Consider the following 108,966-nt stretch of genomic DNA (forward strand, 5'->3'; position numbering starts at 1 on the left):
AGTTGAGAGAATTGATGGGCCAACCCATCAATCTTAGCAGTAAGTGCATTCAACACATCCATTTCAAGAACTCCAGCTTTCTTTTCTCGTTTAATATCTGTCCAACCCGCACTATTTTCAGCCATATTTGAAATTATTTCAAGTGCAACTCGTGGAGTCTTCCTGTATAAGCTACCATTGGCTGCTGCATCTAGCATGGAACGCACAGAAGGATCAACTCCGTTATAGAAAATTTGAACTTGTTCAGATGAAGAGAAACCATGTTGAGGACACCTCCTCAACATTTTTCTAAATCTTCCCCAAGCTGTATGTAGTGTCTCCCCATCCTTCTGGCGAAAAGATGAAATATCCATACGCAGTTGTGCTAGCTTGGCGGGTGGAAAATATTGACTCATGAATAATTCCACTAACCCATTCCATGTAGTAATAGAGCCAGCTGGTAAATCTCTAAGCCATTCTGCTGCTTCACCATGCAAAGAGAAAGGGAATAGTCTCAATCTTATGGCATCCGTGCTCACTCCATTGAATTTGATTGTATCACAGATAGATAGAAATCCCTCCAGATGTGCATTAGGATCCTCGGTCTGCGATCCTCCGAATCTCACTTGATATTGTATCATTTGAATGATAGATGGCTTCAACTCAAAATTATTTGCTTCAACGGTAGGACGAGTAATGCTTGAACCATACCCTCCAGTAGTTTGTCTAGTAAGATCATAGACAGTGCGCTCATCCTCCTCGTTGGCCATTGCTTCAATCCCTGCTATTTCAACTTTCTCCTCTTGTTTTAATTGTTCTTCCACGTCAAAGTCTGAGGATTTTTCCCTTTGTTCTCTACGTCTCCGTCGAAAAGTATTCTCAATCTCTGGGTCAAACGGCTCTAATTCTGTCTCTCCTCTAACACGGCTCATGCACAGTAAGATAATCCCTGAAAATAAATAAACAAACTTTAAGTGTACGAATATGCGTAAAATCAACAAAATTAAATAAAAACCTAATCTCAAGAAAATAATAAATCCTAATATTAAACAATTCAATCCCCGGCAACGGCGCCAAAAACTTGACCGACGATTTCGGTTGAGAATAAATCTAGCAAGCGGACTAGGTCAAGTAATAGTATTTGGAGATGAGTCCAGGTATCGTACCCACAGAGATCGATGTTTAATTACTAGAATATGAATTATTTTTCCTAATTTAGGCTAATAAAGTCAATTGAGGGGAGATAAATTAATTAAAACTAAATAACACGATTTAAATAAATTAACTAAAGCAAAACTAATCCAAAATATTAATTTAGACGAAAATTCAAATTATTTAAAAACGACTAAGGCGCACAACGGTACCGAGACAAGCTTTTAATCTACGTGTCAAATTTAAATTCAATAAATTAATTATTTAATTCACGACGGAATTCCCAAAATTATTCATTAAACGATTCCTCGAATTAATAAACCTAATTCAATCTAACAGTCCAATTATTTCTAACTGAATTTAATTAGATTCAACCGCATTAGATTGCTGTGAAATTCCAGTTTTCCAACCTAAAGTCGCACACTGAAATCGAATACTATTTCTAGTCAATTTAACCATGTGTTGATTGATGTGTGAAGCAAATATTAATCTATCACCTTCCGGTTTTAGATTAACCAACAGATATTCTATTTAATTGGCCAGATTAAAAGAACACGTGATAAACGACACCAATCAATGAATAAAATAAATAATCAACTTGAATCAAACTCAAAACTTCAAAAATAATCTGTCTCGGCCCTCTATCGTGGCCTTAGTCTATAAAAATCTACTCCATAAACTTAAAACAAAAGCCAAAATCAGTGTTTAAATTAATTGCAGAAAACATGTTTAAGAAGGAATGAAAGAAATCTCAGTGATTTGTAGCGTGTGTGAGGAATTCCTCGCTGGTTTTGCCTTCCTTCTTCCTCCCTTCTTTTCCTTCTTCTGCGCTGTTATGCTATTCCGTCTCCTTCTGTCTCCTTTTTTTTTCTCTCCGTTACGGCTGCCTTCTTTTGTACGCTTCTCCTTCACTCTTAATGGGCCTCTCCTTGTATTCTTTTTTTAAGCTCATCTTCACTTAACCCTTGTAGATTATTAGATTGTAGATTTGATTTTCAAATATTAGACTCCATCTTTATTAAGAATTTCAATAATATCAAGATAATAAAATAAAAAATATTTTATTTCCTTTGAAGTCTTGTAAATTTATTTCATTTCCAAATTTAATCATTTTTCATCTTTTATTTAAATCTACAATAATTAATTCAATTAAGCACAAAATTAGGGATAAAAAGCCTAGATAAGCACAAATAAAATACCTAAAAATCTCTATAAGATTTGGGCTTATCAGCCATCAAATTAGAATACATGCAAATGACAAGTTCAGGTAAAACCCAAACTTGTGTAGGGCACAATTAACATCCAGCTCCATAATCCAACTTATACTCAAAACAATGCGCAATGCATTAATAAATCGACTGAAATGCTAAAACTTTCAGGCCAGACAATTTGAAAAGAGTGAGTTTCATGTGAGACCGTCTCACGGATCATAATCTGTGAGACGGGTCAACCCTGCCCATATTCACAATAAAAAGTAATACTCTTAGCATGAAATATAATACCTTTTCATGGGTGACCCAAATAAGAGATCCGTCTCACAACTACGACCCATGAGACCATCTCACACAAGTTTTTGCCATTTGAAAAATAGCTCTCCTACGCTCATTTCTTAGATTTTCGACATTCTGTCTTTTTTATTTTGTGAACTAACCTTGATCTAAAGTATCAATGTAATTTATGGCAAATCGTCTTGACTACTCAATCCCAATTAAATTGATTACCCAAAATCCTAATTTTCGCTCTCCTTTTTTTTTGGCGCTTTTCCCTGTTGTTCATTCTCCACTTCTGTCAATTAATTCTTTCATATTTTTCATTATATTATACTTTTTATTATAAAAATTCTTTCATTTTTCGATGAGATTTCCATCGCAAGGAAAAAAAAAACCCCACACTTATTACTATTCACTCATCGATACAGCCATCATACTTACAGTTTCTGCTATTCTTGTTCTTGTTTAGGTATCTTTAATTTATTAATTGTGTGAGGAACTTGTATCAATAATAACTTATTAATAATACAAAAAAAAAAAAATTATTGTGGAAGAAAGGGAAATATTATTACATGTCTCTCTTATTCCACCATCAATTTTATTTATTTATTAAACTTGAATAAAACAACGTCAATTAAGTGGGATCAACTTCTACTAATATTAATTTGTGTAAAATTAATGCATTTTTACTAAGTATATTATTAATAAATTATAATAATCGAGTTTCAAATCATTTGAATGAATACCTTGTAACTAAATAGATGTCAATTATGTATCTGAGAATTTCGATAAAATAGAAGAATAAATAGTTTTAAATAAAATAATGTTATTTTTTCATTTAATAATTTGAGGTGGGCTGTGTGTCATTAACAAAAACTGTGGGGAATTTTTTTATTTTTGAATGAGAAATAATGTGGTGCAAGAAATTCGAACGAAGAGTAGTCGCCAAAGAAATATTGTTGGACGTGATTTGATCTTTACGAAGAGCCAAAATAATGAAAGTAAAAACTTGTGTGAAACGGTTTCACGGATCGTAGATCGTCTCATAAGAGACCTACTCAATAATGAAATATCATTCAAATATGGTCAACCAACCGCCGACTAATGGAGCCGATTTTTTTTTTTATCATGTGGGTCGAATTGTGAGGTTCATTGTAAAATAGCATTAATATCAATACTAATGATCCTCTGTTCATAGAAAGTACATCTCGAGAAAAAAAATACCAAGTTGCATAAAATATAATTGAAAACTAGTCAAAGGCAACATATCATTTCTCTCTGAGTTTTTTGCCTATGGCAAACACAACACCAGCCACAACCACAACGATGGCCGAAACAATTATCGCGGTTTTAAAACTTTGCATTGCATCCTTATTTTCTAGCTCTCTCGCCTTTTTCATCGCTTCGATTTGTTCCTACATACAATACAAATACGGTACCATCATCATGTGCAAGTTCAAGAAAAAGAACATGTCATGAAGGGGATTGATGATAACAAGGGCAATTGTCCCTCTCAAATAAACAGAACTAAACATCTTTCCGGTTTAATAAATTGAATTGCTCCCTTATATTTCAAAGGAATATAACATAAAAATTTTGATTTTTTTATTTTCTATGTTAATCCTCGTGAGGGTAACAAATCAATGCTCTCAGGGTATGCTGAGTAATGCGGATTTCGTAGGAAAAGAATTTATGATTTTTATGTTTTGTTTTCTCATCCAACCTTAGACAAATAAAATATTTATGATTGATTCTTTTATATATATATATATATATATATATATATATATATATATACACACACACACACCACACACCACCTGGATTTCTTTAGTGGCAGCGACGTCGGATGAAATGGGATCAACCTGGAAATCCTTATCCAAGCCTGGATTCAACTCTTTCTGTAAATCAGCAGCTGGAAATCCCTCCGAGCTTGCCATGATTTGTTGATAGTTAATAGACAAAGTTTGTTTTGATTCTTAAAAAAATTATCCTTTTGTTTTTGTTAATGTAATTTTGTAAGAGAGGACAACAAATAATGTTTGGATTGGATGTTAAAAAGTTACACATGTCAATATATCCAAGAAAGGCTTTCCTTCAAGGAGGATCTTAACCACTTTCTAGCTCTTTGGTTTTCAAGTTTCAACTGCCCGAGAAAATTGTTGGCCTAACAAACCAATCCTACAATGTGTAGCAGCACTGCATATAATTAATGCCAACACAAATGTATCTCATAAATATTTCACGCGAAGCTCAAGCACTATGCTATTATTAAGATACTGAAGAATCGTACAAGAAAGAATTTGCTTTCAGTGGTAGATATATGCCTTTCCTTCTTGTCTTTTTTATTAATCTTAAATAAAAAAAATATTAATTGGCTGCATTTTATTTTCAATTATAGTACCAAGCACTTGAATTGTCTCAAATATAGAAAACTATGGATTGTTTCATTTTTTTGTGAGCTCGAATTTGTTTGGACAAAATATTTCAATATATAGCAGAGATGGAGAGCTCATCCTCGTATATTTCAATAACTTGGTGACACTGAAAACTCGAAATGATCATCAAAACTATATCAAATCTCGAGTGTATCCAATCTTAGCTTGAATCTTCGACCTAAGACAAAAATCCCTTTTAAAGCTCTATCGGAAGGTTGTAAATACCCAATTTCGTAAGCAAAAAATTACATTATCGAGAGCTCTAACCATGCTTCAATGTGACCATATGCAAATCAGGTAACTACATCGGCCACCTATTCCAAGCCATGCACGGATGGTTTTAATGTTGTCTGTTCCAGAAACCTGTTCATCTTCTAAAAATGGAATTGTCCACCACACAGTCAACTTTACAGGAGTGTTTCTTTTTCCTACAAGAAATTACTTTCATCAATTATCTACCTTAAATTTTTTATAGTCTCTCACATTTGAGCCGTACCTTCAGTCGCACGATGCTTCTCAGTGCAGACCGCCGCATAATGAGAACCCGTCGACTCCAAGAGCAGAAATTGCCAATGACTTGTAAGGTTGGAGGGGTCATCAAAGGAGTCCACAGCTATTTCAGAAGCCTGAGAGGGATTGTGAGATGTTGTAAACAAATTAATGAATGGTAAATAAATAGATAAAAGCACCAAGTATGATATATTGATGAAGTATCTCACTAGAAGAATCAACATTATAAAGACTCAGAGCCAAGCAATCAATTGCATTAAGGCAGTACATCCCAAATAGTCTGCAAACGGAAGATTTTCTTTTCGTCCCTTAGGGTCGGATTTATACTACCCTGATTTCCGAAATTTATTGCTTAAAAACATAGTGGACCTCCCTCCATTCAGAGCCAAGAAATCAATTGCATAAAAATAGTTCTACCACATAAAAAGCATAACAACGAGAGAGAAATAGCAAGTGCCGAGCCGAGAAAGAACGAGAGCGAGAGCCAATACTCCACTACAACACACAGAAATTGGAACCTGGCAAGAAAGGGAAAGAGTGAACAAAAGTTTGATACCAGAAATGGACCCAGTGATTTCGGGTAAACCGGATCGTATCAGTTTATACCCGAACCCCAAATTTTTTTAAGCCCATTTTTCCGTGGGACAGCGGCCCATTAAATTTGGGCTACCAGATTTTTCACGTGATATTCAGTTCAAATATAATAAATTACTGAGATATAAATCTCTGATAAATAAATGACATGAGTAGTCTTATTTCTCTCTTATATTTTATATGTTTACACGTAAAAATTATATTATTTAGTAACATATATATTATCTATTTAGATCCATATTGTTATTAATAATTAATGAAAACATAGAAACGGACAAATAATTGATTGGCCATAGATTATTATTATTATTATTTTAAAAAAGGAGCATTAGAATTGTTAAGGAAGTCAACCATACTATCCATATTCAATGGTCAAGAAGTTGATATCTTGAAAATTAAATAATGGCCTTTTACTAAACAAAATCCAGTTTAAAATATACCACTGATTGGTTTGGAATAATATAGAAAATTATTTAATGGCTGAGATGAGGTTCGTCTAGTGGATACATACATAATGTCATCTAGGGACGGATCCAGGAATAAGAGTTGGGGTGGGCTTGAACTCAATATGATAAATTATATATTATTAAAAAAAGTACATTATATCGTTCAACGAAGTTAGCCTTCGGGATTTAAAACATAAAATTCATCAATAATAGAATTTACATCAATATGTTTAGCTAAATCTCGTTCAATATAGAGTGTCAAACAATCGGCAAGAAAGTCATCCTCCATTTTATTGTGAAGTGCCGTCTTCACATGCTTCATTGCTGAAAAAGCCCGTTCAATAGTGGCAGTAGACACAGATAATGTCAAAACAAGATGAATCAATCTAGTCAACATAACATAAACACTTGACCGTCCACTCTCGGTCAATTGCTGACACAACTCAACAAGTGTAGAAACCTTTAAATTCTGCATCACATCGAGTATATAAATGTATCAATGCATACTTCAAAACAACAATTTCTTGATCTGTGAAATCTCCAGAATAAAATTTTTTCGCAAGCTTGCAAATATCATCACTGTTAAATGAGTCAAATGAATTTTTAGGATCTAAAGCTATACTAAAAGAAAGAAGTTTCACCGATTACTCATTGAACAGAGTATTTAACTACATCAAAATGAAATCTATTGCTGCATTAAAAACATCAAAGTGGTAATGATGTTCTATTGAATAAACCGTCGCTAATTAAAACCGCCGATCCACCTTTTTTTATTTTTTAATAATATAGCGACGGTTTTAAAAATAACCGTCGCTAATATTTGCGACGGTCTTTGATAAAACTGTCGACGATCCCCATCGGCGACGGGTTTACTAAACCCGTCGCAAATGTAGCGACGGTTATAAAAAACCGTCGCTAAAACCGTCGCTAAATAATATGCTTATATAGATATTATAATATGTTATCTAGTCAATTCTCACTTAGGTGTCCACTGTACGTGATCATCATATAAAAATTTCGAAAAATATAATTTTAATTATAAGTTTTTTGTGAGACAATTTTGTGGATTTTTATTATTGAGATAGGTCAATTATGTCGATATTTACAATAAAAAATAATATTTTTTAAAAATTGATTACGAATACGATATCACAAAAGTTATATATATATATATATTATTCTAATCAAGTTTGCTTGTTATTATGTGAAGTCTTCCACGTACGGTGTCTAGTTGATTCTTTTGTGCACGACTTTCAACCATGTACAAAAAGTACAACCAAGTGCATGGTTGTACTCTGGACAAAGAATCTAACAAAAGATTTTTCAACAAAACTAGATCTGAGGGGAAAAAATAATTATAAGATTTATACTTTTTTTTATTCAAAGAAAACAATTTCAAGTCCTAAAAGGTCATTTTCATTATGGTTTCCTATTCTTCTTTGGACCAGCAAGGTCAGCTTTTGCCGTCTTCGTTTACTTTTATTCAATTAATTCCCACCATTTATGCAAAGAATATCCAACCCTTTAGCTATACGAATTAAGGAACGTACATTTTAAACAACCAATTATTTTATATATATTATTTAAAACATTTGAAATTTATATATAATAATATATCGACGTGTGCTCATACATTCATTTTTTCATGATTAATTGTAAAAATAATTAATAAAATTTCTATTCAAATAAAGATAATATCATAATTGTAGAAACTAATGAACGTCTAGCTGTAACTTAAAATTATCACACGTTACAATTTGAATTAATTATATTTAAATAAGATAATATCATAATTATGAAAACTAGCGATAGACTAAACTACAATTTCGATACAATGAATAAAGAAAACACAAACAAAATAGACCATGACATGAAGCTTTTATATGAAATTTATATATATAATACATCGATTTACTCACGTGTTGCATACTGGTTCAATATTTTTTTATAATTAACTAGAAAAATACTTAATTGAATGTTATTCAAATACAATTAATAGCATAATTGTAAAAATTAATATGAAGAAAGTAGAGATTCTATAATATAGCATCCTCATTGTAAATAGTTCTTTATTTAAGCAGGAAAAAGTCGTCCAATCAATCTCGTTGGAATTGCCTCCGCTAATTGAGCCGACTACACACCAAATATTAAAACAAACAGGTAGTATTTGGATCGAAGAACTTAAATTTGAGCGAAAGATTTTAAGTAATCAGATTTTGTAGTAATTAGAAATCCATTATCTTCATATAAAATGGGATGAATTTAAATTTCGAATTTGAAATCCGGTCCTTTACTTTTTTCTGCTCAAATAGAAAAATTATATATAATTTTGGAAATGGTTTCACGGGTACATGTTTTAAATCAGACTTTAAATTAGGAACAAATTAAATACAAGAGTGAGTCTCATGTGAGACTGTCTCACGGATCTTAATTTGTGAGACGGGTCAACCCTACTCATATTCACAATAAAAAGTAATACTCTTAGCATTAAAAGTAATATTTTTTCATGGATAACCCAAATAAGAGATCTGTCTCATAAATACGACCCGTGAGACCGTCTCACACAAGTTTTTGTCTAAATTTACAAATATTAAGACAGTCATCATTATTAAGGTAATTTTTTATGCAGTGAAACAAAAAATGTTTAACATTAAACTCATACAACTATTTATTTAAATTCGGAGACACTATTTTCAAACAGAGAAAATATATATAAAGACAATGCTTTTAACAATATAATATTTGGTTTCAACTTTCACGTCAATATATGAAAATACCTTCCTTTTTTCTTTTAATTTTTTTACATGAATTCGATTTAAGGGTACAAGTACAACAGGCACAGCTAGTTAGTTGCTCCTAAGTTTTGAATTGCAGAAAATTCCGATATAGACTATCGAAATCATTAGCTCCCACAAGCTATGTTAGAAGTCAGAAGCTGTCCCTCTTGCTGCCTCACTATAAAACTACCTCTAACCACACTTTCCCCCAATGCAACAGTCAAGAAACCATTTTCCCTCTTTCTTCCAACCATTCGGATCTTTATATCACAAAATGTTGGGCAAGAAACTTGGTTCCATGAAGAAACTAGCCAAGAAAGTTAGATCCTTCCGCAATGGTGAACCCGTCGAAACATCACATTCCGTGTGTCTTCTAAGGTACACTGATGGAGGATCATCCCCTACGGCCGCTGCCACGAGACCCACTACCGGAACTTTTGCCGCGTACGTAGGGGAAGACAGACAAAGATTCATGGTGCCAACGAGCTATCTCAAACACCCTCTGTTCAAAATGATGTTAGAGAAGGCCTACAACGAGTTCGGGTTCGACCAGAGAAACGGCCTAGTGGTACCATGTAGTGTTGCTGCATTCCAAGAAGTGATGAGTGTCGTGCGATGCTGCAACGGGAGGTTCGATTTCGGAGAATTGGTGGAGGAGTTCGTCTAGGAAGGCAAATCATATTTGAAACTGGGAATTTTTGGAAAAATTACACTCGAGAATTAGTTTCTAAACAAATTTTGGAAGCGTCACCAAGTCGGGTCTGCCTAATTTGGTAGCTGTACGGTTGAATAGGATTTACGTGATCGATGATCCATATTAACTTTCTTTTAGAGACTGCAAATACTACTTTAACTGAGACGGGAAGAAATCTAGATTTAGGAGGCAGCACCTGTGGAAGATCATAATTCATAATTATGCGGTCAGTTGATCAAAGACAAAACAGATGAAGTAAATTGAAGATTGGTACAATCTTATATTTGTAATGATTGTGGGTTGTTTAGACCGAAATCAATTTTATTTACGTAACTATTTCTCTGTAAATAGTCATTAAGAAGCGCCTAATTTAGAGTTTGTATATATATACCCCAATCTTTTGCCAATAGTTGTTCATTTAAGAGGACCCCGAACCAACGGGCTTAAAAGGGATGAGGAAAAATATATACTTTTTGATATTAAGTCCTGCCAACTATTGTCCAATTTTACTTATTTTTTTTTGTTCCAATCTAAAATGGCAAATTTAGATATCTGTCGTGGAGACTCTAGTTGCCAAAAACGTCTAAGACTGAACTGGATGTTCATGTATAAACAACAAAATATGGGACTAAAAAGAGAGGCCCAACCATTATATTAAGTAAAAATAATAGCTGATATATTTTCCAAAAAGGTGCAACCCCTAAGTAATGCATAAATGGGCAAAGGGAACACCTCAATAATACTATGTTTTATACATGGGAGGAAGTTCAACAAGGCCCTAGCCTCCAAATCCATCCTCCAAAATAATCCGTTTCATTTCATCTACAAATTCCCGCATTTGCTCCCTCGAGTGCAGGGGGGAAGGATATACGAAAGAACAATCCAATTTCCCATCTCTAATTGTATCAAAAATCGCTATAGATGGGCCGACACCGTGAATTGAGCCACATCCAATGGAGTCTTTTAATCCAATGGCCTCGTCCAGTTTGCTGGAATCATCGATAATGGGATCCTCGAAGATGGATAAAACTGCAGTTCGGAGGGATCCTGATGCTGTCAGACCAGGATTCTCTATTGCCTTGCACATCAAAAAGTTGAGGTCAGTCATGTCCGTAAAATGCTTCTTGTTGTTCTTGGCACTCATAAAGGACATATATATTTGTTTCGCCAGCTCCCACAAGTCTTCACCTCCATTAACATCATGGGAGTTCAGAATGGCCGAGTGATAAAAGCCTGCAACGTTGTAAAATTTATGGCAAAAACATGTTTCAATGATGCCTTCATAAGAACCGAACATATACTGTTTTACTAGAAGTTGTAGTTAATAACAACTGGACAACAGACCGTTGTAGTTGTCTACTTTGACAACCGAAGCATACAGTTTTTATGAGGCAGTTTTCTTGATCTCATAAGATAAATCACTTAATTCTACTGAAAGGGGTGGGGGCTTGGGGTAGCCAAAAAGCCTGAACTGCCCTTTTTCCCTGAATTTCAACTTAATTTTAGACATTGAAATGATAGCGAAAATCATTAAAGCCCTTGGCTATTCCAATGTCATCATGGACCACAAACTTTCAGCGTCATCAACCAGGATTGACAGTTATACGTGCTAAAATGTGGACTATTTGTGATAACACAATCCAACAAAAAAGATATTTGACATCCAATGTGAATCAACCCCATCTAGCAATAGATATTGCTTATCAGTAATCAAGATGTTAAATAAATTGTAACAAAGAGCTTCAGGAGTAAATAGATAAATCGCACTTTGTTCCCTAAAATCTTGTTTTCCTCCATCTTGGCGGCTTTCTCAAGCAAATATTCTTAATGATACCTAAATTCCAACTGCCACTGTAATTCGAAACAGAAGTTTAACAGACGCATTTCCTTCTTTAAGTCCTTTAAATGAAAAGGCCAACCAAACGATGCTTTTGTAACAAAATGAGCGTTTTGAAAAGTTGACTTCTCCATCCAAAATTTTGTTTGGAAGTTATCTTCAAAAAAGCATTTAAAAGCACTGATTAATGAAACACTTTCTTAAAACGAACGTTTCTTACATTCAAACTCGTCCAAAGCAATCTTACATTTGAGTACTTTATTTAACTAGTGAGAATCTTAATTAGAAGAATTGTAAGCCACACTACTTGATTTTGTCTTTTTAAGCAATTTATGATTAAAAAAACACCAAAACAAAAATCCATCAGCAGTTTGTCCTTGTCACATCACAAAAATGAAATGGTTGATTCTCATATCATATTTCGAAGACCTCACTAATCAGTACAGTTTTAATGTGGTTGTTTAAGACATAAAGCACTGCATGTTTGTGTTTGATAGTCACCGTGTCATTCAGTTTCTAATAGGTTTCTAATTCAAACCAGATATCATGGATAGTTGACCACCACTAATCCCATTATCACTTACCAATATGATTGCCACTAAGCACTGGATCAAGAATCGAGCGGCAGTCAATGAGTGTCGTAACTGCATACTTTTCCCATTGATTAACAGGAATCTCTTTTAAGGAATGGCAAGCACTTAATCCAGCCGCTGCTAAGAGCCCACATAATTTGATTTCTCTATCCTCACATTTCTGCAAAAAATTGCCAATACTTTTTTAAATAATGCCAGAAACTGGAAGGAAACGTCCCACTTAATTTTTGTTAACAATATTCATTTGAAAAATGCATGAGCTAGCCATATATGAGTAGATTAACAAAAAAATGAGAAGATAACATTCTGGCAAAAAATCTGTACTCGTAATCATTTCTACTACGAGTATAAACCATAGTTGTCAAAGGCGAGCGCCTCTCGCCTCAAGGCGAGAGGCGCCACCAGGCGCGGGTGTTGCGCCTGGGGCAATCCCAGGCTCAACAATTTACAAAGGCGAGCCCAGGCGCGCGCCTGGGCTCGCCTTGGAAAGGCTCTCAGGCGCACCTTAGGCACGCCTTTGTAATATTAACTTAAAATGTAACTTCTCTGTTTTTTTTTTTAGTATTAACTTAAAATGTAAAAGGCCGACCCCAACACCAAACCCTAGCAGCCCAGTTAACAAATTAAATAAGCGACAAGAGCTTTGCAAACTGCAACAGAATTACATCCAACAACGCGACGACAGTTGGATGAAGGAAGAATTTTAATCAAGTTACTTATTATTATGAACTTATTAATTATTTGTTGCTTTGTGTGACATTGTAACTTAATTATTTCATATTTTAATATATATTAATCTAAGATAAATATTTTTTTTTTAAAATTTAAAAACGTGCGCCTTGCTTCGGTAAGGCGCACGCCTCGCCTTGCGCCTTGCGCCTCAGGCTCCAGAGCCCTTGTGCGCCTCGGCGCGCCTTGCGCCCTTGACAACTATGGTATAAACTTTGGGAAGCTTATTGAATTCATGAAATAAAACTAAAATAAAATATCCTCATCTTCTCCTCGATCAAAGTCTTTTGTTTATGTCTCCACCTAACACTACCAAGAAAAAAATTGATCTTGTAAAAAGAATTCATTTAAACATGCGAACAAAGCGACAAACACTACAACCTCTTGCTTCCAATCTTGACTTAATCACATACCTATGTTCCTGTGTTGGAACGATCGATATTTACAGCAAACCAAGTAACAACTACAGTTGTCAACTTAAACAGCAGTGATGAATAATTCACAAGGAATTGTATACATAAGCACAAAACAAAAATGGATTCCGAAACATAAAGAACCAATACTGAAAGTAAAGATCAAAACTTTCATAAAACCATAACTTAAAATGAAATAATAAATACTTACCGACGTGATCCGCATAGTTTCTTCTCCATTGAATTGCAACCTAATAACACGTGATCCTCTAGGTGACACGATATCCTTAAAATTCAAGTTAGAAAATCTAAAAGAATTCAAAGAGTATCCCAACATATCAAACCCACGAGCCCAAAATGGTTTATTCCCCTGCCCACTAGGAATGTATTCCTCAATACCCAAGCTAACCTCGCCATTACCAGTAAATTCACTTTCTACCCCCTCCATCAACCTCAACAACTCGCTACGCAACGCCGCAATCGATGTCCTGTCACAAGCTGACGTATGCAGCCTGAGAGCCAAGACCCACGTCTCATCCTGCAAAGTATACACGCTTGCAAAGAAAAGATCGGTATCGGATGAAGGGTCTGGATTCTCCCACGAGTTTTTGTTCAACTCATGCTCAAGAATCGAGTGGAAGGGTGAAACGGAGGTACCCGAGTCTAGCGTCTGGAGAATCTTGGACGTTGATTCGAGATCAAACGGCTGGATTTGGATCTGAGGGGTAGCGGGAGTGATGTAGGAAAAAGATTCAGGAGCGGGATTGAAGTGGAGTTTGGAGTTGAGGATGGGGTGGGAACTTTGGAGTTTGTGGAGAGCATTTTGGAGATGCTGGAGATCTGGGGGTTTGAATAGGAGGATGGCAAGAACAGTTATGCCGGTTCCTCCAGGCACGGCCTTGCACCAGCTGTGCTCGGTGGCACCGACCGTTCGGCTCTTGGGATCCGCCGTGGTGGCTGGCCGTGAAGAATTCATGTTGTGTTTCAAATGGTTCCTCCGCAGGTTGTACGTACGCCATTTGTCTATCTCAATCATGAAAGCAAAAATTCATGTGAGACGATTGTATCTTTTATTTGGATCATTCATAAAAAAAATATTATTTTTTGCGCTAAGAGTATTAAATTTTATCGTAAAATATCGATAAGGTTGATCTATTTTCTAGATAAAAATTCGTGATACTGTCTCAGAAAAAATCTACCCTTTGTTAATTTGAGCACAGGGCTAGCATTAAAAAATTGTTAATTGAGCTACGATGTTTTGATAAAGTCACTATTGACAAAGGTGGAGCATGTTATCCATATATCTAAATCACTTAAACGAGTGCTTTATCTAAACCACTGCTTAAAAAAGCATCATATATTATTATTAAAATGCTGATTTTTTTAAAAAAATACGTCAAACGTTTTCGGATGTATCGGTACCAAAAACACGTTTCTGGTACCGACCACGCTAATGGGCTTCTGGAAGGCATGTTTAAAGCCCGACCCAAATTGTTCAATAGCGGTAGATTTAAAAAAGTTAATAAAAACTTTATCAAAACACAATGGTAATTAAAACAAGAGTGAGTCTCATGTGAGATCGTCTCACGGATCATAATTCGTGAGACGGGTCAACCCTATCTATATTCACCATAAAAAGTAATACTCTTAGCATAAAAAATAATACTTTTGTATGGGTGACCCAAATAAGAGATCCGTCTCACGAATATGACCCGTGAGACCGTCTCACACAAGTTTTTGCCTTAAAACAAAAATATCGGTACTACATATTCTAATGGTATTCTTTTGTTATTCACAAAAACTAATGTAAGACCGTCTCGTTATTCAATTTTGTTAGATATATCTACTTTTAAATTAATCCACAAAAAAATATTGATTTTTACGTCAGAAGTATTATTTTTCTATCTAAATATAAATCGAAATCGATCGGCCTCAAAAAAATAAATCTACTAAACTGTCTCACATAAATATATTCTCTTTTGGAGAATTCATAAGATTCCTATGGCTTCTTAAATGCGAGGCTTGAATAAGGTTATATCTATGTGTAATATTCACATATTTTAAATGGAGCTTGAATTTAAAAATGGAAAAAAGTTAAGTAATGATCAATTAAGTGAAAATTTAATTTAATTTGGCATTGACTTTTTTTAACCAAACGAAATTAAAAAAAAAATTAATAATAATAATAATAATTGAGCTCGCCAAAGGGTCCCCATTAATTAGGCCAATCGAGACGGGTTATATGTCATACTCAAATGAATAAATGCAGCAAATGGATTAGTAGTTATTCTAAATAGTTTACGTGCTTCGTTTTTCCTTCCCACTTTCCCTTTTTTTTCTTCCCACTTTCTCCACCACAGCAGTCACTATTAGGTCAGATCGAAACAAGTTTTCACACCATTAATAATGTTTTAGTATGTTGGTGTTGCAAATCTTTGAAGTGTTTTCTGGTTCCTATTCACCATTACCACTGCATGATTTTATATTTTGTTATAACTATCCATATTTTATATAATATTCGAATTCCGAATATCTGTTAATTCAAGCTAGAGTTCAAAGAGAGCGATAATATGGATCGAATGAAAAATTGTGTTTGCCAATCATGAACACATTCACAATCAGTATCGGATTAGGAAAATCTAACTCCAAGTATAGTTGTGTCATAAAAGTCAATACCCTTTCTCGTCGATATGAGCCTAACGTTGAAAATTAACAAGATTGATGTTATTTCGATACGAGCTTAACATTAAACCGTCTTACAAGAGACCTACTCAAATTTCAATTTCAAAATAAAGACCATCTCATTTGTAATTGCTTGTCCTGCGTACTGTTAGAACTACTAATTTATATGTTATTATACGCTTACAAGTATGTGTTGGTATGACCTTTTTCTTAAATATTTCACGGTCACACTTATTTGTTTTGATATTTATCATTTGACCCTACCAACTTTAATTGCAATATGACTTTTAATTATTTTTTATAAATATGAAATTATCTTTATTTTAATATAAATCAAATTAATTAATTAAAAAAATTTGTATAAATGCACACTGCGTATGTCAGCATGTATCATATAAACCAAGTGTCAATTATTGCTGATTTAGACCCAAGAAAGTCAGATACGTTTTGACCGCCACGTGAGTTATTGTGACGGCTGACAAATTAATTAACACTAAAAATAATCATATTTAATAAAAAAAAATTACATATATTATTATTATTATTATTTTTAATTTGATCAAATAATATTAAATAATTAATACGAAATTATTTTCAATTTAGAAGAGTTGTTCGATTTAAAAGAGAAGTTGTGTTAAAAATTTAAATTATAAACTTTCGAGAATCATGAATTAAAAGTAAAGAAAAAGGAAAAAAAAGGCTATCTACTTGCCAAAACAAGTTGAGTGGAAGATGATTTGAATATTGAAAATATATTATTTTATAGCATTTAATACACAGTCAATCAAGAAAAGTCCGAGCAATTGAAGAACTAATCCCACAAAAATTCAAACAAGAACGACTGCCCCTTAATACATACAGTACAATTAGCCAAACTTGAACGAGTAGTCTCTATAAATAGCTATCCACATATGACCAATTCTTCAATTCCAATCAAAGCCCTCATCCCCGCATATTCATTCTATCCCACTTACCATTCTAGCAGCAAGAATATAAAATAGAAGTCCCCATACATATTTTCTTGATCCAATACTATACAGTTTCTTGGTCAGACTCTTTGATCATCCTTTTAACATCTTGTTCCAATAGTCTATTTTGATCAATCCGATGGTATGAATCTTAATTTCATTTGATCATCACAACCCTTCTTTCCTTTGTTTTGAACTTAACCATTTATATATGTCGAAAACGTCTCGTTTTGATTAAGATTGTTGATTCTTGCAGGAGAATCAAATGGGCAGTTTCAAATATGAAGAGGTCAACACTGTTATTCATGTCTTTTTTTTTTTCCTTCAAGTTTTCTTATGCACACAGTGGGTGTGTCTGTGTGTGAATATGCATAGCCTGACTCGAAATTTTGTTCATATTCGACAGGAATTCATTGTGAATTCGCGAGGAATGAAGCTCTTCACGTGCAGATGGTTACCTGCAAACGAAGAACCAAAAGCTTTGATTTTCTTGTGCCATGGATATGCCATGGAGTGCAGCATCTCAATGAAAGGTCAAATATTATCTCAAAACTATATATATACGAATTAGTTAATTCGAAACGAAATTTAATACGCTTCAACCTGAAAATCTGATCCATGGATTTTGAATAATTCGAAACAGGTTGTGCTATTCGACTAGTGAAAGCTGGATACGAAGTTCATGGTATCGATTGCGAAGGCCATGGAAAGTCATCTGGTTTACTGGGATTAATCTCCAATTTCGATGATCTTGTCGATGATCTCTCCGAGCACTTCACAAATGTCTCTGGTAAATACAACAATCTTTATTTATTTTCTCAATGTTCTTTCGTGAACATATAAAAACTAAGGCTAATCCCTACACAACGACTTTTGGAACGAGCATAAAAATAATTATCTTAAAGCTGTCATAAATTTTGATTGAAAATAAACTTTTTTCTAGTGTTATTATTGGATTCATATTTAAGTTTATTTTTCAAGGCGAGCTAGCATGGTCGGACACGAGGGAAGAAATATATATGATGGGAAACTATCAAGTTCTAGTTGAGCTGTCAATTGAGTTCATTAGGACTTTGCTAGTATATAATTAACTTAATTGTCATTATCGGTGTCCCGAATAAAATTACATTATTGTGAGAAGCGAGAAAATATTAAAAATATTAAAAATATTAGACGAATCCCTCGATGAGTGGGGGCCGAGCATATGCTTATTTGACTAATCGTACTTAATTGTTTAATTAATTTTTTGATTAAATTATGAATTGCAGAAAGGAAAGAGAACAGGAAAAAGATGAGAATATTAATGGGAGAATCTATGGGAGGGGCCATGGTTCTACGTTTACACAGGAAAAAGCCTGATTTTTGGGATGGTGGCATCCTCATTGCACCAATGTGTAAGGTTTGTGTCACCGTTTTATCACACACATTACAAAATATCTACTACAAAAAAAATTGTAACAAAGTTCTAGAAAAAAAAAAGGATTTAGATCATCTGCTGTGGTTGAAAACATATCACCAACTTTCGTCTGATGATTTTTCAAATTTATTTGATACTGTGTGAGGATCATCTGATCATCTCGTGTAAAATTCAATAAAGGGTACAACATGATTATTTCATTACGCAATTATTGGAGTTTAGTCATATTAATCGGGTTCATAATTGGTGTTGCGTTATGTTTAAGCAAAAAAGCAAATCATGATGATTAAAGTTCGATGATTTGCGCAGATTGCGGATGAAATGAGGCCAAGCCCATTGGTTATCAAAGTATTGTCTTCGTTGGCCAGAATAATCCCCACTTGGAAAATCACCCCAACTCCAGACATTGTCGATGCTGCCTTTAGGGACCCCCAAGTCGTAAAAGAGGTCAAATTCCACTTCCCAATTAATTTGTTATGGAATTTAAAAATACGTATAAATTTATAAATAAATAAATTTGGTAACAGGTTAGGTCCAACCCATACACGTACAAAGGCCGACCACGTTTACAAACTAGCTACCAACTATTTACAGTCAGTACGGATTTGGAGAGTAGACTCGATGAGGTTGGTTCCTTTGTTCTTTGATATTGCTTATATATTTATATTACCATCTATTTCTTCTTTTTTTTGGTGAGTAATGAGTAGTATTTTACCATTTTTTATTTAATTTCATGACCCAAAAAAAAGAATTAGAAGAAGCTGTATTTAGATGTTGAAAATGAATACATTTTTCTTGATTGAAACAGGTTTCTTTGTCATTCCTTGTTCTACATGGAGAAGAGGATAAAGTGACGGATCCATCTGTGAGCAAACTCTTGTACGAGTCGGCTCGATCTTCGGACAAGACATTCAAGTTGTATCCGGGCATGTGGCATTCTTTGTCCTACGGCGAATTGCCGGAGAATCTTGATATTGTCTTCTCCGACATTATCAACTGGTTGGACGACAAATTCTTCGCCAAGTTTGAGGAGCAACAGAAGTTTGCTAATGATCGTAACACACTCGAGCTCAAACACGATTGAATATTTGAAGAGTCTCATATAAATCGTTACGCGTACAATGATATTAGAGAGAGTCATTTAGATCATTACAATGATAAAAAGTTTGCTTGATTTTTATATTTAATGTTTGCACGAGGTGTGTGTATACTACTGTTCATATTGTAATGCAAGTGTTTTTGTTTTTTGTTCAGTTTTGTAATTATACAGAATTTTTTTAAAAAAATTTGGATTGGTTGGCCAGTGGACCACCCACATAACCCGCAACAGTCATTGGATTGGGTTGGGCTTGGTTCAAGAATTCTCAACGGCCGGCTGCCAGATGGCGGGATTTGAAAAAAAAAAAAAAACCATTTAAACAACACACAATTGATGTCCATGAATCATAAAGTAATAAAACTAGAAAATTACCATCGATTGCTAAAAAAGACTTCGAAGAGTAAAAAACATAAAAAAAAGGGGACGAGAAAACTCGTGCAAGTTTAAAACCGGAACCAATCCGACTTTGCTTTCGTTCCAGACTTATTCATTATTCTGTACAAGAGGTCCGAAATTTAAAAGAAAGTTAGAGAGAAGCTACAATAGAACTAGTCTTGCTCTATTCAAATAATTAGTTCATCTCTCAGTGATTCATATGGAGAGGCTTGCTCATGCTCCAGGCATTCAGACTGTCGATTTTGACGGGTTCGGTGCCATTGTTGAACACAAACAAATGTGCATTGCTGTATATTGCTAGAGTTGGATAAACCCTTGACGTAATGCAAGTCTTCCCTCCAGCCCCGAAGCTCTCCACCACAGAATTATCAATCTAAAAGAAATAACAAAGATCAGTACATTGATGAAAATTGAAAAGAAATGGTTAAATTCACCAACCAATGTATATCTATATATATTCATACCAAACTCCTGAGGGAAATCTTCTTTTCTGTCAGGTCCACGTCTACAAATCCTGCAAATGAAGGTCGGTATGCATTGACCCCGGTTTTCGACGTACCGTTCTGTAAGGTAGACCTATGCAACAAGATAATGGAGGAAAAAATTGGTGAGAAGGTAGCTAAAAACTTGGTGGATCCACACAGAAATCTAAGCATGAGAATGTAACCTTGATGCATCAGAGCATAAAAGAACTAGTTGCTTGTCTTGAGCCTTGAAAACTCGGAAGAAGACGGGTGTGTACTCTTCTAAGTTTTCAGAAGCCAAGGTGACGAGACCAAATGGTCCTAATCCACCTTCAACTGTGGAATCCTTTTGACTACAAAGTTTTTGTGCATCATATCTATCCCAGCTTGGATCGAATGGCTCCGCCTTCTCCAGGCTATCGAATGAAAAGCTCACTTCAACATCAGCCTGCCATTTTCATTCGAACGATGCAAAATTAGTCTAGATTGTCATTGAATGAAAAACGTTTTTCTTTTATCCTATAATTACAGTAAGTTGGACTATTGTTGGATATAAATGTGGTAAGAACATGATTTTTGCTTCTTTTTTTGGCCATCTATGGGAAAAAGGGCACCTGCTCGGCTGTAATTCCTTTTATTTCGACCATCTGCCCTTTCACGAGTTCCTTGTCGCTCAATTTCACCTGATCTCTTCTCAGAGTCTCAAGTTCTTCAACAGGCCATTGAAGCAATTGCTTCCCATTGGGATCCATCACTATTGTACGAGGGATAAGCTAAAACCATAGCAGAAAAGAATGAGGTTCATTTAACTATTTAAGAAAAGCAAGAAAGACAAAGTATTAATGCTTTAGATAGAGGTATAATAATACCTGGATTCCTGCCCAACCCTTCTTCACATCGTTTTCAGTAGTATCGGACTCGTTAGCCCAACCCCACAAGATTCGTCTGTTCTTGCTTGGGTCAAAGAACGATTTCGAGGCGTAAAAGTTGCCATAATCATACCTTAATCCGTTCCATCCATCGATCATATTCTCATGCGGAATATACCTATCCCTCTTAGTGTCATACGTACCAAGGGTATAATACTCGTATCTAGTAACATCAAGGCTGACCTTCATGACATGCTTAACATCAGACCCCAGAGAAGAAGTGTCCAATCCGTTTTTGCCTGAAACCGAAACCGGATAAAAATCTGGGCATTCCCAGTTCCCAGTTCCGGCGGAGGTATGCAATGCATGCTTTGCCTTAACCCAATGCACAAAGTCCCTACTCCTATACAAAAACGCAATCCCTCTCCGCTTCCTCCTGCCGCCTAAAGATATCCTCCAATGCCCGTCTTGGCCCAACCAAGCCGTCGTCGGGTCACGGAATGCTGTCTTGTTAACAGACTCATCTGCCACCACCAAAGGATTGTTGTCAGGTTTGATCCATTCACGTAGATACGGGTCGGATAAATTGGCAGGGACTGCATAGTTTTGAACTTGTGTGTTGTTCTTGTCAATGATTCCGGTGTATAGAATAACGGGTTTGTTTCCGGGTAGGATGGTGGCAGATCCGGACCAACAACCATATTGGTCGAACGGCTTTGATGGGTAGATTGCATGCTCTACTTTCTTCCAGTTGATCAAGTCCTCTGAGACCGAATGAGCCCAGACAATATTGCCCCAGACAGCACCCTTGGGGTTGTACTGATAAAAGAGGTGATATATCCCATTATAATACATTGGTCCTACAGTTACCATATCACAACAAATAATATCAAGTGTTGGAATAAAAAAAGTTACAAGTTGGAAAAGATTTAAGGTACAAGGGTCAATATTGTAGGAAAAACAGAGAGTACTCACCATTTGGATCTTAGCGTTGATTCATTGTGTCATCCACAAAAGCACACGGACAAATAAACATATGAATTCATTAGTCAAAAAGAACCAAGAAACATCAGAATCTTACATAATATTTGATGCATATATAAACATAAACGTTATATAAAAGTGACAAAAAAAACTAATTATTACAAACACAAAAACAGAATGCACTCCGCTAACTTCCTTATGATTCAAAAAAGCATTTTCATAACATAATGATTATTATTCAAAGAATCAAAACTCATTTAAATCTCACTTCATTATCATCTAAGGTTTTATTTAAATTTCACATAATTATTTATCTAAATTAAACTTTTTTATAAAAAAAATTATTTATACTAATTACTCTGCACACACGATACGTGTGTGTATAAGTATAATATTTTTTATCATTATCGATGATTTTAAAGTGAAATTTGACAAATTATGAAGGAACTAAATTGATATTTGAATTGTTGAAATAAAAAAAATAAAAATAAAAATATGTGTTGATATTTTAAAAAAAATCAAAAAAATAAAAGTGAAATATTAGTTATATAAAAATAAAATGGAAAGAAAAAAGTTGATATCATTCTTAAATGATTACTGCAATGTAATCAACTTCCTACCATAATTTATTAATAAAGGAAAAAGTCCGATAGAAATTGTTTTTAGTGTATCAATTGACACCAAAAGACTTTCCAATTTTACCCCTCCACTCACGTACCAAACAGAAATCCATCACCTCAATTAGTAAATGCACATGTAGCAATATTAATGATAAAAGATTCATAATCTTATATTAAGATTATGTATAACAAATAAGGCATAAAAATAAATATATTAAATCTGTAACATAAAAATACAAAATCTCATATATTATATATCACACGATGCGTGTGTAAAGAAAATTAATATAATATACAACTTAATTAAAAGATTGAATCGAGAGGCCAACGACGAAATCTACAGTTGACTTTGACTAACAAGATGTCGATATTACAGCTTTAAATTCTTGTACGTTATTGCAATGTAAAAGTATTAATTAAATCTAAAAAAAGTATAATAAATATCAACAAAAAATTCATCAATCTTTCTTTTCAAAGTCATCTAACCAAAGGAACCATGACACCGACGGGGTCCAAAGTAGACAAGGAGAAAAAGAAAAAAAAAGCATATTACTTTTTTCGACTAAATTATATTTATCTGAAATCTAGAATTTATAAAATATATTAATTAAACTCTTTAATTGTTTTATAGAGATGTTTTCTTTAAACAAGGATGAATTTGTTACAATCCCTCACTCATTAATAATTTTAAAAATCAGATTTCTTTATTTAATAGACATTTTATACATGTAACGTGTGCAGAAAACAATGGCAGAATCTCGTCAATGGTCACTCACCCGGGTTTTATCACGGGGTGGCCTAATTTTTTTTTTTTTAAAAAAAAACATACATTAGATTCAGAAGATTTTGGATTTGATATTAATTCGATAACTTAATTTAAAATATTAAAATATTTCAAAACATGTTCTAAGTATTAACAAATTGCATATGATATTTAAGAATTAATCTCTCTGTGCGAAACAAACATCTTATAATTGATCAATCATTACATTAACAACATTTCCAAACAGCACATAATGTCTCATCCAACCGGGAAACAAAAGAAATTGACTAACTTGGCCTCCGAGTGGCCAATCCCGGAAACAAACAAATTATTAAATTAAAAATCTTAAATATCACAACCATATGATATGTACATAAAAATACATAAAACAGCAAGTTTTTCTTTCTTTTTGAAAAAATATATCAAAAGTAAACCAATTTTCCCGTAAAGAAATATGTTTTTAAATTTATCGTTTTCACTATTACTGCACTGCCACAGATTATCCTTTTTTTTCCGTTCATCCTGGTGATACAACAGATCATGAAAATAAACATACAGATTTATAAAATATAAAAAATTCCATGAAATTTACCGTTGATCCAATGCTTCTTGGGCTGGAAATGGTATCCGGTTCTGTGAACTTTCCTCACATTAATAGCAGGAAGGGACTGTAAATGACTGTAAACTTTATGCGAGGCTTCGACGACGCCATTGTTGTTGAATAATGTTAAAGAACAAAGTAAAAAAATCGGCAGAGCCCACAAAATTTTACTGCCCGAGGAATCCATTGGATTGGGCAGAAACAGAAGAAGAGATAATTGTTTTTAATCTGTTGTTGTTGGGAGAACAAATTTATAGGGGAGATGGAAGGAGGAAGGGTGCCGTATTTATAGGGAAGAAAATCAGATGAGATTGGTTAAATTCTGTGAATAGAAAAGTCAAAAGTGTGTGAATTATATTTACTTGGATAATTTGGATTAACCGTCAGGTTTGATTATTTTATTTATTATTCACAAAAAATATTTTCTATTCTTTCGTCGTTTGGATTGTTTTTCTACTTTCTAGGATGAATAAATAAATAAATAAATAAATAAATAAATAAATATATATATATATATATATATATATGTGTGTGTGTGTTTAAACGTAAAAATAGTGATAATAATATAAAAATCAGGAGGAATTTTCTAAGGAATAAATTTGAACTACTAAAGTATAAATATAGGAAATAATTTGGAAGAGCATCGTTGATTGAGTGAGACGAGTCAACCCTACCGATATTCACAATAAAAAGTAATATCCTTAGCATAAAAAGTAATACTTTTTCATATGGATGACCCAAATAAGAGATCTGTCTCACAAATACGACCCGTGAGACCGTCTCACACAAGTTTTTGTCGAGTTGATTTGGGTTTATTTTTTAGTCGATCATTTGAATTGATTTTAAAATTAATCAAATCGAAGAATTAGTCTGCAGATTCAAAGTTTTGATTAAGATCCAACCAATTTGATAAATATATAAAGTTTTAATTATATATTATTTGATTTTAGTTTATATCATATCTTTAGCTAGTTTAATACTTGTGTACATTATATTGATTTCCTAACAATCAAATTTTTTTAAATTTGTAAAGAGTTATAATTTAAACTTATTCTTCTAAACCAAACTAAATTGAAACCCAGGTCATGTTTTTAATTATTAACGCTTTGATTTGGGTTGAAACTTCGCAAAACGGATATGTTTGTTCACGCAAATTTAACAATTTGAAAATAGTAATACAAAGCCATGACGGATATAAGAGTACGCTTATAACATGTTTGATGTAGCTAAAATTAATTATTTGCATAGACGGTGGATGCGAGATCCGATTGGTTAGTAAACTGGTCTCTTTGGCCGGTAAATGAGCTTATATGGCCGATAAACGGATCCACGTAGGCAATATACAATTGATTGGTGGAGTGTCACATGCATCACGAACACTCGTTAAGTGGGCGTCGGGAGGGTTCTTGACATAGACAATCCGACGCTCAAGTCAGTAAGCAGTTCAAAGAAAACTCGGAGAACTTTTATAAAAATGAGAGCATACCTTGAATTGTTCGGAAACTCCTCTATTTATAGATTTTAAGAGTGTCTAATGAGCGTGAGCTTCTACAAGCATACTCAATCTTTTGGACCTCAATAGTGATATACCGAATAAATTTTATCAACCCAAAAAATAATTGGTCTTATACCAATCAATGTTCATCCGTGGTTTTTTTCGACGTGGTGTTGATGGCAAAAACTTGTGTGAGACGGTCTCACGGGTCGTATTTTGTGAGACGGATTGTTATTTGGGTAATCCATTAAAAATTATTACTTTTTATGCCAAGAGTATTACTTTTTATTGTGAATATGGGTAGAGTTGACCCGTCTCATAGATTGGGATCCGTGAGACGGTCTCATTGATTAGCGATCAAATTTTATTTTAATATTTGTTTCAACAAACAAAAAATCTGTTTTGTAATTTTTAGTCTTATCTTATTATTATTTTAGAATCGTGAAGAATTTAAGTTGGAAAAAAGTAATTTTGTTCAATCTTTTGTATATAAATATGGGGAAAAATTTATTTGGTTCAATCTTCAAATCCAAATTTGCCACAAGTTGAAATCAGTAAAATCACCTTAATTCTGATTTAAATTTTATAACTTCATCTACTCTCACATCAACCAAATTAAATTCAGACTAGCCACGTACGAAACACTGAATTAATTGTTATTGAAAATTCAATATATGAAAATAGTTAATTAATATCTGGAAAGATATTTCTAATTATTAAATTAAACAAGTCATGAAAGAATGAAAAAAACAAATAAAATAGGAAAATTCGTATGACTGACTTTAGGGGTGGGACCATTACAACTATTTACAGAAAAGCTGCATTTTTTACATTTTTTTAAATGTTTTTTTTGGAAAATGATAAAATAAATTATATTTTATTAAAGTTGAGAAAATGATAATAACCATTTAAAAAAGATACCGACTTTTTTTTTCCAACTTTATCATTATATGATACTAATATTACACTTTTGTTTTTTTTTAAATTTCAACACACACTTTTATTTTTATTTTTTTATTTCAACAATTCAAATATAAATTTAGTCCCTCCATAATTTGTCAAATTTCACTTAAGTTCATCGATAATGATTAAAAAAAAGACTGTACACATACGCATTGCATGTGCAGAATAATTAATATAGATAAAGGAAGAAAGGAAGGGTCATCCCACAAACATTAATTATTATCTAAATAAACATAAAATTAACTTCTTCTAATGTAATTTCTCTCGCTCACGGAACTTGAAAATGTATGAAAATAGTCAAATACAACTAAAAAAATATAATTTAAACCAAAATAAAGGTTTTATCTTTTTTAAAAAAAGTAGATCAATTATTAAAATATATTTAATGCTATGAAGCTAGAAAAATTAAAGTTATATAAATTATTTTTAAATATGTATGGTTGTTTCTGAGAAATAATTACATTTATGAATTATACAACTGGCATGAAAATAAAATTTTGGTGTAACAATCATTACCTTTAAATAGTATAAGAACAAAATTTATTCAAAATAATTAAATCAAGTGAACTGTTAATTATTATACTTTGCAAATTAATTAGTCAAAGTTAAGTCGTCAAACGTACGAATGTAGAATATTCAATTTTTTCTGGACGGTTTTTTTTTTGGGTCAGAAAAAAGGTAAGAAAATTCTTTAAAAGTTATACGGAATTTGAGAAAATAGAATTTGATGCTAAAAAAAAGTGATGATTAATTAATTAATTTAATATTTAGCAAACAAATCAAATTTCGCTTTCAAGTAGTCATATTATATAGAAGACGATCAGATGAAATCTGAATTTTTGAATATTGTATTGTGATTGGGTTAGACTCTTCAAATTAATCATCACTTGTACGTAAATTCTACAAATTATATACATTTTAATTTCAAATTTATATTGTTGTAGTTAAATGTTGTGGGCAATAATTGTCCTTATTGGATAGAGCGATCGAACCGTAGTGCTTGAGCTGGTGTGCGGTTTAAAAGATTTGAATTGTACCATTACCACTAGCTATAACTTTTGGTAAAGCGGAAAGCGTCCGGTCCTATAATTGATATCAGAGCCAAGGTCACGAGTTCGATTATCATTGATTGCGAGAAGTGCAATTATTGGGAGTGAGATTGTTGGGTGCAATAATTGTCCTTACTTGGTAGAGCGATCGAACCGTGGTGCTTGAGCTGGTGTACTGTTTAAAAGATTTGACTTGCACCATTACTACTAGCTATAGCTTTTGGTAAAGCGACAAGTGCTCGGTCCTACATTAAATATGTGAATCTATCGACTTTATATTTGGAGAAAATTAAAATCTCAAGACAGTTTCTACTATCGATATTGATTAGGTTAGATAAACATCCACTCTTTTAATTATGCTAGAAGCTTTCTCGGACGAATCTCTCACATAGTTTATTCAGTGTTGTTTATCTCAATAGCGTGATTTGCAGACTATTGCGTTAGACCACAAGTTTTACCCGAGCACCAAATAATAAAAACTAGGGGTTCAATCTTGATTTTTTTTTTAAAAAATACTAGAATCTAAAACTTATAACATTTGAGCATCAAATTATTTTATCATCAAATCAAACGTTCCGATTTTCAACATGCATTGCGAGAATAATTTTGGGACAATATCTTTATGTCGAAATAATTTATTATCATTTCACATGACATCCATGCCGAATTATTATTTTTACCTAATGTATGTTAGTGGATTTACACACATCGAATAACTTTAGTACATTATAAGCGTGACACGCCCAAAAATATGCAAGTGCCCACCTTAGGATATTCCCTATCAAACTTTAATGTTCCATTATATATATTATTTCTATTTAGGGTGATCCCACTACAAGAATTATATTACTATGGGAAAGTACGAACAACCACCTCCATTGTCACAAAACCAACATTCTAAATGTATTTTTTTATTGGTTTCCCTTCTAGGAAATGCTGAAAATTGACAAATATTAAAACTTTAAAGTTTGGCATTTGTATTTATTGCAAATTTGTTGGATTCACTCTTTTCTATGCACTCCACCTTTCTTGTGCTAATTCATGAATTTGTGCGTGTCATCCTTGTGCCAGGGCATATATATATATATATATATATATATATGGCAAAAATTTGTGTGAAACGGTCTCACGGATCATATTTGTGAGACGGATATCTTATTTGGGTTATCCATGAAAAAATATAATTTTTTGTGCTAAAAGTACTACTTTTTATTGTAAATATGGGTATGGTTGACCCGTCTCACAGATTAAATCCGTGAGACGGTCTCACATGAGACTCACTATATATATATATGTATATATATATATATATATATATATATATATATATATATATATATGGTTGTGTTTGGATTGTGGAAGATCAAACGCTTTTTGTTTTATCAAAAGTTATAGTTAGTGGTAATGATAAAACTCAAATCATTTGAACTGTACAACAACTCAAACACTACATTCAGATTGCTCTAATCAATATAGATAATTATTGCACACAATAAATTTGAAGATTTGGATTTGAGAGAGTATTTGATGACATAATTTGAAATGAGTTAATGTTGGGATAAATTTGAAATTCACCCGAATGACTCAAAAAATAAACATTTGATATTTGAAATCTATTGTCGAGTGAATATACCTAAACAATATCAAAAATTTATTATTATGAATGATTTGAAATCCATAAATCTAAATAAAATGTCAAAGTATTTAAAGGTTTAAAATATTAAATTACGCCTCATCATGTGTATCCCAATTGTGTGATGATCGTGGGCACTATACCTAGTACCAAATTAAGTACAATTCCATCTCATAAGAAGTTTGAAAATGTTTACGACCATTAAATTTTTCCTTTTTTTGGAAGAAAAAAATCTTCTTTTGATATTTTATTATCTTTTGAACATACACATATATAATAACGTCTCCAATTTGTGAGTAGAATAATATATCGAGGTACAAAAATAATTTTAAATTATAAACTAAATTTAACGACCGATATTACTAACTTTGGTCTCAAATTTCAGACCGAAATTATGGTCGATCTCACGGTTACAAATCTCCCTTTCATTTGATAGTTAACTATTATCTTCAAGAAATTATGCACACCGTCAAACAAAATAAAATTTATAGTATCAATGGTCAATCAACTTAATCAAATAGGAAGATGTAAATTAAATCTAAATCCAGAAAAAACCACGAAAAAGGTTTCTTTTGCTATATTCAGAACGTATATATGGTACAATAATTTTTCTTGCATAGAATAAATAGATATTTTGGAAAAATATTTAAAAAAGACCTTTTTTCGAATTATTCGAAATAAATAAGATCAAATAGTGAAAAATGGTTCAATAAAATCTGGATTACTAATTTGAAAGAAAATATGAAAGATCCAATAGAAGCTAGTGAAAGTGTACTATGTTTATCTGCAAAGTGCCCTCTTTTTGTCCAAATTATGCGCTGCTTTTTATATGCTTTTTGGCAGCTCACGTGTTATATATATATATATATATATATATATATATATATATATATATATATATATATATTATCAAAGCAACGAGTCATTAGTTACAGCTCACGTTTTTGCTTTGGTTGCTTTAAGTTGGAAGAAAGTGTATTTACTGTTTTTTTTCCCTTAAAAAAATAATATTAAGTTCGGTTTCGTACAGTTGACGATTAGCCCAATTATTATGAAAATATATGCGCAGGGAGTGGTCATTGGTGGCCACCGCCCCGTTCAAATATTTTAAAGGGTTTCCGAGGGGTAGGTGGCATTTATATATATATATATATATATATATATATAATGAAATCAAAAAAATTATTTTTAACTTTCGTTTTGATTTTTTTTTAAATATCAAATCCCTAATGATAACTTGTTAGAATAAAAAAAAAAAAACTCAAATCTCGATTCCTAAATCATTTTTCTTTGCTTGCCTTTCTATTATCTAACTTAATATTATTTTGAATTTTGGCTCACCGATATTCTAGACTGTCATCATTATTATATATACTACTAGTAATTTAATAAGATTCTTATATGACGATCTCACATATTTTTTTCATGAGATATGTCAACAATGTTCATATTTACAATAATGAGTAATATTTTTCGCATAAAAATAATACATTTTTATGAGAGACTCAAATATGAGATCTGTTTTATAAATCGACTCGTGAGAGCATCTCACAACTTTTTTTATGCTAGTAATTATCTTATCCAAGAAAATTCTATATTACTATTGTGTTGCAATTACACTCAATTAGTTTGTAAATGTTTCACTGTTATCTACCTACAATTTTATTTTTTTGTATGCAATTTTATATATATCACATACAACTATGTTTCGATAATCGTTTCACTGTTTGTCTGTTTTCATCATAATTTGAGGAATTTTTTCTCCGATATGTAAGTGATTTTGCATTTTTTATTTCAACAATCATGTCCTTTGGTTGTGTTCTAGAGACGTTGCCATATAAATTATTGATAATATGTTACAGATTCAAAATGATCAAATCTGATTTCAATGTCAATATCTTCCATCGTTTCAGTTTGTGTGGTTTTCGAAGAATTGGAAGTATTTGCGACACACCGCAACCACATATTTGAAAAAGCTTAATTATGGAACCTGGCCTTTGGAGCATGGATGCGATGTCTCGAATTTTATCACTCTGACCATCTATCTACCTATCATTCTTGAACTGAGAAAAGAAAATGGGAAACCTCCCGGACATTTTCACCGTATTTCTAAGATGTTTAGATTTGAATCAATTTGGCTTTTGGATGATGAACGAAAATTAGTGGTAGAGGAAGGCTGAAATACCGTTCCATGCACAGATCAAAGCTGAGCGAAAGTTTCGAGCATTGCCTAACCGAATCAAAGCTGAAAGGTCAACATTGCTCCAAAGGTGAAATCGCTCACGTTAGACGTCCCTCACTCCCGGCCCGACAGGATTGTGAGAGGAGGTAAATCATGGTGATTCAGCCAACCAGCAGCAGCTAGACCTTATGCTACGCCGCGCACAAAGAGCTCCCCCTCATTGGAGGGAATTTAACTCCCACACTGCCGCTTGCGAGACTCGATCTCTGGTCATTGCTCCAAGATTTACTGCTGCTGAGAGCTAAGCCCATGCGGGCAAGCTGAAAGGTCAACATTGAATCAGTTGAAAACAGACAAGAGTTAGAAGGGCTCTGAGATTCTTATATGTGACGAAGGACGACTAATCGAAAGACTCTGCTCCCAGGAAGAATTATAGTGGAAACAACTAAGCACACTGGCTACGTTGGGAACACCAAAATTCCAAAGCTATGACAACCCAACGATGGTAAATGAAATACGATCCATGGATTACTTTCCTCACATATGATCTCTAGAGGATTATTAAAATCCACGAGCACTGCTATCCTGTGATTTAAAGGCTCGATATTTTAAGCATATCTATTCTATTTTATTAAGTGTGAGAACATGATAGTAACCACCTAGAGGCACCAGATGCACGCATGCAACCACCAATATTATGGACATCTCTGCCTCTAGGAACACTTCAATTAGAGGTTGATGCATGTGTACATGAGAGATTGAAGAAGTATGGGGTGGAGAATTTCGCAACCCACCTTGGCCGTGGGTTTGCTGACCCGTATATATATTTTTAAAAAACTATTAAACATAAATAAAATATTAATTAAATAGTTAATGACAATATTTAATAGCATTACAAAAGAAATTAAGAGCGCAAAAATAAATTTGAAAAAAAAAACTAAACAAATTTATGATAATTATAATTAAATATTCATCAAACATTAAATTTATCATCTTTTGTTCAATCACTTCTCTCTCATCTTCATCAATTATTTCAAGAATATCTGAACTTTCACGGGGAAGGGAATGTGTTCTGTTTTGTGTGTGTGGTTACATTGGGGCGCATGAAAATGTGTATTCAAACTTAAACTAATAAATTAATTAAACAAATGAAACATATTCCGGCGGCCAGCCTGTCCCAACCCACAATCCAAGCGGCTTAACTCATTTGACCCATCTCCAAATGGATTGATATTTCAACTCAACTCGTCTATTTTATGTGACGTAGTGAGCTAGCTGTCAACCCATCGAACATATCCTATTTTGACCGCTGTAATATTCAACAAGTATTTTATTTAAAATCATTCCCCACACAAAATACCTACGGGACAAAATTTTATTTTATATGAAACTTTAATCGGCTAGAAGCTTTCTATGTTTTTCAACTGACGTCCGAATTTCCCAGCTTAAATTTATGGTATACATGTTTTTTTACACGTCGATATCTGAATTGACCTTGAATTCAATTTCTCAAAATCGGAAATGTTGTCTTGAATATGATTAAAATACTATTTTTTTCTATGTTGACCACAATAGCACTAAGAAAAATATATGAGAGTTTATAATAAACATTCGTGAATTCACTCTTATTATATAACAAAATAATAATTTATTGATTAATCATTAATTCAAACTTACGATATATTAACATATTTTAAGTTGCAAAAGCCCCACACAAATTTGATTTTTTTTTCCAATTTAAAGAGCATAATTGGTTCTTAGATAAAATAAAAAAAATTGGTAAGAATTCAAAAAGTTAATGAACTTTTACATAATTTGTTCCTCTTAACTAATTCTTAGATAAGGTTATAAAAAAATAAAAATGAGACAGCTGTGGATTGAATCCATGCCACTTCGGACCAGACCACTCCACTCTCAAGTGACGGTAAATTTTAACTTTTTCGAAAAGAAGTGCACCCTTTTACAGTTTTACTGCAATCTCAAATCCAAACCATTGAAAAGAAAAGTGCAAAACTGTTTTTGGCAAAGTGCAAAGTCACAGTTATATACTATATCTTCAAGTTTTTACACTTTCCATCATTTATTTATAGGAAGGGCCATTACAACAAAGCTCAGCTCAGGCCAAGTTCGATGGTTCCCGGCCTAACATTGCAACCTTAAAAGGGCAAATCCTACTCATTCTAGTCAAATGGTTCTATTCGGGGGTCATGCTCACTCGCCATCATCATCCCAGTGCAAAGGCATGTTGGGCACATCACCTAGCAGGTGTGACAAATCAGTAAACTTAATGATGAAATAATCTGTGTGTTGTGGTTCGAGCATGCAATCACGAAAAAAAGACAAGAGAATGTTGATATTTGGCCAAGCGCGTGAAAAACTTATTTTTCAACAATTTCGAGATATCGAGTGAGTGGAACAAAAGAGAGAAGATCCAGAAAGGGTTCTTTGCGTTTAGTTGAACACCTCAACCGTTGATAAATTAGCACCTGGAGCTGTTTTATAGACTGAATGGTTTTTACAACCAAATAACATACCTTTCCTGCTCCAGAACAATTTGGACACCTTGTAGTGGTTGGCGCACGCAAGGGCCCCATAGAAGCACTTGTTATTATAGGTTCTGTGGACAAACATAACCCACTTGCAGAACAACGGGCACATGCCAAGTATCCTGTTCACATAACCAAACAGTAAGGTTGCAAGAAATTAGTCAAGAAAATGACCACAAGTCATAGACGGTAACAAATTACTGTTTTATGTGAGGTTCTGACCACATTCACTATCGATAGTTGTGCATTCAAGCAAGATTGGATGGTAAGGTGGGCCACCAAGCGCAGATTAAACTTTACAGTCTATAAAGGTATTTTGGAAATTTTGTAGTTTATGTAGTCTCAGGATGCTAACAACACACAGACATGTAGTGTCTGTTGTAATTGTATCATTAAAATATAAACCATTTTTCTTGGTTGCAGTGAATTTTCCCTTCGATCTGGGAAGGTGGTTCCCACGTAAAATAATGGGTCTTTATATATTTTTGTAATTCAAAATTTACGTCTAACAACTATCTTATATTGGCACCTATATGCATCTTGGATTTAAAATTCCAAATACAAATGTGTACCAGTTCCATGGCAGTACTTGCATCTTTGCTTCTCTTGTCGTTCGACATTGTTAATTTCTAAGAGCATCAATGCTGAAATAACTCCCACTGCCCCTCCTGAAAACGAGGCAACGATAGGATCCACCTGACTGAAACAAAATTAAAAGGTGTTTATTAATTCCACTGCATTATCTAATCATGCTAAACAATAATAAAACTAGGTAAACTACAGTGTTCTTCATCAGCAAATGTCTAGTAATCTAAACTTGTGTTTATGTATACCTTAACTGCATAGGCAAATGCATGTTCCGGATGAAATCTTCGTAAGAGGTACCTCCTAAACCCAACTTTAACTCAAGCTGTTACATGAAAATGTATTAATGATCTAATTAATCTCACATAAACCTTACATTATAACAATTGAAATTCCATAATTTTATATTGTCAACTATCATCACATATGGAACTGAAATTGATTAGAACTGACAATACTTCACAAGATTAGGCGCTTACAGTTGGTGCAACAAGGCCGCCAAAAACAAGAATTCCAGATATAAATGAGAAACTTGTCAAATATAGTTGCTTCAAGGTCTTTGGAGTCTGTTTATAGAGCGAAGCATGAGTCAGTCACATAGTTTCCCAAAGAAAACAATGAAAAGATTACTCACATTTCAAGAAAGATCATTGATAATGAAAATGCTAAAGAATTTGAAAAAAGGCACATCCAAATTGTGATTTCAGAGAAAGTTTAATATAAACACTCAAGGAATAAATAATTTTAAAGGTCAAGCAAAATTAAGATGGCAGAATCGACATCTGTTTTAAAATTTTCAACACACTAAAATGTAATATGTTCCAGTTGGAAAGCTTTTAGTGAACAAATAAATGAAAGCATGGGAATCAACACTGATTATTCAACATTATATTTAGGAATGAGAATAATCTACAAGATCAATGGAGGGTTCTGAAATTACCACATGAGGAAGAAAGGGAATAGATGATGGAATCTCCGGCATCTCATTTTCATCTACATGAGTTTCATCGGTAACTTTCCTGTTCTTGATACGTTGCTGTACTCTTAGCCTCCTCACCTTAAAAAATGTGTTTCTGGATATTATATTCGTGAATGTGATGGATATTGCTTTTGTTTTAGAAGTAGACATTTAAATCATAGATATCATATAATTGATGTCACATGACATATATTTAGGTTTTTTATGATGTATGACATATTTTAAAATTTCAGAATACGTATCATAATTTAATAATAGACTATAGAGTACTTTTTTTATCAATGATGAAAAGTTGTATTACAAGCAATGATTGTGCAGATAACATGAAAATACTAGGAAAATATATTGCAGAGTGTATTGGAGAATATGACCAATGATTGGTAATTTTTGAATATGAAAAATGTTTGTTTGGAACTTTTCTTAAAATGACTCGTGCATTTTGTGTTGTTGAAAAAAGTTCAACACAAGGTCTTCTTTCCCATGTCCTGACATCTAACAATGAAAATACTCACTTCTTCCATGAGAAGGAAAATTTTATTCCGTTTGCTTCGAATGTTGTCTTCGATTTCCTGAAGCTGCATCTGAACAAAGTCTTGAACAGTCTCTGGTCCTTCAATAATGCAGAAATTGCTGCAAACAAGAAAATTGGTACAACATTAGTAAGACTGAATGCTAATGCAGACTTCCAATGCAATTTGATATTTGCTTTCTTCAAACATGTTCGCAAATGAACTTTGGGAATGATATTCAATCTTCAATCAGGAATTAGATACGATGTATTAGCTAGCAGCTCATGGACCTTAAAGACAATACCAATCTTTAAATGTGGTTCCCTTAGATATGACAAGTCTTAGTCGATAACATTGAGGTCAAACCCACTGTACAAATAAAAGTATTTCCGATACAAATCGTCTTTTATCACCAAGACTTGGCCAAAATGCAACAAAACTAAAACCCACAAAAAGAAAGGTAAATTCATGTTCAAACTGATATTGTATGGGAGAAGTAGAACTACTCAATGGCAGCATAGTCATGTTCAACGACACAAGAAAATAATAACCGTAACATCAATAATCAAGTGTGTATTCGGCACACGTGATTCAAACAATAATCTACATAAGTTAAATTCATCTAGCACCGGGAAGTTCAAATTGTATTAGACAATAATCGGATACCTCCAGGTGGATCAAGAATTTTGATGAGGCGTGACTTATTACATTCACAGCAAAATGCATTTCAAAATCTTGAACTTTCAAATGGAAAGCAGGGGGGAACTAGCCAGAAATGAAGAAGAAGCCAAAAACCCCAAGAAAGTGTCGGCAATAATGGAGTCGGCAATAATGGAGGTGCATTAAATTTGACAATTGCGAGTTGTCAAATTTAATGCATATGATACTCGAGACATCAAACTTCCCACTGCTGATGCATATGGTACTCGAGACATCTCCATCCTCTCTATTTCACTGTTGGGACACATTTCAGAGGATAACTTGAAGATAACTGGAAGAGGGGTAGATGTTGGCTTGCTATCTTGCATGTTGAATTGTTGCAAGACTTTCTTCAAATAAATTTTCTAGGAAAGCCAAAACTTTCTGTTACTTCTATCTCGATGAATTTACATCCTTGTAATCTTGTTTGCTGGTCTTAAGTCTTTCGTCAAATTCCCTAGCCAACTTGCCTTAAAATGATATAATCATCTTCAAACCTCTTGAAATATGTACAAGGATATGCATTCAATATGTTGTAATCAAAGCTCATGATATAGGAATTAAATCTCTTGTACCAACAACTCGACACTTGTTTGAGACCGTATCGAGATTTGTTCAATCTGCAAACCAAGTTCTCATTGTCTTTTTCCGCAAAACTTTCTAGCTAGAGAGTATATATTTATTCTTTATGAAGACACCGCAGATAATGCCAACAGAAAAGGTGAACAGCAAAATATGGAACATAGACCAGATTTAAAAAGAACATAAACGAATTTAAAAGAAGTTCAAAATTAAAGGTGAGTCCAGACATCATCAACAGAAAAGGTGGGAGATTTTCAAGAACCAACCTAGCACCGATGTCATCCGAACGGATTTCAGAATCAGCAGCATCATCGGAAGATGATAAACAACGAATCTGCTTTCTGTTGGGGCTTGATATGTTCCTCAAGAAACATAATCGATTTGGGTTCACGTTACTTCCGAAGGAAACGAAAGATTTTGAGGAGTCTGAGGTGTGGAGCGATGAAAGGGGAGAACACAAAGAGAAAGAAGCCATTTCTCCCCTACCTTGAGCTGTTCATCTAGCCCACTGTGTGTGTGTGTGAAATGACAGAGAACAGAACGTGGATTGGGGACTCAGTTTGGCTAAATTGGGTACTTTGTCCGTATGACAATCGAATCGTTCGGAGAATCTTAAATCAAATCGCCCTTTGCATCGCTGTCCCATGATAAATTTGGCCATTATCTGGTGCTAACGTCGGACACGTTCTAGATTTAATTTTACTCAAAATTTACTATAATTAAAATTTATATATATATATATGTTATCAATTATATTTTGTAATGAAATATACATGGATGAAATAATCTTTCTTGTTATAATTTTCGGTGAAATATGTCGTGTGCTTCAATATTTTATCTCGTTTGATTTGATGATTTGGCTTCAATTGAAGTTGGTCTTTATTGAACAGTCTCACGAACTAATTTGTAGAGGTCAACACCATACTGACATTCAACAATAAAAGAATATTCTAAACAAAAAAATATAGAGTTTTCATGGAACCCAAATAAGAGAATCCGTCTCAAATAGTCGATTGTGAGACGTCTACACAATTTGGTTACCGTCAATATGATATTTATCTTTCAATTTTATTCACATCTTGTCTATAAAATAAGTGGTGCCTAAAATATGATGACAAAGACATGTTAAAACATATTTTTAAAATTATGATATGTGTACAAACACTGATCGACAAATCCTACGAACATATTGTTGGTATGTAAAATAACGAGCAAAATTAAAATTTAATGTATTACAATATTTTAAATCCAAATTAAAGCAAAGATAAATTGTTAGTGAAAACTATAGAGTAGGAAGAGTTGTATATTTTAAAAATTGGTGAATTATTTTAGATAAATTTTAGATTATTCATTAATCATCTCTCACCTAAAACGGCATTAAGAATGAAAATTGAAGATTATTTTTTAACCAACCAAAAAGTTTTGTTCAACAGGGGATAACGATAACACATGATGCCTCTCTCCTCGAGGGTGGCGAGTGGCGACCATACTCGTAATATATTTCCGACACATAACTTGCAGTATCCTAAGAAAAGGCGAAATTTTTCATCAACTAAAAACTCAAGACAGGCCAGTGAGACAGACGTGCCACGAGTGGACTGCCTTCCATGCTGGTTAATTTTTTTTTTTTTAATGTTATAATATTTTTTTAAAAATAATCAGACAAAATAAACATTATTGTCCCGGTTTCATTTTTACTTGTATGGTATTCAATGGTTTCATTTTTACTTGTGTGGTATTCAATCAGAACTCCATGCTAAATAATCGGTCTCTCCGGCACAATTATTTTACCCCAAAAAATAAAGAGCAACAAAAATGTTTAACCCACTAATTTGATATTCGAGGTACAAGATAAAAAAGGGTTTCGGATTTCCATTTAGCCTTGGGTCTGTACAGTATCAACCTGAAAAACTAGACATAGTGGCAAAAACAGCTGATAAATCATCCATCCGCCGATACAAGCCAGTCTCTAGCTCCTCTCTGAAGTCAACACCATTTTCTATTACAATCCAGGATTTAGCTTCACGAGGACGAGAGAGATTCAAGCTTGGGCAGAAGGCTTCGCCAGCCATCAGCGATACCATTAGCCAAACTTGCTTGACCCTTGGCGAATTCATGAAATGCCAGACCCATGTCTAAAGTTTTTTGCTCTTGAAACTGAACAATCTCTTCATTCATTATCCTCACAATTGTCTCGAATTTTCTCGTTGCCTCAGCACCGTCAGCTTTCAGCTGCATGACACAGTTAAATATAAACTATACAGCACAGAATATAGAAAGAAATAAGGAATCAAAAGGAAATGTCACCAACCTGCTCGTATTCATGCTCTGCTTCCATCAATTTCTCTGATCTTGTTAGTCTGAGCTTGTTCCTGCAGGCAATCGTACACATACACGATAGATACAGATTGATAACAACTAAAGGTGGTTGATACCAAAAAGAAGAAACAAGCACAACCCATTTCTACATAAAAATTGAATAAACCTGAAAACTCTACGACTCATATGTACTTCAATATGGTCAAATAATGTTGAATCTAGAATTTCAGCGAATTCATTTGACCGTGCTCTATTTGGAGAATATTAAATGGTTCCACCACGCTGAATTTGGAGAACACAAAATGGTTTGGACAAGGATTCAATTCTCTTGTTAGTCATGACATAAAAAAGGGATTTGACCTAGATTTGTGTTGTAATACTCCAATGTTGAAACAGAAGTTAAGAAAAACGTTCAAGTTAACAAATAACTTTAGTAAAAGTAAAATAAAGTAAAAAAAGGAACATATACTGATGAAAAAAGGAGAAAATTGAGCTATATTGGAATCAATCGACCAACTCTTCAAGTTAAATTTTTTTTGAACAATGTAGAAGCAAGTACTTTCCACTGATATATGAAATAAAGGGCTCACTCATAGAATATCATAATCCAAGGGTCCATCACAGAAAAGGAAAAGGTAAAGAAAAGAGTCAGGGACCATACATATCTATTTCCTTAAACTTGATTGCCTCAGCTAGTTCACAATGGTTCCGGAAAGCGTTTGCTCTCTCTGTCATAGTTGCCTGTCCCAGGAATAAGAGAGAGACAATTTCAGTAACAAACCAAAAATATAATTACTCATACCAATGGCATGTGATGTCTAAAATGTTTTTATTTACTTCAAAGAGAGTGAAGAAAAGTAAATGCACATTGCAAATGGCATCAATAATAATGTTACTTTTTCCCTTCGAGCAAACGTCTGCACCTCTTTGTTCCATCAATGTCTCATTTTCACAGTTATATATCCAAAATAAAATGTCGAAAATTGAGAAGACCGAGAAGTCACCTTTATAGACTGCACTGCTCGAACATAATCTTTTAAAGGTTCTTCAAAATTCATCAGGAGATGCTGAGCCTATTAACAGAATCAAATAAGCATCTCACAGTGAAATCCATCAATTTACAGTATCTTCTAAATTCAAGAGATATTACAACAAATTAAACTAAACCTCTCTCTGCAGCTTAATTGATAATATCTCTGATTTTGCCCCAAATTCAGAAAATGCTTTACCAAGTCCATTTCCTTCACAGTCTCCAAGTAGCTTGAATGCCTTGCCAAATTCAGACAAAGACTGTCCCAACTCTGCATTAGTACACAAGATTTCCATCACATCAGATGGACTAAATAACCAAATAGCAAAGCATTCGAAGTCAGGTCTAATATACATTTGTACCTCTATGTCTCTTTACTAGACGGTATGCATGCTTTTGGGCTTCAGCTAAGTGGTCTTCAAGCTGAAATATGTAATTCTTCAATTTTTCGAACTCTGGACTAGATTCTTCCACTGGTTTCTCCTTTCCAAGTACAACATCACTCACTTTAGACTGTACATCCTTCAAATTGAAAAAGGTGACCACTGTCAAGCAAAACCATTTTCTGCCCTTGCACAACACAGTACCAACTATGGAGCTGAAGATTAACGATTGCTGGTCTCAACAAGTACAGCATAAATCCTTAAATCTTCTAAATATGTACCAAGACAACCAAGATCCAGAGAAAACAACAAATTGTTATAAACTAAAAGGCCCTCCAGGAGATAAAAGCAGATGGCAACGGAAAAAAAATACATTCTTCTCGAAAAGGGGAAAAGTGAAATAAAAAACATAAAACTAAGCATCTTGAGATTTTCATGAAGAATTGCAGTGAAGAGAGCTAAAGTCTCTGTACAAAATAAGATCACACAACTCAAGATGGCGTACGTTGCTGTCTAGTTGCTTTAAATTCAAATTTATTGTTTATATGGAAGTACCTTGAAAATTTGCATAAAATCTGTTGGCTTCTTAAAAATACCGGTTTCCTGGGATCTTGCTCTTTCCATAGTCTACAGATAAAGAAAAGTAATAATACACAATCAGATGAAGAACAAGATCGACGAGCAAAAATAGCAAACCTTGAAAAAAAGATACGTGTGGTAATGAATTATCATACAGAAAAGACAACTTCTGATGTTCCCAGTTAATGATCAGATCTTTCAAGAATTTGATTCTCAGTTGTGGCAACCACAAATTCAGATAGCCAATTCGATATCTTAGTTCATATTAAAAGAAAGTTCCGTTAAATCAAATAACCTGTTCATCTGCCTGCAAAAAGATCCTTAAATCCTCACTCTGCTGAAGCTCGCGATGTGCTGCTATCCGGTTGACAAACACGTCCAAAGCTTGACGCCTCATTTCAATAAACTCTGCACTAAATCTGAACTTCTCTGCACGCAAGAAACATATAATAGGAAAATAAAGTTTCAGAATGCCGGCAAGTGTAAAAAACATGCAAAGTTATCACCTATTTACTGGCTACTATAATAGAGAAAACTGGATTATATATCCTGCTTAACAAAATAATATGATGCATTCATAATCACAAGACTATGGACAATTTTGACAAAACATGTAGTGAAAAATGCTTCAGTTTATTACCTACAGTGCTCTTCTCCGGAAGAGGAGGGATAAAGACACCCTTGTACTTTTCAAAGAGGCGGTCTTTTAACCAATCAAAGTCACTATATCGTCGAATAACAATTTTCTCAGGTCCTTCATATTCAGGAAAATTTGTCTGCAAATCAAGTTGCCATAATGTTAGTTTATAATTGAGGCAAGATCTAACTTCAAACAAGGTATCACGAAATGAGTTGGTGTAATGTTGAACATGGAAAACAAGATACAAAAGTCTGTTATTGTTACTAACATACAACTGTTTCACCAAAAACAAAGGACAACAGTAAGAATACCTCCACAATACATAAATCTTCAGTTTTAGAAGTAAAGCTAGTGACAAGAGTATATCTTCAAAAATTAAACACATGCGGTTATTTAGCAAAAGTTAATTTATTATAATCATCAGGAAAGGTTTGCCTCTTCTGATTCCACTCCTCTCCGGCTATAAAACAAGCTACTTGAGTTGTTTACCAGATTTCTTTATAATTCATATTTATAATGGACACTTGATGATTCAATTGAGTATTACACAAGACCTAAAATTCCTTTGCATTTATAGATGTTGATCAGGAATTTTCAGCACTTAAACTTTAAAGATACAATAAACTGAATCCTATTAAAAAGGTCTGTAATACAAAATAAATGGAATATTTCATAACTGAGTTATCCGACCTAGCTGAGATCCAAAAACTCAAACACAATATAGAAATTACACGACATGGTACATTTAGAAATTACAGCTGCACTGCTGCAGTTGGTTTATAGGTAAGTTCACATATTTTCTCAAGCAAAAATGACTCTTTTTCAACTTCCATGATAATCTATGTCCTACACTTTGACAGCCAATAGAAAGTAAAGCTTGCAAGTTGCAACTTCTAAAGATCATGGCTTGTGTCACGTGTTTACATTTCACCTTAACTTTCAGTTTCAATTACCACTCCCCCCTTTCAGCATCATCCTACACATTGTACTTTTTCCAGAATGCAAGAATTGTCCTCTTGTACTCTTATTTAACCCCAAGCAAGTTCATAATCGAGTGATTGTGATTCTTCAGTGGCTGAGAACTATTATTATTTATTGGTGTTTAAGGAGGGCAGAATCAGTAATATTTGTGAATTGCAAAAAAAAAAAAAAAAAAACTATGTTGTTACGCTTGACGAAATGGAAGCTGATGAATTTAATATTGGAGAACTTGTGAGTGGACCTAAAATCCCCCAACCCAAACTAACTCCCCAAAATTACAAATTAAGGTCTTCATGATAAAACCAAGCTCCTTATGTTGGGATTCAACCTAGCTAATCCTGGTCATATATGCAGTGATCGGTGTCATTCCTCATTGCTGGTTTTTAAAACAGCCACCCTCTATTGTGCATTGTTTATTGGATGATTAATGACAGATACCTACGGAGAAAAGAACACTAAATATCCTTTCTATAAACAGCAGCGGAAAATTTCATCATCACAGATTAGTATCACAGCTCAACAAGTTGGAAAGCCCAATAATATTCAAGCCCTAACCACCAATCAAACCAAAGTTTATTGATTATACATGTAATATGCACGCGCAAGCGAAACCATACCCAATCTACACATGCAGAAATCAATAATCACTACCTTGGTAATAACTTTGTAGGATATGTAGGCCTGAACTCCGCTCCCCATTTTAGCAGGATCGGAAACCGATACAGTCAAATACGGACCTGATGGGGATCTGGGGCTAGGCGACATCGAACCTGATCCACTTCTCTGCTGCACATTCATCCAATTTCACAGGGTAAAAAAAACGAGTTAAATTCCAGTTCAAAACACATCTTACAGATTTGGATTGGATAGATTAAGATAATGGAAGCATATTTGCAATTACCGTAGTGATCATGACTGTTTGAGGAGAAAATTCGATACGGACGCTAAAGAACTCCGGCTACAAGAAGCTTAAGCTTACTTCTCCGGCCAATTAATAGCAATGAAACTTTAGTTTAGCTGGAGAGTCTGGTGAGTTACGTCACGAAGAGCGTCTATGGTGGCCTCCGGGTCGGAGAAGACTTTGCTGTTTGCAAAATAGACCCTCTAACTTTTCTAGTATTTCATATCGTGCCTTTTCACGTAAGAATATATATAGTTGTACACGTATATTGGAATTATGTTAAAATGGATAGACGTTCGTTATTAGGTAGATAATATAAATAAATTGTTGCTTCAATTTTGTTCAAGGTTTTTAGTAAAATAAAATAAAATAAAATAAAACAAAACATTCACAAAAATTTTAAAAAACCGAATTTTTTTAATTTTTTTTTTGTCAATAGTTATATATATTTTTGTCTGTTAAATCAATAGTTATTAATAACAGTCCAATGTTATTTTATTTAAAAAGTTTTAAATCAAAAGACTTACTTACATATGATAGCTTAAATTGCATGTATTAACATATTTATTAAATAATAAATATGTTAATACATATTTTGTGTGTGTTATTTTGTCTAGATCTTTTGCGAGTGTCTTGGTTGTTTTTTTTTTCCCATTAATAAGTCTCTTTCAACAAGTTATTCTTCTAGTTTGGAAAATGGAGGAAGTAAAGTGGGTGCAAATTTATGGTCTCTTATCTGTTGATGTGAAGTTTGATATATACATTCATGTTTTATTGAGTAATATAAATTTTCTTGATTGATCAGATATGCGTAACATTTATCATCTCGGCATGATTATAATCCCTTAAGACCTGAGGCCGGAAACAGATACCTTGGTATCTAAGAATGTAGGTAACACCTCGTCAATCTCCGTATAAACGTGTGGTATGGTCTTCCTTGATAGATTTAGGAATTACTTCCCCATTGAAACTATTTATTTGAAGAATTTTTGTTGCTTATCGTATTTAAGTTTGAATAAGTAGCAGGCTTTACTGGGTGTGATGTCCTCTCAGGTCCTCACTGTGAGTGCTCTTCATCAGGTTAATTCTGCAGCGTGGAGAGGTGCAGCATCAATTTGGCATGATGAGATGACATAGCTGCCTAAACCCTTGTTGTATTCGTTGGAGAGCCCACAGGTATACCTTTGTTTCGATTTCTGTTGAACTTTGAACATCTGGGAAAAAGAATATACGTCCTTACTAATAGATTTAATTATTTTTGTTGGGAAGCTCAGACTTGCTAGGAATCCATAAATACTTTGAAAGCGGACCGGTTACGGTGGCCGGAAACGCAACGGAAGCATAAAAATCAAATTTTTAAGGGAAAATTTCGGCCATCATTAGAAGTTGTGCAATATTTACAAAAATCTCAAAAACATACATAGGATGTTAAGAAAATATACCTATCAATCTTTAAAAGATTGATTGTGGCTCCAACTTTGTTGTCAAACAACAAAGCTCTTCAAGGCATGAAGATCTACAAGCTCCTCCTCCAAATCCTTGAAACTTTCCTTCAAATTAGGCCCACCACCAACTAGGTAGATCCCTTCATATTTTGCACTAGAAAAATATGAAGATTTTTCAAAGAGAAGTGTGTGTATTCTTCAACAATTCAAGAACACAAAGAAGAGAAAAATGGAGAGAATGAGAGAGCATAGTTTCGGCCATCACACATGTGTGGAGAGGGAGAATGATTTAATTTTCTTGTCTAGGTGTTGCAAAAAGCAAAAGTGAAAAAGTTGCATGCCATGCAATTTTTTATTCAAAAGTAATCTCCACCTCTTCACCTCCCAAGCATGTATATTATATAGTTTTTAATCAAATTAAAAACTTTGGACTAAATTTAATAATCTCAAACACATTTGAGACTAATTAAACATTACTTGAATTTACTCAAGTCCCACTAGTTAAATAATTATTTTAATTGAGCTCTACAAGACTCAATATAATTTAATTAATTCAACACTTGAATTAATTTAATTATTTGGACTCTACTAGGTCCACTAGTGTTTAATTAATTCAACACTTGAATTAATTTATTTAGTCCATAATAATGTTTATGAAAATCACAATTTTCAATTACATTATTCACTTGGCCAAATTTTAATTTAGGAACACTTCCATAAATCAAAATTTACATTTCTCTCATAGAAGTCATACTTCTATTTTTCTTTACACTTATAAACACATTTATAAGCCGTTCAACACTTTGAACTATTTTCTCCTTTATAGAAGTCATACTTCAAATTTTCCTTACGCTTATAAACTCCTTTATAAGCCGTTCAACACATTGAACTATTTTTACTTCTCATCGGGATTTACAAAGCTAGTACTTGTGTGGCCCTCAATGGTTCATTGATACAACTAGCCGTGGGTTCACATCTCCATGTGATTCGGACTAAACATGTCCTTATTCGAGCATACCCCAATTGCTCCATTCTTACTTATCAACTCCTTGATAGTAAGAACGTCAGAACTCAAGTCTGATAGTACCCAACCAATCACGTTAAACGCCTAGCAGCATCGCTTACGTGATTCCTTAGGTATCACATGATAGTGCCTGCAAGAACCATTCAATTATGGTTAGCGTACAGTACGGTCCCTTCAACTCATATATCCCGATCGATTCGACAACCATTGGTTTATCGAGAGTTGTCAATGAATCGATACTATGTGTCATGTCGTAGTTGCATCGATGGTGCAATCTATGAAACACCTTTCATAATTACAACCATACTCTGGCCAGAGATTTCGATCTACATACACATGATAACACATAGGATATCCATACCCGAAGGTAAGCGGTGAATCCCCGACTACAATGCATCGACTCCTATGTGTTTCGACAGAACACCCAACCTTGCCACCTGATGACCCCATGAGAGTCGGTAAACAAGTCAAAGTGTAATTCTAGCACATAGAGTCTCAATGTTGTCCCGGGTCATAAGGACTAATTATGTACAACCATAAACCAGGACTTTTCCACTCGATAAGTGAGAACCACTTGGAAAGTCCTTTTATGGAGGGTTGTTCAGTGCACTCTACAAGGAGCACCTATCTGCATGTTCGGACATCACAATGTCCCCTACCAATGAAACATGGTACTCACATCGCAGATACTAGTCTCTAACTCGAGCGGCCTATATCCTTCTTAGTGGCGGCTGAATCGACTAGGAACCGTTTAGAATATACAGTATTACAAATATGAGTTTCATGATACTCATCATATGAGCATCTCATATTCTTTCTACTATTTGTATATTCAAGGGCTTTATCTATGCAGCTAGCATGGGTATACAGATAAAGATTTGCCAAAAATAATAATTTCAAATATTATTAAAATAAAGATTGCTTATACATAGAGTTTCATTGTGAACACTCGGCCAACACTTGGCTCGACGGACACCTACTCTAACATACTTGCTGATCTTTGAAGGTTTGGGGTATTGAGTCTTGCAGTATGGTTTTGAATGTATAAGTCAATAGAAGTTTGGAATTTATTTTGAGTTTTTAAGTCTACTGCTAATGTACAATAGAATATTAGTACTTAAAAACCCACACAATGTACACTTACGTTGACCCTTTGGATATGTTTTTTCTATAGAAGTTGTAGAAGATATTGTTGTTCAAAATTTATCAAATGGAACAGGACAAATAGTTATGTGTAAAACCGGAAAATCAGTATAGTGAATTAGAAAAGTGGTACAATGCTTAAATAAATCAAACGGGACCTGTATGAAATCCAACGTCCTTAAAACAGATTCGCCCCCTCCGTTATGTGCTCTGAGGTTCCAGCGTACGCCTGTCTCTCAGGATACAACAACCAGACTAGCAGAGATGTAGCATAAAGCACTATGCTAGCGAACAAAATCAGTACCTGAACTTTATCAGTGGACAAAGGAGGAGCAGAACAGCAGAAGCAGAACAACGGCAAGGCAGAAACATAAGAAAGTGGATTTTCGGTGGTGTTTTCTGGCCTTGGTACATCCTCATCTTATACATTTCAATACTAGTAATATGAAAGGCCAAAAGCTTCCATAAAAATGGCAGATGAAGCACCAAAGATTGCGTATACGAAGCACTGGATCCTAATTTTTGAAAATAAATGGGATCAAGAACACATTATACCAAATACTAAGCAATTAAATAAGAAAATCAATTATTTTATTGGTGCAAATTAACTGACAATCGAACTTCCGATCTTTTGTAGAATTTTTTTTTTAAAAATAAAATATCTGTTTGTTTAAGTTTTTTCAGGAAAAAGCTCTTATGCCTATATGTAATTAAATGTTAAATGAATGTTTTACTATCCAAGAAAATATATATTATTCCATCTGAACAATTCATGGCTTGAGATGGGCTTCAGATTAGCCATTTTAATGGGCCATTTCTTATCTAGGCCCAAAAGACTGATGCTACCACGGGTCAGGCCCGATTTATCATGTGATCGAATGGCTTCCCACGTATATATGGGGCCCCGATAGATACAGCTCCCGCTGCGTCATCAACCTCCATCTCAATTTCTGGCCATTTTCCCATATTTTCCCACCATTTCTATTTCAGTCCAGCACTTCGTATTCAGTTTTTGCGAGCTGAAGTTGAATTCCAATACGTTCCATGTCAATCAACGCGCACCACCAGAATCTTGTCTCTTCCAGGTCATATCTTAATTTTTTGTTCGCATTTTTTAGGATTAATCTGTACAATTTTTCCATGTGTTGTTAAGGTTTCATACAGTTTGGATCAGGTTGTGATTTCTGTAAGTTGGTTTCCCTTGGTTGATTTCTTGCTGTGGAGGTCACTTCCGTGTCGATTATATGAAGATTAAATTGTCTTGTAATGGAAATAATCTGTCTAGTGCTCAGAAATCAGGAGGTTGTGTCGTTGGTTCTTATCAAACTACTTGCTTTACTAACTATATACGTACTACTTGCTTTACTAATTATATAAGTTCCAGATGAAGTCCTTAGTCATTTGTGGTTGTGGCTCAATCTTTTTGTTTAGCATTTGCAGCTGTTCAAATTCATGGTCTTCAGTCAAACCCATTAGAGCTTATTACTTCAATGGAAAAATCTCTGGATTGGATAACCTTATAATTAATCGTTGTTACTCGAGGAGGAAACATCAGAAAAGGATTTTACATGTGGAAAATGGCAAATTCAGTCCTAGCTGCAGGTTCCCAGATTTTAGAAAACATTCTAGTATCTTTCATAAAATAAGAAGGACGGAATGTCTTCTGCCTTTTGCTTCTGCTGATGATGGCGTTACTGTGAATGGAAATTCCCAAGCGAGAACCAGCGATAATCTCGAGGAAATGAGATATCAACTGAATCAGTCCTTGCAGGATGAAGACTACAACACTGGCCTTGTTCAGTTATTACATGATTCTGCAAGGATATTTGAACTTGCTATCAAAGAGCAAAGCTCTTTATCAAAGACATCTTGGTTCTCACCTACTTGGCTTGGTGTAGACAAAAATGCTTGGGCCAAGGCTCTGTCTTATCAGGTTGGTGCAAAATGTCATTGAAACTTATTGAGTTGGTTTATGAAGCCTTCTTTTTCGTATGATTTATTTGTGTGGAGCATGGAATACTGAATACCGCATTTCAACTCTTTGACTGTTTTTCGAAACTCTTTAGTGTTTTCTTCATCAGAAGTTGTATTTTACTAGCATATTCACTGAAGTAGGACACTCTTTATCGACATACGGTTTTATTTTATTAATGGTATGGTGACCTTGTGAGTTGGTTAAATTAAGTTGATTGGGGGTGCAATTTAGGTACGTTTACTGTTTGAACTGTTTCATCACCATCATAACGACATAAAAGGATATACGATCTAACTCAAAAGGATAATAACCGACACTCATGTAAATTGGAAAGATATATTTTATATGATAGAGAAACACGCCATTATAGTTTTAGAGGACTATAAATCCAAATTCTAAGATATGACTTGTTCCTTTTTGACAATTTTTGTCCTTTCTTCAACTGTCTTCTGTAAACAGCATTGCTAACTGTAGCTGAGACACTTCTTTTAGCCCAGTAAAACTGTACTCAGGTAGTCAGGCTGCTACCCTAGCATACTATTACTCAATGCTAATCCATTTTTCTTTAATGAAAATGCATTGTTGCTACCCTAGCACACTATTATTCAATGCTAATCCATTTTTCTTTAATGAAAATGCATTGTTACTGGGATGCATTTAGGACAGATCATAAATCAACTGATTAAATAACTAATGGTAGTTTTCTAGCCACTGTCACGAGGAAACCAAGGATTCCTTTAGGAAAAGAAAAATAAATGAACACGTGCCTAATTAGAGTATGGGCATGTTACAAATTCACCATGATGTATTAATCCATAATCTGCAAGTTATACTGGTTCTGCAGCCCTAAAGAGTGTTATTACCTCATATGCAAGGACTTGATTGATTGACTTTGTGAACAGGATCAACTGGAAACAACTGAATAATTGTTGTAAGTGTTTTATCTTCAACGACCAAGGCCTATACAAACAGTCAATGTCGTCGCTTTTCTTGAACTCATACCACTTCATTTACCCAGTGCTTTAATTTCGTATTAATGATAGTATTGACTTTTGGTACTCAATGGGTTCTGAATCAAATGAATATGTTGGACTAATCGTTGTTGAATCCTGGATTCAGACAATATAATTGGTTACTATCTAACCAATTAGTCCAACATAATCGTTCACTGTGTTTTTTGGTCGATTTGGTTGGAGCGCAACAACAGATTATTCAGTGACAAAGAAGAATCAAGAGATGACGTTTGGGAGAAGATAAGATTCAGGGTGGCGACGTGGACGATTTGCGTACCAAAGTTTCGGACATACCTATTATCTGATTTGATTAGGGATTGGTGTTATATTTTTTGTTGAACAAGTTACATTTACGGGTTGTTTTCGAATTCGTGGATGGCTCATCCACTCGTATTGTAATCTTTTAACATTATTAATCTAATATATATTAGTTTCTGATCAAAAAAAAAAAAACATTCACATTATCAACTCTCAAGATGTGGTAGTAACTAGCAGTTAAATAATCAATTTTAAGTTTCTTTTAGCGTTCCTTTTTGAGCAGACTCATTACAATATAATGAGGCTTAGAATTTACTGTTCTTTGTGTTTGCTCGTGTATCATACTTTCTTTAAATGATTAAATATGTCCACTTGAGAATCGTCCAAGTTTTGAAATTTATCCATTAAAATGTCTTTAGATGAATTAGTAGAATTACTCAAGTTTTCAAGATAAAATTGTGAATTCTCAATTGCTGCACAATGAGAATTCAATTATTGCTTTTGGATCACTTTTCTGATGGTTACTATGGCAAAACTTGTCGCCTGTTTCTCAAGATATATTGCATATATTAAAATCGAGAAATGAAAGGTTGTTTTGTTCATTAGATTACTTTGGGAGGGTAAATATATTTACGTGAAAGTAGAGTAGAATCTTCTTATTTTGCTCACTTGTACTATTTTCTGGCTTCATTATGACATACATTGTATGTCTATCGCATTTGGATTGTTTCTGATATTCTAAAGTTACATATATGACATCCATGTAGTGGTAATCACTTGTCCTCTGGCAGTTATCCAAAGCAAGTGTGAGAACTGGACCTTGCATTCATGCTTTAGAATTTTGTAGATGACCGATGACGTGTTATTTATTTTGAAAAACTTTCATGTCCAGTTTCCATACATTTTAGTTGGGTTTTCTTTGTGAAACTCACATATATGTTTGACGAATGTGTCATTATTATGAACAAGGAGAACATCTATTAAGGGGTTATTATAATTGGCTTTGAAAGTTTGTCAGGAATGTGATTTGTTATTCTTTTTTTGGCATTATTTTTTGTTTAGGTTGGCTAAAGATTTATAACTTTTTCAGGCGTCTGTGTATTCACTTCTGTGTGCAGCTAATGAGATTTCATCTCGAGGAGATGGTAGAGACAGAGATATCAATGTATTTGTCCAAAGAAGGTATGGGTTCATTTTATCATAGAGACAATTGTCAGTGCTTTACCCAGATGATGATTTTTCAAAGACTTGTGGCTATTTATGAGCTTTTTAATTACTCAGTTAAGTTGTCCAGGGCTAACACTGATTGACCTGGTAGCTTATTGTTTTGGTCCCGCGTTATGGATTGTGTTAGGATGGTTTACTGGGAAATAATTGAGCTCAGGAATGTTACCTACCTTGAGTGATTTGTGTCTTTTCTACCTATGTTCGTGGTGGTGAATTTGAGGCTCGCTGGAGAGAATATCTCTCAATCTCTTAGACGATTCAAGACTCGTTAAAGAGAACTTTTGTAGCGCCCTTACCCGAGCCAGTAAGTACTAAACAAACTAATAAACATGCAACATTAAACTTAATAACCACAATTAAACAGCGGAAACCAAATACTTAATCATCTTACAACCCAAATGATAACAAAACAATAACGACAGTCTTAAACATTAATACAACCATAACAAATACAAAACATAACCCTGAACGAGAAAACGATAAACCACAGAAAACCTCCACTGGATCACCACCGAAAACCCAACTGCTCTAGCCACTGCCCTGGTCGTCCGAACCGTCCAACCTAAGACCTGCCCCGTGGAATGGGGTGCCCAAGATGAAAACAAGGACGTGAGCGACAATCGCCCAATACGAGAATGTACGAGTATACAAACTTATATGATGCATGCAAAATGCAATATGCTCGGATATCAAGGATCAAGTCAAGAATCTCATGCTCAGTCTAGAGGCGCCTGAGTGTGTAGTCTCTGATCTGCCCTAGGCATGTTTTGGCTCCCACACTCATCATCAAGACGTGGACCTGCAATGTCCAGGTCATCAGAGCCCGCGGGTCCCGTCGGACACTGTAGCTCTCGATGCCCCATCGTCCACAATACAGAATAGGGCTGAGCGGCCCCAACAAACGAGGTATATCTCAAAAGATATCAGGCTCAACATGATATGTCATGCATAATATGCCAAAGCAGTAAAACATGTATCATGCAACAGATAAATATGCAGCATATAAGTGTGTATACTACGCTTGGATATCTCAGTCAGTACATCACGTACCTCACTAAAACAATCTGACAGAAAGCTCTGAACCTAGACAATACCAACATAAAGAAATCACTAACAAACCAGATCAAACATTCTACAAAGATCTTCCTAATGATCCTTAAATCACTATCTAAGGATTTAGGATTATACCTACGTCCGTCGTCAGCCCGCTGATGATGTCTCGATCTCAGTACACCGACCCTCCTCGAGTCGACACTAGCTCCGAAACTTCCCGACACCAAAGAGCCCTAGAAACTGGCTAGAAAACCTAAGGTATAACTAGAACTCTCTCTGAAGAATGCGGTGAAGGAAACAAAAGAACCGACTTCTATTTATAGGCTGCATCCGCACTATTTCAGAAAATCCGAACCAATCTTATCTGCCACGTGTCAGAATCTCATTGGTCTAGTTGGATTTCTCGAGATAATGTAATCCGAAGTAGGTTGGGTTATCCATTTAAAATTCGGTGGATACCAACAACTTAATCCCGAATTATCAATTCCTTAAAACTTAATTAACAACTCATTAATTATGTCTTAATTAATACTTCATTCAAAATAGGAATTCGGGTCATTACAACTTTTCAATCTTTTTAACAATTATCTTTGAAAAAATTCTAGTTTTTTTATTATTCCAAATCCATTCCGTACATATACAAGTTTTGTACTGAGGTGATCACTCGAAGTCCCAAGAATAAAGACTAGCTAACCTATAATTTGTCTCATGCTTGTGCATATGGGATAATGATGGATGTCCTTATTTGAAAAGTAGTAAACCAAAAAATTAAACTAAACAAGCTAGAATCCAATCTGATCAAGTAACTAGGTTCTCTATCCATTATCCTTAAATTTCCTAGATATGGTGTTAGTAGGCCGGATCTGTGTATAATGTCTTTGACCCCATTGGTGATCATAACACGTATTTTAGGATTTTTTTTTTGTGACTAGACAAATAATTTTGAATGGTCAATGATGAAAAAATATTTTTGTTCTTTTTTTCAAGATATTTTTTCATGTTGATCTTGTGGAAACAATTTGACTTGGTGCCAAAAAGAAAGAAACGCAGTATTTAGAAAACTCTGGCATATTTATTATTTCTTCTACTGAGGTAAAAAAGAAAAAATAATGAGTTGATTCACTTTGACCATTTTTCTTGTTTTCAATTTTTTTTCTTTAGCTGGGTTACTTTTTGGCTTGTGGAATTATTGCTCTTGGGAGAAACTGTTGTTGTCCTCCAATGTGCATTGACAGCCAAGCATATGATATTCGACCTTAAAATTTTTTATGTTTCACATGGTAAAATGTTCTACATGTTTCTTATTTTGATTATATTGTTCTATTGATTCAAGTAAACAAATGTAGTGTCTGACATTCCTCGTGTTGTTAAATTGCTAAAGGCCATGGAGGAGGTAAGAGTACGGAAAACGATAAATAACAGAGTTAAGGAATAGTCTTTTACTTGATTTAGTAGATAATTACTCTTTCATGTTGCTCATTGAAACTGTATTTAAATAGCAGTTAAAACACCAACGCCGGAGTACAGTGTTCGATCATATTACCAGATGTGGATCTTGAGTTTGCAAATGGTACTTTACTTGAATCTATCGACGACGGTAGATGTCAAGGAACTCAACATTCCACTTCTTTGAGAATCTGCTCTTGAGAGATGGCCATTTCTAAAAGAGAATTATAAGGCAATTGGATTCTATTTAACTGGTTCTAAAATTCCAAAAATAGGATTACTTTCCCTTAAAAACGGTATGATAGGGAGTGATTGACATGAATTGTTATATAGTGTTGATTGGTAGCAAGTTGTTGATGAAAAACAGAGTGCAGTACACGAGAAGTTCTACATGCCTTTATAAAAATTCTCTCTTATTTTTTTGTAATGCCTCTGCTTCCACTGTAATCATTTTTGCCAGAAAAAAAGGTATGACATCATTATTATCTTAGCTTGTGCCTTTGCAAGTGCAAAAGAATGCATAGGCTTCTAGACTAATGTTAGTTTACTTCAGCCGTACGTCTCCTCTTGGGCCTTTCTACAACTTCCGTAATGTTTATGACCATGCAGCCTTCGATCAATCTAGACCATAAATCAATTATTTAATGAAAAAACTAGAAAGAGGTGAATCTCTCTTATGTTTTCTTCTATAGTTCCGGTTCTTATTAATTCTCTTTTTTCCTTTTTTTTCTTTCTTTGACATAACAGTGATCCCTTGTGTGTTGCAGTTGACCTTGTATATTGCAGAATATTAGTTGAATTTTTATTGGATGCTTGATGATAAATGTGATTTATATTTGTTTTATTTTGTTCTATTTTTTTCCTGCAATCCACCAGATTTCAAGCGAGTTAGTTCCCTGTCATTTTTATATGTTTATAAAGATAATCTAATGTTTATATTATGGTTATAATGTAGCTTATCTCGTCAGTCCGCTCCTTTGGAGAATGTAATTAGAGAGAAGTTAGCCAAACAAGCTGGAGTGTTTGACCGATTTTGGTCAGAGCAAGTACCAACTGTGGTGACCAGTTTTGTTGGTTATTTTGAAAAGGTTAAGTGCTTTGCTGCTGTTACTACAGTGTAAGTGTGTTTGTATCCAATGAAACCTATATGTATCTGTATGAGAACAGTGAAAAGGGTTTATGAGTTTTTAACTCCTTTTCAGGTACAGGAAAGACTTATCCTCAAATTCAGGCAATTCAAGTGACATCTCCCTTCTCATGCTTGCACTTAGTTGCATTGCAGCAATTGCAAAACTTGGACCAACGAAGGTTTCGTGTGCTCAATTCTTTTCCGTTATTCCTGACATAACTGGTAGGTTGATGGACATGTTGGTTGAATTTGTTCCTGTTGGCCAAGCTTATTATTCAATCAAGGAAATTGGCCTGCATAGAGAATTCCTTGTTCATTTTGGTCCCCGAGCTGCATCTTGTAGAATGAAAAATGATTTTGATGCTGAAGAGATCATATTTTGGGTGAGTCTAGTACAAAAGCAGCTGCAGCGAGCTATAGATCGGGAGAGAATTTGGTCCAGACTCACTACCTGTGAAAGTATTGAGGTAAGCCTATTCTATATTCCTTGTATTTTGATAATTTTAAAAGTATCTAAAGTTTATGTTTAAGAGTTTGATGCCACGCTTGAACAAGGTTTCTCTATCTGAACATATCATATCCAAGGTTTTTAGAACTATTTGGGAAATTATTTTTGGCTGCCTGCTCCTTGTAATGTGCAATTCTCAAAGTTTTTTTATTGCTGCAACTTTTTTCGGCCTTTCTATAGTATAGACTAAGTGCAAACGGATCGAACCGAATCGCAAGATTTTAAATACGGCTCGAAATATATTTGATTCGAAATCGAATTATTGAATTCGATTTGAACTCGAACATGTCCAAACTATTTTTTAAGTTTAACTCAACCCCATTTTATTTTGTTTTGTATCTCACGAGTTTAAAATTTTGTTAATACAATATAATTATATAATAAATAAATATATCGAATTTTTCGAATATATATTTTCGAGAAATTTCATGAATAGCAACATGTTTGAATCTTTCCGGTCAAACTTGATCTCGAGCCCCTTTTTTACTTTGAAAAATATGTTTCGTTGTTCCATTATGGTATCCTGAATCCATTTTTCTGTCGTCTTTCAGGTTTTGGAGAGGGATTTGACCGTATTTGGGTTCTTCATTGCGTTAGGAAGAAGCACACAGTCATTTCTATTTGCTAATGGTTTTGAAAACATGGATGAACCTATTGAAGGATTAATACGGTGTGCTGAAGCACTTCTTTTCACTTAAAATGTTGATTCATGATTTCACGTGTCTTTACCTTACCCTTCTCGAAACAGATATCTCATTGGTGGCAGTGTTTTATACTATCCTCAGTTGTCAGCAATAAGTTCTTATCAACTTTATGTGGAGGTTAGCATTCATAATAAATCAGAGGGATGATAAGTTGCATGATTCATACAACTTAAGAGAGTCGGTGTGACAGGTTGTGTGTGAAGAGCTGGACTGGCTTCCTTTTTATCCTGGTAGCAGTAGTACCTCCAAACATACCTTCGGAAACAAACATAAAGACGGTCCACCAAATACCGAAGCTATTCCCGTTGTATTAGATGTATGCTCTCACTGGATCCAGAGCTTTATTAAGTACAGTAAATGGTTAGAGAATCCATCTAACGTTAAGGCAGCTAGATTTCTCTCCAAAGGGTATCCAATATTTTTACTTTCCAATTCATTATATGGAATTTCCAATGCTTTGAACAAATAATGTCATCTTTGTTCGTTATCTCAGGCACGAGAAGTTAAAAGCATGCATGAAAGAGCTGGGAATACAGAAGTAAGTTAAAGGAGGGAAATAAATCCTGAGATACTCTCTCTCTCTCTCTCTCTAAATGTGTTGGCGCACTTGAAATAGAAGAACTTCTGATGTTTGATTTTCTTGCTAACTCTCCAAATACATTCTTGAAGCTTTGCTGTGTAGTGGCAAAAACATGTGTCTATTTTGAATGGATTGATGAAAGAACAACAATGTTCATATTGCTCTTTATGTAAGATGTTGAGATTGCTCTCATAAAACTGCTAAACATCTGGAGAAAGATATCTCTTTGGAAAGACATTGTAAATGGCCATGCTTATACAGATGTCTGTCCCTCACAGCATCTATAGCTGGAGCAATAAATCAATTGGCTTGATTGCATCATTCTTTGAAGGACGAATAGATCATATGGATCTTTTTGGCTCAATTGAATATCTACTTTGGTTGCCACTCAAAATAAAACACTTGGAAAGTCATAATTGGAAATTTTGTTATTGTCTCTTACATATGATAGCCAACAATCCCATTGAAAGTTTTGATTGATTTTCAGAATTTATTCGGTTATCAATTAAACTGGCTCCAGTTCATGGCCAAGTTATTTTTTTCTCACTCTGAAAGGAGGCATGCTTACTGAATCAGTAGTTTGAAGGAAAATATTATTTTATTAAATTATTGGAATTTATATGCAGAATTGTTGAACGGGATCATTCACTGGTCGATAAGGAGTCTGAATCGTTTGATAAGGTAGTTTGCAATTGTGCTGTCTACGCTCTTTAAAATTGTATTTTTACATTAATATAAACAGTGAAATTTAGAATTTTTGTTTCCTTGTGTTTTGAAGTAAATTCTTACAATTAAAATTTTAATATGTTGTAGAGTAAACATCTCAATATCCATCAGAATATCCGTTTGCACTAACAAGTGATGTTCGTGAAGGGGTTCACCATTGGAGTGTATTTTAACTTCTTTTGTTCGTAGTTGCTCATTGCACGACTTGAGCTTTTCTGAGTCCTTTTTCTGCGTGTTTTAAAATTTGCATTAATTTGAATCACTTCGACATGTAGGAAACTGCTGCTTCTGATATCTTTATGTTTTCATTGTTATTTACTTCACTGACGTGTATAGTTTTTTGATTTATGTGTTTGAACCATATTATTTCTATATTTTGGACTTGAACTACAAAAAGTAATTACGATTATGCTCTGATGTTTTGGATTTTCTCCTAGGCATTGGAGAGCGTCGAAGGAGCTCTTTTACGGCTTGAAGAATTACTCCAGGAGTTGCATTTGTCAAGCTCTAGTTCTGGAAAGGAGCATTTGAAAGCTGCGTGTTCAGACCTTGAAAGGATTCGGAAACTGAAGAAAGAGGCTGAATTTCTTGAGGCATCTTTTAGAGCCAAGGCAGCTTCTCTTCAGCAGGTATCTGCTGAATCCTCTATGGCTGTTGGCCCCCCAAAACATTATTGAAATATCGCTATAAATACTTCCTATGTGCCATATGGTCTGTTTGCCACAAGAATGGATTGCGCAGTTTGGTTCAGATGGTATATTTTTTGCTTATTTCAAGGATCTCGGTTTTGGAACGAAAGCTTTTGGATAGAGGCAAAGCTGAAAATTGGGATATTCCTTCTTTTGATTAAATGGCTGGTCGATGAATGATGATTGATGTGACATTTCATGCATATTGAAGTGTTAAGAATCGCAAATGCAATTTTTAGTATCATAAAGCTATCAATGTAGAAGAGTCAAGAAAATATTCATTACCTCGTACTTTGAACTGATTTTCATATTAGTCAATTAATCGGGATATCTTCTTTGTTTGTGAGCTCTCTCAAAGTATTTAGCCTTTCAGTTCATGTAACTTGATTGTCCTTATCATATTGGACCAGTCTTTCAATTTGATTTGTAAATTTCCATTTCTTCTGTTTCAATCTACTAGAGTGATGATGTATGTAGCTCTGCAACTTCGACTGATGAGAAGAGGCAGCATTCCAGGGGAAAAGGGAATAATTCTAACGAAGAAATTGATAGGAACAGAAGGTTTGAGACTTCTCGGATAATCTTTCTTATTTTATCCCTTCTTTCAATTTTTTTTGTATTTATGTAAACTTGCTGGATTTTGTGTTAGTATCTTTCTTTTTCGCCTTGGTAGGTCATATGGATTATGGAATTTCTTTGATGGAAGCCCAGCCAAATCCTCTGATCTGAACTCCTCATCTGCTGATGAAAGTGTACGTCCGACATTGATTTTGCAACTAATCATGTATATGTATATATTCTGCATTTGATTTTATATGACCCCTAGATCTTTTTCAAAGTTGGTGACTAATTTGGAGCCTTTTTATGATTGTTATTTGCCCTGCTGGGTGCTGCAGTTCACCATTTAACTATTGATTTTGTCAGCAGTGAATAGATTAGATTTCTGAACCTGTAGATTTTACTTGATATTTCGTTGGGCCCCAACAGCTGGTTTAATACCAAATAATTTAATGCGCCCAAATGGCATATTCTTTTATTTTACAGACACTATGTCCATAATTTTATGTTCCAGGACTAAGTTTAGCCTTGGTATCTTTGTGTGCAAATTGATTATATTTTCATTTGATATGTAACTCCACTTTGCATGTGCTGAGATCCAGAGCATACCCCAAACGAAATTCGCATATTTTAAAAGCATCTTCCTTTAAGAAGTATGAACTATAGTGTGACTACCACTGGCCTACTTATAGCTATAGAAAATATTAAATGACTCATGCTGCTGAATTAAAAGTAATCACGCGTCTCTGGAAAAACTGGTTTGTTAATGATGTCCCAACTTTCTTGTTTGGTCGCACTGCAGATGGTTTGTTAATGATGTCCCAACTTTCTTGTTTGGTCGCACTGCAGATTGATGAGTACTTTGAACAAAATACTGTAAGTAATGACATAGCGGACTCAGAATCCAAAGAAATTCAGCGCTTTGAACTATTACGAAGTGAATTGATGGAACTTGAGAAACGTGTTCAAGAGAGCACCGATCGATGCGTATATGAGGAGGTACACATTGATTTTCCTGCCAGGATAATTATTGAGCATGATAGGCTATTTCTAATGGTTATAATCTACGTTCCTAATATCAAAACTTGATGCTAGATTATGTCTCTTTTATAACAATAGTGCTTGTTCTCTCCAACTTTTGGGGCAATCAATACTGAGAGTTAAAGTCTTCAATTTTAGTTGGTATTAAAAATTAATTAGTTGGGTTTGGCTTTCTTTGAAATAATAGAGGGTATTTACTTTTTGATACCTTACAGTTGACTTATTTTATTTATTATCGAAGCTGTGGTTTCGCCTTGTGACTGGTTGATCATAGTGGAGTGAGATCTGCTACTTTAGTGCCTACTTAACATAAAAATTAAAACAAAAACAAGAAAATACCTGGTTGTGTGAAAGATACGGCATATGCACTATGATTTTGACAGACTTCTGCTTGAAGCAGTCTGAAGTCTGAACGGCCTTCCAAACTTGTCAAATACTAGGTAGACTGATCTTTATTACCTACTTCTACTTGATGGAAAGCATGTCATCTGTGCCCAAACCAAAAGTCCTTAGGTATGTTTTTCGATTGGTTCGTTGTTTCTAGTTTATAGTTTTTTTAAAATGAAAATCACACAGATTCTCCCAAATGAAGGGCCAAGCCATTCAAGAAAGAGAAAAAAGAACCCTGTTCACAAACCGTGTTTTCTTAGTGCATCGTGTGTGTGGCAGATTATAAATGTTTGGTGATGAACTCTTTCTAATTGCCTACATCTTTTGGTCTTGAATTAGTGGCCTGAAGGCCCTATACCAAGCATCTGATATTATATGATCTGGTGTAAACTTCATCATTTATCCATCTCTTCCAGTGTGTTGTTAAGATGTTTTTTTTATCAACAAGCGTTTATGTTCCTGGTTTAGTTGATGAGATTCATCAACTGCATTTATCCAGGAGGAAACACAGGTGAAAGATGGCACATTCAGACACAGTAATGATCCTAGAGCTGCTAGAGTAGATCAGGTTCAGAAGAAAGACAGTATCATTAATAAATCACTGGATAAACTGAAAGAAACAAGCATGGTAATTTTATCTTCTTCCTGTATATGTGACTGATAAACCTAACCATGCATTTGGTTTGCCTGATTTGCTTATTACAGGGTTCCTTATTTCTTTTCCTAAAAAAGTCCACAGACATACCCTCTTTACCTGCTTACTTGTTATAGTTGTGAGCTGAAATGGTATTTCTGGACTTCAAATCAAATGATGTATTATTGAAATTTCTCAATACTCGTGCTTTTGCCCCAGATTAGGAAACATAATATTGTATGTCACTGGTTTGACAAAACACATTAGGAGATGAATGTTGAGTGCATATGTTTTGCCCTATGCGTGCTGTTTTAGTATAAAAAAGTTTGATATTCACGAACAGGATGTTCTGCAAGGCACTCAGCTTCTAGCCGTTGATGTTGTTGCTGCCATGGACCTGCTTAGGCGGAGCCTGATAGGGGATGAACTAGCAGAAAAAGAAAAACAGGCACTCCGAAGGACATTGACTGATTTGGCATCTGTTGTTCCAATTGGTTTTCTTATGCTCCTCCCGGTAAGCAAGGAAGACTTTTTGTTTAATGATGCTTTGTCATGGATCATGCTTGTCTTGTTTTGGTAGAGTAAGGTTGGGGATTTATCTGTGTGAATCTACTTGGTCAATAATATATTAATATCTACTGGATCAGTCGATTTTTGAATTGTTGTGTTTGTGCGTGGGAAAATGTTTGCAAACCGAAAGAATGAGGGGGCTTGGGCATTGGGGACATATGTTTGAGAAATAGAGCACTTTTCGGGAAGTGGTGGAGATGTTCTGGAGCAGTTATGGAAGAAGATTATTGTGAGCAAATATGAGATGTAATAAAATGGATGAGATGCGGGTTTAGCAAGAAATGTTACATTCAGACATTCATGGAAATTTCTTTCTCGAACTTACCCTGCTTTTCATCAATTAGTGAGGGCAATGGCTAAATGGGGGATATTATTAGATTTTGGGAGGATAAGTGGTGGGGAGATTCTCTTTTAAAGACCTCTATCCATCTTTATTTCAGATTTCTACACTTCATAACAAGCTTATCATTCAGTTCATTAAAGAAGAGGAAGCTCGTTTTTCTTTATCAGAAGGGATCTAAACTACGAGGAAGTGATTGAGTTGAGTTCTTTGTTAGGGTTTTTTAGATAATGTTAGGTTGGATGTAGACGATGTAGATATAAGGGTTTGAGATGGGATTCTTTAGGGTCTTTCTGATAAATCTTTTTATGGATCTTTCTTCCCGATCATTGACTTTCCTCCATTCCTTTTCCAATTAATTTTGAAAGTACTGGTCTCACGTAAGGTTCAAGTATTCTCGTGGACTATGCTCTGGGTAAATTGTCAATTTGTGATGTGTTGCAAAAGAGATGGTCTTCATGTGCAATATGAGACTCGGGATCATATGCTTATGCATTGTCCATTCACAACTAGCATTTGGTCCAAATCTCTGGAGGAGTTTGGTTTGGTGTGTGTTGCTCCAAGATCAGCACATGAATTGTTTGTTTTAGATATTGGTCGTGATATTGGCAAGAGAGTCAGTGTTTTTTGTATTGTGACAGTCCATTGTATCTTTTGGTCAATTTAGCTTAAGCGAATCAGCCGGATTTTCGATGATGCAAAAGAAACGGCAGAAGATTCTTGCGTTCTTTTTAACTATTATATTTTATTATCCTCATATAATATTGTTTCTCATAAAAAAAAATTGCTCGAGTTAGTTAAATGTATGATTGACAATTCACGGGGTACACATGTTATTCCCTACCATTAAAAAATAAATATTTATTCTCATAGAAAATATAAGCATGGGTATTAAAGGGCGTGCATTTTCAAATAGAATAACTGAGAGCCTCTCTGCTACCTTACATAGATTTCTCTGTAGTAGGTCCTCTTGCTCAATCCCCATCTAATATTTGCATATGGATATCTCTTCCCTTCAATGATTCTCTGCACATCCTATTATAATGATATTATGCCCGTGATTGGGATGGAAATTCTCCTGTTCCATGGGAAAAAGTGCTTGGCTAATTTTCATTGCTCTTTTTTTTTTGGGTTTTGAGCAGGATAAGCCTGTGTGATGACAAAGTTTCAGTAGTTTTACCCTTTTATAGGCTGCGTTAAAAGGATTAAGGCAGTCATTTACGCGATTGCAATATGTTCATTTAGGAACTTACCAAGTCAAAATAAAAATTACTTCATGTTTGGTAAACGGTTTACATGGTCATAGATACAAAGGTCTTTGCTTTCTTCTCCTGGAACATGATTTCAGATGAGCTGGTGCTGATGCATATATGCTTACAGGTGACGGCAGTTGGTCATGCTGCCATGTTGGCTGCAATTCAAAGATACGCACCAGCATTGGTATGTATAATCTAATCCTCTGATAGTTTCTTTCAATTAGAGTGTAGAATCCCAACCTAAGAAAATATTTTATTTGGTCCCTGGCAGATACCTTCCACATACGGACATGACAGGCTGGACCTCTTGAGGAAGGTTGAGAAAGTGAAGGAACTGGAGGAGGAGGCAAGCCTCAACGAAACTTCCGAGGAATAACCAAATTCACCACGCCTTCTGTCCATACCACATCAGACCAATCGTCTTTTTCATGTAATTGGCCTTGTTCTAAATCCCATCTTCATTAACTCAGCATATAGAAGCTCGTTCCATGTGTCCGGAACTCCAGGTAGGCACCAATGGCTGCAATCTTGTGGAGCATTTTCTGGTGTACCTGGTTCACGATTACTAGATGGGTGTCCATCTTTTCTTAATTCTGTTAAGTACGTGATGTTCAATAAACAGGCCTTTCTCTTTGCACTTTTCATTTGTTCGACTACCTCATATGTAAATATATTGTTCAATGGCTCAGGTTCCAGCTTTGTGTAGTCTGTTTCTGGCTTTGTACTTGTGTTGCAATATCCACCTTGGTTCCATTCTCCGCCCCTGCAAAAATGACTTGTCCTATTCAAGTTCTCATAGTTTATTGCCAAGGTTGATATCTGCCCCTTAGATGTATGAATGAAATGACCTTGTAGTAATAAGTAGAAATTTTTTGACAGTTTACCTGTAATGTACTGGTGAATAGCTGCGTAAGAATACATAACTCTTCTCTGGCTCTAAACTCTGCATCACCCATAACTTCAATGTGTTGAGGGATCTTCGAAAAGCTTCCATCACATCCATTGTCATGTTAACGTGCTCCCCTTCCTGGAAATAAAACCCCCTGATAGGAATAAAAAATAAATAAGAAACACCAAATGGAATACACACAGCCGTACATTTTGGAACAAAGCTTTGGGGTTTACAAGTTCGGATGATTATGCATCTTAGTGACTGGAAATAGGGCGTAAATGAATCTAGTCGACTTAGATATCATTCTGATTGTATTTGAATTTATCGAGCTCAACTATTTATATAAGTTTTTGATAACTGACAAATTCTAGCTCACGAGCTCAAGTTACTGATAACTGACAAATTCTAGTTAACGAGCTCAAGTTACGATGAGTTTTTTTTTATTATCATTAAAACTCAGTAGTTCAGTTTGCACCAAAACAGTACAGTTCAAGCTGGCAACTCCAAGTTGACATGAAGCCAAGTTTAGAGGTTTGAGGGGGTTCAAAAATTTTGAGGTCAAGCTTAAATGTGAGAAAAATAGGTTGTCAGCACCCCTACTAGTTGCATGTGCAAAATCTTTGGTTTTTGTATGTTACGTACGACTTTACTGTTTTATCTTGATTCCACCAATGACCAGCATTGAATATAAGAACATCGGCCCCGACCCATTTCTGAGAAAACCAGTGCAGTTTGTCGATGCGAATCACTCCCCGGACTTCTTTTGATGCATTCTTTGGTGCCCTGGCTATCATTACCAGGTAAGGCAATCTGTAGTATTGCACGGTGAGATTGTATTCTTGGAACTTGATTGAGAGAAACCCATCATGTTTTGTTATTGGACTCCCAGATTCTTCATATACTGTGGATATATTAGAAATCCCATGTGTCAACATGCATATTAGAGACTCCCATTGGTTTCTGCCGATGGAGTCCCCGGCGAAAACTATCCGGCTGTTTCGGAAGTCATTTGCATCGAATCTGCAGCACATGTTTGATTGAAAATTTTGAAATAATGGGACAAATGCATTAGGTTAACTTCAACACACGAGGGAGTAAATCAAAATACAAGAAATGCAATTTTTTTCTTGCGAAATTGTATTTCATTATCCTATACAAAATCATTCATTTAAATTAAACTGTTTGTCACAATCTAAAGAAATGTTTTTATATGTTCCAAATTGGTGCACGTGCTATATTAACTTAAAACACATTGAACAACTATGTTAAAAAGCTAATTAACCCATAATACTATGACAAGATATGATATTTTAGAAATTAGGTCAATGTATTAATATGAAATAAAATATATCCAAAGTACTATTCAAGTAAAAGAATATGTCAAAAGGTAAATAGTGAATTTATAGAAATGACATGAGTAAAGTTTGAAACAGATCTTCTATTATGAGAAGAGAACAGCGGAACAAAATTTAGTTTTAGGTAAGTTTTAAGAGCTTTCACAATAAGGCAAACTAGTACTTTGGATATATTTTATTTCATATTAATGCATTGACCTAATTTCTAATATAAAGTTTTTGTTTATTAAAGAGATAAATATAATTTATTGAAAAAGATGTACAAAATTTAATTTTTTTTACAGCTAAGTTTCTACCCCGAGTAGCTAGCTACAGTTTCTGTCACTCTTAACAATCCTCGTACGTATCTTCTTTTTTATTATTATTGTTTTTTCTATTTTTGAGCAATTATATCTTGTCTGTAGTGGTCTGATTTCATTATACCGATTAGTTTTTACTGAAATATCTTATCAATTTAGAAAAATAAGTCTATAATATTTAATCTGCTTCAAAATTCAAATATATACACATTATCTCTACAAATTATATATTTAATATAATTCAAATATATACACATTATCTCTACAAATTATATATTTAATATAATTGAATTATCGTTATCCATATAATAATTAACAATCATAACAAAATTTTGTTAATTAACTCGATCGGTTAATAATCACAGTCATGATTCATATTTATACTATATATCAAGGTTGAAGCCCTTAGTAGTCCAACTTTGTGATATCAATTAATTTTTACAAAAATACCTTGTCCATTTGAATAATTAATATTTTTCATATAATTTAATTATAACTAGCTACAATATTTATTCCGTTTTAAAAATTCACAAATTTACATATTATCTCTACAAATTACATATTTAATTTATTGCATTATCGTTATCCAAATAATAATAAAAATATAACAAAATTTTATGAATTAACTCGATCTATTAATCATAATTTATATATGTACTAGTTATTATTTTACACATGTATCGTGTGTATGTCGTTAACTAGTATCATATTATATATCGTTGCATCGTAGGAATTATGACGGAGCTAAATCAAAATCTTTGATCCAATAGTTTCACATATTTGTTAAACTCATAACCAAGAAATCATTCTCAAGCATTATCAATCCAGCCCCTATAGAAAAAAATCAAGAAAGCCCTATATATATTCATTTCTACATATACATATGCATATATACACACACAACACACACATATGCATACCTTGGAAGATCACAATTTTGGGGTTGCCATCTCCATTTCTGGTAATCCAAATCCTTTCTCCCACTCCTTTGGCATCTGAATCCAGAATCTAAGAAAGGGCAATCTTCATTATATCTTTTCTGGGGCTGAGTTTCATCCCAAACCCACTTCCCATAAGAATAATCACAAGTTTTTCCGGGTATTATTTGGGATAAGAAATCAACGTTGAAAAGATACCTGGGCTGCAACGGGATTAGGATTTTGTAGCAGACAATGGGAGTGAGGATCAAGAATACAAATAATATTGGTTGACTTAGTTCTTTCTTGAACATTGGATCGATGGGATAAAAAGCCTAGTCTTTGTTGCATGGAGGATGGAGAAGAAAGAAAGGATACATGTCGGGTTGAAGATTTCTTTGAAAGATCTATTTTGTTGGAGGGGGAGTGGAGATTTTATGGTTGTCAAAATTTAGATTAATATCTCACAATATTTTTAAATCACGTAATTACGGAATATTACATGTTCAAGGTGTTAATTTGATGAGTGAGTCTCATGTGAGATCGTCTCATGGATCATAATCTGTGAGACGGGTCAACCCTACCCATATTCACAATAAAAAGTAATACTCTTAGCATAAAAAGTAATACTTTTTCATGGGTGACCCAAATAAGAGACCCGTCTCACAAATACGACCCGTGAGACCGTCTCACACAAGTTTTTGCCTAATTTGATGGCTTTCTTTAAAGGGTGTGTATATTTATATATAGAAGATGGAAAAAAATACATATGCTTAAACACGGAAAACTACTCGACAACTAAGGAAAATTAATGTAAATATGGAAGATGGTAAAAACCATCAAATTAACAAGTCTAATAATCTCCAAAAAAATATTTATTCTCAAAATATATAAATTTTTTATAGTTATAAAATCCACAATTTACTCTATTGGACGTTATTATATTACCATATTTTTCTACTTGTGCAGTGGTTAAAATAGAAGGTTTCATTTTTCTTATTCATCTTCATATTTCTTCAATAATTAATATATATCGGATTTCAAACCCAAAATCAATGTCATATTTTTCCTATTTATTATATACAAATTGATTAAAAAATTTGTCGAACAATATTTTTTAAACAAATAAAAAAATTTAAATAAACATTCTATATATTAAATTAAGCGGTCGTCTAGGCTCTCACTAGGCAGCTTAAATGGACGATTTTTCAAACAATACTAAGAGGCCGTCTTTCTAAAAATCGAGACGATAGATGATCGCTTAGCTCCTAAGCGCCGCTTAGACAGTTCTAGATGACACATGTTAGAATATGCCAAATACTACTAAATGATTATCTTTAATTTTGTTAATATCTGTAATATAAAATAAGACACAAATAAAAATTAGAATTATTGTAAAATAAACTGAATATTGTTACTTTTATTTTATCTTCATATATGCATTATTTTTATTTTTTCAAATAAAAATATTTCATTCGATAAGATAGAAAAATTAATATTAATATCCAATATAAAGAATAATGAAGACTAACCATCATAGTAACTTAAATAAATATTATTTTAAATATTTTTGTCAAACTATTCATTTAAAAAGAAACTTACATTAATTAATTTTAATATTTAGTGTATATCAACATAAAATATCATCCTATTATTATTATTATTATTATTATTATTATTATTATTATTATTATTATTATTATTACATCATGATGAGGATTGAGGGTCCCTTCCTACGAAAATTCTGAAACTTGAGGGCAGAATCACTACAGTTTTAACTTAGAAAAGAACAAATATATGTTTTTATTTGTACAAACAATAAGATTTCAGGAAGCACCAGATCTACAACCATACCATATTTTTCTTAATTCCTTCCATATGGGGACAAACCATAATAATAATATATAAATATAAATATATCCTCCAGCCAGCTCTTATTTCTTGCGGGATCCATCTCGTTAATTAATTTCCACAAAAAAAAGATTCTGGGATTTTTTTCACTTTCTTTTTCAAGTCTTCTTTAGCAAAACAAAATCACAAATTTATAATTATTATATATATATAATATTTGTTGAATGTGAACGTCCCATCTCCCAGATCTTCTTATCCTCTTCATTAATTTTCCAAGCATGCACCGTCAAGGCCATCCCTGCATATGTTATAATATTAAATAAATTAAATCAATCAAACATATAAATTTTCAACAAAAAAATTATTATTATATGATCCAAATTTTCCTTTTTTCGTGTTCCTGCATCTCATTTCTCTCATCCAAATTCTTGTATATATATATATATATATATAAAACTTTGAACACAAAAATTGCTTGTTAATTGTTTATATTAATTTCTTCAAATATATATATATATATATATATATATATATATATATATATATATATATATATATATATATATATATATATATATTCCGTCCAAAGTTGCCTAAAAGTCAGTAAAATTAATCTACTTTTAGCTTATGGATCTGTTTCTTCAGAGGAAGCAGCAAAATGATACAGAGGCGGTCACATCTATTGATTCATACATTATTATTTACTTTGAAAAAAAGGCTAACATGTATTTAATTTTAAATATAATACGTAAGAAATTTGCCTTTTCAATTGTTTTATTGATAATTAACTTATCTGCCTCTTTTTATATCATATATAATCTATGTTTTGGCATCGATTGATTGGAGAAATTTTGGTTGATATTTTTTCTCTCAATAAAACGAAAATGTTTATACAGCAATAATTATTAGAGTAATATAATTTAATTTATAGTTATTCAAATTTGATTTTTAATAAAAAAATTAGGGTCCTTAGATGAGAATGAGAAAAAAAAATCTCAATAATGAAATATGTATTAGTCTGAAAAAGAAAAAGAAATGTGTGTTTTTCAAAGAAGAGTAGTAAAAATACTTTTTTTTCATCACTTTCCCAAAGAACATTTGACACAAGGAAATATTTAAAAATTTTGAAAATTTTAAATATGAAATGCCACTAATTAAAATGAAATTAGATGGTATTAAACAATATATTAACATATTTATACCATGTGTTCTTGATGGTGAGAGTAATTTTGGCTTTGATTATATGGACCATGACCCGACCCATCTGTTGGAGTGGTCGCGTCGGATTCATCTGCTTGACACTCCAAATTCACACCAAATAATCTCACCCTCCTTGAATTCCCACCTCCTCTTGTTTGGTTTTGTGAACCGGATCCTGGAAAATATAGATGAATAAAATTTAATTATTATTAATAATAAACTAAGTATTAAATAAATGATAATTATTTTTAAGTATTTTCGAATTTTTAATGATGTTCAAGTGCTTAACATGCGCATTATGACATGCATGAAAAATTATATATCGTTAAAAAATATGCAATGAATTAAAACATATAATTTTCTACATTAATTAATCATTTCAAAGTCCTAAGAAACAAGGGAAAAATAATAATTTAATTATTGGGGTTATTTTTCAAACATTAAAAATTTATTAATGCACTTATACAGTTGTGATTATATAAATATTACCTTTCATGGCCACGTAAAATTAAAAAAAAATCATGTATAATTAATAAATAATTATTGTTGTGAAATCAAAAAGCATATTTAGTGTCAACTTGTCAAGATTTAAATACCTGAATATGTTTTCAAATTTTAAAACAATTATTTCTGTTCAAAACTAAATCGATTCATTTTTAATAACAAAATATCACATCCATATTTAAAAATTCAAAGAACATATTAAAAAAATATATAAAGACTTCTTTCAAAATTTTCAAATTTCAGTGATAATTAAAATTAACAGCAATTGAAATGCGTAAATTAAAGCATAAGACATATATATGTCTTCAGGGCATATAAAAAAATATTATCTAATATGTTATAAATTTACTTTGCACAGTGAAGACTGTCTTTAAATTAATTTTTTTTAACCCAATATCTAAATTTTTTAAATCAATTTAGTTGGAGGATGAATATTTGGTTCAGTCAAGACAATTTTTATTAATGAATTACAATGTGGTCCTTATACATTAAAAAAAAAAAAAACTAATATTCATCCCTCGTTAATTACATGTTTGAATAGAGCACAATGTGGTCCTTATAATTGAAATATTCATATTTATTTTTTAAAAATGGTTGTAACCATCGAGAATTAAGGGAGGTGTATGGAAACTGTCGATGGTATTTCATATAATAATGCAGCATATTATTATTATTTTAATTATTATAATATACTAATTTGCTACTCAAGTAAAACAAAAACAAAAAATTGTTGTAGAATTCCGAAATTATTTTAATTTTATTTCAAAATAAATTTGTTTGACTACATAAAATGATACCTGCATGAAGACAGTCCTGTTGGTATTGTTGAGCCTGAGAAAAACCTTGATCTTGCTGGTTTGGATATGGATTCCCCTGGTATAATGCTCGGTTAAAACCACCACCTCTGCCGCCCGCCAGCTGGGAGACGCCACTACTCTCGCTGGAGTTTCTCTTCCTCCACCCTATGTAAAGGCGGTCAAAGTCCGCACGGTGGCGCGAAAACAAGACAAAATCGCCGGCATCTAAGCGTTTCTCCTTCACGAATCGGCTCCACCCTTTCGTCAACACGTAGCTCTGGCTACTGTTCCAATAAGAGTACCGGAACCTCCATAGTTTTCCCATCTCATCCTCGAAGCTCAATATAAATCCCTTCTCCCCAGGATCACCGCCACCTCCTCCGCCGCTTATGGGGAAGTGCCTCTCAGCGTGTTGCTTAGGTATGACTAGACGGTTGAGCTTCCCCACGTCGCTTGGCGTCAATGGCTTCTCGAACAAGGGTTCCCTTTCATCCTGTCCAAACTGATCCATCCCCATCAAATTACTCCCCTCTCCATCAATATCCGCATTGTTCATTTGTTCAACACATCCCGATTCTTCTTGATCATCCTCAATGTTGAGGTTAAATCTAGTCGAAAAACGATCACCACCTCCACTTCCACCTCCACCGGAGCCACTCCAGTAAGCGCCGGTGGAGAAAAAGGTGGATTTCTGATTCGAATGACCTGAAGAGGATTCCATCAAACAGTGAGCATAGGAGCAGTACAAGTGGGCATCTGGGAACTGGTCTGAGGAGTAGTGGTTTGTGGACATTTAATGATGCGTGAAGCACTGTCGAAAACAGGAGTAATAAAGGCAGAAGCGAGGAGAAAAGGGGGGGCCTGGAGGGGTTTTACATGATGCAGAACATTGTAGCAGCAGAAGAAGATTAGAGAAGGGAAAGTGCAGCAAGAAACAAGGAAAGTTGGAAGTGTAGGTATATATAAGTGGAAGGAGGGTGACGAAGAAGAAATATCCCAGTACACCTTCGCATTTATTAGGGTTTTTTTGGTGAGCAATCATTATATTCAGTGCAAAATTTTGATAATTCCATAGTGTTGGGTAAGTTTTATTTACTTTTGATGTGAAGAAATTAGGTTTTTGAGGGGCCAGCTGCCTGTGTGGGACTTGGAGTGTGTGGGATTCTGATTGTACGTGTTTATGAACTGGTGCATTAAAATTTAAATATATTCTTTCACTTGCTTTAGGTTTCTTTTTGTTAAAAAAAAAGAAAAATCTCACCCATGTGTTCAGGCTTCACCCGATTAATTTTGGGAGAAAACGATCTTTCCAGTTAATTAATTTGTCTGAATCTGGATGCGATTACAGTCTATTCACACTTGGAGCAAACGTTCATACACAAACCAACCACGACTCTTGCAATCTTCCAAAATAAATTTGTATGACCTGTCTTCCATAATAATTACCTAAACATAGACTAGATTCGATTCCACCATTCTTTTGTTATGCTTCACCATTGGGCCATGCATGCGGAGGCATTTTTTTTTAAATAATTTAAAAACTTGTGTGAGACGATATTATATGTCGTATTTTATGAGACGAATCTCTTATTTTGATCATCTATGAAAAAGTATTACTTTTTATTTTGAATATATGTAAGAATGATACGTCTTACAGATAAAGATTCGTGAGATCGTCTTACGAAAACCTACTTTTTCAACAATGTGTCCATATCATACTGGGGGAAGTATATACTAAATATCTGTTTAATATGAATGAAACAGAAATTAAATATATAATTTCTTGTAATTACAGTAGCACAAAATATTTTCCTGTCCAAAAATATTAAAAAATTGAAAAATTCTGCCGTAGTAGTTTACCAGGTACAGAGGCTTACGACACTGAAACCTTTACGGGTTAAGTTCCCGATATTTTGTTGGCAGTTAGACGCAAGTCATGAAGATAAGATTTTTTTTTCCCAATAGACAATTAATTTTTTATTGTTCTGCTTTCGTGTTTGAATTATGTCCTCTCATTTCTATGTATTTTTTTTTGTTTACTCAATTATTATTCAATCACATGATTACTCAATTATTTTTCATATTATATTTATATATATAGCCAATTCCCATGCTGTTGCCGACCTTGTAACACTGGGCCACTTCAGATGACACATAATCATTTGGTCAAAAAAGTTATATTTTATTAGATATGAAATTTTGAAATGATTTTCTAAAAGTGTGTGGAAAAAGAAAATTATCAAGAGAAGGTAACCTAACTTTTGTGGCTTTTGGCATAACATTTAATCTACGGGAGAATTTTTTGAGATGGTTTTACGAGTCAATTTTATAATATTAATATTTTATTTAAATTATTAATAAAAAAAATTATTTTTTATTATAAATACTGACAGTTTTAAAGACCAATCAAATATAATATTTGGAAGAAAAAAGTGGATCAAATGTAATACCGATACATATATCCATCGAGTACATTTCTACTTATCTAATGCAAATTTTTTTCTGAATAAATAGTATTATATTATCTATTTATAAATATATTAGAATTTTTACATGTTAAAAATTTACGTTTTAAGTAATTTGTCTAAAAGATTCGATTCATATAAGATAATATGAATAAATTAATTTTTATTCATATTTATTTAAAATATGAATATGTCAATAATAATTATTTTAATTAATTGTTGAAAATTAATTTAAAAAAATTAGATGCTGTTGCTCTAGTACTGTTGGCACTGAGAAATAACACAGCGATATGTTGTTGCTCTTTGGTGTCCGTTTGGAAGAAGAAATTATATGCATATAATTTTTATCTAAAAAATCTCGATATCGTATTCAAATTTAAAATTTCAGAGATGAATTTTATAAGAGTTTTTAATAATTAGTGTAACGTGTTTTTAAATTTATGATTCTTTATAATTTTTTATATTTCTGTATTGAAAGTAATCATATAGTCATTTAAATTTATACACACACAGAAGCCTGGAACAAATCTTGCAGTAAAGATAAATAAGATTGGGATATTTTGTGTATCTTATTTTATTTACCATAATATAGTTTTTTCTTCAATTTTAAACATTACACGAAATTATGAATAAAGACAATTTTATCAATCGGAAAATAAAGTTTCGATCCACTAAATTTATCTATTTTTGAGTTTTATCTATTATGTTTTGCAAATTTTGAAGTGCTGACGTAACATTGAACAATTATGATAGGACACAATAAAATGTTGACGTGGTAATTGAACTGAAATAACCAAAAAGTAAATTTTATTTTACCAAACTAAAATTTGAGAACTTAGTTGAGCAAAACTTAGATTTGGACAAGTTAGTATAGCAAAAAAATCATTCTATCTTTTATCCATCTAAAATAGAACTTATTATAATACTAAGAGAGTGTTTGAAGTAGCTAAAAAATGATTATTGGTTTTTGGGAAAAAATAAACAATTTTTAAAACTAAGATTATATGTTTGATTATGTTTCATTAAATTAAAATCCAAAAGCTGGTAAGATGTAGATTAACTTCTATAAAAGTGATTCTGGTAAAATTTTAGTACTAGATTCAAATATTTATTACACTCACGACTTTTGATTTTCAGTTTCTCACTTTTATTTCAAACATGACTCGTTTTAGATTTTTCATTTCTTTCTTTATGATTTATAAATTTAATTAATTCTTTGAAAGCATAAGCATTTGCAGTGTTGCCAACACTCCCTAAAATTAGTTAGTTTAAGATACTGATAATAAATTATATATTGTAGATATATATAGTATCAGTTTTAATACGATATCCATCAACCATGTAAGTTTCTGTGTCCACCATTAAGATAACAATTGACTATTGGATGTGAAAAAATATATCAAAATTATATGTTCAATAAATAAGTGTCATCTTATTGATGGATATAGAAATTGGAATGGTCGGTGATCAGCATAACAAAATTATATATAATATAGTAGGCCCGGTTGTGCACAAATACCGATCGATGTGTTTGCCGACAGGTTTAGATAAGAATACGTACAATTTGTTGTGAAAGTACTCGAACAGAATGCATTCATTTTCTTATTAGGCAAAAACTTGTGTGAGACGGTCTCACGGGTCGTAGTTGTGAGACGGATATCTTATTTGGGTCATCCATGAAAAAGTATAATTTTTTATGCTAAGAGTATTACTTTTTATTGTGAATATGGGTAGGGTTGACCCGTCTCACAGATTAAGATCTGTGAGACGATCTCACATGAGACCTACTCTTCTTATTATCATAATTAATAACCTCATCGATTATATATATATATATATATATATATATATATATATATATATATATATATATATATATATATAAGTAAATATTTTTCAGGTGACTGAGACAGTGCCTCTCCTAAACTGGTTTGTTTGCTTATTACGTTAATACATGTTTGGTTTGTAATGGTGCCAGGGGCGAAGCTAGAATTTTGATTCAGTGTAGGCTACGGTATACTATAATTAATAAAACAAAAAAAATCTTTTAATCATAAAGCATCACAAAATAACTACTTTATAATTGTTATTTTCGAGTCTTCATATTTTTAAATCTTTGTACAGTAGATTCATTATCAACGGTTAGAAATATATATTTCTCTACATAGACAATGAGACTATCATTCATCCAATCATCACTCATTTGATCGCATAACCTGTCTTTCACAATTCTCATGGCATAAAACACCCTCTCTACTGTCGTTGTTGCAACCAGTAGAATTAATGCAAATGTCAAAAGCTTATAACTAACTTCTCTGAAAGGTTGAAACAATTACAAAGCTATCAACTTATAAATCATAATCAATATATATCACCACGGTATTAAATAACAACCAACATAAAAGAATTAGAGACGCAAATTAGGAACAAATGGAACACACTACATAATACTAACATATTAAATATCAATCCACATAATTTATACTTACAAATTTTTTCCTCTAAAGAAATATATAATATGACCAAGCATATAACCAAGAAAAATATCCATTTTTTCCAACTATTTGGCCTCTACATTCAAGACAAAAGAAAAAGTAAAAAAAAAAATATAAAATAAAAAGAAAACTGAAAACCGAAAAAATTTGGACATATAAACAAAATTATTTCATATTTCATGGCAATATTTAATTCAAAATTTCAATTTGAAACATAATATCTTATCACAAACAAAATTATTTGTTTACATCTATTTTACATAGCTAACTAAGAAGCCCAATCTATAATGAAATTAGAAAAAGTGACGCGCATGGTGATTAGAGTGATATTTATGCGGCCGTACGCGACAGGAAGAAATGATTTGTGATTTGTGAATTGTGTGATTATTTGAATTGCAAACAAAGTTAAAGAAAATGATTAAAGCAGGCTTGTGTAGCAGATTTTTAAAAAAATTATGGCCCACATATATACTACATTTTTTTTGGGCCCAGTGTGGGCAATAGCCCACACTGGGCGTGAATAAGCTCCGCCCCTGAACGGTGCCTCCCTATTTATATATTATATAATATAATAATGTACATACACATCTCTCTCTCAGTTAGGACATCCACATCCATTCTCATTAATCTATATTAATACTCTCAATCTCCTCAAAAATTATGGGGTTCACGAGCCACATATTCATTACATTAACAATTTCTCATTATTAACACACATTCATTTAATATCAACTTTCATTATTTATGGGTCTCACTGTCCACTTAATCATTTTTTTATTTTTAATTATTTCAATATCTTTCTAATATTTTTAAAATTTTACAACAAATATTACTAAAAATAAATAGTATTATTATTTTAAAAATAACTTAATTTCAATATTCATTAAAATATTATTAAGAAATGAAAAAAAAGTTGGAGATTAAAACTAGACATTGGATAATAACTAGCTGTTGGTATAAACAGTAGTGAAAGTATGTGTTGTATGTTTGAGATAATTTTTTAATAAAATTAATAACACTAATGTAACTAGCCGTCAGATTCACTGTTATCAAAAATGCAGATTCAACACAATCTCTTTAAAAAAAACACAAAATAGTGACGGTTGTTAAAAAACCGTCGCAAGTAGCGACTTTCATTAAAAAACAGTCGCAAGTAACGACGATTTTCAAGTTGCGACGGTTTACGAAAAACCGTCGCTATTTGCGAAATAATACCGTTCATTCTGATGAATTTCTTGGCTGTCATGTCACCCAAAATTAATAACTTCTACACCCACATTGGTGCATGAACATTAATGGACGTTAATAATCACCCATTAATGCACCAATGTGGGTGCCCTTAAGAAAACACAGATACACATGAACGTGTGTGCGTTTAATTTGCATATGTAGAATGCTATTTATCACGTCCCGAAGTGTAACGGTTTAAATTTTATTTCTTAAAAACACTAAACCTAAAATAAACGACATTTATTCCAAAATTAAATAAATAGTTGTTTTACAACCTAAAAATATAAAATCAACAATTCACTTATTTCAAACCTAAAAATCAACTATCCAAAATCTAACATAAACAGTACTAAACTACCAATAAACAAAAGAAAATAGAAAAAACAGCTACGTGTTCAATCTCATGGCAAATCACGTACCCTAAAATCCCGCAGATTCTCGATCCTCAATTGCATCCTCATATGAAAGGGGTGTAAAAGGTACTGAGTGATATGTTCGTCAATCAATAATTTTCAGGTTTAAAAATAACACAAAACTTTTATAAATCACAAGTCAAATTTATTTATAAGTTGATTTAATATTCCACACATGATAAACATCAAATATTTGGCTTAACTTCCCAAAGTTGATTTGTGAGTTTCTACTTTAACTCTCCAGACTGTATCAAAATATCTGGCTTAACTTTCCAGACTGGATCATAAGTATCTATTTTAACCCAACTAGACAAGTTCATATGCAAGATCAACACAAACAAAATATTTGTTGAAAACTATCGCCATGCAATAGATCATAGATTTAAACTCAACATACTATGAAAGTAAATATTATAAAAATATCAAGAAAACACAAGTTTCACTTGTTATGTTCTACTAATGTTGAAATCAAAGTTAACTACCATAGAACTTGAATCTCTCCAGAGGAAAATTCACGTTCTTTGTAGAGCGAAAATGAGAGAAAGAGAAAATTTTGATAGTTGATTATTTTAACACAGGGTGTAGAATAAAAGGAGTGAAGAGTTTTATGTTTTATATATATATATATAAGAGAGTTGAGCCGAGATGATAATTGAGCTCAAGGACTTGGGTCTTTATCACAGACCAAATTACGAGCACGTACAAATCTGATGGCCGACAGAAACAAATCTCTTAAGAAAAAATGTTGATGCTGCTCAGAATACATATGAAAATGGTGACACACAAGTGTCTAGCCTTGACCATAAATCGGAAACAAGATGGTCGTCGTTTCAAATCTGTTTTTTGGTATCAGCTCCAAAACAGAAACAGAATCGATAACTTGTGGTTCGATTCGAAATCGGAACTGGAATCAAAATCAATGTGGATCTTAAATTCATTGAGTTTTACCATCTTGAGTATGTTACATTTACATGTGCACTTAATTATATATAATACACATAATATGACATGATAGTTATTCAATACTTAATTTACTCTCTTTTGAAACATAATGTACGTTTTTCTAATTATGAAATTTTATTTAAAGAAATAAAATTTGATTCAAATCGTCTGCACATATATATATGTGTGTGTGTGCGCGCGCCTTATTGCAATGAATTTGGCTCTATATTTTAAAATTAATAAATGAATAATTGTAAACTGTAAGAAAACTGTATTACTAGAGGGTAAGAAAACTGTATTCAGGAATGGAAGATGCAGTGTCATCGTATTCCTTTGATCAATACATAATGAGTCTGTAAAATTGTTTCTTTATTGCAGAAGCAATGGTAATAGTAATACAACAAGACCAGCTAGTTTCAGGCCCCAAAACCTTATTGCAACAGGTTCTGGACAGCTTTAGCAACCAGTTAGTTCAGGACCAGTCACTTACGATCTTCTGTCGTTTTCCTGTCAAATAATTAATTATTTTGTCAATTCTAATCAAATCTTATTCAAGACTCTGCATGCGTGCGATTAATTCGCGAATGACAATATTATATCTTCAACTGGAAATAAAGCTACAAGGATCTTATACATGGGATATAACTGCTGTCAGAGATCATGAGATATCATAATTCACTCAAATATAATTCTTCAATCTAAACTATAATTAAACAGGTATCTCTGGGATAAGGGTCTGAGAGTGACCACGTGAAGAAAAAACAAGAATCTTTAGCCAATATCACTTGCTCAAATTTGTCCTTCACTAAACAGATGCACTCGGAATACAAAAATAATGTGAAGTCAGCCAGGAGAATGATCTTGATGTGCATGTATCTCTTTGAGAAGTAACGATCTGGCTTGATTTATTGAATCAAAACAGAGGAACAGATGTTCCTCTAGAAACACAAGCCGTTGGGCAAAACTGGATCGGTTTCTTTTAAGCTGCCTCAATGCTTGCTGTATGAGATACCTGTCCATACCCTGATCCACACCACGGTGAACAAGAAACTTAACGTTCTCAAAATCAGAATGCAACAGGGCCACAAGCCGGTCAATAGTGTCAAGCTCCTTGTGGATAAGATAAGCGACCTTTGCTGCAATATTAAGTTGTGTTTGATGGACCAAATCCTTTCTAGTTGTTAAGGACTGAAGAATTATCGGGCATATGGGGATTGCTATGATAGCAACAAGAGCATGGGTGGCTATTGCCACAGCCGCCACTGCCACTCCAACACCAGCTGCTATAATACACAAGGAGGATCCTTTTGAGCAGTGGTGTCTGAGATGGATTCTTGATTTTGTCTTTTCCAAGTGTTTGTCAAGTTGTTTTGTGAACTGAGAAAAGGATTGATGAAGATGGTCAAAGTTGTGTGGTTGAGGGGGCATGAAAGGGTTTTCGTGGCCATCAAATTGGAGAAAGACGTTAAAAGCCGATGTGCATTGTGAATGGGAGAGGGAATAGGAGTCAGAGTCAATGTCTAGGGGAAGATCATCAAGAAGTTTATGAACAGGTGCATAGACATGTCGTGCTTTGTGGAGTCTCTGGTAGAGAAGAAGGTAAAGACGAGATGTATTCTCACTATGTTCGAAACAAGTGGCGACAAGCTGAGCAAGGGAATAGGATTCTACTAGTGAAAGTGCGTCCTCAATGCTCTGACGACTTGGTTGAAGAACTTGCTCTAACAGCAGAGGTCCCTCGAAGAACTCTACGCACTCTATGTCAGCATTTTGATTAAAAGAGCTTTGCTGGTCAAATATTCTCCGAATCTCCTTATAAGAATGTGTTTCAACTGCAAGAGTGAATTCTTGAATGAGGTTAACAGTGGGGGAGAGCTGGACACTTGATGTTGATGTATTATCTATTGAATGACCTGAAGGAAAAATCAGAGATAAGAATGTGGTACCTTACAAAGTGCAAAATACAAAAGGAACAAATAGAAAAAGGAAAAGAAATAGGAGGATTTATAAGGGCACGAGAATCCCGTCCGAGCAGCACAATGACACGCTCATACTTTCAGTGTTTTGTTGAAAAAACTCCCCTTTTGCACAAGTCCTCGGTACCTATATCTTTCCCAGGTGATGAAACACACGCTATACATGCGCAAAATAGAATCAAATACAGTTCTCCATGATATTTTGAGATCCAAATCGAAGGGGAGAAAAATAGTCAAAGAAGAAAAGTTTTAGCTTCGAAAAAATTAATAAAATAAGAATTGAAAGCTAAAAAGGAGGATGGGAATAACGAGCACATAGACAGATATAAATTTTTAGAGTTGTAAGGTTACCTTGTGAAGCGGAAGGTGAAAAGTTATTATTTTCTGCTGACTCTGGTGACAATGGCCTCAAACAAGAAAGCATTAGGCCAGCTCTTTCAGTGCAGGATGGCCCATGCAACTAACTTTGTTACTACTTAACACGCTGCATTCAGTAGTTCCATAGAAAAGGATATGCAGACACAGCCACAAAGGAATAAAATCCCACAATATTCCTCTTCTAAATCTTCAGTCCAGTGACAGGAGAAAAGGCGATGTGATGGATATCACAAAGAAAAAAATTACCAATTATTAAGGTGAGTTTGCATTGAATAATTTGAAATCATGAACTTGAATAGATGAAGTTACTTGGATGATTTTAACTAAATGAAATTTCAAATTACAACCCGATCAAAATTACATCATTGTAGTAACGATGATAATAGATTCCAACCACACCTAGTATCTTTGAAATACATGCTTCATATATCCCTCCACCCAAGCCGAATCTCTCCATTCAAATGAAACCTTAGCTCAAACTATGTGAAAAATGAAACATCATACTGCAAGGTATCAGCATTATATAAAATAGGCAACTACATTACCATCCGCATATTTTCTACAAGAACTTTGAACACGTCCACCTTGGTGGTGGTACCATATACTGAATGAAATCGATCATTAGATATTTCAGTTCTCGAATACAACTCCACAACATTCAGAATCATATGGCTGGAGGAAACTTGAGCAACTTTGATGAAATCTCAGGTTCTTTATATTTATCTCAACAAGAAATGTTTCATTCCAAACATCATACAGTAATTTATCACGCAATTACGATAGTCAAAAACTCTTTTTATTTAACCATTCAATTGTTTTATTAATGCCAAATTACAGTGTTTGATCACTAAAGCAGCATAACAGCTCCCATGGCAGTGAAAATTTTACATGGACCGTATGCAAGAACTTCCAAACTAAGTTACCCTTCACCAGCCAAGAGGATATCAAACTAGAACATCCGGATTCCAATATAGAGATTTGCATTTTTTAGTCAACTAAAGATCTCAACTTTCCATGATATAAATAAAGATTGAACCAACGTACCTCAAAACAGATTGAATCTTCCAACACAGCAATCAAAGAACTTCCAAATAGCAAAATCGATCTCAAAATTTTGCCCGTATAGTTGAATTCAATACTTACAAGTTCCTACGCAAAATTATACTAAATGGGTTCAGAGTAAATTTATGAATCGGTTAGAGTAAGGAAAGAGTTCAATTGTACCAAGCGGGTTGTACTCGTGCGTCTATGTTTGACTTAGACTTTGTTTTTTAATCTATTTATTATTATTTTTAATTTCTTTGATACAATTATTATTATAATTTTTTTCATAAAATTATTCTCTTATTATTTTTTCATTATAAATTTGCATTATTATTTTTATGGAACAAGCCAAGCTTATGCGTCGAATTCAAGTCTTATGATAAAAACTCGAATCGAGCCGAGCTCGAGTCAATACATATCTTAAACAAGTCGAACTCGAGTCTAATATTGTTTGACTCAGTTCGAATTGTTTACGATTAGGGATGTCAATGGGTCCGGGTTTTACCCAGACCCGCAATGGACCCGCGTGTATGGGTGGGTTTGGACATATTAAATGGGTCATAGGGTGGGTATCGAGTCCAATTTTTCAGACCCATCCGGATATGGGGTGGGCCATGGGCCCCATACCCGCCCCATATATATGTGGATATAAATATTCTAATGTTTAAGTTTTATTAATTTTCATTTTTTTAGTAGCTCTCTCAACCATAACGATCTTAGCTATTTATATGTCAACTGTTGCATTTGAATTTGCTTTTAGCAATAGTGGAAGAATAGTTGGTCCTCATCTTAGTAGATTAAATATTGTCTAGTCGCTGATTTTATATTGATTTGTATAAATTATGTTATGACTTATTTTTGGGGATGTCAAGAATTTTTTGGAGAGCTAGTAACTCTTTTTTTATGTAATTCTTTATGTCGTGAAAATACTTTGTTTGTTATTATTATGTGTAGTCGAAGACATGAATTAATTTTCCACAATGTTGTATTTAGAGGCTTGTCTGTTTCATAATTCAGTCATGTGAGAAGAAAGATTACTTTTTTATTTTAAAAAAATTCGGGTCTCATGGTCTCACGGGTCTACCCGGCCTCGTTTCGTATTCGATGTGAGGTGGGTTCGAAGAATATTTAACCGAGGTGAGGCGGGTAATGGATCGAAGTTTTTTTCATGGGGTGGGTCTTGGGTTTAGCCAAACCCGCCCCATACTCGTCCCATTGACATCTCTATTTACGATCGGCTGTTATACTTTGAAAATATTTATTTGGAAGATTATATCGAAATTTGCAATGTATATTATTATTTTTTTAATAACATATATATTTATTATACCGATGTATGTAGACGATTGAGATTTCGATTTTAAACTTATCTTGCTAATTGTCGAACACTTCTCTAGCTAATTGAGAAAAGAGATACGGTTCAAACCGCGACAGGATACCACTCTTCCAATTCATAAAACAAATATCTAATTAGTTATGTTTAATCTTAAGATATTAAATAAATTTTCTAACCAATAATTCGTGGGAAAAATAATGCGTGTTTTATAACAGACCACAAGATTAAACTTATATCAGTTATATGTATATATTTGAATTCAAGAAGTAAATAGGAGGAGACTCAACAATTATAGCAAATGTAACTCAATGAACTGGGATGTTTCCCAGAACATGATCCTTGCCACCATGTGGCCCGTGCTCTTCCGACCTCCGTCATCTGTCATTGCTTCCATCCAAATATGCAAGTGCGACTGCAGCATGTACCGCAGCTCCAACTGGAAGGGCATCTTCATCAATAACAAAGTGTGGCGAGTGCAAGCCTTTGACAGGTTTCATGGTCTCGTTTCCGACTCCGATGAAAAAGAATGCTGCCGCCATCTTTTGTGAATAGAAACTGAAGTCTTCAGCTCCCATAGTCATGGACTGGAGTTTCACGTTATGCTCCCCGAGTAATTTTTCTCCAACTCTTTTTGCGTGTTCATACATGGCAGCATCGTTGATGGTTGCGGGATATGGCATTAGTTTCTCCATGAAGTCGACGAAGGCAGTACATTTGTGCACCGCTGCTTGAGTTTCTATCACCTGTATGCATTTCATATGAAAAAAGTCTAATTGTGTGTGATCGTGAGGAATATACTAAGGCAATGAACACAATAATGCCAAGTCAACTTGAAAAGTAATGTAACGCACACATACCTCTTTAATCCTTTGTTTAAGGTAAGAGCAACTTTCGGAATTCATGAACCTGAAAGTGCCACCAAATTCGACAGTCTCCGGTATTACATTCAATGCTCCACCCCCTTGTACAAATCCGATGGAGAGTACCTATGCGATGTTACACATGGAAAAAAAATTATTCTTGACTTATTATTCGAGATCCAGGAACCCACAATTGAACCATAGAGTAGAATAGATATCAAGCAATATGATTCAGAAAAGAAACACACCCTGGCCTCTAGAGGATCAGTTTCTCTTGAAACAATTTGTTGAAGGGCAAGAATCACTGTAGAAAGAGCAAGAATTGGATCTATAGTTTTATGAGGGTTTGCTGCGTGTCCACCTTTTCCTCGTATGGTTGCCGAAAACCGGCCTGCTCCAGCAAGAATTGGACCAGGTTTTGAAGAGATCGTACCAGTGCGCATATATGGATCGACATGTAAACCAAAAATGGCTTCAACTCCATCTAGAGCTCCATCTTTCATCATATAATAGGCGCCAGCACAACCTTCTTCCCCAGGCTGGAAGACTAATTTAACAGTGCCCTTTCAAATAGAATGATCAATCTCTCAGAAATTCAGATTACCAGTACAAATAAAACATCAGAAAACGAACTGCTTAGGTTCAAACCATCTTTTACATCGTTTATCAAACTGCTTAGTCTAACAGAGAAGCCAATAATTCCGCTTCGGCAAGGCAGAAATTTTACAAATGGGGGAACATAACTTCTTTTTCTGTATGTTGATATACAGATAAACTTAACCACATGAAATTTCAGGGGGAAGTGGTACCCAGGGTAGCCAAACCTTCCCTCCACCCCAGGTGTTTACCTTCAAAGAATCGCGCCTGTTTTGTAGCAATTTAGCTGCACCAAGCAGCATTGTGACATGAGCATCGTGACCACAGGCATGCATTTTGCCGTCATTCTTACTCTTGTGCTCCCATTCTACCGATTCCTTCAAATTTCAATCTCGGTAAATGTTAGAAGCTGCACCAGTAAAACATACTTCTTATGGTGGGTGCATCAGTACATTGGTACATTAGTGGAGGTAAATGTTTATGAATAAGATCAGGATAACTTGCATTTGTAGGAAAACACAGTGTCAATTACATGAAAAAACTTCGACTATTCAACACTCCTGAGATCTTGGGTAAACTTAACAGCCAAGGAGATCCAAATTATAACTCATACAAGCAGCTTTACGGCTGATGATAAGCACCCGCCACTCGTGTTTTATAGTATTAGAATTTTTTCTTTAAATTCCAGTGGAAAAATAAACCATGAACAATCTAACTTCTACAACAACAGCATAAAGAATCCCGTAAGAAAAGCATCAATAATGGCCCTTCACTCAAAAGAGAAATCAACAGATTTGCAGTTGCACCTGAATAGGAAGGGCATCCATGTCTGCTCTGAGACCAAACCATGGACGCTCCCCCGACCCAATTCTCGCCACCACCCCCGTTTCCGCCACAGGCCATTCATATTGAACTGCCATTGAATCCAGCTCGCTCCTGATAAATTGACTCGTGAAATGCTCTTCAAAAGCTAATTCGGGATGTTCGTGGATTTTACGCCGAACCCTTTTCAACCAGCCGGAGAACTCCTCATCACTCGCGGATTGCAACAACTCGCGTGACAGGGATTCGGTTTCCGAAGCCCAAACGCCGTGATTCGTCGACGCCCATGTTGAAAGAAGAGCCAAGGAAAAGTAAGCGCATAACCTGTCCATACGGATTCGTGCTCAAGAAAATGACGATTCGTATCATGCTATTATTTCTTGGAGTAGTAAATTCGCTAGAGTACGAGATTAGCCGTCCTTCGTATAAAAATTCTAAATTTGAGGTTCAGAATGTTGCCTTGTCCAGGTGACGCTTTATTTATTTATTTATTATTTAGTTTGAAGAAGGGAAGTGTCTTTTTATTAGCTCCATGCAACATGCTAATTTTTAAAATATGATTTGTCATTCGTTTTAAATTTAATTTATAATTCATGAAATAAAATATGGATTCAAAATTTTCGGGGATTGATAACCAACCACACAACCTTATGTTTTTAAAACTTACTTTTAGAATTTCAATAGAATAATTTATTTTTACACTTCGTTTTATATATCATATATTATTTAGTACCGATGTGATTTGACTTTTATATTGATTAATATATAAGAAAATTCAATAAAATTACATGTTAATTGAAAAACCAAAAATATTTTATATATGAATTTGGAATTTCTAAAAATAAATATATTTCTGAAAAAAAAAATTAGCTGGTGTATAAAGAATTTATTGTTGTCATTCTCCTTTGTCATGAGTAGCGAAATTTTAATTATTTTAGGACTTAGGTGATATGCATGTTTTCGTCATTAGTATCATATTTATGAAACGATGGATTACACAAGTACTTTGGTTTTAAATATGATGTATGTAACCCGATATACAGCGTACAAACGAATGAAACGATGTGTTTTGTTATCCTAAAAAAGGTTAAATCAAACCAGAGCAATCAAGAATTAAAAGAAAACTCACAACTTCTAAAGGATTTCAGGATGAATCGACCTATACACCCAAAGGCAGTAATAAGTAGCAACTGGGGATAAAGGAGGTAATGCTTGTAAGTTGCGAGTATCAGAAAAATAGAAGAATGGGACAATCTATTAAAACTCGAACCACCATGTGAAAGATATCATCAAATTCCAAAACCAAAATCTGCTTACTCACATTCAGAACACGTAAAATCTTGATTAAGAAAATGCTAGGCTCGTTCGTAGAATCTACTGGTGTATCCACATGAGTAAAAAATATTGTATCCAATGTGCAATGTATCTACGTAAGGGCAACAAAACTCGCAGTAGTATAGTGGAATTATCTAACCATAGATCTTCGAATGTAATTCACAATCAAGGTAGAGAAGCCAATTCCCATATTTTGACTGTTCCATCATCACTCGCAGAGGCCAGACGCCTTTTCTCCTGTTTCGTTACAGACATTTGTACAAATGTGAGGTTAAAATCATTGAACGAGAAAATATCTGATCAGTATATGGTAATTAGAAAGCATGACACCAAATTCATCACTAGTAGGCGAACTAAATATACATCAAGGGAAGCTCATCAAAGCATAGAAAATAAGAAACTGAATATTTTGGAGGTAAAGGATACAAATAAGAAAATCCAGGTAAAAGGAAAAAGTAGTGTAGGTCTTGGGCGTATCTCATCACATCCAGCGAAAATATACAGCTATTTGAAATCGTAATCATACCGCAAATAGACTATATTTAAAGTACAATGATCTATACCGTCGTACACCATTGTACCGAATTCACATTGCTATCATGAGTATTCTCTTTCTTCAGTAGCAATCTATATTTGGATTCATCCACCTATAATAATATCCAAAAAATATCAATAAAGACGTGACAGAGGAATACAACTTAAGTAATCACATTACAAGTCCAACTAATGTAATCACATCTATCAATCCAGCTACATAGGCATTGCAAGAAGGAAATTCAAACATAGATTATGGGATGAGAATGGACAACCTTTGAAACTATTCAGCGTTCATTTATATATGGACTATTTGGTCAAGGTTCTTGAATCTTTCTTGACCCTAAGCAAACATATGTTAAAAATACTTGAAATCCTTAATATTAATGCATATTGCAACTTATCCCTAGAGCCTACTGCTTTTCAAATTTTCAATGATATAAGAATGAGTAAAACTAAGAGCAGTGGACGTCATAGTTTTATAAACTACGACACTGAAAAAGAGGTCGATGAACTTTAAATTCTTTGGAGTGGAGATGATTGCAAACTATAAACAAAAAAGCTAGTTAATTCAAGGGGATTTTAAAAGCACGATGCTAGTTACTACTTCCTAGATGAAGTAAGATGTTCAGATGGTTTATGATTATTATGGTTCATTTAACTGAACAAGTGATTATTTTCTTGGTTGATACATTGTCCTGTTTGGAGACTTATTCTATAGAAACGCATTTCTCATTTTAAAAAAAGACACATTTAAGATGCATGGGGATGTGAAGAAAAATGCGGACAAAGCTCTCAATGATTTGAATAAAGTAGTCGTCATGCTCAAGGAAATACAGAGAATCAATCAAATGAGTATGTGCATTTATTAACTTATACCGAGCGATCCTCATTCTCAACAAATAAACATATAGCGCCATCTGCTGCCCCACTGCAGATTATTCCCTCACTGCAACATTAACCAAAACGAGGGGGCAAATCGTAAAAATTAAAGGAAAGTGATTAAAAAGAACGTGGAAGATAAATAAATTAAAAAAATTCCTACCTTGACCAATGTACGGAAAAAATTGCTTTGTCGTGATAACCAGACAGAGTACATAGATGTGTCCTGACAAAAATGTAGAACATATGCAATCAAGTTGATTTATGATTTCAATTTTAAGAACCAGAATACCAAACAGAGTAATCTCTACTAAAGCAATTGAAAACGTTGGTTTTGTTTCTCGTATTTGTGCCTTAGTTCATCTACAGTGGCATCAGGATAAACTAAACAAATTTAATCATCATAGTTGTGATGCAAAATATTGACCTATTGGGTATTGGTTGAAAACAGAATCACAAAATATTGACATCAGGCAAATGCCTAAAGAGATATGAGGAATGGAGAGAGGCTTGGATGGAATAAATCTTTATTGATTTAGATACATAATAAGTGAACACATCGAGGTGATATCTATGATAGAGAATATTAGCTAATATCTGCTTCTTTCACTTAGCTTTTCTAACTGATTGTTGATTGAAACTGCCAAACAGTTCATCTTTCGATACTAATGTTGAAGACATGAGATAATTAGGGTATTTAACGACGAGATTGCAATATGAGCCAAAAGCCTTCAAGAACATCCATGTCCATGAAAGAAAAGATATGACTTGAAAATCATAAATGTAAACTTACCAAAGGGCATTTTTTTCTCCATTCAGCATCATCTCACTGTCGGCACCCCATATCATAATGGTGAGATCATCACTGCGAAATCAATTTGACTATGTTAGTCTTATCTGTTGCCATTGAAACATATATCACTTGTATATATAAGCTGAGAAAAGATAAAAGATCACACATACCTGCAGGCAACAATTTTGTCTGCACTTGAATTAAAAGCTAAGGCCTGGAATGTATGTTTGAGTTTACTAAAAAGACAAAATTAAAATGTTGTCAATAAATATGACACAATCATAAGGAGACATAATGCTTAATGCACAAGTAGAATGAAAGAATTAAGGGCACAAATTATATATCTGAAAGGCTATTTTTGCTGCTCATTGAGAGATTTCTGCATCTATCATCTTTTTCATATAAAGTAATATCGCACAGCTCTGCGTATACCACATGCCACGGTGTTCCCACTAAAATTGTACAAAAGGAAGTGTATCACGCAAACATTTCAATAAACTCACAGTTTGTGCGAATTTAATTCTGAAAAGGATTTATTTAAACATAAAGAGCAGTTGCTGAAACGTCTACCTGTCACGTTCACCTAAAGTTTGAAGACAAGTCCAACTACCACTGTTCGAAACCCAGACCTGCAGAGGTTAGTAGTCTCATTGATTGATGTTCATAATATGGATAATAGAAAAATATGCCTTTTATACTTTGGTAGAACTGTTTTTGCTACATTATCTTACCTTGATAGTGTTGTCACAGCCAACTGAAAACAGGATATCCAGTGATGGATGCCATTGGACCATTTTAACATCTTCTGTATCAGTTAGCAACAATGATGGAGCTTCCATCTCAGTATACGAGGATATTTTCCAAATCCAGATGGTTTTCTGCACCGCACAAGTCACAAGCAACAAGCCAGATGCATTCCAGTAGACATTTGAAGGAAGTTTGAGAGGATGCTGGATATCGACATGTCATTTAAATTCATAATACGAATTTAAACAAGACGAGCTTTTAGAATTTTCATGCTTATATCTACACTCACAAATTTAGAACCGAGCTGGATCAGCTCATTGAGCTAATGTAAAAATAGAGTACAGATACGATCATCACACATTTCATTATCAATTTTTGAATATTATAATATCCATTCATTATATACGTTACATTGTTATAATATATTTCCAAATCCATAATGTGATATTTTACTCAATAAAAGTCAGATGCAAATACCTCAAAATCATCTGCGAGTTGAAATGTTTCCCCGACACTCTCCCAAACACATGTGTCGCCATCAACAGTTGATGTTGCCAATAACTTGCCAGTTACCGACCAAAAGCACTGTTGCACAGTCGAAGTATGCTTCCGCTCCAACTCTTGCTAAATACGTAACCGATACCATTAACACCAGAAAATCTATGTAATTAAGCTATACAATTGTCATAGTCCTTGCAACTTCAAAACACGAGAATCAGCAATTTTCCATCAAATACTATGATAAACTTATATTCCCCCACACCGAAGCCATTCGCATTCACGGAATCTTAAAATATGATTAGATGCCATAAACGAAAATCTATTGCGCAATACACAAATGCCAAATGAAATTAACCTTGCATTGGAAAGATCCGGTGGCGGGATTCTGTTCCCAAATTCGTACAGTTTTGTCCGCGCCACATGAAGCGATCATGGCTGGTACACCAGCGATTCCGGCTGCAGGATTCCAGGCGACACGACGAACCTTATCAGTATGCCCTCGGAGATTTTCAATTTCTACCAGCTCGAAATTCTTATCCTTGAAATTCATCGTACAAAGATTAGAGATCAAATTGTGAGTGTGATTCGGAAGAAATAGAAGATTTCAGCGCCACAAAATGGAGAGATTCGGAGAGCGGATCAAAAATGAAGATGAAGAAGACTGCATTCAAAATGAGTAACTGCCTCAAGTGCGCGGCAAGCTTTCCTCATATATATATATACATATATCTCGTGCCACGTGTTTTCTTGCAATTGCTTCATCTACAAACTGATTCGTAACTAATTCGGACAGCGTTCATTTTGTAAGGCTGCACTGTGGAAAGAGTAGCGCAATGCGCCTCCCTGTGAAGTCGCGTTTTCAATAGCTAGATTTTGTTGAACATTTTTCGCCAGCTTTTCGTGACGGGCCGGACTGCAAAGAAACACGGGCTGGATCAGGTACAGCTTTTTGGGCTGGTTTGTATTGCCCCGAGAGCGTTAGTAAGTTTTTTGGTATCAATTCACGCGATAGTCCTACTAAGACTAAACCGAGTCAATTTATTTGTGAGTAGTTTGTGAACGAATAATTAAAAATAGACTCGAATTCGATTTAACCAAACTCGATTTGAGTTTGAGTAGCTAGAATTTTTAATCGAGTCGAGCTCAAGTTTTACATGTATCTATTCGACTCGATTATATAATAAATGTGTGTGTGTATATAAGTCTAAAACGAGTCAAGTTATTTGTGACTAACTTGTGAGCGACTCATTAAAAACTTGATGTGAACTCGATTTAACCGAACTCGAGTTGAGCTCGAGTAGCTAGAATCTTTAATCGAATCGAACTTGAGTTTTCCATGTATCTAATCGAAATATATATATATATATATATATATATATATATATATATATATATATATATATATATCTATTACTATCTATTAAGGGTGAGACACTTATAGTAACTAACTTTGGTGTCATGGTCTGTTTTATTAATTATATATATTAATAAAATGTTAAAATTTTTATGTAAGTTATATGTAATTCAGCGGTTAGAATCTTTGTTCTTAATGGTTTAGCTTAAAGGTTCAATTCTTATTGAGATTATTTTTTTATTTTTTTATTTTTTCATTTATTTTTTAATTTATCTATCAAAATTACACTTTAGTCCCTCACTATTTCTTATAGTTATATTATGATCCTCATTTAAATATAAATCTAATGAATTATAAAAAATATTATACAAGCACGCAACGCGTGCGTCGGTGCACTAGTATATATAATATATTTGACTCGAACTCGATTCACCAGTCGGCCTATAATCGGTTTGACTATCAGTATCATTTTTATGTTTTATCAGTCTGGTTTTGTAATCAATTAGGATTCTTAGTTCAGTTTTTCCTGCTTGAATCAGTTCGATTAGGTTTTGTAATTATTCTTTAGATTAACAATCTTATTCAATCATCAAAACTTAAAAATCTTCCGACAGTAATAACATCCGATCAAATTTCAAACTTTGAACCGAAAATTGGTGCATTTTTCTATTTATATATAACAATAATCACAATAATTTTTTTAGTAACTACATTTTGGCAGGAACATACTTTATATATAGTAGACAACTCTGATTATATATAAAATAAGGTAACATTAATGTTGTAAATTGTGTGGTATGTCACACATTACATCTTGATTCTTCTTTTTGCTGACACAATCATTGTTTCATACAAATCCATAGGTGTGACCATCAAACAATTCATACATGAATAAGTAAAAAAATGGAGAAATAATATAGACATTATAAAACCTAATGATTCAATTAATTCTAAACAATGGCGGGTCATAATTGAATTAGAAAAGCATAATAAAATGGGCTGGTGCCTTGATATTTGGGCTTCTTTTCGAAAGAATCAACGTAGAAGGTTGTGGGAAGCACGAGTTTGAACTAGATATCGCTAGATATAATGAAAAGGCGTGTTGAGAACTCGCGCGAAAGTGCTAGAATCGTGCCCACTCTCCTATATATTGACGAGCGTGTTTTCCTCGATTCACACTCAAAAATAATCGGATCAATCAGCGTATAAGTACAGCTTCGTAGTTAATCTTCTGCAATTTTACTACAATGTCTCTGATTCCTAGCTTCTTTGGCAACCGCCGGAGCAATGTATTCGACCCTTTTTTGCTAGAAATTTGGGATGGACTCCCATTCGCAGGCGCACTAGCCGACGCCGAAGGCCAGGCCCGAGACACATCCGCCTTCGCCGCTGCGCGGATAGACTGGAAAGAGACACCGGAGGCCCACGTTTTCAAGGCTGACCTGCCGGGGTTGAATAAGGAGGAGGTGAAAGTGGAGGTAGAAGAAGGGAGAGTGCTTCAGATCAGCGGAGAGAGAAGCAGTGAGAAGGAGGAGAAGAACGACAAATGGCATCGTCTGGAGAGGAGCAGCGGCAAGTTCCTCCGCCGCTTCAGGCTGCCGGAGGACGTGAAGATGGACGAAATCAAGGCGGCGATGGAAAATGGGGTGCTCACAGTGACTGTGCCGAAAGGGCAAGTGAAGAAACCAGAAGTGAAAGCCATTGATATCTCCGGTTACAAGCGAAAGCCTTGAATGTAATTGTGCTTGGTTTCATACGCGAAATGCATGGAAGTGAAGTACGTGATTTCTAGTTTGTATGTTATCTTAACAAAATAAATTATTTGAATAAATTTTCTATTTTATTTTGCTCTCAATTCGAAATTGCTTAGTTATTGTCTCTTTGTTATTTTGGTCCTAATTCCTACCGCAGAGGCAGTGATGTTTTTCTATTCGATCCTACGTTCTTGAATCTTGTATAATAAAATGAGATATATCTGAATTAAAAACAAAGAGAGCAAATGGATAATATGACCTTTAATTTAGGTACCTGGATGGGTGATCATTTGTTGGGCTTATTCTTGGGTTTTTCGGGCCTAATATTTGGGCCAATTAAAAAACCGATAATTTTGTTTTATGTGCTATAACGAGTTAAACAACAGTTAGCTTAAATATTAAGCACAAAAATATCTTAAGAAAAGATAGTTTTGTAGCAATGATAGAAGTAACATAAAGAGTGGAGTCGTCTTTCTTCTTTTTCGGTGTGCAATTATTTAAACAGATGCTATTAGTTTAAAATAGATATAAGGATATTAGAGTGTAGATTGTTGAGTAATTACAATTTTTGGTGATGTGCTGCAAAAAAGAAAAATGTACAAGTGATGGAATTCAGCAGAAGCATATCAGAAGATCTTTCACGCTTATTCGGAAGACAGATATTAGTTTGAGAACACTTCCTTGAAAATGAACTTAACGTCATTGACTTCATAGAGCAAATCATATGATTAAGATATTGTTTTGGGAATATAGACAAATTTAAGATCACTAATCATTAATTGTCGCATACTATTATGAGTAAAAGAAAATACTCGTGACACTGAATATTGTTGTTGCCATGTCACGAGTACGACTAATTTATAGTCGTTAAAGTTTGAACGTTGAAAAAAAAAACTCTATAAAAGATAGATTTAAGATTCGCACTCTACTCTACGAATTACTTATATCTTTCATCCATATGAGATTTACATAGCTATATCAAGCTCTGTTGAAATACTATTTGAAGGTGTAAGAACAAGTGTTTCCGATTTATCAAAAGTTATAGCCGGTGGTAATGTTGCAAGTCTAATCTTTTATACCGTACAACAGTTCAAGCAACATGTTTTTATTATTCTACCAAGAAGAGGCAATTATTGCATCCCACTAATTTATCTCTTAATAATTGAACTCTTTGTAAACAATGAAAATCAAACTTAACTTTTTTACCAATAGATAATATATCAAAGATCGTATTTCGATTATTCTATCAAGTAAAAATACAATTACACCTCAGTATAACGATATTATACTTCTTTTTTTTTCAGAGATATATCAAATCTTTATCATTAAAATTAAAGCGTGAGTGTTGTAATGACAGAAAAAGTCTTTCAGTGACGATTTCTATAAGTTTTAAATTTGTGTAGTAAGAGTTTTGGTGAATCAATTGGTAAGTCCTGCTGAAGCATGCAGTTGCAGTTGCAGTTGCAGTTGCAGTTCTTGTAATTATCAAGTTTTCTAGTAGAAATAGAAGATGATGTGACATAGAAGAATTTTAAAATCCTTTAAGTAATCTCGTGTTATTTCCTTTCAGCACATTATTTACATCATTCGTCGACTGGTTTGGGTCTGCCGATTTTGATCAATATTTGGTTCGCTGAGTTCAATTGGATTTTTTCCGCATTATTCTTTGATAAGTTGTTTGTTGCACTCAGAAGTTCGAGATTTGATCTTAATTGTTAAAAATAGTTGAGATCCCTAAAGCCTAAGAGAAGAAAATTATGTGAAATATGTATTCACCTCCTCTAAATACTTACACTGATCATAACATAAATAATGTTAGATTAAAAACAAAAATAATTTCTAATAAAATACAAATCTTTAAATTTTAACACTAGCTAGCTACCCTCAAATTTATCGTCTATCAATTAGTAAGACATATCCATGATATATAATATAACAAACTTTAGGAAAAAAATATTTACTTTTTTCGTGTTAAAAATAATACAGAAACGACCAATACAACATTTTGTTAGATCAATTAATTTGTAAAAGTATGGTTTTTTAAAAAAGAACATTTCTTTTAGTAATAAATACTAATGTACGTGCGCCAATGAGTACTGGTGGAAATCCTTTATGCCTCGATCATTATCATTAGAATACATGATTATGCCCATTCCAAGAATATATAAGATTGAAAATTATGTTTTAATCCTAAATTGATTATTATTATTGACATTATATATATATTAAAAAAAACGAACTAAAAAAAGTTCATATAAGATCACATTTTATTTTAATTTTTTTTTTATGTTAATGCAAAAGATGGATTCTGTGTACCATTTGTGGAAATGTTCTGTTCATAAAAAGATCCAACAATGCGACCTTTTCTTCTTTTCCAACTCAGTCTTCTATTTTTTTCCCATCAAGGATATATACATACATACATATATATATATATATATATATATATATATATATATATATAAAGGACCCCACGGTTTGGTATAAAGGGTAGAGCATTAATTGGTCGTATATATTTGTTTCATCCAACATTTTACTCAATTTCTAAAAAAAATTAGAATTATAAATCACTACGTGATATATATATATATATATATATATATATATATATGTACATGTATATATGTATATGTATGTATAAAATACATCTTTCATGATTGCGAAAGATTAATTCGCTTTATTACTAAAAGAAATGTTCACACAGGAAAAAAAAAACTCATGGAGTGCGGTTTTTAAGTCTTGATTTCTTTTTCCATTTGACTCTCCTATTTTTTTAATCTAATGTATACGTACATAGTGTTAATTGTCCCACATCGGTTGGGTAAATAACCTTTGAGTGTCATATATTGACTTGGATAATCCTCCCACCTTGAGCTAGCTTTTGGGGTTGAGTCAGGTCCAAGTTTCAATCTTAACGACTAATTAATTTTTTTAGAACATTTTAAAATGATTAATTAAATAAATTATTATTTTATTTTATTTGCGTGCTAATATATAATTCCAATAGACGCTTTTAAAATTGAAAGGATTGCAATGAAAAGTTGTATCAAACGAGTACACTGAAGGGAAATACTACTAAACTTGTCTTTCCTTTCTTTTTTGGTTAACATGCCTTGAAACTTGTCATGGATGGACATAAATTTGTAACATGTTATTTCATTAATTATCGTGAATATCACAAAATTTCTCAGAATATATCATAAATATTACAAATACTTCTGGCTTCCAGTAATTTAAAAAAAAATCATGTATCTATTATATTATTACGAATATGAATAATAGTCATAAATTTGGTGTCTTGGTCCGAGTTTTTTTTAAATTTTTTTTTCCATTTTATCACTTCAAATTTGTAGTATGACCACTCATTAATTTTTACAATTTTGATATTATTCTTATGAATAATAAAACAAAACACGCGCGTGCGACGATACACTGATATGAAGAATGATTCTTGCGACTAATTTATTCTCTTTCTATTATTGGGGGCTAAAAAAACAAAACCAAGAACAGAAAAATTATAAAGAGAGAAAGGAAAATGGATGGGACGGTGCTGTGGCCGTGTGGGGGTCAGTTTTTAGTTCTCCACCACTTGAAGTTCCACTTTGATCAGTACTTTGGCATTTTCCAAATTTGTCTCTTCAGTTTCTTTATCTATAATTCGAATACATGCCAAGAGTGATATAATCCAACCTTGAGTGCCATGTTCTTTTGCAAATTCAAATCATTGAAACTGTACATGTCGTATTACTATTTCACATACATCCGTATATATTATTTTATATTACTTGTTTAAAAAAATATAAATTTTGGTTATATATATATTTTTGTACGATTTTAGTTATATACAGTCTAATTTCATTTTTAGCTATGGACTTTTCAATTTTTGACAATTATTTTTCATAAAAAATGATTACGCGAGACTTAAACATTAGCGCCATGTCGGAGAAGCTCATTAGCATCATGATGGGAAAAAAATATTAAAATTACAAAAATATCAAAAGTAGCAACCCAAAATTGAAATTTATAACATATAAGTTCAAAATCACATATGAACGAAAATATAAGAGTAATATTGCAGTTTTCCTTATTATGACATGACAAAAACTTGTGTGAGATGGTCTCACGGTTCGTATTTGTGATACAGATCTCTTATTTGGGTCATCCATGAAAAAATATTATTTTTTATTGTGAATATCGGTAGGGTTGATTCGTCTCACAGATTAGGATCCGTAAAACAGTTCACTTTAGCATCAGATATGCTTCCTTTCATGATCATCGTTCCTTTTTACGTACAAAACTCGATGTACTAAAAGATGGGGATGCTTGAAGTTAGAAGCCGAAAAATAAGAGTTTAAAAATGTCAAAAACAAAAACAACACCCTGTATATATATACATAGAGGTCTTCTCTTTCACAGTCACATAAGAAGTAGTGTGCCATTCAATTACTTCTTGCCCGTTAATTTAGTTAATTTATAAACTATTATTATGGCAAGAAATTTAGAGCCACTTATGGTTGGGAGAGTGATAGGTGATGTCCTTGAATCCTTCACTCCAACTGTAAATATGAGAGTCTCTTATGCCAATAAACAAGTCTACAATGGCCATGAATTCTTTCCTTCTGCACTTACACACACACCGAGTGTTGAGATTCTAGGTGGTGATTTGAGAACTTTTTACACTTTGGTACGTACGAGAAATAACTTTTCATTTCATTAAGTTTACTTCTTCTTTTTTTTTTTGGGAACAAATATTACATTTTACATATGCTCGATCGATATATTTTTGCTGTAGGTTTTGACTGACCCTGACGTCCCCGGCCCAAGCGATCCTTATCTTCGTGAACACCTCCAATGGTACATATACCGGAACGGTCGACGCACAAACGTTTTCTTATGCTTGTATTCGAAAATCGAACCAAAATGTTTCTGAAGAATAAATTAAAATGTCACCAAAAGTTGAAGATTTTTTAATTCAACATTTTTTTCAAATGGGTTGTAACATATTTTACGGAAGAAACCGTTAATCATTGTATATGTTAATTCTTGTTAGAATTATAGTTGGTATATCGATGTGTTACAGGTTAGTGACAGACATTCCAGGCACAACAAATGTCACATTTGGTAAGATTCTTTGTGTGAGAGTTGCTCATACGATACGAAAAATCCTCTTTAATTTATCAGAGATCTTGAAAATTTCATCTTGGTTTAACTCATATGTGTGTGTGTGCGCGAGCGCACGCATGTGTATATATATATCAGGAAAAGAAGTGGCGAGCTATGAAATCCCAAAGCCAAATATAGGAATCCACAGGTTCGTGTTCGTCTTGTTCAGGCAGAAAGGCAGGCTAACAGTAAAGAATCTCCCTACTTCAAGAAATTACTTCAGCACTCGCGGTTTCGCAGCAGAAAACGAACTGGGCCTTCCCGTCGCCGCCGTATTCTTCAACGCCCAGCGTGAAACTGCAGCCAGAACTCGCTGACCGTCACCAACCACCTTCCTCTCCGATCCGCCGCCATCTTTACGTATATTTAAATATAACATCTATCAACATAATAAAGGGGCCCTCGTCGTCTGATCAAACATCGATGAAATGTTGCTAGGCATGTATTGCACCTCTAAAAATATGTAAATTGCTATCATTGTTATAAATAATTGTTACAAATTATTATTAATATTAACAGTTCTAGCTTATTATTCAAGAAAATATGGTGTTGATATACATATTCTCTTCTCTATTTTCCACGGTTTCATTCCACTCGGTTCCTCAACTTTTACCCCATGGGAACAGAAATTTATCCATGGCGCCGGCCACGAGATCTGACGATGGAATCATTCTTGCACATTGCGATCGCAATGAATAAGTATATTTAATTATTCATAAATATCATTTTTATAGTATATTATTGAAACTCTTGAGGCATTATAAATAGTTGTCATCACATTAATGCTCATTAAAAAAACAAAAAACAAAATCTAATATTGCACCTAGATTGACGAATTTGATTCAGATGGAAATATTAATTAATCGAGTGATCATGAATTTCAAACAAAACTCATTATCTAAATTGAAATTGAAATCCACCAAAATTACTAATGAAATTAATATGGAGTGAATTTAAAATCCACTTGAATTTTAAGCCGGGCAAGAAATTTGAAATAACTCATTTCAAATTTATTGATACAAGCACAACATGATATAATTATATGCAGGGGAATTATGAAATTTCAAAGTTGAACAACATATATAAATCCTTTTAATTAATAAGCTCGATATGTGAATAATTTAATGGATGGTCGATTTTCAAAGTTGAGCTGTATATATACACTATAATGAATATAATCAAGCCATAAAAAGGGTTGATTGGAATATAATGAGCTGAAAATCCCTTGCAAAATATTTGAGAAGAAAATGATTAAAATAATCTATTGATGTCTTTTGAAATTAAAAACAGATTAATCCAATGTTTTGTGCGTAATTTATTTTATTTTCTTCATATATAGTGTTTAGTGAATTTACTTTTTAATAATTTTTTCAAACTAATAATGTGAGATGAATCTACTGATATTCACAATAAAAAGTAATACTCTTAGCATAAAAAGTAATATTTTTTCATAGATGACCCAAATAAAAAATATGTAACACAAAATACGACTCGTGAGATCGTTTCACACAAGTTTTTGCCTTTTTGGTTCATATTTACATTAATTTTTTGTATGTGAAATTCTCAACTCAGGTCTAAGTGATTCAAATTGGATGCATGTTACTAGAGCAAATATACGATTTATTTTAATTATACAACCCGGCATATTAATTGAATAAAGCATCATTAAAATTTCGTTAGGTTAAATCTTAAAGTTAAATTTCGACAATTAAATTTTCTTAAGCTTTTTTTTCACGTAAAAATATTTATAGTTTTCTTAATTTTTATTTCCTTAATTTTTGGGTTTTATTATTAAATATTTTATAGCATATATTATTGGATACATATGGTATGTTATATAATATTATAAATGCATCTTTACGTTAGATATTTGTGATTTGATTTTTTTCTCATCAATATTCGTTTATAGGTAAAATGAAATAATGATTAATATTTTTTATTTATAGTTGAATTAAAATGTCAAAAAAAAAAATTACATTATTTCAGCTAAATTAGTGAGTCAAGAAAAAATCTTGTACGGCGAAGGCGCAATTTATTTTTTATATGGTAAGAATTTTTTTTAAAAAAAAGATTAATAGTTCTTAAAATTTTCATATTCCTCCCCCATATTTAAAAATCTTAGCTAAAGATGTCAATGGGGCGGGTTTGGCTAAACCCAAGACCCTCCCCATTAAAAAAACTTTGACTCATTACCTGCCTCATCCCGATTAAACATTCTCCGGACCTACCCCACCTCAAATATGAAATGGAGCCGGGTAGACCCCTGAGACCCGTGAGACCCGAATTTTTTTAAAATAAAAATAATAATATTTCTTCTCAAATGACTGAATTATGAAACAGACAAACTTCTAAACAACATTGTGGAAAATTAATTCATGTCTTCGATCGTACTTAATAATAACAAACAAAGTATTTTCACGACATAAAGAATTACATAAAAAAATTATTAGATCTCCAAAAAAATCTTGACATCCCCAAAAATAAGTCATAACATAATTTAAACAAATCAATATAAAATCAGCGAGTAGGCAATATTTCAGACACATTTTTCGGGATCATTTTCCTCTTCATCAAGAATGGTGAGATAAGTTGGTAATCTACTTGAAGAATTAACTACAAAATTAAATAGAAAAAGTACATTGGAAGAATAAGAAAGTAAATTGAAAGAATAAAAGTGTAATTTCAAATTGTAAAAAATGTAATTTAAAAAGAGAAATTATATATAGTAAAAAAATTAAAATGAAAGTACAGTAACAAAATAAAACTGTGCTTTATTTACCTTTCACCTCACCCTACAACCATCTTCGCCAACACAACAATGTCTCCAAAGTCGTTGGATTAAGTCTACTAAGATGAGGACCAAGTATTCTTTCACTATTACTAAAAACAAATTCAAATACAACAGTTAACATATAAATAACTAAGATCATTATGGTTGAGGTGATCTACTAAAAAAATAAAAATTAATAAAACTAAAACCCTAGAATATTTATATCCACATATATGGGGCAGGTATGAGACGGGTATTATAGGACCTATAACCCGCCCCATATCCGGACGAGTCTGAAAAATTGGACCCGAGACCCACCTCATGACCCATTTAGTATACTCAAACCCAATCTATACACGCAAATTCATTACGGATCTGGGTAAAATTCGGATACATTGACATACCTAATCCTAGCTACCCGTGGTCACGAAGGAGCTTTGCACTTTTTTGAAAAGTCAAAAAAAAGCAGCAATTTTCCAATTATATTACCGTCTACATCTTTGGCATATTTCAAGGCAATAGTACTTGTAAAACTAGGCACCGAATGACTTGCCAGAATCAGGAGCTGTGCATATTGACTTTCCAATATGTTATTTTGTTTTCCCGACCAAGTTTTTCATCCCTGTACGCCAAACAAAATTAATGTTATTACCTTATTTTCTACATGTTATTTTTTGAATACATATATATCTCGTTTAATTTTCATATTTATCATGATTTTGTAAGATACTTTTCATCCATGTTCGCAAAAAATATATTATTTTGTTATATTTTAGATTAACATTAATATTTGAACTGATGAGTAGACCTGGTTTGGTACGGTATATCGATTTTTCCAAATAATATTGTATACTGCACCGAAAAATAAATACCGATAACGTACCGAAATTTCGGTATGACATAAATTTTATACCGTTCTTATCAAAAAAATCGGTAACATAAATTACATGTTGTTTTTATAGAAAAAAATCGATATGGTATCGGTATAATATCGTGTATATCGAAAATTTTAAAAAAAAAATTGTGTTATTCTCATCACAAAAAAGCTATAAAAACCCAACACAAAAAATTAGAATTGAAAGATTAAGTGAGCCCGACAACATTATATTATAATTTTTAAAATATATATAAAAAATCGATATTTCGGATACTGAAATTTTTTAAATTACATATGACAACGATACTGATACCGAAACTGTACCGAAATATTCGATATATAACTAAATTCGATGTGTGTTATTTTACGGTATGATAAATGCGATATATCGGAACAATCGGTAATTTTTTCCCACTCCTAGTCTTGAGAGACTGATTTTCTAGGGAAATTACAATTTATAAGTACTTTTTGAGTATATTCCGAGTATCTATTAGCTAGCAACCACGGGTGTAAGAGCTACTGTGGGAGGATCTGATAGGGGAAGCAGCCTAATGGGCAGCATAGGCCAACGAAAATCCCCAACTTTTTAACCTATGTTATATTACAATAATGTTTCTTTTTTAAATCAATGTCGGTAAACCATTAATTTTTTCTTAATTTTCCTACGAAAACAAACTCTAACTTGCGAAAATGACAGTATTAATTAATTTTGACTGAGAACTCTCGATTAAACATGCTGACATTCGAATCAAGTCCCTTTCTTCTTGCTACATATCGCATGCCATGCGAAAGCGCCTAGAAGAGATGAAGACTTATGATCGCCGATTGATCCAATAGACCAGGATAGTAAATCGTGGTTCGCCCTCATTTTGATCGGTACCGCCCTCGAGACATCGGTGATCGGCAGCAAACAATTAGCTAAAAGTGTGCTTCTTGTGGAAGTGAAACAACTCTCCCAATAAAATGGTGGAGGTATATTGTTTACCACCTCCAAATTTATCTCGAAAAGATCGTCTTCGTCTACTTTTTCTTCGTCTTGCTCTAGATTATATGCTTGGTTTTTTCGGGGCAGTTCCATTTTTTTGGCTTTTGATTTAGCAAATAAAGCCATGTATGAATGAAGAAGAAGCTTTGCTATTGAGATTAATGGAATTGATTTGTTTAAATTTGTTGCTTTCAAAGTATATGTAGTGTGAAGTTGTGGGATTGGTAGAAGGTGGAGATTGTGTTAGGAATTTAATTCTTCAACAATCTATCTAATTGGATATTATAACTTTGGATTTTTTAATGTACTTCGAGATTTGGCAGCTCACCAAAAGTAAACTACTGATGGGAAGTTGACATATAACTCGAAGCTCAGAATTTAATTTTTTTTTTATGGGAATATATTGTTTAAAGTTCTCTAGTAAAGTAGATGCTAAGTTGGTATACGATATTGTTCCGGGAAACATTGCTCTTTGGGTGGTTGAGTGCAAAACAAGATAAACACACATAAACAAAAACACACGTATAAGATCTTTTGGGATAACCCGGTCTATATTTAAAATGATAAATAGTAATTTTAGCATAAAATATAATACTTTATAATGAATGATGTCGGGTTGGAGATCTATCTCATAAAATTGACTTATCGTATGATCTCAATGGAGTTTTTGTGATATGTATACACACATTAAATTTGAATATCAATTATAATTTTATATTTGAAATAAATTCTGTATAATAGTGTTGTATAAACTAGGTAGTTTTGACGTGAAGCCAACATGAGAGTGAAACAACGTAACAAATTTTTTTTATAAAAGCCCAATCTTAATGTAGTGGGCTGGAGGGTTGTAAACTTGTGATAGGTTCCGAACTTTAGGCTTTTATTAAAGGAAGAAAAAAGGATTTAAATTTTAAATATTAATATGTGCAATATTTGTTTTTCCTGGATTAATGCATATAAATATTAATATATAATAAATCCAACACAAAAATAAAAAATCAAATAAATATTAGCACACGTGGATTTGAAGTTTATATACGAAGAGAACATCCGAAAAATCAACTAGTTTTAATAACTAAATCTTTAAGTTTTCTTTTAAGCTTAAACTGGGACAAAAAAAATTATTTTAATAGAAATTAGCAACTTTTTAAGTTTTAGTTTATGCGTGAAATACTTTATTTAAATTTTATGTCCAAGTGTGAGAATGATATTAGGGATTTTCGTCAACCATTGGAGGGATTCGGGAAGGTCCTGTTATATATATATTGTTTCACGTTAATTTTTTTCAGAATATTCCTCATAATGACATGATATTCATGTTATTGACTATTGTATACATAATTTGTTTTTCATACATTGCTATGTTAAGACAGCATTAATGCCTTATTTTTGTTTCAAATTTACGTAGTACTAAATTTTAAATTTAATTAACTTAGTAGATGAAGACCATTTGAAAGTCAATATAAACTTTTCGAAACTTAAATAGTTGATAAAATTTCAAATAAATCGAGAAAATACATATCATAAAAATTATCGGGGCAGTTGGTTTCAATTATTTGATTTATTTATTTCAATATTTTTAGCAAATTTTGGATCTGATTTCACTAGTTTTCTGTCTTTCTTACACAAGTTATAAATTATTATGTTTTCCAAATGCATGAATCGATGGAGTGGGAGTGTTGACTATGGAGTCTGCGAAAACAAAGAGAAAACACAACATGAATAAATGACGGCAGTGTCCCATATTGTTCAAAAAACATATGATGATTGCCAAAACATTAATTAATGAAAATTAAATAATAATTTAAAACTCCCATCATGATTCATTCCGTGTCGAAGGAACTCATATTTCCAATCCGTATTCATTGCAAATCATATATTTTCAGAAGATTTCGTCAATGCCTCAGATTTTCCTAGAAATTGCAATCATATATTACGCTGTAAAATTTAATAACACTACCATTATTTTTCATTAAGAAATGGAGAAAATTTAATTTAGGTATAAAAGATTTTAGGTTAATTTAGTTTGTGGGTTTTTCTGCCTTTTCGTACACTGATGGAGAGAAATAATAAAAAAACAAAAAAAAATTATAAGCGTAATCTAAATAACTCTTGCTATACATCTGTAAATGTAATAAAATAAGGCAAAAATTTTTATGCGACGGTCTCACGGGTCATATTTTGTGAGACGGATCTCTTATTTGGATCATCCATGAAAAAATATTACTTCTTATGCTTACTGTATTAATTTTTATTGTGAATATCGGTAGAGTTGACCCGTTTCACAGATAAAGATTCGTGAGACCGTCTAACAAAAAATCTACTCATAAAATAATGACTCTTTGCATTTACAAAGTAAATTTTGAAGAAATCGATTTTTGTCAATGTTGTCCTAGGCTGCATGCACTGTCTTATCCTTATCCCCAACAATAAAATAAATTATGATCTAAGGGTTCAAGAGTACACCGTGAACATTTATTACGCTACAAATTTTTGCGAATGAGGGATTTAAATTGGAGAGGAAATGATGCGTGAGATACTATTTGATTACTAAAGATTTGATGAGGATGCTCAATCAAGCATAGGCAATAATATAGATAGGCCTTTGTTGGTTTCGAAGAAGCCTATTTGAATAAGAATTTTGACCAAATATTTTTGGAAATTTTTCTCTCTTGCCACATAATTTTTCGAATTTTAAAATTTAAAATATCATGTTTTGGTTCGGATCTCATGTCATAATTACATCCACGTGAAAATAGAAAAAATTTATTGTCAAGGAAAATAAACAATAAAATTATTATTATTAATATTTTTTAGTTTGAGAGATAATAACATGGTATTAAATAAAAATTAAGTGAAATCAAACAAAGCGACACACGTCTTCTCTTGTAATAAATATTTTTCATTTAATAGAATCATCAGAGAATCCAATAAAAATAAACAAGGTGGTCTATTTTGCCTTGAAATTAATTAATTAATTAATTTTCCACTGCAGTCAATCATGGGCCTAGTTTCCAATTTGACTTATTGAGCTGGTTGCTGATACACAGCGTGCGTGCCCTTGCCCCCTCCAACTTTAGAAATCTTTTATATATATATACACACACACACTAATATATATATATATATATATATATATATATATATATATATATATTCTGAACGAATTTATTATAAATTGATCTCAAAATCTCGTTTTAAAAATTTGAGATTTTTTGATGTTAAATGAGAACGGTAACTCGGTAAGTTACGTACGGACATAATTAAATCTAGTCTTGTAATAATACAATGTCGTTTTTAAAATTTTAAACAGTATTATGTTCTATTTATATAGATTGAATAAATACTTCGACATGAATGCATGAAATTTACATATACAAAAAAATAGATGTTAATACTTTATATACTTGAAATAGGAGTTGCGAATTGGGCGAGAAAGGTAGGGATACAGTGAGAAAATAGTTCAATAAAATTTGAAGTAATAATTTATAAATTAAATTAAAAGAAATATGTATTTTTGCCAAGAAGATGTGTGATAATCATGGTACAGATAAGCAGTTCAGTTTGTTGGTCAACGATGTCATGTCCGTTAGATTATATGTATAATGTTAAGTTTTAAAAATTGACATGAACCCTAACATTGACTTCTTGCTTTAATTTTGAAGACATCTCTTTTGATTAGATCCTCCGGTACAGAATCTCTTCGACAAGCCATTTTTGTATTCTTTTGTTTTATTATTTTTTTATTATTATTATTATTATTATTATTATTATCAGATAAACAAAAATAAAAAAAAAAGTAATATATATTTAAGGTGGAGGAAGTTGGTGAAAAATTCTCAATCAAAACATTTTTATGGGTTCACTTCCTACCCACAAAATTATGGTACTATGTCATACAAAATATGGTACACTTCATGTGAAAATGTGGTACTAAACAAGTACCCATGGACTGAACACAAAAAATCGACGACTGAAGACTGAAGGCCAATTTCCCGTTTAAGGTGCAACAAATGTATCGTGAGATGGGTCTCACAATTTTATTTCAGTGTGATTAATGATAGAATCAGAAATATTGAGCTATTTGAATTAAAATTTTAAACTCTATAATATTTTATTGTTTCAAATTGAGCTACTCGAGCTGATCAATTAATCCAAAATTTTCTAAATTTAATATACGTAAATTTTTTGGACCACTAGCAACTTACATAGGATCCTCTATTGAGTGAACTAGGTCGACCCGATCTTTATTTAAAGTGAAATTAATATTTTTAGCGTTAAAATAATTTTTTATGAGCCCAATCATATAAGTGGTCTATTTAACAAAAGGCAAAAATTTGTGTGAGACGGTCTCACGAGTCGTATTTGTGAGACGAATATCTTATTTGGGTAATCTATGAAAAAATATTACTTTTTATGGTAAGAGTATAACTTTTTATTGTGAATATCAGTAGGGTTGACTCATCTCACATATTAGGATACGTGACACAGTCTCACATGAAACGCACTATTAATAAAATTGATCTATGAAACGCTTTGACAAGAGATCTTATATTTAAAAGAAGTGTTGGGTGTCGACACAAGTATGAGACATAGACCGGGCCTTCAATAGTAAAACC

General features: G+C 33.3%; 15 protein-coding genes across 20 annotated transcripts; 5 read left to right on the forward strand and 10 right to left on the reverse strand.

The window, feature by feature from the left end:
- Nucleotides 1-3,823: 3,823 nt before the first annotated feature.
- On the reverse strand, nt 3,824-6,125 carry LOC140839271 (uncharacterized). The gene is made up of 4 exons (XM_073205910.1): nt 5,779-6,125; nt 5,556-5,685; nt 4,442-4,802; nt 3,824-4,036 (listed from the first exon to the last, which is right to left on the reverse strand). The coding sequence occupies exons 3-4, from the start codon at nt 4,559-4,561 to the stop codon at nt 3,890-3,892; spliced, it is 267 nt and encodes an 88-aa protein (XP_073062011.1). The 5' UTR covers nt 4,562-4,802; nt 5,556-5,685; nt 5,779-6,125; the 3' UTR covers nt 3,824-3,889.
- A 3,535-nt stretch (nt 6,126-9,660) lies between these two features.
- LOC140839272 (auxin-responsive protein SAUR23-like) lies at nt 9,661-10,053 on the forward strand. Its single transcript, XM_073205911.1, has one exon. It carries the CDS (start codon nt 9,661-9,663, stop codon nt 10,051-10,053), a length of 393 nt encoding a protein of 130 aa, XP_073062012.1.
- Nucleotides 10,054-10,716: 663 nt separating this feature from the next.
- Nucleotides 10,717-14,703, reverse strand: LOC140839756 (uncharacterized). Its single transcript, XM_073206691.1, has 3 exons — nt 13,864-14,703; nt 12,502-12,670; nt 10,717-11,313 (listed from the first exon to the last, which is right to left on the reverse strand). The coding sequence occupies exons 1-3, from the start codon at nt 14,686-14,688 to the stop codon at nt 10,859-10,861; spliced, it is 1,449 nt and encodes a 482-aa protein (XP_073062792.1). The 5' UTR covers nt 14,689-14,703; the 3' UTR covers nt 10,717-10,858.
- Nucleotides 14,704-17,245: 2,542 nt separating this feature from the next.
- Nucleotides 17,246-19,972, forward strand: LOC140839758 (caffeoylshikimate esterase-like). Its single transcript, XM_073206692.1, has 8 exons — nt 17,246-17,444; nt 17,559-17,591; nt 17,709-17,835; nt 17,946-18,092; nt 18,571-18,701; nt 19,029-19,166; nt 19,247-19,345; nt 19,528-19,972. Exons 1-8 carry the CDS (start codon nt 17,442-17,444, stop codon nt 19,801-19,803), a joined length of 954 nt encoding a protein of 317 aa, XP_073062793.1. The 5' UTR covers nt 17,246-17,441; the 3' UTR covers nt 19,804-19,972.
- Nucleotides 19,973-20,196: 224 nt separating this feature from the next.
- LOC140839759 (beta-fructofuranosidase, insoluble isoenzyme 1-like) lies at nt 20,197-22,677 on the reverse strand. Its single transcript, XM_073206693.1, has 6 exons — nt 22,523-22,677; nt 21,548-22,407; nt 21,293-21,451; nt 20,882-21,126; nt 20,679-20,790; nt 20,197-20,587 (listed from the first exon to the last, which is right to left on the reverse strand). The coding sequence occupies exons 2-6, from the start codon at nt 22,400-22,402 to the stop codon at nt 20,402-20,404; spliced, it is 1,557 nt and encodes a 518-aa protein (XP_073062794.1). The 5' UTR covers nt 22,403-22,407; nt 22,523-22,677; the 3' UTR covers nt 20,197-20,401.
- An 11,153-nt stretch (nt 22,678-33,830) lies between these two features.
- On the reverse strand, nt 33,831-38,401 carry LOC140839760 (protein ORANGE-LIKE, chloroplastic). The gene is made up of 8 exons (XM_073206694.1): nt 38,004-38,401; nt 36,460-36,577; nt 35,909-36,025; nt 35,448-35,534; nt 35,217-35,293; nt 34,956-35,083; nt 34,372-34,505; nt 33,831-34,095 (listed from the first exon to the last, which is right to left on the reverse strand). The coding sequence occupies exons 1-8, from the start codon at nt 38,210-38,212 to the stop codon at nt 34,018-34,020; spliced, it is 948 nt and encodes a 315-aa protein (XP_073062795.1). The 5' UTR covers nt 38,213-38,401; the 3' UTR covers nt 33,831-34,017.
- A 1,136-nt stretch (nt 38,402-39,537) lies between these two features.
- On the reverse strand, nt 39,538-44,792 carry LOC140839761 (sorting nexin 1-like). Of its 2 annotated transcripts, none has more exons than XM_073206697.1 (11): nt 44,571-44,792; nt 44,321-44,452; nt 42,689-42,824; nt 42,344-42,477; nt 42,025-42,096; nt 41,449-41,608; nt 41,224-41,357; nt 41,061-41,129; nt 40,718-40,797; nt 40,049-40,109; nt 39,538-39,969 (listed from the first exon to the last, which is right to left on the reverse strand). In XM_073206697.1, the coding sequence occupies exons 1-11, from the start codon at nt 44,580-44,582 to the stop codon at nt 39,760-39,762; spliced, it is 1,200 nt and encodes a 399-aa protein (XP_073062798.1). In that variant the 5' UTR covers nt 44,583-44,792; the 3' UTR covers nt 39,538-39,759. The 2 variants fall into 2 exon arrangements, with proteins under 2 accessions (XP_073062798.1, XP_073062797.1); XM_073206696.1 differs by having other exon boundaries at nt 44,321-44,455; nt 44,571-44,791.
- A 4,302-nt stretch (nt 44,793-49,094) lies between these two features.
- Nucleotides 49,095-64,998, forward strand: LOC140839762 (uncharacterized). Of its 2 annotated transcripts, XR_012119786.1 has the most exons (19): nt 49,095-49,267; nt 49,623-50,115; nt 52,519-52,610; nt 56,110-56,271; nt 56,357-56,750; nt 57,343-57,461; nt 57,540-57,612; nt 57,686-57,903; nt 57,989-58,033; nt 58,702-58,756; nt 59,239-59,430; nt 59,951-60,051; nt 60,164-60,242; nt 60,898-61,047; nt 61,979-62,107; nt 62,457-62,627; nt 64,404-64,463; nt 64,551-64,709; nt 64,786-64,998. XR_012119786.1 is itself a non-coding variant. In XM_073206698.1 (18 exons), exons 1-18 carry the CDS (start codon nt 49,227-49,229, stop codon nt 64,653-64,655), a joined length of 2,679 nt encoding a protein of 892 aa, XP_073062799.1. In that variant the 5' UTR covers nt 49,095-49,226; the 3' UTR covers nt 64,656-64,998. The 2 variants fall into 2 exon arrangements, 1 of the variants encoding a protein (XP_073062799.1); XM_073206698.1 differs by having other exon boundaries at nt 64,551-64,998.
- LOC140839763 (protein trichome birefringence-like 8) lies at nt 64,638-68,097 on the reverse strand. The gene is made up of 4 exons (XM_073206699.1): nt 67,746-68,097; nt 65,814-66,191; nt 65,164-65,322; nt 64,638-65,042 (listed from the first exon to the last, which is right to left on the reverse strand). The coding sequence occupies exons 1-4, from the start codon at nt 68,054-68,056 to the stop codon at nt 64,706-64,708; spliced, it is 1,185 nt and encodes a 394-aa protein (XP_073062800.1). The 5' UTR covers nt 68,057-68,097; the 3' UTR covers nt 64,638-64,705.
- Nucleotides 68,098-69,613: 1,516 nt separating this feature from the next.
- LOC140839764 (B3 domain-containing protein At2g36080-like) lies at nt 69,614-73,239 on the reverse strand. The gene is made up of 3 exons (XM_073206700.1): nt 72,095-73,239; nt 70,796-70,968; nt 69,614-69,891 (listed from the first exon to the last, which is right to left on the reverse strand). Exons 1-3 carry the CDS (start codon nt 72,885-72,887, stop codon nt 69,880-69,882), a joined length of 978 nt encoding a protein of 325 aa, XP_073062801.1. The 5' UTR covers nt 72,888-73,239; the 3' UTR covers nt 69,614-69,879.
- Nucleotides 73,240-79,920: 6,681 nt separating this feature from the next.
- LOC140839765 (UPF0496 protein At3g19330-like) lies at nt 79,921-83,232 on the reverse strand. 4 transcript variants are annotated; one of them, XR_012119787.1, is made up of 4 exons: nt 83,038-83,232; nt 81,967-82,180; nt 80,429-81,552; nt 79,921-80,146 (listed from the first exon to the last, which is right to left on the reverse strand). XR_012119787.1 is itself a non-coding variant. In XM_073206703.1 (4 exons), exons 3-4 carry the CDS (start codon nt 82,037-82,039, stop codon nt 80,483-80,485), a joined length of 1,143 nt encoding a protein of 380 aa, XP_073062804.1. In that variant the 5' UTR covers nt 82,040-82,180; nt 82,539-82,597; nt 83,038-83,232; the 3' UTR covers nt 80,188-80,482. The 4 variants fall into 4 exon arrangements, 3 of the variants coding, with proteins under 3 accessions (XP_073062804.1, XP_073062802.1, XP_073062803.1); XM_073206703.1 differs by lacking the exon at nt 79,921-80,146 and adding an exon at nt 82,539-82,597 and having other exon boundaries at nt 80,188-81,552; XM_073206701.1 differs by lacking the exon at nt 79,921-80,146 and having other exon boundaries at nt 80,188-81,552.
- Nucleotides 83,233-84,559: 1,327 nt separating this feature from the next.
- Nucleotides 84,560-87,098, reverse strand: LOC140839766 (IAA-amino acid hydrolase ILR1-like 3). The gene is made up of 5 exons (XM_073206704.1): nt 86,637-87,098; nt 86,082-86,207; nt 85,482-85,796; nt 85,231-85,359; nt 84,560-85,116 (listed from the first exon to the last, which is right to left on the reverse strand). Exons 1-5 carry the CDS (start codon nt 86,982-86,984, stop codon nt 84,748-84,750), a joined length of 1,287 nt encoding a protein of 428 aa, XP_073062805.1. The 5' UTR covers nt 86,985-87,098; the 3' UTR covers nt 84,560-84,747.
- An 854-nt stretch (nt 87,099-87,952) lies between these two features.
- On the reverse strand, nt 87,953-92,250 carry LOC140839767 (protein CIA1-like). Its single transcript, XM_073206705.1, has 10 exons — nt 91,800-92,250; nt 91,421-91,567; nt 90,928-91,146; nt 90,767-90,825; nt 90,367-90,432; nt 90,197-90,268; nt 89,567-89,629; nt 89,401-89,470; nt 88,551-88,634; nt 87,953-88,224 (listed from the first exon to the last, which is right to left on the reverse strand). The coding sequence occupies exons 1-10, from the start codon at nt 91,992-91,994 to the stop codon at nt 88,153-88,155; spliced, it is 1,047 nt and encodes a 348-aa protein (XP_073062806.1). The 5' UTR covers nt 91,995-92,250; the 3' UTR covers nt 87,953-88,152.
- A 1,731-nt stretch (nt 92,251-93,981) lies between these two features.
- LOC140837982 (17.8 kDa class I heat shock protein-like) lies at nt 93,982-94,629 on the forward strand. Its single transcript, XM_073204067.1, has one exon. It carries the CDS (start codon nt 94,046-94,048, stop codon nt 94,529-94,531), a length of 486 nt encoding a protein of 161 aa, XP_073060168.1. The 5' UTR covers nt 93,982-94,045; the 3' UTR covers nt 94,532-94,629.
- Nucleotides 94,630-98,996: 4,367 nt separating this feature from the next.
- LOC140839768 (protein TERMINAL FLOWER 1-like) lies at nt 98,997-100,196 on the forward strand. The gene is made up of 4 exons (XM_073206707.1): nt 98,997-99,236; nt 99,345-99,406; nt 99,633-99,673; nt 99,812-100,196. Exons 1-4 carry the CDS (start codon nt 99,039-99,041, stop codon nt 100,030-100,032), a joined length of 522 nt encoding a protein of 173 aa, XP_073062808.1. The 5' UTR covers nt 98,997-99,038; the 3' UTR covers nt 100,033-100,196.
- Nucleotides 100,197-108,966: the final 8,770 nt, after the last annotated feature.

Source organism: Primulina eburnea, chromosome 8 (genome assembly GCF_022965805.1).
Source record: "Primulina eburnea isolate SZY01 chromosome 8, ASM2296580v1, whole genome shotgun sequence".
Classification (NCBI taxonomy): domain Eukaryota; kingdom Viridiplantae; phylum Streptophyta; class Magnoliopsida; order Lamiales; family Gesneriaceae; genus Primulina; species Primulina eburnea.

Coding starts and splice junctions, on each gene's coding strand:
- LOC140839271 (XM_073205910.1), bottom strand. CDS start 4,561: ATGGCAAGCTCGGAGGGATTTCCAGCTGCTGATTTACAGAAAGAGTTG. Junction 4,037..4,441: donor CTGCCACTAAAGAAATCCAG/GTGGTGTGTGGT, acceptor TATTGTATGTAG/GAACAAATCGAAGCGATGAA.
- LOC140839272 (XM_073205911.1), top strand. CDS start 9,661: ATGTTGGGCAAGAAACTTGGTTCCATGAAGAAACTAGCCAAGAAAGTT.
- LOC140839756 (XM_073206691.1), bottom strand. CDS start 14,688: ATGATTGAGATAGACAAATGGCGTACGTACAACCTGCGGAGGAACCAT. Junction 12,671..13,863: donor AAACTATGCGGATCACGTCG/GTAAGTATTTAT, acceptor AATTTTTTGCAG/AAATGTGAGGATAGAGAAAT. Junction 11,314..12,501: donor GCTTAGTGGCAATCATATTG/GTAAGTGATAAT, acceptor ACAACGTTGCAG/GCTTTTATCACTCGGCCATT.
- LOC140839758 (XM_073206692.1), top strand. Junction 17,592..17,708: donor GCAGTTTCAAATATGAAGAG/GTCAACACTGTT, acceptor CATATTCGACAG/GAATTCATTGTGAATTCGCG. Junction 17,836..17,945: donor GTGCAGCATCTCAATGAAAG/GTCAAATATTAT, acceptor AATTCGAAACAG/GTTGTGCTATTCGACTAGTG.
- LOC140839759 (XM_073206693.1), bottom strand. CDS start 22,402: ATGTATTATAATGGGATATATCACCTCTTTTATCAGTACAACCCCAAG. Junction 21,452..21,547: donor AGGGTTGGGCAGGAATCCAG/GTATTATTATAC, acceptor CTATGGTTTTAG/CTTATCCCTCGTACAATAGT. Junction 20,588..20,678: donor AGATTTCCCTCAGGAGTTTG/GTATGAATATAT, acceptor TATTTCTTTTAG/ATTGATAATTCTGTGGTGGA.
- LOC140839760 (XM_073206694.1), bottom strand. CDS start 38,212: ATGGCTTCTTTCTCTTTGTGTTCTCCCCTTTCATCGCTCCACACCTCA. Junction 35,294..35,447: donor GCGGCCTTGTTGCACCAACT/GTAAGCGCCTAA, acceptor TTCATGTAACAG/CTTGAGTTAAAGTTGGGTTT. Junction 35,084..35,216: donor CATTTGCCTATGCAGTTAAG/GTATACATAAAC, acceptor ATTTTGTTTCAG/TCAGGTGGATCCTATCGTTG.
- LOC140839761 (XM_073206696.1), bottom strand. Junction 42,478..42,688: donor TCCGGAGAAGAGCACTGTAG/GTAATAAACTGA, acceptor TCTTGCGTGCAG/AGAAGTTCAGATTTAGTGCA. Junction 42,097..42,343: donor TTTTGCAGGCAGATGAACAG/GTTATTTGATTT, acceptor CTTTATCTGTAG/ACTATGGAAAGAGCAAGATC.
- LOC140839762 (XM_073206698.1), top strand. CDS start 49,227: ATGTCAATCAACGCGCACCACCAGAATCTTGTCTCTTCCAG. Junction 57,462..57,539: donor CCTATTGAAGGATTAATACG/GTGTGCTGAAGC, acceptor TTCTCGAAACAG/ATATCTCATTGGTGGCAGTG. Junction 58,757..59,238: donor AGTCTGAATCGTTTGATAAG/GTAGTTTGCAAT, acceptor ATTTTCTCCTAG/GCATTGGAGAGCGTCGAAGG.
- LOC140839763 (XM_073206699.1), bottom strand. CDS start 68,056: ATGTTCAAGAAAGAACTAAGTCAACCAATATTATTTGTATTCTTGATC. Junction 65,323..65,813: donor CAAGATAAAACAGTAAAGTC/GTACGTAACATA, acceptor TATTCCTATCAG/GGGGTTTTATTTCCAGGAAG. Junction 65,043..65,163: donor TATTCACCAGTACATTACAG/GTAAACTGTCAA, acceptor TCATTTTTGCAG/GGGCGGAGAATGGAACCAAG.
- LOC140839764 (XM_073206700.1), bottom strand. CDS start 72,887: ATGTCCACAAACCACTACTCCTCAGACCAGTTCCCAGATGCCCACTTG. Junction 70,969..72,094: donor ACAGGACTGTCTTCATGCAG/GTATCATTTTAT, acceptor TATATTTTCCAG/GATCCGGTTCACAAAACCAA.
- LOC140839765 (XM_073206701.1), bottom strand. CDS start 82,039: ATGCTTTCTTGTTTGAGGCCATTGTCACCAGAGTCAGCAGAAAATAAT. Junction 81,553..81,966: donor TTCACCTTCCGCTTCACAAG/GTAACCTTACAA, acceptor TTTTTCCTTCAG/GTCATTCAATAGATAATACA.
- LOC140839766 (XM_073206704.1), bottom strand. CDS start 86,984: ATGGACAGGTTATGCGCTTACTTTTCCTTGGCTCTTCTTTCAACATGG. Junction 85,360..85,481: donor CTGATCCTCTAGAGGCCAGG/GTGTGTTTCTTT, acceptor AACATCGCATAG/GTACTCTCCATCGGATTTGT. Junction 85,117..85,230: donor TTAAACAAAGGATTAAAGAG/GTATGTGTGCGT, acceptor AAATGCATACAG/GTGATAGAAACTCAAGCAGC.
- LOC140839767 (XM_073206705.1), bottom strand. CDS start 91,994: ATGAATTTCAAGGATAAGAATTTCGAGCTGGTAGAAATTGAAAATCTC. Junction 90,269..90,366: donor GACAAAATTGTTGCCTGCAG/GTATGTGTGATC, acceptor TTGATTTCGCAG/TGATGATCTCACCATTATGA. Junction 88,635..89,400: donor TTGAGAATGAGGATCGCTCG/GTATAAGTTAAT, acceptor ATATTATTATAG/GTGGATGAATCCAAATATAG.
- LOC140837982 (XM_073204067.1), top strand. CDS start 94,046: ATGTCTCTGATTCCTAGCTTCTTTGGCAACCGCCGGAGCAATGTATTC.
- LOC140839768 (XM_073206707.1), top strand. CDS start 99,039: ATGGCAAGAAATTTAGAGCCACTTATGGTTGGGAGAGTGATAGGTGAT. Junction 99,237..99,344: donor TGAGAACTTTTTACACTTTG/GTACGTACGAGA, acceptor TTTTTGCTGTAG/GTTTTGACTGACCCTGACGT. Junction 99,674..99,811: donor CACAACAAATGTCACATTTG/GTAAGATTCTTT, acceptor TATATATATCAG/GAAAAGAAGTGGCGAGCTAT.